The sequence below is a fragment of the Cupressus sempervirens genome, chromosome 10 (genome assembly GCF_028749045.1).
Source record: "Cupressus sempervirens isolate cs-2001-9-10 chromosome 10, ASM2874904v1, whole genome shotgun sequence".
In the NCBI taxonomy this organism is placed as follows: domain Eukaryota; kingdom Viridiplantae; phylum Streptophyta; class Pinopsida; order Cupressales; family Cupressaceae; genus Cupressus; species Cupressus sempervirens.
In genome coordinates this window covers 254,583,349-254,727,527 of record NC_143127.1, presented here as the reverse complement: position 1 = coordinate 254,727,527, position 144,179 = coordinate 254,583,349, and the positions used below count along the sequence as shown (strand labels likewise).

Sequence of the window (144,179 nt, the reverse complement as noted above, 5' to 3'; positions counted from 1 at the left end):
AAGCTATGTACTATCATGGCCATAAATTTTTCATAAAAAGGTTGGATGACACAAAGAAAACTTGTGATTCTGGGATAACTGCAGTTTTTGAGGTCACCAATATATCATCTAGAAATGACATACATCCTCAACAATCTCAAAATCAATACTATGGCATCTTGGATGATATAATTGAGTGTGAATTTAACACCTTCAAAGTAGTTCTATTCATCATCAAATGGTATAAGTTACGACTAAATCAAAATGATCCAGATAGAACAGTTATTCAACATGATAATGGATTTACAATAATCAATACAAGGTCATTTGAGCTAGTTGGAGATGAGCCCTATGTTCTTCCAAAACAATGTGAGCAAGTGTTTTACTCAGAGGTTCCACATAAATAGGGTTGGTCATTTGTTGTTAGACATGATCCAAGAGGAAGGCCGATAAAGTATAATGTTATGGAAGAAGAAGATATTGAAGATGATGAAGAAGCAGATGATGAAGATCAAGATGATGGTGATGACGATGATGGTGATGGTGATGATGATGATGATGATGGTGATGATGATGATGATGGTGATGGTGATGATGGTGATGATGATGGTGATGATAGCGATGATGATGGCAATGATGATGGCGATGATGGCGATGATGATGATGAAGAAGAAGAAGAAGATAATCAATGACTACAAATGTCGTCACCCCTTCTATTGATGATCTTGCATTCCATATATAAGGTAAATTTGTTCATGTTTACAATGTTGCATATTGTTCATGTTGTCTTCTAAGTTATTTGTAGCATACACGTATCATATAATTTTTAGCTAGCTTAAGATAAATGATTAACATATGCAAGAAATTTGATTACATATTTATTGTGTTCATTTCTAATGATTACAACATATGTTATTTATAGTTACCAATGTTTATGTTGTGTCTGATTATGACCCTTTTTGCAAATAGTCAATTGACTACAGGTACATCATCACCCCTTTTGTTGACGATCTTGCATTCCATATATAAGAAAAAATTTATCAGAGCTCGAGTTTCAACATTGGGAGCTCTGGGTATATTGGAATGGCACTAGTTGTTAACTAGTTGAACAAAATGAAAACTTTGAACTATCATGTGTATCTCTTTCAAACTGAAAACTTGAAACTAGGTGAATTGAAATAGAACTTAAAATTGTTACTTGCATATTTTTCATACTTCAACACTTAGGTTTCAAAACTGAAAATTCTACTTAAACTTAAACGAGGGCAAAACTGGAACTTGAAACTCATTCTAATTGCAAAACATGTATCTTTTATCTATGATTTAAGGTAGTATGCCCTTGATTATCTTTGCAAGCATTAAGTTGCTCTTGTTTAAAATGTATTAAGGGATCTATTTTAGTAGTTGTTAAAAGAATGAATGGTGGATCAATGTGGTTTTTGGTTTATCATTAAACCATAATCATATTGCTCTATGTGTGTTGTAGTGTTCTTAGTGGAATCATATTTCCCTATAAGAGGGAAAGGGTTCAATGAGACCTGGATAGTGAGTATTTTAGTTTTTCCTTCTTGTAGGCTTCCGAGAGTAAGCCTAATCCCGGGGGGGTGGATGTAGTGCCTGCCCTTGGCTCGCATTTTGTTATCATTGCTCAACTCTTTTGGAGCTAATTTCATGTTGATGGTTAGCAACATTGTTTTGAGACTATTAGATATTGTGCTATGGATTCAGTTTATTATGTAATGAGATCACTTAGATTTTACATTTCATGTATGCATGATGATTATTTTCAGTGTTTGCAGTTATTGATGATGTTTAGATAGATAGTTTATCATATGTTTTCTCTTATGGATATTTACCCCATACTTGCATGTGTATGGTGTGTGTGTTTGCATTTGTATGGCGTGTCTAATGTGGTTAAGGAAGGTAGTCGTAGTCACCTGCTAGTCGGGATCTACACGATGCACCACTTCCTGCCATTGCCTATTTAGTTAGTATATATTGTGCTTGTACATGCATGGTTTTTATACAGGATGCAAGTACCGAGTATTGACTTTCCTGAATTGCCAAGATAAGCGTACCCTATAACATTATCTCAATGATAAGAGAGGGGAGATAATTCTCAAGTCCAAATCTCAATCCTTTAAGCCATTTGTTCTAATTGAAAATTAGGACAACTATCTGAGTTGAGTACCCTCCGAATACGTTGGATGACGTAATTCATGATATTAACCCTTGGTTTGATTTTGTATGTATTTTGGCTATGATGGATTTTCGTATTTTATTCTTGTGTCTTTAGTGTATTTTCTATTAATTAAGCCTAATTAAAAAATTTAATTAATAGTTTAATTTAATAGAAAATTAATATGATATTTTAATATTTATTTTATTTAATTAATTGAGAAATTAATTAAATAAAATAATTAAATTAGAAAATAAAAGTTATAAGTTTAAATTTGGAATATATTGGAGTTCATTTTTAAATAAATGACTAAATAATATTATTATTAAAGCTAATAAATATTTTAGCAATTAAGTTTTGGAAAATAAAATTTAAAAGTGGAAAATATATTTTAAATTATTAAAAGATTCTAGATCTCATGTGATTAAAATATAAATATATTAAGATTGAAAAGTGGAATTATTAAAGTTAGTGCATGAGATTTAATAAATAAATAAATAAAATTGAAAAGAGTAAATTAGATATTATATTAATTATTGTGCATTATTTTAATATTTTCTCACATAGGAGTTTGCAAATTCTCGAGAGTTGTCATGTAGACAACACAGGGGTTTGCACTCTAAAAATGCACTAAGTTGTCTACACTTAGAAGTTAGCATTTTATTTGAGCACATGGTGTCTACAACCTTAAGACTCGTCTAGAAGGTTGGAGAAGACCCATGCTTGGTTGTCATGCTTATCTTCTAGTTGTTTTTAGAGACACTCTAGATGCATCTTAGAGGCCTTTAAATAGAGGCTCTCCTAGTGTATTTGGACAAGCTTAATGGAAGCTACAAGATACAAGCTTAATGGAAGCTACAAGCTATAAGCTTCAAGCTTACATACTCTTATTCTTCTTCATGCTCATATGCTCCTTCATGCTCATATGTTTCTACATGCTCATATGTTTTCTACATGTTTCTATGCTTCTTCTAGCACTTCTAGTCACTTGAAAGATTTGGTTGGCTTGGACCTTGGAGGAATTGCGAATGATGGAGAAGAAAGAGATTTTCTATGGACTTCTGAGACATGGCAAATTAGCATCAATGTCCAGGTGCACTTGTGATAATCACATAATATATTTGCACTCTTTCTCTTCTTGTCTTCATCGTGTCTGCTAAATGTGTCTAAATATTCTCTGTGATTGGATTGCAATTTTGAAATTGAAATCTAGATATGCTATTCTGTTGCAAAAATAATAATAGAAAAACCCTAGATCCAATTAAAGAAGAAATTAGATCTAAACGGGTTTGGGTTCGAATTAGAATCAAATTGGAATAGATTTGAAAATGGTTTCAAGATTTATGGCCAAATCCATTAGTGAGATTATTGGATAAGAGAACAATTACCTTTTTTTAAAAAAAATTTAATTCATCACAAATTGTCCTATCGCTGCCCTTGGATAGACCCGACCTCAGTCATTCGTAACTTTTTATTGTGATCAAATTTATTTGATCGCTCCAGTCAGAAGTGGCGCAACTTGGCCCTCTCCAACATATTTCAATTTCAGCCCGATCCAACGGTTCATTAGGGAGATATAGCCTTCGTACTGGGACTGTTTTATTCAAGGACGGATATTTTTCTATTTTCCATAACCAAGAGTTCTTTATGCTTAAACTTCACAAAAATAATATATCAAAGCATGGAATGAATTAAAGATATTATTGCAATCTTCCCTTAGTAGAATCTTATTAATATGTATTAGTTTTATATGATTTATTATCTAATCTAATTAAATCAAATTTAATTAAGATTAGTTAATAGTAGAAGAAGTGTAATTAATTATTAGTCAATCTAAGTAAATGAATTTTTAAATGAGAGAAAATTAAAAGAAAAGAGATATTAATAAGTGGAATTAAATAATTGAATTATTAATGAGATCATTATTTAATGGATAAGATTGTTAATGAGTGATGGTATAAATAGTTTTTAACGAGACTAATTAGTCGAGATAGAGGAAAGTAAATTCATTATACTACGATTAAATCAGAATCATCTCTTGAGAGAACATTAAATTATAATGATTCAAACATTTACCCTTAGTTGAGTTTAGGAAGGTTGATTTCAAAACATTACGAGGATTATACTATTTAAATAGGATAACTATAGGGTTAAAGGAAGTCTTCTTGTTTGATAATAATCATTGAGTTATCAATTAAGTTATGCAATAGATTGATTAATTGAAAATTGATAAGCATTATTTTGATAGTTTAAAATAATCAATTACTACGAGTAATTGCACCTATCATTCAAATATAAAAATGGGTGGAATCAGGAATCTCTTCTACCTAGAAAATACTTTAAATTTGAAAATGGTAGTTGACTTATAACTTACAAATTATAATTAGTTAAATATTAACCAATGAAGTTTGAAGGGCTTCTTTAAGATCAATTAATAATAGTTTTGATGAGTTTATTATTTATTAATGTTTGTTGGGTCTAACAAACTATTAATAAATAATGGTGTAGATAGTTATCAATGAATTTGATTAGATTTAATCTAGTGGAGATTATTTAATGATTAAAGTTTTGTAAAGATATTAGTTTTTGGATTTGAAGTATAAAGTTATATTCTTCTTATTCGAAGATTGATAATTGGTTCTCTTATAATTTAACGAATAATGATCCTCTGATTATGTTGAAAAGCTGAAGTAACATTAAAGAAGAGTTAATCAATTAGAATATGGATCATAGTTAAATAAAAAGAACAAGTTAATTAAGGGTCAATGATGATCAGTTTAATGAGTAAAGTATTTACCCTTAAATTATCCTTAGAATATTATTTTAATGATGGAAGGATAATGCTATCGGGGAACAAATGGGATGACGCGTAGGTCAAATGATAAATCCTATACACTTGAAGTATACTAGCAAACTAAAACTGGAAATCTCTACACATTATTCAGCTATGTGAATTTAGTAAACCAAAACATGTGTTTGCATTGTGTATTCTATATGCTTCTTGTTTTGGGTTTTGGGTTGACTAGTGTTGACCAGTTATAGGACGTCTACCAGAGGCTTAAGGGTTATGATTGTGATGTCATGATGATGTCTTAATTTTGATCTTTATAAGCCCAACCATGATAATGTGATCGTATGCTCTATGAGATGATTGTATTACTGATTGTTATTGCTTATAAGTCTTCTTGAGTGAAGCTGAGTTATTTGTATCTGAGACACTTGACTTAACCATTTTTGAGTCATCGATCAGTTAGCCTTGGATGTCTTAATTTTGATCTTTATAAGCCCAACCATGGTAATGTGAGCGTATGCTCTATGAGATGATTGTATTACTGATTGTTATTGCTTATCAGTCTTCTTGAGTGAAGCTGAGTTATTTGTATCTGAGACACTTGACTTAACCATTTTTGAGTCATCGATCAGTTATCCTTGGATTGCTTTCCAGTCACCAGGATGAGACTGAAATGTTGATTTATTTATTGATGATGTCATGTTGTGACATGTTTTGACTCAACCATTTTGGAGTCTTTGATCAGTATTATTTTAAGATATTCTTGGTTGCTTGTTAAAAACCAATGGATATTGTGATTCATATTGGAGATTATATTTATGAGATTAATTTTGTGAAGCTTTTATGTGTTCTTGGATGGGAGAACCATCTTATTATCAGGTTGCCTATTAAAGAACCGAGGTTGATCTTTATGAGTGTTGTGGTATGGGACACAACTGTGGATTTTTGTGCTTAGGAGAGGTTGTCTAGGTACATGACTATGGGAGTGGCTTGCACAGGGGTCTGGGGCCCAAAGTGGTCAGTACCAAGGTAACCTAATGCAAGTTATGTAATAAGTGATAATCTAATAATTAAAATTTATGGGGGGGAAACACACTAAAAAGATAAGTTAGATATATTTAAACCACCCATGCCTTGAGTGCTTGTATAGACTAAGGATGGGAGGAGTGTCTCATCTTCTTGAGAGGGCTTCTTGGTTTTCGCATGTGCCATGTTGAGGGTCCGAGGTTCAGAGTAACTAGTCCAAGGTAACTCAACGCTTGAGGGTCTGGGGTCTAATGAGAGACCAGTCCAAGGTAACTCAAGCAGGCATGTGATGACACTCCCTAGTATGTAGCCTAAGTCTCCTCTATATATTTTGTGTACCTTTGGTGGTGTACTTATTGTTGTGCCTCTAGGATTAGATATCGATTTTGTGATTGAAACCTTTGAGCTAGTATACTTTTAGGATTCCTGGAGTTATAGAGATTTGTGCTATGTGTTTTGGATAGCTTGTTTGGGACTTGAGATTATCTCCTCAGCACGGTGGGAGTGGACCACTTAAGTTCCACGCGGTCAGGTGGTAGTGTATTTTCCACTCTTATCATTTGAGATCTGTCTGAGACACCGTGGCTGATACTTTCTTGGTTGGTATTTATCTTCATTATGATCTTGGAGCATTATGATAGATGATATACCTTATGATGGATTTATTTATTGTTATGTTTCTTATATTGATGATTTTCATATGTTAGATGATGGTATCTTATGCTTTACTTTGCATGTTAGTAGGATGTTTTAGGAGTGACATTCCTACTATGTTTATACCGATGATCTCTTTGGTGCTTTGGCATGTTACGCACGGAGGGATGGCTAGGATCCACGATGGTCTAATGATGTTATTAACGGTTGGGAGGAACCGTGCACTTAGTTATTTATGTTTGTGATATATGGTTATCTTTTATGATGGATGTTTATATCTTTTGTGATGATGTATCATGTATGATATTTGGTTTCATTTATGTTATTGCACCATGGTTTAGAGTTAGTATGATGATGTACTTTATTTACACAGATGTTTATTCTTTTAAGCCTTTCATACCTTATATCATGTACAGTGGATGATTGAGCTAAACTAAAATGTAGTTACAAAAAGGACACTTGTATATGGTTTAAGAATGTTGGATGTATCATTGTTATTTCATAAGAATGTGATGTTAAATGAATGGTTGATTTAGATGTGATTCAACGTTAAGGGATCTTTAAAGAATGTAATCTATTATGTTATATTTACTTTCAGTTGGATGTTACTATTGCTTCCGCAGATCTTATGAATGGTTTTAGTTTCATGTTTTTAAAAAAAAATTGTTTGGCAAACTTAATAAGAATTTAGGTTAATTCTTTTGGGTCCCTTGGCGGGGCATTACAAATTTGTTCATGTTTGCAATGTTGCCTATTGTTCATGTTGTCTTCTAAGTTATTTGTAGCAAACGTGTATCATGTAATTTTTAGCTAACTTAAAGTAAATGATTAACCTATTCAGGAAATTTGATTACATATTTATTGTGTTCATTTCTAATGATTACAACATATGTTATTTATAATTACCAATTTTTATATTGTGTCTGATTGTCACCCTTTTTACAAACAGTCAATTGACTACAGAAAATTTGACCCGTTTGGCATGGATTGTGCACAGTGACATGGATCAGCAGGTATAAGCCAATAAATAGACATAATTTTCTTATATTCTTCTTGTTTATCATTGAGCATGTATGTTATAAATAGACATATTATATAATCATATAATGTATATATAGAAAAAGAAGGTTCGTATAGAAATATAATTGTATAATCACTTTCAACTTACTACATTTTATATTTGTCGCTTTCACTTTCCATTTGATGGATTGCAGGACCCACCAAATAGGTACTTGTCAGATCTATCTACATTGAATGAGGGAAATGAGGAACTGGTAGATGAAAGCTCTACATGTAGTACGACTAAAATAGGGAGATCAACTAGAGGTCAAAAGAATAGAAAAAAAATTGATAAACGCATGAAATTTTTTCTTGCTAATGGGGGGTCATGTTCTTATGATGATGAGACCAAAGGCGACATCAAGGTGCCCTTTCGATACTCACACATTGAGAAAGAATGGGTACCCAATGAGCTACCTCCAATTAACACATATTGTTGTGTTAATGAGAGGATATATCACATTGCTCCATCTTCATTATATGGTTTGGGCCTATTTTCCATGGATGGGATAAAGGTATGTTACAAAAAAGTTCTCAAATTGTTCAAGTATGTCAGACCATGTTACAATTACAATGATTGGATGCGGATTGTTTGATATAAAAAAAATATGTGTAGGTATGCGGTATCAGCTAATTATATACAACGGAAAGAAAATGATCAAAGTAAAAGATTTGCTATGTACATTGATGGGAGACCAAAAGCAATAGGTAATATTGTAGGTTTTATAAATAGTATGTGACCTCCTTTAACTAGTAAGCAACCCAATTGCATATTTGAGGCATGTGAGGGGAATGAAGTTTTTTTTTTGTGCAATAAAATCAATAAATGCAGGCGAAGAACTACTAATCGATTACCATTTAAATCACATAGATACAAACAAAGTTACTATCATGAGGGTTGTAAGTACTATTTACCATTTTGTTAATAAGTTTTTTTTTTATGTCTATTGCTTTCAGTTAGCTGATTTTTTTATGTTTAATCTTTATGACAGGACGATATGGATCCGACAGATGATAGAGGTCACTAGGATGCTACTCCCACCCCTTCTTCAGCGAGGGTAAACCTTTTTGAAATTGTACAAATTAGATAGTTGAAAAATATATTATTACATTATTTTATTTACAGTATAAGTACTATTTACCATTTTGTTAATAAGTTTTTTTTTGTTGTCTATTTCTTTCAGTTAGCTGAATTTTTTTGTTTAATCTTTGTGACAGGATGATATGGATCTAACAGATGATAGAGGTCACCAGGATGCTACTCCCACCCCTTCTTCAGCAAGGGTAAACCTTTTTGAAATTGTACAAATTAGATAGTTGAAAAATGTTATATTATTACATTATTTTATTTACAATTTTTTAGTTTTTATGATAGTTTTACTGATATTCCTCTCACAATTTGATGTTCAGGATAAGGGTAAAGCAGCATCAATAAGTATCGAGCCACTAGCTATGCCTTCTGATGAGGATATTGCTGAAACTCCCAATTTCATAAAAATGTTGAAGAAAAAATTTTAAAAAATTAATTTAGAAGCAATGAAAATTTTGGATGAGGCAAATATGGAATCCAAGGAGATAATGAAGAGGCTATCAGATTTGAGAGCGCAAGCTCATCATTATGAAGTAAGCTCCAATGAATATTTAGTTATCACAAAAGTTCAATAAGATTTATATTTTATAATCTTTTATGTTGTGAAGTAAAATATGTAATATGTGCAAAAATACTTTATTAATGCAATTTTTTTAAAGAGTTGTAAGAAAATTTAACTACTAAATTCTTGTTATACAGGAATTTTTGGCAACTGATCCACAACTTGGTCAAGGACAACGCAGTGAGGCTGGTAGTAGCAGAGCTCCGACTGCCACTGGTAAAATAATCTTTTAGTTGACAAGTTAGAAGGAATTTTTTATTTCAAACATTCAAAACTTCTTAACTCTTACTTTTATTATTTTAGAATGTCTTTGCTAACAATGTATTGTTCAAGTCATCCAGTGCAGGAGACTCCTACGAGGTTGATGGATGCCTATACGAGATTGTCGACTGTAATGTCGAAAACAAGGGGATGTCTAGCTGGTAAATCCTTGTTTTGCTATATTTGGTTTTGTATTAATTATGAGTTGATAATATGTACTTTAATCTTGGGTGCATAACATATTGTATTGTTTTTTTTGTGGTAGGAGATGCACCATTTGGTACGTTGCCAAATACAGATCATAGTGCATGTATTGGTGATAATTCACCATCATTTCTTAAAGCTACCCATATTTCTAGCACATGAGCTATGCAGACATCGTTGTTGATTGACAATAATGAATCAATGCCTTTGAAATGTCCTAAGATTCCAAGTACTTTAACTAATTATTTTTTATATTGCAATAAGGATTTTCTTGCAAGACGTAAACATGATAGGAAGTGGTGAATGCAAGGTCTTTTGATGTGGAGTGATGCCTAATGACCTTCTTTAGTATGTCGTATTGTGCAAGTTGTTTAATTATTCTGGAATTCATTTTTATTAGGGGTTTGGTAGGATCAACTAAATTATCAGTGACCTTTTGTCTATACCAGTAATTCTCTAGTTTAGTAATTTGGTACATTGCAATTTCATGCTTTCAGTAGAAGATACTAACAAATTTTTCTATAGAGAACCAAAAGTGAGAGTCTTCTTTCATATTCAATGTTTAGTTTTCAATGATTTCCCACATCATTGCTATTGCATGTTAGAGTTTTAGAGTGCTCACTTTCAGCTTCACTGTCTATTTTAGCAATATTTTTTTTCCATTATATCCCAGGTATGATCAGTGACAACATCAATTAAGAATGACAAAAAATGAAGGTCATGGCAAGTTATATGTATTATGCACTATATTTTTTTTCAAGGTATACTAATTAATATAGTCACAGTACATTTTTTAGTTTCAGAACATTAGCAACAGAACCTTGGTAGAGTTTGACTGGTTTTAAACATTTTAAATTTTTTTCCAAACTTCTTTTTTGGTCAATTTTGGTCAAGTTGATCCTCCAACCCTAAAATAGATCACTAAAAAGATGAAATGTGTCTCATTTTATGTATTTGTTATTCACTATGAAAAGTATTCTTCGCATGATTCATTTTAATGGTTCTTACTATTAATTATCCCATGACATTTTTTGGAGGATACAATACATTTTACAGGAGGCTTTATGACCTCACGCTGCGAAGATTCGGACCCACCATACATAAAAGGTGGAACATCATAACTAAACTAATTTTATCCCACTATTTTTTTTCATATCATTAATTGGTGCAACATTTTTCCTTTTATTCAGGTCTTTTCTTATACTAGCTATATCTAATAATTTTGTGTTTTTTCTTAAAAGGTGGAACTACCAAGATCAAAAATTAAAAGATGAGCTCATCAAAGATATAGAGCATGAGTTTGGTAGTAATATTTTTGATCATAAGAAATTTTTACATAAAGCTTCCAGACATCTTAAGGTTGTGAGGGACACATATAGAAAGAGCCTCATCCTAAACCCGAAGTACGAGTGTCCTCCCTTTTTTTTTATGAGGGATTGGAATGAGTTCATTTTGGATGCAAAGGAGAAAGGGGAACATCCAAAAGAAAGTACACCAGCAAATCCAAAAAGGTATGCAATAGTATTAACTACTAGTACATTAATGAGCAAATTTAGGGCTTAACTTCAGTATCAACAATTTCAGCTAGCTCAATTTAATCTATCTATTCATGAAAGGTATGTAATTCATATGCTGACACAATTGCTTATAAATCTCAATCTCAATCTGGGCATAAATCCTACATAAGATATAACTGACACAACTGCTTATAAATCCTAAATTCATATGCTGACACAACTGTATATATCTCAATATGGGCATAAAGCCTACATAAGATATAAATAGTGTGCTTATAACTTCACATATAGCTATATTATGTCTTGAAAATATAGTAATGCTCAACTACATGTACCATAGTTGTAAGTGTTAGTAGTATAGGTGATAAATGATATTTAGTAATTGTAATGACAAGTACAATTTTTTTGAAAAACTTTGCAAGAATTTTACTAATGGTCAGTCTCCTAAAAGTAATAAGCATCAAGTTCAATGCCAAAAATACAAGTTAATGACAACAATCATGTTCCTATCTTTGAGGACTGACAACAACCCTTGTAGATTTATATTTATTGGTATTGTGGAGAGATGATCCTGCCTACACTAGGTAAGACAAACTATTTGAGACTTCATTTGGATGACATGATGTATGTTACCTATGGACCATGGCTAGGCATAGAGCCATAAGATGATGTCTTCTCCTAGCTAGGATTCATGTTGGTATCTTAGCCACTGAATGGCCATTCTTCATTGAAGATAGAGAGATTTTCACTAACCCTTGTCTAGAGACAGTTCGACTATCAATACAGTATATCACAGGAGTACTGTAGTTACACCTGCTTGACCAAGGAGGTAAAGAAAGGTTGTTCTCCTAGATTGGACCCAATTAGATGTATGGAAGATGTTAGTGGCCTTACCATTTATAGGTGGAACTACTTTCTAGATGTAGTGAATGATGGTGTCACTCCCTAGTACATAGAGCATTTGGCCACACATTCATTTCCTCATATAACTTATCCTATAGGGTTAGTTAGTCAGGCACCACACCCTGATGTTCAGCAACCATAAGAACATCCTTTGAGGGAGGAGAGACCATTATAATGGCCACTAGTAGTTCTTGTTACAATTCCTTCTCATACTGTTAGATTGGATCTTAGATTGAGCAACAATGAATAGGCACATAGGCCTACTCATGTGAGAACTCACAGAAAGATGAGCACCATGGGTGTATTAGGAGGTGATGCCATGAGACATAGGGTAGAGGAGCCACCACAATAGGATGTGGGTGGAGAAGGGGATGATGACATGCCAAATTAGCCTCCACAGGTTTCACCCATAGGAGATGTATTAGCACAGACTCAAGATTCTCTATGACATGTGAGGGAGAAATTGAGGACTTCTCAGAGGTAGGTGGGCAAGTTACAGGTGCAAGTTATAGTTAGAGATGCATGACTAGCTAGAAGAGGGGAACTGTGAGATAGTAGATCTATGGTCTGAGATCATAGAGCTAAAGAGATAGATAGAGTTAGAGTGAGAAGAGACCTATCATCATACCTCTCGAGCTACTCATTATTATGTAGTATATGAAAATGCAGTACCTCTAGCTCAACATGTCTCAAGGTTCTTTGATTATACTTGAGCTTCTGATGGTGTAGTGCCTCCTACACATGCAGATGTTACTCCTCCTCCTCCTCTTGGTGATGAGGGGGGAGGCTGTAGTTAGGTCCATGCTATCTTTTGTTCATTTTTGTATCTTTATATTGATCATGAGATTCATTGTATATTTGATGTATCATTTTGAGACTTGAGATATTGATAGTGCTCTGATTAACACTTAGTTTTGATCTTTTGATTGTATCACCCCTCCGACATGTCAATGATATATATATGACACTAGATGCGAATTGTCCACTCTTAGAAAGCATTAGAATTATTGATTGCATTTTTCCCAGTAAGATAATGGTGAGCTTTTGTTTACCTAAATGTCTCTATTTGGAAACTGACACTCAACTTCTGGAACATTTTGCAAAAGTGAAATCGATCAGGAAAATCACCTGTTCTGATGATGAAGATTTTGCTAATGTCAAAGTTCTACAATGCTTTCCTTATTTGGAGGAGTTGTGTGTGCATTCTCCATTATTGGCTGTGTCCCCTACAAGTGTAAGCATTTATGTTATTTTAATATGCATGAAAGCATTTTTTTGCAAGCATTTAAAGTTGTGATTTTTTTTTTGGAAAACTCTAACCCAAATTTCATTCTTATAAATAATGTTGATAATTTCTGCTATTTCTTTCCACTCTATGAAATTTATTGTTTCTTAAACTCTTATACCTTATTTATAGGATCAAAATTATGTGGCATTATTAAAGCGAATGGTTTAAACATGATCACATACTAATTTTCTTAATTTCTACAATAAAAGTGTTAAAGTTGACTTTTTACTTTTTTCTATCCTTAATTCTTCTTTTACTGTGTGACTTTTAAGAATAGTTGAAGCTTATCTAAACAGTTTTCTATCCAACTGTCAGCTTTGAAATCGTTTGTTGTGGATGTAGAATATACGAAACATCCTCCAAACTATGATGTAACATTTTTTATCTTCTTAAACATTATGAATGGTGCTCCACTGCTAGAAGCAATCAAAATAAACATAGATTAAGACAAGTCTTAAGTCATAAGTCTTCTGCTGGAACAATGCTAGGTAGTTCCTATTAGTTGCTAGTTATCTTAGCAAATCAGTGGGGATTTTGTTTCAATTACAACCACCATTTATAAAATCAGTTCCATGTAGTGTGGAGGCTAAAGAAGCACTTGATGCACAAAGGTGATGTCTTTTAAATTGAAAACAAAAAAAATACTTACTTTTCAGCTACGGGTAAAAAGGAATGCTACTAAAACAATCTAAAATCTGGCATTCGCCCTCAAGTTTATACCTGCTGCAGCCTTGGGGATAAAAACACTTTGAGTGTGGAACCTATGGGTACTCTACAGGACATCAAGAACCAGTAGGTAATGATACCAAGGTAATGCTACCAGACTCATGCCTTTCCACTAAGCGTATAGACTCTAAACTACAGTTTGAACCAGTGGTTCCTCTATGAAGCCCCCCCCCCCCCCCCCAATTTACCAAATATGTTCACATCCCATTCAACTAAATTGACTTATCTTTGATGGAAAAAAAATTTAATCTATAAAATCTACTAGCTGTTTGAACTTTTAGCTTATCGTTTACTTTGTGTGACAATGGATAATATAGACTGTCGAAATTGATGTGTAATTTTATGGAGAGGCATGTCAAAATATGGATAAATACTTAGCATGAACTCCATGGATAAATAGCCTGATTACACATTTCAATTAAAGGTATGATGCTATAATTTCTTCCTTTTTTCATATTTTGGTGGAACATGCTACTTTATGCTAAAACCTTCATACCAATATATAATAATCCACTATTTAGTACTGATCTTTATATCTATATCATCTAACATATTTCAAACTTTTCATAGCTTGCAGGACACATCAAAGGCAACAAAGGTGAGGCTAGAAAAGGTTGGGCAGCACAGACTTGGCTCTAGGGGATATTCGAAAAGCAAAGCACGTGTTGTAAGTAGCAATAAATGAATTGCAAAGAAAAATTATTTATAAAATGCAAATAATTTTTTTAATTAATAAAAAAATGTAGGGCACTGATTTTAATTTGGAGGCCACAGAAGAACACACAAAAATTGCCTTCAAGCAAGGCTATGCAGTGGTGGCTGAATGCCTACAGGAAACTTCCATTGCCCCAACTAAACAGTCTCCTGCATCATGTGCACAGGTAAATATGCCAAAATATATATTAGAAATTGAATACTTGAGCAACAATTTATTTGATAATAATGTGCATGACATTGCAAGGTAGCCTGTTAATTGTGACACAGATCATACACAACATCATGAAGCCCTTGATTTGCATTGCTATTGTTCTCATGGCAACTTTTCTTATTATGTGTAAAATTGGCCTCATTCTTTTAACAATTATTTTCATGCTATCCGTAGAATTTTTTTTATCATTTAGGTTTCTTGTTCTTGCAAGATGAACTACGAGATGCAATGTTACTGGCGTTTGCAAATAAGTAGGATATTCCCAATGCAATGAATGTTGTAGAGATCGTGATAAACTTGGGTTGCATTCTCTTAGGCAGCAACACTTGTGAGTATTACATTCTTTATAAATTTCAGCATTAAAAATTGTAGATACTAATCATCTATTATGTTGCACTATTTCTACTTTGCATATAGTTTATCATCACTCTAGTAAATGAGAAAAAAACTAGAATGTTAAGTGTTGCTTGTGAAACAACTTGTACCATGTCCTAAGGTATATACAAAGCATCTGTGATAGTTTGTTAGAAATAAATCCTTTTATTTTAGTTCTTATGGCTTTTGTTTTATTTTGTAGGTTTGAAAGATTACAATGGAATAGGGTTCAAGAATTTTGTATTACAAAAACGTCTTATTTCTTTATTGATATAGATAGATTGAGGAGGTAAAAATTCAATTTTGATGCATACTCATATGTAGGATGCAAACTTATTTTGATGTGACATTATATGTGTTCTCTTTCACATTTTACTATCAATTTTCTATCAAATTTAATGACCCAAAACTACTGAGAAAAACTATGAAGGTCACAATTTCTATTAAAATCTTGTACTACCTTTTTATGTTTATCGCTTACCTATCTGCAACTCCACAATTGATATTGACAGTCTCTTGCCCTCACCGTGCAACTGAACTACTTTAGTTTTATTGATGCAACTGAACTACGAGTGCCTTTTGTGTTCTTGACAAATCGTAAGCTTTCAACTTTTGTGAAGTCATTACAGATACAAATGAACAACTGGTGAGGTGTCAATTTTAAGGCAATTTTTTGTTTCTATAATGTACAGTTCAATTGCTAGAAATATTTCATCTAAATTGTTAATTGATAGATTGTTAACTTTTCATGTCATTTTCTACTTTGGTTGGGTAGTTCTCCTTGCATTTGTAAATCGTAAATCTTGTTGCAGTCTTTAGCCTAATGACAATTTGGTATTACATCCAGGGTGATAACATAGTTGACTTAAAACTTTGCATTAAAGAAAACATCAAGGGATAATATTTGAATTGTGGATATTTGTAAATTATGTTGGTTTTAGACATAGTTATAGTTATAGTTATATATGCGCTCTTATGATGATGTGATTGGGACTATAAGTTTTTTTTTCACGTTTATCTATTTGAAAAATAGATGAAATTATTGGCTTTCATTCCTGATAAATAATTCTTTCCTAATTTTATTCTTCCCTGCAGGAACCAAAATTTAGATGCACTATGCCAATTATTGCAAAGGCTTTGCTCTCATAGGAGCCTTTTAAACTACACAAAATTTGAGTTGTAAAGCATAATTGCTCGGTGGAGACTCAGGATATCATGCACATTTCTTCCTCCTTCCCATTTTTTTGTATGAAATAAATCATGTGACGAACAAAACAATGGTGTGGAGGTAGAAATGTGCATGATACCCTGACTCTCATGCACCGAGCAATTACGCTTTAGAATCAAGTTTTGTGCAGTTTAGAAGGCTCCTATGAGAGCAAAGCTTTTACAATAATTGGGATAGCTCGTCAAAATTTCTACATATCTTGGTTTCAATTTCAACACAAATGCAAATAAGTGAAGGATTTGATCAACACAAATCCACAAAGCCTTCGAATACCTACATGCAAAAACCTATCACAAAAGAAAAAGACAAGAGGAGGCAAAGGGTTTTGCTCTGAAAAATGTGCTAATGTATTTTTAGAAATGAAAAAGATTACCAAATACAAAGGAGATCAATCCTTATAAAAGGAGATCAAAACCCAAAAAAGGGTAACCTAAAAAGTAAAAGCTATTTAATAATTACTAATTAATTATTAAGTAGAGATGTAAAAGGTGGATAAAGTAAAATCTTAAGAAGGGAGTAAAGCAAATTTAATAAATGAAATTAAATCAATGCTTTACTCTAACACCCCCCCTTAAGATGAGCAACAATGCAACTACAATCAATGCAGAAAGAGCAAAGAAACTACAATGCAAAGCTTAAAGCAAACTTGGTTCCTAGAAAAAAGGCCTGATGAGGTACCCAATAACAACTAAATCTCTATGAAACGGAAAATAGAGAAAACCCAATGGGAAAAACTCTACTCCGAAAAGAGATAGCAGTAAAAAGAAGGAAGGACTCATCACTGAGACCCCCCAAGGACAACTTCCTTCACCCCAAGCATAGAACGCAGCTGAAGATATCGCGGGGATGCAAAAGGTTTAGTGAAGATGTCTGCAACCTGCTCAACAGTAGGAATGTACTCCAAGCTCAAAGCAACATCCTGAATGAGATGCCTGATGAAGTGCATGTGAAGCTCACTATGCTTGGTCTGCTGATGCTCAATAGGGTTGCGTGAAATGTGTATAGCACTTTGACTATCACACCATAGAAAGGTGGGACTATCAGGAGGAGATCCAAACTCTGTCATCAACTGTCAAAGCCACAAAACCTCCTGACTAGCTAACACAGCTGCCCTGTATTCTGCCTTTGTAGATGATAATGCGTGAGCATGTTGCTTTTTACAAGACCATGTGATAGGACTAGAACCAAGACAAAATAAAAAACCAAAAGTAGACTTGTGATCATCAATGTCACCAACCCAGTCTGAATTTGTGAAACCAACAATGTGAGGATCCCCTGATGTGTAGTGAATGTCATAACATGTTGTACCTCTAATATACCTTAAGATACATTTCGATGCTTGCCAATGACTCTCATGAGGATCATGGGAGAATCAAGAGACAAGTCCAACCACAAACAAAATATCAGGATGTGTGTGTGTGTCAGGTACAACAAACTACCCACAAGTTGTCTGTATAGAGTGGAATCCACTTTAGGAGTAGAGCAAGTGGTAGATAAAACAACACTCGACTGAAAAGGTGTGGGGGCCGGCTTGCAATCAAGCATGTCGAATCTCTGAAGCATATCATGAGCATACTTCTGCTGGAGTATGGCTATCCCGTCTAAAGACTGAACAACCTGTAGGCCCAAAAAATAGTGCAAAAGGCCAAGATCTATCATCTCAAACTGCTCTCTCAATGCTTGTTGAACACCTTGTATCATGAAGATTGAGGTTCCTGTGATGATTAGGTCATCAACATAAAGCACAAGTATCAATAAGTTAGCCCCATAACGTTGAATGTAAATTGTAGGATCAGAATGACACCGTGCGAAGTGGGAAGCAAGCAAGAAGGAATCCATCTTCTCATACCAAGCCCTAGGGGCCTGTTTGAGACCATATAAAGACCTCCGAACCTGGCATACCAATGAAGAGTCCTGTACAAAACCATGAGGCTGCTCCATATAGATCTCCTCATGTAGGTCTCCATGCAAAAAAGCACTCTTCACATCCATCTGAAAAATTGTCCATCCCTGTGAAGCTACTAGAGAGAGTACAAGGCAAATAGAGTTCATCTTGGCATCAGGGGCAAAGGTTTCAGAGTAATCAATACGCTCAACCTATGTGAAACCCTTTGCAACAAGACATGCCTTGTACATATCAATAGAACCATCTGCAACATACTTGGTATGGTACACCCAATGGCACTGAACCAACTTTCTTCCTTTCGGAAGAGGACACAGATCCCATGTGTGGTTCTTCATCAAAGAAAAGTACTCATCCATAGCCCTATCCCACTCTAAGTGTCCTATCGCTTGTGAAAAATTTTGAGGATCATCAGAAATGGCATGACTCAAAAGGCCACTACCTGCAGTCTGAGAATGAGTACGACAAACATCTGTAGGATCACCTGCTAGAGGTCCAGCTGCATCAACAGTATCACAAGCCCACTTGGGTAGTGAAGAAGAAGCTGAAGATGGGGGATCCATAGAAGGATAACGCTCATCAAATTGAACATCTCGTCGAAAAAAGACATCTTTGGAATTAGGATCAAACAACCTATACGCTTTCACATCCTCACAGTAGCCAAAAAAAATGAGTGGTCAGCTCTTCTTCTCCATGGCTTTTTGCTAAGCATCTGGAATAAATTCTCAAGCCTCACTACCAAAAATGCGGAAAGTAGAAACATCAGGCTTGACATGAGTCCAAGCCTCCTCAAGAGTCATGTGTCGCAATGCCTTATGAGGCATCTGAGTCTAAATATAGTTGGCACAATTGATAGCCTCAGCCCAAAATGAAGAACTCATAGCATGAGACTGTATCATACAATTGGCCATCTCCCATAATGTCCTGTTCTTTCTCTCAGCAACCCCATTCTGCTGAGGTGAATGGGGAATAGAGAACTGATGTTGTAAACCATGCTTAGTGCAAAAATCTCTAAAAGACTAATTCACATATTCCCCCCCCCCCCCCCCATTGTTAGTGCTGATACGCCTGACTGAAAGACCAGACTGCTTCTCCACAAAGGTCTTAAAGATTCGAAATGAATCAAAGACATTAGACTTGTACTTCAAAAAGTACACCCATGTGCATCTGGAGAAGTCATCAATGAAGGTGAGCACATATCAAGCACTTGAAAAATATGGAGTGGGAAATGACATAAGATCACTATGTATCAACTCCAATGGTGCCTTAGCACGTGTGGATCGACCTGCTAGAAAAGGATCTCTGTGATGTTTGCCAAGTGCACAATCGTGACACACCATCAGTACAAGAGATCTGAAGTAATCCAATCACTAGCTCCTATGTACTCATCTATTGTAAGTATCTGTAGTTGACATGGCCAAAACGCTCATGCCAAAGTTTTCTCACTGTGTCTGCATGAGCAATGAGAGAAATACCTATAGAATCGGAGCTCTCAAAGCCATCGAACTGATATAATTGAGACTGAAGATCAACACTCCCTGTAGCAATAACCAAATCAGGATCATGGAGGTCTCAAATAACCACATCATGTGGTGAGAACTCAACTATCTTTCTAGAGCCTAAATGACAAATCTAAAAGATAGACAGGAGGTTCATAGAAATGGCTGGAACCAAGAGAACATCCTATAGTGAACCACCCTCTAAAGAGATAGTTCCTGAACCTATGACTGAAAGCTGAGAAGAGTCACCAACTGCAATATGTGTAGTAACACTCTGAGCAAGTGAGGTAACCAAATCAGGTGAGTTTGTCATATGATGGGAAGCTCTAGAATCAAGAATCCAAGAAGCTAGAGAAGAGAATGCACCTGTAGAAAGAGCATGTCCTTTCCCTGTAGGTGGAGGTGGAGGCTTCGGAGAAGCAATACTAGACTACTGCATAGCCTCCTCTAATGCCTCAAGATGTCCAACACCTGGAAACTGGATGTCCTTCCTTGCCACAAAAACTGCAAGGTTCACCTATATACTTCTTAGTCTTGGAGGAAGACTCACCAAGACTTGGAAGTATTACCCTTCTAAGAGGGTTTTCGAGCATCTAATTTGGGAGGAGGCTTGGAGGAACTCTCACTGCCTGTTGAATCTATCTTATGCTTCGGTTTTGGCTTCGGCTTTCCTGTAGATGTCTAAGCTACCAATGCCTTTGTCTTAAAACCAGTCATAGTATCCAACTATGTGAGTTTTGACTGCGCTCTAGTTAAGCGATTACAAAAGACCTCAAAAGAAGGCATAAAAAGTCAATTCCCCAAAGCATCTTTGGTGGAATAGAATGTGGAAGCAAATATCTGAAAATTCCCTCGAAGCTTTGAGAGAATTAAATAGATGCACTCAGTATCAGTCTTCGTCTTTCCACAACTCTACAACAAGGATCTCTATTGAGTAAACTTCATCAAGAAGTCATCAATAGTCGAAAAGGAATCCGGTGGAAGTGATGTAAGTTATGTCTCTATTTGAAGTGCCCTAAACTCATTTATAGTACCAAAAAAGCCCTGAAGCTTGGTCCACATAGCCAGAGGAGTATTACACCCATCTAGATGAAACTATAAACTATCTGATACCTGTAATTCAATCAATTCGATTGCCTCATCCATTTTGTTTCGATGCTGCATAATCTAAAAAGGCCTTTGAAAAATAGGCTGAATTGCATCTAAACATGACCACAACCGTTTTGACTGGAGAAGCCGAGTCATTGAGGTCTTCTAGGTGTGATAATTATGAGGGGTCAAAAGTTCTAGAGAAGAAGTGGTCTCGGCCATTGTTTTAGAAAGGGTTTTTTTTGTTTTCTGATATAATGATATAATAACAAAAAATAATATAAAAAATGCCCCCCACAATGCAATAAACCGAACCTGAACTTACAAATAGATTGCATAAATGAAATAAGAGCAAAAAAGCTTCAGATATGAATCAAAAATACCTAGTACCAAATACTAGTGAAAAGACTGAGAATCTGGAAAGTTCTTGAAAGGATCTTTTCGGTGCTTTTTTCGGATCGAAAAATGGAGCTATAATGAAGAAGTTATGCCCCCCGAAAGATAGAATTCATCAACAGACTTCAAACGCCAAAACAGGTATCAATCTGGAAAAAAAATCCAAAAATTCCTTCTCCATCATCTCCATCTCAGAATCAGCTTTTCGACGCTTTTTTTGCAATTGAAAAAGACCCCCATATACGAGAGTTATCGCAAAAAAATGACAGGACTTCCAATAAGCAAATAAATTTTTATTTTTTATTTTTTTTCATAATTTAAAAAAATAATGCGCCACCACTAGCAGCGACGGAGCGGAGCTCAGCCTTGAGCTGAGCGAAGGTGGTGGAGAGTGGTGAGTGGCAATGTCGGCCGCTAGAAAAACAAAAAACGATGCCGAAAATACGATGCCGCCTGTTACCGTGCTGGGAAAGGTCGCCTGTGCTGGGAAACAGGTCGCCGCACCGGAAAACAACTTGCCCTTGCCGAAAAATGGCCTGCGGCCATTTTTTTTACTTTTTTTTTGAAAAAAAAATCACCTCGAACTACATGCAAAAGGTCGTACAACCCTGCTGGGCAAAAAAAATTTGCCTCCTGAAGCAATGTTGTCCAAATTAGACAAACTTTATATGGAAATGGGGGTTTTGACACCTTCTGGGTCCATCTATGACATCCGTCTGGCCTCAACCTGCTCCAAAAATCACTAACCTCCCTGTTTTCTCAAAAAATACCCCAAAAAATTTAGATATATTCTGCGAAACCCTCGTTCTCTTTTTTCTCCAAATAACGAACAAGCTACAGCAAATATGGCTTTGATTCCATAAAGGATTCGATCAACATAAATCCACAAAGCGTTCGAATACCTGCATGCAAAAACCTATCATAGAAGAAAAAGACAAGAGGAGGCAAAGAGTTTTGCTCTGAAAAATGTGTTAATGTATTTTTAGAAATGAAAAAGATTACCAAATACAAAGGAGATCAATCCTTATAAAAGGAGATCAAAACCCAAAAAAGGGTAACCTAAAAGGGAAAAACTATTTAATAATTACTAATTAATTATTAAATAGAGATTCAAAAGGTGCATAAAATAAAATCTTAAGAACGGAGTAAAGCGAATTTAATAAATGAAATTAAATCAACACTTTACTCTAACAATAAGAATTGGTATTTTGGTCGCAATTTTGACACCAAACTGGTCACCTTTAACGTCGCTTGTATGGCACTGGCGTAGAAAAGTAAGGTGTTTTCGTCGCAATTTTGACACCAAATTAGTGTAGGTTTACGTTGAAATTTTGACTAGCGGCGCCCACAAATGAGGAAATAACAGTTCAACTTGGACTAGGGAAATCGACGAAATTCACGTCAGTAAGTCCACCTTTATGAAGTCAAAATTTTGACGCAGAATGTATGTGGCAAAAAATCGACCAAAAAAGATCGACAGCAAGCTTGGTCGCCTTATCGACCTACTCTTGTCAAAATTTTGACCTTTTCGCGTCGAAATTTAGGCCTAAATTTACTAGTGGATAGAGAATGTGAATTCATCTCAAATGAATTCAATGAATTCTGCAATGAAAGAGGAATCAAAAGATAGGTATCAACACCTATAACACTAGAGAAGAATGGTATAGAAGAAAGAAAGAATATTAGATCCATCATGGAGTGTGCAACAACACTAATGATTGAGAAAAATGTTGCACTAGAATACTGGAGAGAAGGAATTAGCGTAATAGTTCATACACTAATATACTAAACTGATTTCAACTAAAGAAAGGTATAGAAAAAAAACCTTATGAATTATGGTATGGGTATTGTTGGAGTTGATGAATGATCAACTCCATAGCTCCCAAGAATCGCCTATATGCAAACACCTGTTACAGAAGAAAGAAGCAAAAAGCTATGGAGGCTAGAATTGCTAGATCCATAGATGAGACATTCTTGATAAGCAAAAAGAGAAAATGATATTATCAAAAGTGAATGAATCTCAATTCTCAATGAATGTTTGCAATGAGAGATCATCCTTATAAAAGAGATTGAAACCCTAAAAAGGTCTAACCTAGGTTGCATAATGATAATTAATAAAAGAATTAATTATTATATGCCTAAAGTTTAGCTTAAGCTAACTAGAGTTAATTAGGAAATATATAATTACTCTAAAACCCCCCTTAAGATAAACTTAGGGAGTAGCTAAAAACCTAAAAACTACTATTAAAAGTAGATTTGGATCCTGGCAAACAAGGCCTGATGATGTACACAAGCACAACCAAATCTTTGAAAAGAGGAGAAATAGAGAAAACCATATGGGAAAAAACCCTACTCCAAAAAAAGATGAAAAATATGTTGAAAAGAAACTAGTGAAGGACTGAAGAAGCCTCCAAACTAGGAAATGTCTCACAAGATAGGAACAAAAGATGATCATAAAAAACATCACTAAAGCATGTAGAAGCTGCAAAGCTCTGTCAAAAGTAACTGTTGATCTAAAGAACCTCCACTAAAATAGAACATGACCAAGTAGGGAAAACTGTAATTTGCATTGAATATGAAGGCACACAAAGGCAAAAAACTAAACTCAAAGATATCGATGACGTGAAACACCAAAGCCTGAAGAGCTAATCAAACAAACCAAGGAAGCATGAAAAACAATAGAAGAACTACCTAATGCAAAAACGGGTGAGGTGACGAGCAACAGGAAAAGTGAGTCAAAAGAATTGCATGTCAAGGAACCACGATCAAGATACACAAAAGAGTACATATGTGTGTACTAAGGTGATTAATCTCAGACACCTCATGAGGCTAATGTCACGGAAGGGACACTCACTAGACAAAGGAAGATGGCAAACATAGGCAAAACATCAACCCTCTCATGGCACTTTAATCATGTGTAGTGCATGTACAATAAGGCACAAGATATGGTGAATCCCAAGAATACAATAATCTGCACGAGTGTCCTCGGATGACATTGCTTGAATCAAAAGGAAAAACAAGGCAAACAACTGAAATGAAAATACAGATGCAATATGACACTTTATCTCAATGTATTTCCAAGAATGCATACAAATGATGTCTAAATAGACCAAAAAAGACATGTGACTAGTACAATAGATAGTACAAGTCATGACGAATCATTTGAAGCAAAGAAATCAATCCCCAGACCTGAAACAACCAAGATATCCACCAAAATACAAAAACACAGAAGACTGAATAGAATATTCCTGGATTATAATCTACAAAACAACCAGTGTGACTAGAAAGAGCTCAAAAAGACCTTTCCAAGAATATAAAGAATTCTCAAATCGGAGATCAAATGCTCAAGGAGTGCAAAAAGGAACTCCTCACTTTGACAACAGCAAAAGCTATCAAAAAATAATCAAAACTAAAAATCAACTATACCACTATGATGGGCTCAGAACCAGCTTTCTGGTGATATCTTGTTTGTAAAAAACAAAGTTTGTATGCCTGAAACATGAGCAAAAATGTAAAAGTAGTCCAAACAGAAGCCGAGGACGTGACGGTATATGTTGATGCAATGCTGATGTTAGTAAGTGACGAGCTCAAATTTGATGGTCAAACAGTCGTCGAGACAAAAAAATGCCTAAAAAATGACTCCTATAAGAAAAAATATCCAACCACCGGAAACATAGAGCCGAAAAAAGGGCCATTGCCAAAAAAAAATTCGGTGGCCAAATTTAAGCATGTGCCAAATAAAGATTTGTTTGGTGAATTTGCATTACCCACAAGCCCAAAATTCCTCAACACCAAACATAAGGGTGTGATTAACGCTGACAGGATCTAGCCATATCCCACAGTTTATGGAAATTTGATGCTTAGGTACTTTCAGCTCATTTAAGAGCGTTCGCGTTATACTACGGTCATCTCCACTTTTAGCGTTATTAAGTGCCAAAAGCTATGGAGCCGAGGGAAGAGTTTCCATGAGGTGGTGGAACTCCAAGTGTAACGCCATAACAGGCATAAAAACATGCCTAAACCCAAGGAGCAGATGTTGCAATAAAAGATCATGACTGAAAAATCCGCCCGTCGCGCCCAAAGACACAAGATGTTACAAGGCGTTACAAATGTTGACATGGTCAAACAACCTGAGTTCAAGGCCAACACAAGAACTTGTGAGGAAGAGGCAATAGCCAGTGACCTCTGATGACCGTCAAAAAAGACCGCAAGTCTTCCACAAACCTGCTTGACTTCCTCCATGACACACAATCCGCCAATAATGTAGGAAATTAGCATAGAGGGCATTATCAACAAGGCCCATGGTAGATGAAAGAGAATGGCGCTTCCTCCTAGAAACCACCACACAGCTAATAACAGCACGTGGTGAAGCTAAAGAGTCCACAGATAAGACAAGGCATGGAGGCCTAGGGAATCACAAATAGAGGCAGGAAACTAAACAAAAACAACCTTGTACCTGGCCACCAAACTGCCAAAAAATGGGCTCGGGCTGTCAAAAAAAAGTGTGTTTTTCTCCAAATAAAACGCAGATCATTCATAATGCCCAAACCAAGGGAAAAACAAGAATTGTTTAGGCACCATTGAAGCATGATAGCCAGGATCGGTTCGGACAAGGAGACCAGAAAGTGGTAGGAACAGAGCTTGCACATACCAAAAACCAAAGGGCGATCTTAGGAAACCACTTGTGCAAGTTGAAAACTGCCCAAACAAAAATTGTAATGCTTCTTAGGAAACATAGCATGAAGCTCGGCTTTGAGCAGATTGTGAGACCTGAGAGGGTCATATGGGTCTTGGGAAGCGCATGAACTCAGCGCCCAAGAAACGAACACCACCAAATCTACATGGGAACCCCAGTCTGTAGTTAGGATGGACTGGTGTGACTTAGGTGGCTCTCCCAAATTTCCACCTAGAAACAGGATCCACCGCATGTAAAGACCGCCCAAAGATCAACATAGAAACTCCCACCTAATGTGCTCCCTCTAAAAATCACCATCAAATTGCTAATCAATAATTGCGCTCAAAAAATGGCATCTGAGCCCAAAAATATAGGCATTGATTGGCCATCTGAGTGCCCATGGGGCCAAACAAATTTGCCAAGGCAAACTAGTGGGTGGAGCAGTCGCCAATGGGGACTCACAACAAAAAAGAAATAGCTTCACCTCCAAATCGCAAGAAAATCATGGCCCAAGGTGACAGATTGTACTGTCAGATTTACGCTGACAAAGGTATCAGAGAAACATGCCCAGTCAAAAGGTGTGCCACTATTCCTTTAAAAAACCCAAAGTCTCCTCTTTTTAAAACAAATTGCTTGCTGCCTACTCAGAGCATGTGATTTTGCAACAAAGATTTTTTTTTTCGAGAGAAAAAAATCTTTTTGATAAAAATTTATTAAAATAATTTTAACACCTTGATTTGTTTGCCCAGGTCAAAAACGGTCTGGGTGCAAAAAAATGTTGTCTCAGATTTCAACAGCATCGAAACTAAACATATTTTATATAGAAGAGCTCAACGGTGATGTATATTTTTGCTCAAAGTGCCTCGAAAATTAGTGGCCCCCCAAATCTAATAAAAATTTCTCTAAAAGCTTAGATCTGAAAACCGATGCCAAATCTCTCACAAACAGAACAAGGGCATGAAGATCTAGAGCTCTGATACCATATTGAAGTTGATGAATGATCAACCCCACCACTTCCAGAATCACCTGCATGTAAACACCTGTTACAAAAGAGAGAAGCAAAAATCTATGGAGGTTGGAATTGTCAAATCCATAGATGAGACATTCTTGATGAGTAAAGAAAGAAATTTCTATTATCAAAAGTGAATGAATCTCAATTATCAATGAATGTTTACAATGAGAGATCATCCTTATAAAGGAGATCGAAACCCTAAAAAGGTCTGACATAGGTTGCATAATAATAATTAATAAAAGAATTAATTATTATATACCTAAAGTTTAGCTTAAGCGAACAAGGTTAATTAGAAAATATCTAATTACTCTAACAGGTATAAGCCTAATGTTTGTTATTTCAAAGTATTTGGAAGCAAATGTTATATTCCTAGGTTACTCTAATATAAGTAAGGCATACAAATGTTTGAATCTTGCTACTCACAAAGTTATAGAAAGTGCACATGTGAAGATTAATGAGTTTGCAGAAAGAAGTGAAGAACAGAGCAGAAAGGAACCTAAAGACTACATAATTTATTTATTTTACTATGAGGAGGAACCTGAGACTCTACCCAACTCACATATAGTTGAAACCAAGCAACAGCAAAATGAACCTACTGAGTCACAGACAATATAACCTGAGTTGCAGCCAATTCAAACAAAGGAACCCGAGTCATAGACAAAGGCACCCAAGTCACAGACAAAGGAACTTGAGTCACAACCAAAGGAGCCCGAGAAAAAGGAAGAAGATCACAAGCATGGAGAACCAAGTGAACCTAGTTTAGAAATAAGAAGGAAAGAACCTAAACTTGCAAAATATGTCAAAAGACATCATGCACCTGAACAAGTAATTGGATGAGAGAGAAATAGCATAATGACAAGGAACAAATTAAATGGCACATGCTTGTTTAGTGAATTTGAACCTAGATCTATAAAACATGCTTTAGAAAATGAAGATTGGATAGAAGCAATGAATGAAGAAATTGAGCAAAGAGAAAAGAACAATACCTAATCAAACTATACAAAGCACTATATGGACCAGAACAAGCTCCAAGAGCATGGTATGAAAGGTTACTTGGATATCTTGTAAGAATTAGTTTTGAAAGAATTAAATGATAATAGTAATTTTTTTATAAAGGAAGGATCACTAGACAAGATATTGCTAGCAGAAATATTTGTGTATGATATAATTTTTGGGGGACATGAGATGTTATGCAAATCATTTGCTGAAGAAATGAGGAAAGAATTTGTAATCTCTATGTTTGGAGAGATAAAATTATTTTTTGGCCTACAAGTTCATCAAATGAAGGATGGCATATACATCACTTAGTCAAAGTACATCAAGGAAACATTGAAAGTATTTGAAATGGGAGATTCCAAACTAGTTGGAACACCTATGTCTACTAGACATAAACTGTCAAAGAATGGTTATTCAAAAGAGGTAAATCATACTACCTATAGATAAATGCTTGGGAAACTTCAGTATGTGGTACACACTAGACCTGATATTGCATTGGCAGTTGGCATAGTTGTAAGATTTTTTGTAAATCCTAAAGAAAATCACATGATAGTAGTAAAAAGGATTCTAAGGTACCTAAAAGGAATTGAAGAATATAGTTTATGGTATACGAAAGGAGGAAACCTTGAGTTAAGAACCTTTACTGATGCAAATTGGGTAGGAAGCATTGATGACATAAAGAGCACTAGTGGAGAAGCATTCTTTCTTGCAAAGAGATTAGTATTTTGGACAAGAAAGAAGCAGAATTATATTTCTCAATCAACAGCAAAGGCAGAGTATGTTGTTGTAGTAGTTAATTGTTCTAAAATAATATGGATCAAGCAATTATTGTCAGGAATGGAGGAAATCAAGGAACCAGTGGTTATCTATTGTGATAACACGAATGCAATCAATATATCCAAAAATCTTGTGGTGCACACAAAGACAAAACACATTGCAATCAAGTATCATGACCTAAGGGAATTGGTTCAAAACAAAGAAGTGAGATTAGAATATGTGAACACCAAGGAGCAGATAGCAAACATAATCACTAAGGCATTAGCTAAGGATACATTAATGTATTTAAGAGGTAAAATAGGGGTTATTCCCCTATCATATGCTCACTAAAGCACAAGATAGTGATGCATCAACCAAGTTTCGTTGAAGATCTATCAAGTTGATGCAGATTGTCACACTTTAAATGTGAAATTCATAACATAATGCATATGAATCAGTACAAAAGGTACATAGTAAATTCAAATTATGTATCCTTTGGCATTTGATGTCAAAGAGGGAGAGTTTAGTATCTCAAGAGGTATATAGATGATGAGAATATATAGCAAAGAGGGAGAATAATGACAAAAGTACAAGGCTAAGTGATGACAGATGTAAGAGGGAGAATTCATTTGAAGCTATTAGGACAAATCCAAGCATAATCACAAAGGGAGTTGGTATGAATGAGAATCATAATCAAATTAAGGATATTATATAATTGCTCATGCTTTTATTATTGTATGTTGACATGTTGTGTTGCCATCAATGCCAAAGAGGGAGATTGTTGGAAACAATTCTTCAAATTATATGTTGTCACTGATGTTACACAATATCGGTATTAACTGAGCAATTTCAGTATTAACCAAGCACAACAGCGTTAACCGAGTGGTCAAGCATCAAAGGAATCACAGTGTTAACCGAGTAGTTGAGCATCAAAGGAATCATAATGTTAACTGAGTGGTTAATCCTAGTATTAATCGAGTATCAGCAGATTACACTTGTTAATTATTTGAATAATTGAGGTCGACTAATTGGATGTTTAATTATTATTTGAAAAGGTATTCATGATGACTTGACAAAGCTTATGATATATAAGAAAGGTCAAGAAGTGTAATGAAGTAAGCAAGTGAAACAAGATGGATATGTGATCGAAGAAAGAGGAAGAGCAAGCAAGTGTGGAAGATAAGAAGCAAAGAATATTCTGATCATAAAGGATCCAGAGGTCAAGCCAAATAGAGATTTGAATTTGGAAAAGAAGTTACTTCATAAATCAAGTCAAATTATTGTTACCTTCTAACCATTGTAGAAATAAAGGAATCTCCTAACAAGGTTGACTTAACAGTCATATTGTAAATCCTCTAACAAGGTCATACTTAATAGTATGTATTGTATCCCTTAACAGGGTCGGCTCCTAACAGGGCTCACTTCAAAAGAGTGAAAATAGTGTAACTTGTTGCATGGTGGTTTTCCCAAATTGGGTTTCCACATTAAATTTTGGTGTCATATGTGTTCATGTTATTTTCTTTATTATTTATGTTTCTACAACTAAGTTACTAAAGATTAAAATAGATTAATAAACATAGGACTGCTTTGTTAACTGAGTTACAGCAAGAACTTAGTTTTAACTGAGCTAGATAAATAATTGCATTATCAATGAAAATTTTGATTTGTTATCTAGGGACAAGGTATTGTTTTTGTGGTAACTGATTCACCCCTCTCCTCTCAATTACTCTCTTCATTTCCAATAGAGTTTCCCTCATATGCACCAATTATCCTTTCCCTCTATAGTTTATTGCTAATGCATGTGCTAGTCAAATTGTAATTGAAACAAGTTGTTATGCTTAAGCTCCAATCACTTTTTCAACTTTAGAATCCTTGCAACAAATATGGAATTTTCCCTTCTCAAAGGTCGCAATGTAACCCTTGTCTTCTAAATTATAAACTAAGATTAACATATTTTCCATGTGATGGACCTACAACACATCATCAGCCAATAAGGGTTTTTTTAAAACTGGGCAATACTAACACCAGTTGCATAGTATTTGATATTGTCTCCAATCTCAATAAAGAAACCCAACTTCTTCTCTCCAACTTGGTGAAGCATTCTCTAATTCTCATTATGTGGCAAGAAGCCCCACTACCAATATACCATACCCTACTAGCAACTGAACTTCAAAAACATACAATGAGTGAAGACACATTCTCAATTTGTGATGGAAATGTGTCCACCTCAATGATATAAACAACTTTCTTTTGCTTGTCTTTATTTTTATTGTTTGGACATTGATTGGCATAGTGACTTATCTAATAGAAACAAAACCATTTTATCTTGCTCAATTTTGTGTTCCCATTCTTGGCAAAAGAACCTTTTGTTTTCCCTTTATTAGACTTTTTCCCACCCTTGCTTGCAAGAAAAAGATTTTCTTTGTCTTGACCCCTCTTCATATAATCTTTTTGATGAGTACATTCATGGATTTCCTCTTGAACAAAATCATCCCAGTCTTTCATGTTTAGGTAGTCAATCTTTGCCAAGAACACACTTGACAAACACTTCCTACAGCTTCAAAAATCCAGTCAAGGCTATATGCACCAACTCATCTACAACAATCATCTCTAGAATGGAAATCAGCTCATCTTTGACATAAGTCATCTTGGACAGTTAAGAGATCACACTCTCACCTTTATACAAGTTGTCCCTCTGATAAAGTATTGTGAGCGTATCATGCATCACCTTGGCAATGTTTTTTTCCCAGTAGATGGGGAATTAAATGACTGTACTCCATCAAGAATGATCCTCTAAGCCTTGACCTTTTTAACTTCATGTGAATCCAAAGCAGTGGGATCATTAATTGCTAGTGTCACTTTTGTACTAACATAGATGTACAATTTATTCTCCTTGAGAATAGATGTAATTCATACCTTCCACTATAAGAAGTTAGATGCACCCTCAAGAATGCCATCATTGGTTGCCATAGCCACAAAAGAAATTGGATGCAAAAATCTTAACGTTTTTTTCTTTTCCTTTTTTAAATTTGTGTCACAAATTTAACTTTTCCTCATTACCTAGTTACAAATTAATTGCACAATAAATTCACAGAATAGAAACTCTATTTGATTTGTCAAAAGTGGCATGTTGTGATGGTTAATTTATTCTCACCATTAAAGTTCAAATCTCATTGGCATTAGAATTTCATTCGTGGTCTCATCAGTTCATAGCTCCAAGTCAAAGCATTGACCCCACTTCAAAAAAGTTCTATTTAATTTATAATAGTCAATACTCTATGTTGATTAACAATTAATAATAGTGGAAGCAAAAATTAGAAGTCAATCACAAAAATGACAAACAGATATATTCAAGAAACCTCAATGTGGAGAAAAACTTGCAAATGTTGGATCCTCTATTCAATCTAACGACAAATGTCTCTTCGAAATACAATAAAGGTTTTCTACAATAATCCTACATATATAGTTACAAGCACTTTACTTAGCTTGCAAGAAAATAATATTTCCTTATTTTCTTTGGTTTTAAATTATATATAAAGTCACTCTTAATTTTACTCATCTCACAAACTTGAAATATTATTTTAAAGAATAAAAAAAAAAGTTGTTTCTATCAAACTTGAGTTGCTTTAAATTGACTCAACTCCACCTTTCGAGCTAAAATCAACATAATTAGCCCAAAAATGTTAAACTTGTTGATTAATACACGTAACACCAACCATCATTCTAACAAAGGAGTACTAGGCATTGGTGCTTTATCATTGTCATCTTTCAAAAGTTTCAACATTCTAGAAAGCCAATTGCCAATAGGTCCGGACTTTTCTCTTTTAGTTTAAGTTCATTCCCATGAGAATACAAGGAAAAGTTTACAACATAAGAAACAACTTTGAAATAAATGATCCATAACATTATTTTCATCTGTGGATTTGATCTAAATCCATGTATTTTTAAAATACACCACTTGTGCTAGAGCCCTTGTTATTCCTTCCAATACTTTCCACATTTTTTTAATATTTATTTAATTAGTGATCACATCATCTTCATATAATTTTAAAGCATGTATCATATGAAAAATGCATATCACTGAACATTTGAGTGTTGCCATTGATATAGGATCCATCACAAATATTGAAAAAGCATAATACATGGAATTGAAGTTAAATGAAAATTTTGCATGAGAATTAATAAACAAAATAACAAAATCTTCCAAGCCATAGCGATTGTCTTGCTTCTTTTCCACATGATAGTAATAACTAATACTTGCACCTAGAGAAGGTTCAAGCGATAAGTTGATACAAAATTATACATAAAATTTTACTATTTACTATATTTTATATTATGTAATGTAATATAAATCTACATAATTTGAGATAATTACAAGATCAACTACCAAATTTTTATAATCAATATGCATCATAAATGTTTTATTTGGTTTGGAAAAAATAGATTTTAATATAAACATATAATCTTATTCTATAATAATTTAAATATTAATAAAGCAAGAGCCTACAACACAACGGTAAACTATGAGCCTCTTATCTAGGAGGTCTTGGCATCGAGTCTATTCGAGCTTAATAAATAACAATAACAATAATTAATCTTAGCTTCAATCTCTAATCCATCAAAAATAAATTTAATATATGTTATAAATATTTATAATTGTATAATAATACATATAAAAAATATTGATCAAAAAAATTAATAAAATTGTCAAAAAGAAGAAAAATTAAAACAAAGCTAATTTTATCATTTCTAATATTTTTCATTTGAAACATAAAAAATAGGATATCCTAATAAAAGAAGATATTAAAAGATGTCATTATTAAAAGACTTATAATAATAAATAAATAAATAAATTTAATTCATCATGTGTGTGTGCGCATGCGCGTGCGTGTGCGTGCACGTGTGCCTGTGCATGTGTGTGTGCACGTGTGTGTGTGCGCACGCGCGTATGTGTGTGTGTGTGTGTGTGTGCGTGCATAGTAAAAATGCAAAATGTACAAGTGATTTCTTTCTTAGGAGCCAAAATAAAATAGGAATAAACTAAATCAAACTAAAAATAAAACAAATAGTTTTGTGTGCATGTGCGTGTGCACTTGTGTGCGTGTGCGTGCATGTGTGTGTGTGTGTGTGTGTGCGTGCGTGCGTGCGTGCGTGCGTATTAAAAATGCAAAATGTACAAGTGATTTCTTTCTTAGGAGCCAAAATAAAATAGGAATAAACTAAATCAAACTAAAAATAAAACAAATAGTTTTGTTTTAAAAATGTTTGTCAGCTACCTTGAAGTTTGGTGATTTTTTTTTTTTTTTAATTGTGATTTTTTTGATAGCTTTATAATGTGAGAACTTTTTGCTTGCAAAGAACATTCATGGATTGAACAAAATCGTCCCAATGTCTTGCCCATTCAGGCAGTCAATATGTGTCAAGAACACACTTATATTAACACTTCCTAGTGGTTCAAAAAACCATTCAAGGCTATACACACCAACTCATCTTCAGCAATCATCTCTCCACACACCAACTCATCTTCAGCAATCATCTCTCCAACATAATTAGCTCATCTTTGACTTGAGTCATCTTGGACAATTAAGAGGTCACACTCTCACCTTTATACAATTTGTCCTTGAGCATCATCTTACGACTCTAGGAGTTCCTCCGATAAAGTCTTGTGAGTGTATCTTGCATCTCCGTGGCATTGTCTTTTTCCTATTAGATGAGGAATTAAATGTGCCTCTTTAGCTTCAGGTGAACCCAAAGCAGCATCATGATTTTATTGGTAGTGTCACTTTTGTACTAGCATAGATGTACAATTTTTTCTCCTTGAGAATAGGTGTAATTCATACCTTCCACTATAAGAAGTTAGATGCACCCTCAAGAATGCCCTCATTGGTTGCCATAGCCACAAAAGAAATGGAAGCAAAAAATCTAACGTTTTTTCATTTCTTTTTTACAATCTACTTCACAAATTTTGACCTTTTTTCATAACCCATCTACAAATTAGTTGCACAATAAATTCATAGAATAGAAACTCTTTGATTTGTCAATAGTGACATGTGAAAGTTGTTTGTGCCATGAAAGTTCAAATCTCATTAATATTTGAATATTCATTTGTGGTCTCATCAATTCATAGGTCCAAGTCAAAGCATTTACCCTACTTCAAAAAAAAGTTCTATTTAATTTATAACAATCAATGCTCTATGTTAATTAACAAAAAATAATAAAGGAAGCAAAACATAATAGTACAAGTCAATCACAAAAAAGACAAACAGATATATCCAAGAAAACCAAAGTGGAGGAAAACTTGCAAATGTTGGATTTCTATTCAACCTAACAACAAAATTCTCTTCGAAATAGAATACAAGTTTGTTACAAAAATCCTACATATATAGAAACAAGTGCTTTACTTAGCTTGCAAGAAAAGAATATTTCCTTATTTTCTTTAGTTTGAAATCATATATAAAATCAATCTTAGTTTACTCAACCTCACAAACTTGAATTATTCTTTTAAAAAATAAAGAACAAAGTTGTTGCTAAATATCGAACTTGAGTTGATTTAAAGCAACTCAACTCCAGAGCCAAACAAAAATCAACACAACTAACCCAAAAATGTTAAGCTAATTGATTAATACAAATAACATCAGTCTTCATTTTAACAAAAGAAACACTAGGTATTAATGCTTTATCATTATCATCTTCCAAGAGTTTCAACATTCTAGGAAGCTAATAATTGTGAATAGGTCAAGACATTTTTTCTTTTAGTTTACGTTCATTCCCACAAGAATACAAAGAAAAGGTAACAAAATAAGAATCAACTTTGAAATCATTGATCCATAACCTTACTGTCATCTAAGGATTTGATCTAAATCCATCTATTTTTAAAATGCACCTCTTGCGCTAGAGCCCTCGGTATCCCTTCCAATACATTCCATGTTTACTTTATATTTATTTAAGTAGTGATCACGTCATGTGTATAATTTTAAAGCATTTATCACGAAAAAATGCATTTCACTCAACATTTAAATGTTGCCATTGATACATCATCAACCACAAAACTTGTAAAAACTTAATACATGGAATTAAAGATGAATTAGAGTTTCACACAAGAATCGATAAACAAATTAACATAGTCCTTCAAGCCATAGAGATTGTCTCGCTTCTTAAGTGGGTGTCAATGAAATCTTGCTAGACACACATAAATGTAACAAGCTAAGCTAAATTTATGAAACTTTTGTTTCATGTTTGTTGAAATACCAATAGATAGAAACAACAATAACTTATATACTTTCACACAATAGTAATAACTAGCACTTGCACTACAAGACTATATTTAAGGATGATTACAAGATCAAGCACCAATTTTTTATAATGCGATATGCATCACAAATATCTTACTTTTAGAAAACTGAATTTTTATAAATTTACAATTTTATTCTATAGTAATTAAATATTAGTAAAAAAAAAAATTTTTTTTTTTAATTTTTTTAATAGATAGATTAAGTGTTTATTATGAATTTTATTTACTATTATTTATTTAGTTCGAGTAGAGTCAAACCTAAGACCTCCTAGATAAGAGGCTCACAAGTTACGATTGTATTGTGAGTTCTTGCCTAGTAAAAAATAAATTTAATATATATTATAATTATTATTTATAATTTTATCATAATACATAAATAATAAAATTAATTTTAAAATTAATAAAAAATAATAGAATAGCACTAATTTCATCATTACTAATATTTTTTTCATTTCTTTTTAAAAAATAAAAAGTAGAATATCCTAATTAAAAAATAATATTAAAAGATGTCATTATTAGAAATAATAAAACATAACTTTTATTAGACTTGATAATAATAAAACATAGCTTTTAATTTATGAATAAAAATAAACCATAAATAAAACAAATCAATGGAGAGCTTTGCTGTAAAAAAGTGTCAACTAATTTTGTAATTTTGTCGATAATTTTATAATGTGAAATAACTCCACGCATAAAAGCACAAGCCAACAATTAAATGCCTCTCATAATTACATAATGTTTTAAATAACATACATTTATTTATACAACAATTTTATATGAATTATGCATGATTAATCAAGTTTGAAACTTGATACTAGTCCCAAAGTTGTAATAAATTTATGACCTCGAGAACACAATTGCAGCCGGACAATCTTAGTTATTCTTGTTTGATCTCTAATTATATCTGCCTGGTAAATAAAATAGCAGCTTCCTCTTCATTCCACAATCTTTGAGGTGCTCGACACAGTAATGCCGATTTCAATTAAATGTTTGACTGCCATAAAGTTGGCAGCACGGTAAACAATCTCCCACGCTGTCCCCCTCATATCATTCATGTCACCTTTAAACAATGCGTGTTCTTTTTTGCATTCAAAGATGTGTTTGTTTTTAAACACGGCTCAAACTAAGCCCCTACAACTAGCCATCTCATGTGTCCGCCTACCCATTTTTGGGACATCTTCTACATGTTTTCTGCAATTTGCAAAATTAAGGTACGCGGAGGGGCACATTTTGTGGCCGTCCCCCAGTTCCTGAATCATTTCTGATACCAGGGCAGGTGTTCCAGGCCATCAGATGCAATGGAACACACAAATGAAGAACAACATATGATCATGATCTTTTCTTTCTATAAAAGCAAACAGCTTCTTACATAGAAAATAAATTCAAAGAAAAAGGATGATACTGTGGCATTCATTGGAACTTAAAAAATCTGAACCTTAAGCTTTCAGCATTTGTTTATTAAAGCCCTTATCTTCATGGTAGGTTGTTTTTTTATATTAAGTTTATTTAACCTCCCATTTCGCTGCACTGCAGGCTAGAGCCTTTCATGGTAGGTAATTTCAAGAATTACATAGTTCAATTTTATTTTTTAAAGAAACACTCAATTTTACATATCAATCCACATTAGAATAATCCCAACAAAGAACGAAAAAACTTACCTCATTCAAGAAAACTCATAAATTTAATCTAAAATACAATACCGCATGACATTTCAAGTTTGCCAAAATACCAAAATTATTTTACAGTCAAAAACAAATTATTTTACAAATCCTCGTCAGAATCTCTTCCACTTCCTGCATTCATCATTTCATTGTCAACAACTTGATCAAATGTTGTTACATCTTCCTGGTCACCCTCATCACTTTCATCTGCACTCATGTCCTCTGCTTCATCCACTACCTCTTCTTCATCTTCTTCACTTTCATCCACATACACAAAAGCCGGCTCAATTTCAGGACCTTCATCACCTATCTCTGGTGATATCTGAGAAGTTCAAGTTCCAAATCAGTATTACAACATTTGTTAACCTCAATTGAGACAATATGTTAAGTTGCATTTTTGTACCAACCTGTGCATTGATTAAATCCAAACGACCAGAGAGCTGAAGCAGCGGCCGAAATACAGAGACCCGTGATTCTATCATCTGCAATTGGCAAACACCTTAACATAAGCAAGCATAAAAAAAACACAACATACAAAAGGTGGTACTTATCACTAGCCAGTGTGAAAAAATAAATAAAGAAAATAAATGGAAAAAAAAATTAAATAAGGGAAAATATATTTAATTGAAAAAGAGAAATCACAAATTTCTCCATCAGAGACCAACTTGCCCGATGGAAGATGTAGCAGCAAAATCAAGATATGGGAATAACAAAAGTGAAAAAAGCAGGACACTAATTTTCAACAAACAAGCAACCTTACAAACATAGTGAAATTGAAATGAAACAGCAAGGCTGTAAATCTGTAGTATTCATATTCCTTAAGACAAATCCATCAATTATAAATGGAACTCCATATATCAATGAAAAAAATACCACGAGGACCAAAAAGCAATGTAATTAGAGACACCAGAGAACAAAATAATAGAGAAGTTACAAAGCATCAGTTCACGTTTAAGTGATAATATTACATCATCAGCACATTCAGAGTATGTAGCAGTTCAATAAGATATTTAAAAACAATATGTAAGAAATTAGATCATGGAAACATATGGGCTAGGTCTGGAAAGAGAAAATACTTCCATTTGGAAAGAAAAAGATCAAGGATAATTAAACCAATTTTCAACTTGCACAAATTTACAGCTCATCAAAAATGAAGATAAACGCAGAGGCTTTAAAAATTAAACTTTGAAAAGCTAATTGCTTATTACGAATAAATGCAAACTACAAAGCAGAGCCTACAAAAAAACAGAAAAGAACAGGTGTAATGACCTGGTACAGAGTATTGAGAAAACTTAGAGAAGACTCATCGGACATTATAGAGCTGGCATGTCGTAGAAGAACTAATTTTATCCAGGGAAGAAGATATGGTGCCCTCCTTGGCCTGCAAAGAAATGAACCCTAATTATCAGATGTGTAATACGTTTAACAGTTCCCATTGTAACCAGTTATTCATTTTACTACTGTGTATCTGCCAGCATCTCCAGCACTACTCAAGATCCACACCTGGCATAACAAATGTCAGGAGTAATAGTACTAATGGTTTACAGAGAGTTCACAGTTCCATTTCATTAACTTTTTTATTAAGAAAAAGCAAATATTAATTTTATTAATTTTGAAATAACTATAGCTGAATAGTGTCATTATTCTATGACCTTTCCAAGAATACAGAGTAAACAACCTAATAAAATATATACCTACACAAGGGGCAAATCTATCTAAAAATAAACTTTTATAAGCATGTCATCAACACTTCTGATATCAGGATCAAAGAAGACCACACTAACGTGCTCCACTAGCTCCAATGAGAGAACACCAGCCTGCCCAAGAAACTATGTACTAAGGTCATGGGATTTGAAGCTAGAATTTTTTATGCACCAACAATTTAGTCTTTGTGGCTATTATGATCTCTATTTGTTTTCTATCACTTGACTATGCAATAAAAATTCTTTTTGAAATAACTACACCAAATCTCCAAGAGCACATAACACCAAGTTTTAGGGATGCTGGGTAACAGAGCCCCTCCAGGTATCGAAGGATGTTACAAGAAAAAAATGCATAGGAAAAGAGATGCAAAAATATAAACCTTGTACGGCATAATTATTTACCATCACATAAAATACCAAATAAACGATTTGCTCCTCTCTTCTTTTCTAAAAAATTGGCAGAAAAATATGCGTTTGATTAGTGTTTTCCATTTTCCTTGATTGTATGGGTTGTTTTAGATCCCTTTATATTCATGGAAATGCTGATTAATCTTTGCTTTAAGTTGAAATTTCCTTTCTAGCTTTCTAACCTTTAAATTGACAGCCATCTTGCTTTAGATCCTCCAATACTATTTCAATAGGTGGCGGCACTACATGTACAAATCCCCAAGGAATACTGTTATTTTTATTTTCATAATATCTACAAAATAGAGTAGGATTTAAAAGCACCTATCAACAATTGATGTATCAAGACAAATGTAAGAAAGTACAGTATACTATTAATAAGCATTAACATTCTTTCTGTGATGATCAGGAATACTAATAGTATGCTCGTATAACACAACCTGAAAGGCATCCCAGTAGCGAGGACAACAATCGAAAGTCTCAAATTCTGCACTTCTGAATACATGATTCATTTTCAACTATATTTTCTTCAAGTGGGTCATTTTTATTGATGTTTAAACATGTGAATTGGAGCTGGAACTGTGTAATAACCAAATGGCTTCTATTTTCATGAATCCACTGGGCGAGAGACATTACCTAGGCTAAAATATATCAAATAAAAAACAAAATAGAACATAAAACAGATGTCAGAAAATCTAGTCAAGCAAAATCTGATCTTCAAGTATGGAAATTAGAGGATAACACTTTTGAAGAAATTAAAATTTAATCTTACCATTAACTGATAAGATCTAGAACCATAGTTACCAAGAGACTTGTACCCTGACCACTAAACCTTGTCTCCAGTCTCCAAAGTGTGCCCCTTATCAAAGACATGTACGCGCACCTCTCCAAACAACAGAGGACTTGATCTAATGTCTCTAGATGTCTCCCAAAATGTGCTTTAAAAATCAAGAGCATATATATGATGGGCTCAACAAAAGATAAAATACCCATCCCTAAACAACAATGTCCAGATCATACTTTTCTCAATGAAATTTTCAAGAAAGCCAAATTCCTAAGGAGGGTAGGTATGGATATATGGACAATCAAAACAGATAAAGAAAACACACTCAGGCCCTCTACTCTGATGGATTGCAAAGAATCTAAAAGCTTTTAAATACAAACCTCCAACTTCATCAAGAAAGAATCTACACCTTTGTGAAAAAATCATAAAGGGGCATTTGAGACAATATTCCTAAGCAACTAAACAAATTTAAAAATCAAGATAACAAAAATACAACATTTGTTAAATACAAGCCAATAAGGAAAGTGATGGTTCTCCATGTGTTTGAGAACTCATTTTGAGCTTCAATGAAGTCCTTTGTTGTACAAGGTCATGGTTAAAGGCACAATATTCTGTTGGGTCAACAATTTTTCAGAAGGCATCCACAAATTTGTTCATTAAGTACAAACTTACCACAAAAGACCGTTGTTTTTTATGTTTCTCAAAAAATATCTGAAGAGAGGTAAAAGTGAGGCATGGCTACTCAGATCAATTAAGAGGTCTTATCATTTAATCAATTCAATATATTCCGCTTGTTTCTCCACTCTGCATTTAGGCAGGTACAGGGAAATCAGTTCAGAACAGTGAGCATAGTTGCTTACTCATTATATCACTATTTAATTATGATTATTTCATTTTCCTGACCAGCCTTTCCATGGCCCACATTCTCCGATCATGGGACAAGTATAATGAGTTATTATAGTAGAATCTATTCTGCTGCAATATTTTAAAGGATATGCAAAAGTTATGTTGCAGACATGAGGTACTTAAGGCAACCACTGTTCTAAATCTATTCATTATCTGGCAAAAAGTCAAATTTCATTATTAAGTGGTGTTCTGTAGCATTTACTTTCATCATGTTAATCACTCTCCTTGCAGTGATCAAAACGGATAGTTCAGTATCCTTTACTATGTTTATTTTTTAGCATCTTAAATAACCCTTACAGGAAACTGAAATTATGGGATTGTCAAATAGATGAGCATTCCTAACATATCTATAACAAGAATGTCACTAACCCTGATTTTAACCTGTGTACCATGCTTTTCAGAAGCTTTATTGCATCCACAGAACTAAGAGAATAAACTGAGTTCCTTCTAACCTGCAATAAGGAAAGATGCACCAAGCACGTCATTTGCAGTTATTTCCAAGTTATAACAGATGTTTTTATATCTAGTGTTCATAAGAAAGCAGAAAACAGGACTCCAAATAGGATTTTCAAAGGAATCATATACACAGATTCTTGTTAAATAAATCATGTCCGAACAAACTTTAACACACCTGAAATGTACTTACATAGTTAACTTGCCAAAGTAAGAAAACTAACCATAGGATCTCGTACATTCAAACATTGTGCCAATAATATCATATCATCACTTCTCAATGCCTGTCTCAAAAGAACGACAACAGAATCTGCATTAGGTGGTATTGTAGTCAATGTATGACTTGGCTGGCTTGGATCGTCCTCTTTCTCCTTCTCTATAATCCCTAGTTGCATAAGTTTTTCTTCCATTGTTGGTTCATTATCATCCTCCAAAACTCTTGCATCCCCATCTGCTGGTCCTATATTTATGTAAAATGTAAAGAAACAGATATAAAAAAGTATAAAAAATAGGATATAGACCAAATAATTTTACAATTTCTATCATAACAATATGGTTGTTCAAAAAACACCTCTAGTTTTGAAATTTTCGGGTTTCTAGACAAGCTTCCAAACAAACAAAGAGGTATCTCATACATCAAACAATGAAAAAATGGTAAACAAGAGCCTAATTACATGGCATGTCCAAACTATGCAGAAAGTTTCTATAAATGTAGCATAGAGTGTACTATATAACGATGTATGTAACAAATGCATATAGAAGTATCTCATACAACCAACAATGAAGAGTGGTAAACAAGAGCCTCATTACATGGCATGTCCAAACTATGCAGAAAGTAGCATAGGGTACACATATATAGCCACAAAGTAGAAAGAAGTATCTAACAAATTGTGATATCCCCTCCCACAATAATAATTAATATTAAATTATTATTATTATTATCGTTATGTGCAGTACCGAAGGAACAATATGTTAATTACTGAGTGAAAGAAAAGATTGGTAATCAACAACAATAATATATTACTATCTAATATACATGTTACAACTGAGAAAATAAACATGGATTAGCAAAATATAATATTAAAATATTAAAGAGGGTCATTCACAGCAACAGTCTTAAGACACAATCACATTACCAAGAAAAGGCTGTTGGATAACTAAGTAATAGTGGTTATGGAGGAAATAAACATCCTATATTACTGCAGCTTGCATAATAAACTAATCAGTATAATTCTGGAATAGATACAATTGAGTTGGTTATTAGAAACCATAACAATGATTAATAATAACTATTAATAAACAATACGAGAAGGATATCAATTATGAATGCAAACAGTACTTATTTTGTCCGCAACCTGTTTAACATTGGTTAAGGCAAGAACGATATCTATTAACAAATCAATGAAAAGATGTGATTTGCATAAGAGCTGATTGATTATGAATGCAAGTCTAATCAATAACTATATTTGTCAGGAAGTGGTGTGATTAGTAAAGGAGGTCATAATGAATGGACAGGAGTCATCTTTTGGGAAGCAACTCATCGTTCCAGCTGCAATTATAGATGGTATAAATAAATATAGTGGTTTCTGATCGAATGGAAGATATCAGAAAATAAGTTTCTATCTGTTTACTGGCAAGCATTGGGTAACAGCAAGGATATGTTGTAATATATATATATATATATAGAGAGAGACAGAGAGAGAGAGAGATCAGAATTACATATCAGTTATATTATACACATGTATATATATTCAAATGTATATATATTCAAGACCTATTATTATTCTAATCTAAGAAGAGAAGGTTGTGATGTTTCCAATGAGAGGCTTGTATAAATCCAAGCAATGGCAATCTATCCCAAGATAGGGTACGGATTAGCAAGCCTGAGCGCCTTCCGGGCAGATGAAGGGCCAGGATCTGTAAATTTTGAGGAAGCCCATTGCGGTTGGTATCTAGGTAACTTGGATAACACCAACTCCTTCCATCTTTGAGCTAGAAAAGTACTAAGGTTGGATGAGTGTTAACAAATATATAGATAACTTTATCTGATTAAATAAATGAATTGCTCTTTTCAACTTAAAACATCTTATATCCCTTAATTTGGGACATAAATATCAAATCTGTGTTAATTTGGTAAAAACTGAGACTAAACCCAGTTAGGGGACATTACACAAATGCATATATTTAAGCATCATCAGTCCCTGTCAATAAGTAAAATATAATCTTCCAGTTAATTTTGATGTGCTCAAGAAGTGCATCAATGGGTTCTTGATAGCAAATCCCAGGTCCAAATGCATGAATGGTCAAGTATATAGTGTCCCAAGTACTTGTAAATAGCCATTTACATTACATTGAATTAAAGTATAGATTCAGTGCATATCAACAGTCAAGGCAATGATGATGTTAGCCAAGTCTTGGGTGATTTTGACAATGTTTTGACTCAATTACTAGCCCTTTGTTGGTTGTTGCCAATAAATGGTCATTTGAGTTGTAGCATATCACAATCTAATTATAGGTGAAGCATTTCTTTTTTAATCAATGCCAGATGCAACTCCTGGATAACTTTGATGGAATTGATTGCCCTAACTATGGCATCTTACACATTGATTAAGTCAACCCATGGTAAACAAAGGGGGGCTATTCAACAATCAAATGAATAAATATTAATTTATTACAAGAGGTTTAAAAATAAATCACTTGTTGAAAAAGATGAGCAATACTCTCCCGTGTAAAATCCTAGATTGCTGTTTAAAAGCTCTGCATATAAAAAACAATATATAGTTTGGAAAAATAGAATAAAATATAAAAATGAAAAGTGGTAGATTAGAACACCGCAGCTTACTTGATTCCTAATATAACTGCAAAAAGTCATACTGCTTTAATTATAAGCTGTGAAAATTGCTGTCTCACTGATCGAAAGCATAAATAATCCATTGCACAATTATTATATTATTCATTACAGCTAATCTGTAACTCTATGAGGGGAATAAAAAAGTCTTGTGACATGAACTCTTGACAGAATGTAACCATGGTAAACAGAAAAAATATGCTCGCAATTTCTGATATACAAACAGAGTTTGCCGGTGTCCACATCATCCTAGACTAAGGTTAGTATAAAGCAATCAAGAAACATCTCTGTTTCACAGAGACGCATCCCCTATTTTTGGCTCTCTACTAAACATCCTGGAAACATGTCCCCAGCACATTCAAAAAACCAACACAAGTCGATGCTTTTCTAAAGGTAGAAAAAGTAGAAACAAATCCAAGTGGGCTTTGACATTAACTAATGGTTGCTGGCACTAAGTTGAATCTATGTTTCATACATCAAAGTGTTGGTGTTGCAGGTTTATTCTCAGACAAGACGTTTTGTGATTTCACCATAAATATTGTCATTACAAGCTTTATATATATATATATATAGACACACACACACACACCCAACCATCCCCTGCCATTCCCTATCTGTCCCCTGCCATTCCCTATTTTTGGCCCTCTAGGAAACATCCTGGACACATGTTCCCTGCCATCCCCAAAATGCCATGGAACGTAGAAAAACAGAAACTCCAAAAGATAATCAGCAAGTCAACACCAAACCTATAGGAAGATTGCATTCCATTTGGAGGCGTCCCATCCAGGGATTTCTTCCCAGGAGGCATACCAGGTCTATTACTGTTAGAGCATACAAGCAGCAACTGTTCACATTTCTTAATTGGCAAAGGGTGTGCAAAGGCAAACAGTCCACTCTATTATGAACTTGACTCAAGTAACCATCATTTTTATCTTTAAGTCATGTACCATCCACTCCCTATTGATTGGTTGCAGATGAAGCCTGAAATGGATGAAAGGAATCAAAATGATGCCAACCATTCAGGAAACAGAACCACATGGAAAGATGAAAATACAGTTTAATGATCAGGTAAGAGATATAAAGGTAATCAGCCATGAACGGCCAATCACTCAATCCCTGACATCACCATAGTACATTAGAGTCCCTTCGATTGATCAGGCACATGAATATCATAAATGCCTTCTCGAGTTACATTCTCACATAGCCGATTCAGTTCCAAAGGTAGAATAGAGTCCCTTCAAACAAGACAACCTATATAAACCAGAACTGGATTGCATATAATATCATAATCATATCCAGAATTTGGAGTATCTGTTAGCAGAAGAGATGACTTTAGTTTCAACTCACTTGTGAAAAGGAAGAACCTTTAGGTGCTTCTAGGTAAGTTTATGGGAGCAAGCATCTTACTTTACTCATCAATGATGTGCCTCCTAGGTGCTCGAGTAGTTGCCTTTGACATGTTGGAAACTTGTTGGCCATATACCTCTGAAATGGACAGACAAGATCACTGAGGGACAATTTTGCAAATCAATTAAACTTATTCAAATGTTTTCTATTTCAGTACTCTCTTCCTACAACATTATTCAAATCTAAGATGCAATTGGTACAAGAAAAAAACCGATGTTGAAGAAGGATTTCCAACAAATACATTATTTCAGTATGAGCTCAAATCAGAATCAAAATCCACAAAGCTCTATAAAGAAGCACAAAGCCACATGCATATTTTTTGGGCTCTTCACGAAGAGCTAAGATATGTCAATAATCATAGCAAAGATATTTAAGTTTTATAGCTGTGAGAGAGAATACCTACCTGAGATGATATATTGTGGTTTCTTGACATTCATCTGTTGTTCTTTATATGAAGAGACATGCGACATGTAAAAAGACATGTTTGGAAATATGAAAAGACATGCAACATGTGAAGAGACTTTCAGTTATGATATGAAGAGTCTCTAATTCAATTCAAGATATATACGATTTCTTGATGTGATGAGTGTTGTATTCAGTTAAAAGCATTGTACTCGGATCTATATTAAATTATTTATTAATAAAAGAGATATATTTTTGGTGTGGCTGGGTTTTTCCCCTCAAGTTGGAGGGTTTTTCCAAAGGTAAATTGTTGTCTTTCTGTGTCTTAGTGTTCATTATTTTATTCATTGTTGTTTGTCTTTATTTCTGCGTGAAACGTTAACAAAAGACACGCATTGAAAGCTAGAATCTTAGTCTACACAGACCAGAAAACCAAATGAACAGTCTGTTAAGCAAGCTCTTTTGCCCCTTTCTAAACAAAAAACTAGAGAACACATAATAGGTGTGCTTACTGTCTATTTTCATCAGATCATCACCAATATCATTTGGTATTGCCTCAATATCACTTGCCCTTCTCTTTTTTCCAGACTTCATCTTGTGCTTTTCATCATCTGCAATCTCGACTCTTGGTATTGGAAAGATGGCATCTTCTGCATTGGTAGGACCTAAAGCAGTGACTGCACGCAAATTCAAATTTAAGCACATAAGAAAGCTACAAAGGCATCACATGTGCTGAAGAAAATTTTGAGGTACATTGCATCGAATCCACAACATCTATTACAATTTTAAAGACCTAATAAATAGAATACAAATATATGAAATAGCTACCAGAAAGGCATCACAGGAGTTCTAAAAAACATCAAAAGTTCAAGCAAGTTATAATTAGATCATGTTTAACTCCAGTTATACGCTGGGGATATGCTTGTTTCCATTTATATCCACCAATGTAAGTTTTACCTTGATCTAATTAGAAACAATTATCATTGTTAACAGGTATTTCCTATGTTGTTTGTTTGTATCTAGATTACTTACCTCCATTTTGTTCATCTCCAGAAAGCTACAAAGGCATCAAATGTGATGAACAAAATATTGAGGTACATTGCATCAAATCCACAACATCTATTACAATTTTGGAGATCTGATAAATAGAATACGAATGTATGAAATGGCTTCCAGAAAGGCATCAGAGAAGTTCTGAAAAATATCTAAAGTTAAAGCAAGTTATAATTACATCATGTTTAACTCCAGTTATACACTAAGGATATGCTTGTTTCCATTTATATCCACCAGCGTAAGTTTCACCTTGATCTAATTAGAAACAATTCTCATTTTTGCCAGTTTTTTCCTATGTTATTTGTTAGTATCTAGATTACTTACCTTCATTTTGTTGACCTTTGATTGCAACGGCACTCTTATCATGTGGGGCAGTCAATAACATTCCACTATCGGAGGCACTCAATATGATGTCCATGCCTTTCTTCGAGACCTCCAACCTCTCGAAACTTGGCTTTACTAAGTTACCATATGCAACTAGAACTGCTAAAGAGCTATCACTTCCAATACCTTGTAGTTTTGCTGCAAAAACACAAGGCCTACTCTTCCTCGCAGACTTTGCAATAGAGCTGTCCTCTTTGCTTATAGATGCTGTAACTTTACTTGGTTTTGCTGAGTTCAACTTTTCTACATTCTCACTGTGCCAAATATAAGCAACACCTGATTCTGAAACAGCAAGAACACTTAGACCTTCACCATCATCTCCAAAAGTTTTGCAGTCCAAGGCAACAGCTGGCTGCTCCATTGAGAGAACAGATGCAGCAGCTCCAGATCCTTTACTACTGTCACATTTCCACACAGCAACATGCCTCTCACCAGCAGCAGAAGAAATTATATGCTTCCCACTTGTTGCAAACATCATAACCCTCACAGAATTCTACAGAAAAAACATAAAAACAATATCTACAAATTAGAAACAGTATTTTAGAAGAAGAAAATTTACAAATTATCAATAACTAATAAGTATTTAACACTTCAAATGTAATCTTCCAAGAAACAGTTGCAAGGGCCCTCATTTAACCTTAAGCCTGGTTGAGTTTAAGAAATTTGTTTTGAATTAAAATCTGACAGGCTTTATGAATGAATCCAAGAAAAAGAGGAGCAGAATGGGTAATACTAATATACAATCTTGAAGGGTCACTAAAGAAACAGTTTCAAACCAAAGAACTTATTAGTAATGTTTTTGAATCTTGGGTATATGGTACAAACCCCATTTCTCAAACTCATTTTAATAAATTAAATCGTACCGGATGTATTCAAAGATGATTTTCTCCTGATTATAGATTTCTTGAGAGATATAGCTTTTTCTCTAGAATTCCAAAGGTAGATTTACTTTTCTCTAGAACTTCAATGGCTAAATTTATAGGCAAAACTTAAGAAATTGCTAGTACCTAGAAATTTATCAACCTTGGTTATTTTAACCATCGTGAACGTTGTTAGTACCTAGAGATTTATCAACCCTGGTTATTATAATCATCCCGGACATTGTCTTACTGAAAGACAAATACAGGGTTATCTCCTTTGATCTATTAAAAGAATACTGAAAGGCAAAATCTCTATATCGTTCACCTCAGGCACAAATAAAAGCAAGAGGCCATAAACAGAGCATTCAGCGTTGTTATCAGTCTCTTCTAATCTAAGAAGAGTCTATCAATAGCAAACTGCCTCGAAAACCAACCTCAAACATAAGCAACAAGCAAAGCAGCAACAAAGATTCCAGTGTTTAAATTTCTATGAAAGTGTAAATCTTATAAAGTAGAACACTACTTCTATTATCTTCACATCACATCATCTTATAAAATATATGTTGTTTCTGTTGATGTTCCCATGACAATAATAATTATTATCAAATACCTCCTTTGCTGATATGCATGGTTATAATATACAGGCTGCCAATGTACTTTACTAAAAATAGAAAACATTTTCATAAAACTGTTTACCTTTCTACTTAGTTACCCAGTTCTCCCCTTAGCCCTTCGAACTGGGCATTCAAACCGGTCCTGGATTCGGGTCCCGATTCCCTTCTGGGTTCTACTTGAGTTTGAACCCAGGCAGGCTGGTTCATCCAGGCCGAAGCTAGGTCGAGCCATGGTCAAACTAGGGTAGGCCCACGCAAACCGAGTGCAAACCAGGTATAGTTCCACTGAGAAACATTCTATAATTTAGTGCAGACAATAGTTATTACAGAAGTTGAATAAAGATCTTTATATTACGGAACAAAATTTGGTGAAGTTTAGATATTTGTTACATCAAATTAATTGTTACATCAAATTAAACTAACACTCAAGATATATTCCAATGAAATTTTCATATCCAATTGCTGATAATGACCCATCCGCTTAATTGGAAGCTCTGTATTGTGATAAATCATATTTAAACATTAAACAACATCTTCAATAGGTGAAGGGAGTTGCAAGCCATTTGTATAACATTTTTCAAGTAGGATGTTGATTACAAACTAACAAGCTCTCTGTACAATGAAAAAGTAATAAGCATTTGACAACTTCGAAAGCAGGGATGTCATTTAGTGCAACCAATCTCATTGACATTGGCACTGTTTGTGAATTGACTAATGCCTTCGATGATGAGAAGAAGAAGATGCAGATTTAGATAATCCATTAGATGATTAAAAATTTAGTATTAGGTTCTAATTTTTGAAAGTCAAAATAATGATACTTGGACTCAATATTATTTAATATTTTTGTGCTGCTAATAAATATGATGTTATGATTACAAGTTTTTAGTGTTTTTGTTGTTTCTATGATACTATGTGGCATTCTAATCTTAATTCATTCTTCTTGGCTGCATACATATGTATATGTATATGTATGTATTTACATGTTTTTGCACTAACGAATCCAAACTCGGTTTTAAAATTTTGCCGTACCAGCAAACCTGTTCTTCAAACCCAAACTCAAACCAGTAATATATACCATGTAGCATTCCAATCTTAATTCATTCCTCTTGGCTGCATACATATGTATATGTATATGTATATGTATGTATTTACATGTTTTTGCACTAACGAATCCAAACTCGATTTTAAATTTTGCCGTACCAGCAAACCTGTTCTTCAAACCTGAACTCAAACTGGTAACATAGCAGTTCTATTACATGGAAACTCTGTACATTAAAAAAATGCTTCTATTAATATTTTCACATCATCTTGTCTGATAAAATATATATTGTTTCTGTTAATGGTCCCATGAGAACGATAATTATAATCAAATTCCTCTTATATTGATATGTATGGTTATAATGTACAGGCTTCCAACTTTCCCAAGAAGAGAAAGCATTTTCATAAACTGCACTTAGTAGTTTCACAAATGCCTGATGGGATAAGAGTCATAAACAAGCTTATTGAGAAGTTTGGGAGCTTATTATAGATGTGATCTGCTAGCAAATTCGTATAGCACTGGAAAATAACTGAAATTAAAACCTTCTGTATACTAAACAACAAATAATAATTCCAAACATAATAAATATGTAAGCATTGACAAGATAAAATAGGCACAAGCTATCATACTACTCAACCAATTGAATTGAAAATCACATAAAAAACATCAACCCGGCACTTACTGGATGCCCTGTAAATTTTTGCAGCTTCTTTTTATCTGGCAAACTAAAATGTTTTAATTCTGCACCTGCTGTAGCCAAGCTTATTCCATCTGAAACAAATTAATAACATGTTTCAAAATTATATTCAAATTAATAACAATATAATTTATAGACATAGCAGACAAAAGAAATGTATCTTAAAGAAAAGAAGATGCTACTCATAGGAGATAAAGAGTCTAGATAACACAAGACAGAATACAGTAAGACTAATTAAGATACTATCATTGACAAAAAGTTATAGGAACGGTTTATATTATAAACTGGACATATTACCAAAGGTGGTGGATTGAAGGCAGAAAGCCCACCAACAGAATATGCAACAGACGTTATCAAGAGCTTACCTAAACAACGCCATGTTAACAAACTTTATATAGTCCAAAGTTCCACTGGGATTTGCCCCCTGGATATGTGTGATGTCTTCAACATCCAAGGGGCCTAGAGGACTTGATGAGGGCATTCCCTCTTAAAAACCCTCTCCTCCACATTTTGAAATGTTTGGGAATGTCTCTAAGTTATGCCCTAAAATCATGGGATGTGTACACCCTCTAGCTGTCATGGAGACACAAAGCATATCCAATATCAAATGCATAAAAGATAGCAAAAAACATTCAAAAAAACCTAAAACAAAATAACTTTTTTGAAGAGGGAAGGGGGACATGGGCACCAAGGCGAGTCCAACCCAAGCAAACTTTCAAAACTCATGCCCATCATAGTTTTACCGATATATTCACCAAAAGAGAATAAAAGGAGGAGCAGTTTCTGAAATATCAAACTATCAGTGACTCCAATTTCTGAGCTCATTGCTCGATATGCCTATGTGCTATGCATGATGCAACATTTATTTTCCTGGCATCTCTCAGTATAAACCATATTTCATATTCTGTATATGATAGGTCTCAGATTTATCATAGAATCAGTGAATACTTATTGCACTAACCATCTCGATTTTCTTATTGTACCAACTCTTCTTTATGATTGTCTCTTATGTTATTTTTATGAGATTTCAATCTATTTGTATTTTAAAAATTCAAAATTAATTTTTTATATCATTAACAGCCATTCCCCATCATTCACAAAAATATGAACCAAAATTTCTGTACCTAAAACACATCAGCCCATCCACATCTTTCATCATCCCCAAATCATGGAGAAACACTAATATGATCTTATACAGAAAGCACAACGACCTAGCAGGCATTAGCCCATGGGTTAAAATAGCCTAAAAATGAAATCTAAATAAACAGTGTATAGACAAGTTTCATAAAATACATAGAAAATAAAAAATTATTAAAATGACATCCAACTGCACAGTGTATAGACAAGTTGCATAAGATAAATGGAAAAGACGGCATTGAATTATCTTATCAGGAATCTCACCAGAAGAGACTGCCAAACAAGAAATTGCCTTCTTTGAAGCTCTGAATTTTTCTAAGAGATTTCCTGTTTCTGAATCCAACTCGCATACCATGCCATCAGCCCCAGTAGTATATACAACACGTCCATTACTTGCAAAGGAGATAGCCCTTGTGCCCCTGCATATAAGATTTAAAAGAAAATACAATTAAAAAAATTACTAACTAATAATATTGATTTTATTAACCATAGATATTTAAAAATGCGAGTATAGCCATATTGCATTGATTTCCTACCATCAGTCCAGTAAGCGTCACATGATTTAAAAGCTGAGTTCCTGTCATCTATTAACTCTAATATGCATGCTACATTTTGGAAGTGTAAGATTGTATATTAGCATATTTACCTATACTTAACATTTAAATTAGAGTCATATGTATCTTAGACTAAAAAAAAATTTAATTTGATGTCTAATTTACCAGAAAGTATAGTTAAACTTCCATAAAATAGCCTACCTTAAATTAAGAATCCTTGCCTTATTAAGATAAGATAATCCATTACATATTCATAGAAATGATGAACATAAACAATCAGTTCGATCACCTCAAGGACATATTGTATTACCAAAGTTCTGTGAGAGTCATACAAATATAAAGTACTTAAGTTGATAAAACACATTTATTATATAATTTGGTATTTAAAAAAAACATCAGCTTAAAATGAAGGCAAGCAATAGTAAAGAACTACCAAATATACCAGAAAATTTAGAACAGGTCAATAGAATTGGTATCATTCAAAACTAGCCTACAATTAATAGAATTCGGTGCGACTCAAGAAGATTTGCAAGAAATATGAATCTTAAAGCAAAATTGTTTAAAGACAAGAAAGACAAAGTTATTCAACAAGACTTAGCAACTGATAGGCAGTTAACAAAATACAGTGCATAATTAGAGAGATTCATAATATATCCAAAAACGATTTGGGACTATGATATGTCCAAGGAAGACATAGTCAAGCTAAGGTATGGAGCATGGACCAGCAGTTCATCTAACTTGACGATAAAACCCCTCATGGCAGAATAAAGAGCAAAAACCATTAATTTCTCTTGTGAAGTTAACGGACAAAGAAACCTAATTCGGGCAGAAATCTGTAAACATTACAGAGGCATTCATACAAAGAGAGGTCGCTATGAGAAAATAGAGGATAAATTTTATATTTTAAAAAAGACACTTCATAAGTTTTAAATTATATAATCAAATTTATACTTTTTCATATTTATAATCAACTAAGCAATTATTATTATTATGAATTAGGATTATTTATTGAAGGCAAAAATGAAATTTTTGAACAAGAAATTGCAATTAGTATCAGAGCAGCAGTCCTACCAACCTGCAGGTCTAAAACCAGTTTATGCGGTGGACCCAAAGAGATCAGAGGAACTTGGAGAGAGAGGGAAAACAAACTAGAGGCAACATTACAAGAGACTGGCAACCAAATTAAGGTTAGGAAAGAATACGATGGCCAGTCAAACGGAAGGAAGAACAAGAAAATGAGTGGAAGGTTTATATGCAAAGACATGAACAAATGACACAGTTGCTTGTTCAAATGCTTCAAAATGTAAATAATACAATTGATGTCCTCGGGCCTCCACAAACTGATGTAGGAGATTTTAGTAATTTAAATCATTCAACGTCAGAACATAACAATAGCTTGGATCACGACTAATAATCACATGGCCCACATTTCTACCCAGAGTTGAGCAACTATGGGAAGAGGATGCTCCAAATATGGCAGCAAATGACTTTGTTGAGTGCATAGATGCATACTCAAGAATTGATACAGATATCAGGAAACAGATTCCATTCATATAATTTCATAGTGCAAGACCAAAGAATATTTCAAGAAAATAATAAATTAAACAAAAAGAACATTTACGCCCAGAACCCGAAGAAGTCATCAGAAAGCTTACAACAATAGGGCACTCAATATTCTGAACCCAACTCCAATCTAAAGAATCTCCTACTAATCCACAAAAGAAGATTTTTCTTTTGCAAGAAAGACTGAGAATCCTAAACAAACTTAGAAAAGAAAATGTTTTCTTCTAACGCAAGGAATCTTGCCAGAGCTATCGAAACAAACAAGCAATGACATTTGAAAAAGAGTTTGGGGTATCTGTTGTAGAATCAGAAAATAAGAGGGAGGAATATGAGAAATTAAACACAGAAGACCCAACGGGTGAAGAAAAGGCTTCATTAGTTACTAACACTATAGTTAGACAAAGAATGATTAGCAATTGGAGAATATGACACTCACTGGAAATCAAAATGAGGGATTCGGAAGACAATTGTTTAAAAAAAGGCCAATATGAATGATCTAACCAAGAAACTATTTTGCAATTTGATAATTGGAATATTTTTCAATTTTACCATTGGGTTGCAGAAAATGCACATTTCGAAATGGGTGCAAAGAGGTTTGCCCATTTGATAACATCATAACCCATTTCTGAAATAAAGACAAAGACATATATTGGTTCAAGTTTGTTGAATATTGTGAACCAGAAAAGCATGGAAAAGCCCTCCTACTCGAGGGGAAAAGCCACCAACGCCGAAAATTATCACTTTATTGATAAGAAAAGGTCTGATCCTTTTACAAAGTTCTTCAGCCAAGTATGATAGTAAGTACTCTCTACAATAATGTAGAATACAGAGAGCACAGATAAAAAATCTTAGAATGATCTCAATACAGCTGAATCCTACACACCCGATAACTGCTGCCTTCTTACAAACATTCACAATGATCTCAAAGAAAAAACAGAACAATTATGAATCAGTGAACATCTAAAGCAAAACAAAAGATTCAAGCAACACTTTGCCAATGATAATCACAGAGGAAATGACAATAATGAATGTCTACAGAAAAACATGAAGGATGGTTCTCAATCTTCCCAACTGAATAACACCTGAGCAATCACTCTGCGAAACACAGCCATGCTCCACTTTTAAAAATGACCAAAAAATACTGGAATACCAAAAGAAAGAAGAATGAAGACTGTTGCTCTCCAATCTCCAATCGCTGTACAGCTTGGACAGACACTAGTTACACAGACAGTGCCATTTCATAAGCTAATGTCTAAAGCATGTCTCCTGTAATTATGTATCTCCAAAACAATACACAACAGACCACAATACTAATCTCTTCATTACTGTCGCACAGTAAGAATAACTCTTCCTGTTCTCTTTGACATGGCTCTTCATAATGTCTGCCGTGACCTTCAATATTCCCTCTCTCTGCTTCAAGACAGAATGAGTACACTATGAATCTCCATAATAGTGGAAGGCACACCCACCGTGAGAATTTCCGACAAGGATAGAATTCCACACAACCTCATTACCCGACGATGCTCAACCTTCGTTACATGGGCAGTGACGGTTATGAAAGATAGCCAATTCACCTTCAAAATATTAAATGCCTTAAATCGCGATAATAACAAATGAAGGCTGCTTAGATATCTGACTGCCATGGCATACAATTGGATGACAGTTACGAACAGAATGCCGTTTCATGAGCTGGAGTGGCAGAAATGACTCATCAAACAGATAAGCGATCAATTACTCTTGACAGTCTAAGACTCTTGAACGTAAGGAAGAATAAGACATCAGAGAGAAAAGGCAACACAATCATACAACCTCTTCACTGATGAACTCGTCGCAGGTATGTACCATGGAACGATATCTCTTGTCGCTACAAAAACATTAACATCCCTCTTAGCAAAGGAGATATCATTTACAGATTTTCATGACATGGAATCTCTCAACACGATAAACACAATAGCTTCACCCATATTTGTTAATAACAAAACTTTTGCACAGATTCTCTCAGCATGATAGCATCATTGATTCACTCAACATGATGTTCACCATGGCTACTCCCATGTGTGAACTAAACACTAGCTCATATCAGGGAGTCACTCAATCTGATGTTGTCATGGAAATCTCTCAACATGACATCCACTTTGGCTACTCCTATGAGTGGAATAAACACAAGCTCTCGTCATACAGAGTCCTTTGACGTGATGCCATCATGGAGCCTCTCGGCATGACATCCACTATAGCTACCTCCCATGAGTGGAAAGAGCAACAAGGGCTTTCACCTCATATTTCTCCGCCTCAGAGAAAAATGCATTACAAGGGCTTTCACCTCAAATTTCTCCTCTCAAAGAAAAATGCATTAAAAGGGTTTTTAACTCAACTTTATCCGTCTCGGAGAAAAAAGCATTACAAGGGCTTTCACCTCAAATTTCTCCATTTCAAAGAAAAATGCACTACAAGGGCTTTTCACATCAAATTTCTGTCTCAAAGAAAACCACATTACAAGGGCTTTCACCTCAAATTTCTCCCTCTTAGAGAAAAATAAATTGTAGCACATAATAAGAAGAACTGGATGCTGAGATTCCCTCTCAACAAGAGCAGCTTTCTCACAGCTTGATTATCACAATAATTTACAAGTGACTCCAATGTTTTACCAAACAAGGAACTTTTGCAGTCACACCGATAAACGATCTTGGTGATCCGCTACAAGGGACATCTGCCACTCAAGCTCCCTCTGAATCTTCAAGCATTTGCATCTACCTCCTGACAGCCTCATTCAAGATTGCTTACAATCCTTGTCATAGAACAATGTAAACGCCTCTGAAACTTCTAACAAGCACAAGTCCAGGATTGTCCTCCTTGACCTCATCCTAGATCACCCTATACTGAAAGTTTGTGGAGCTACCAATGTCAAATCTAGATTAGTTATGCAATTCTGTTCTCTGCAGAATTCAACAGCTAACCTTGCAACACTACAGCCCATTTAGCTGATATTTTCACCTCTTCACAAAACTTCCTCTTCATCCTTATTGCCTCAGAGATTGCAAAAAGTTCTCCGGAATTGAACTCCCTCTATTAATCTTTAGAACCTTAATGCTCTCAACTCATGCCTTGAATCCTCAGAATTCAACTCCAACAGAATGTCATCTCCTCCTCTTAGAAGAAACTAATCACAAGATAGTCTGAGCCCTCATTCTTCAACCTGCATAACTTCCTCACAGGCTGCATTAAGCTCTTCCTCCCTTGAATGCGACCTCTCATCATCCTTGTGCACCTTTGATCTTAGTTTGACAGCTAAATAAGATCAGTGCACCCTATCTGCAGCCTCAATAATGAAGAATAATCATTACTAGCAATGATTTGTGTCATGCTATGACAGGAAGCAAACTTCCAACCATGATGGCTATGAAGACACCTCTGAAAATAATTCAAGTCAGGTAACTCAGTCTTTGTAACAAATAATCAGTCACTTAAAATCTGAAACATTAAAAATATGTCTATTGTACCAATTTGTGCAACACACACAGAGCAACCAAGTTTCTATAATTCAAACAACACCTTCAACATTCACCTAAAATAGGCTCAATTAAATCTGTAACCCTTTGTGTGTAATTTTGGATTGTTTATATGATTTTATTTTATTTTATCATTCAATACTTAGAGGAAGACTCATTCTTCCTTCATATATGTGGGCAGTGCCCCATTATCAAGGTACCCCACCTTTCCATAATAATCATATTATGGTATAATAATTAGATAATATAATTATTAATTTATTAGTAATATAATAATAATATCATAAATAATTAATATAATAATTATATTTTCAATTTAATATAATATCTCAAATAACTTTGTATTACTTGAGACATCATTGTGAATCAAATATGCAAGCCTCCGAAAGCTAACTTCAATGCTCCCTCTTAGCTAGGGAGGCTTCCATAATATGATAAGTCATAATGAATTTTAGATATCTCCATATAGCATTTCCTCAAATATCGCCTCGTGATATCCACCATTATGGATTTAGATATCTACCACATGGTATCTCCTCATATATCACTTATATCCACCATTGTGGATGTTAGAAGTTACCATTATGGCATGTCCTCATATATCACTTATTTCCACCATTGTGGATTTAAGAAGTTGCCTTTATGGCATGTCCTTAGATACCACCTCATTGGATATACACCATAATGGATTTTACGATGTCTACCATTATGGCATGTCTTCGATACCACCTAATTTGATATCCACCAAAATGGAATTTAGATATCTACCACATGGCATGTCCTTCGATATCACCTTGTGCAATATGCACCATTGTGTATTTAGAAAGTTACCATTATGGAATGTCCTCAAATACCACTTCTTGCAATATCTACCATAATGGACTTTAAGATATCTACATATATAGTGGATATTCGTTACTTCAAGAGATATCAACCATCATTACAAGGTCATCACCCGACAAACTTGGTAAAATGTACAAGTGTTTTATCATTGTGAGATTGTCACCTCACAAACATACTTATCACACAAGTACAAGAAAACCACACCACCACAGACTCTCTCATGTGGTGTTGTCATGGTGTCACACAGATGACATCTACTATGAACCATATCAAAGGAAGGTGATACGGACTTACACCTCAAACTTCTCCCACACAGAGAAGAATGCATTGTAGTGCATCTCAAGAAATCATTGATGATGGAACTCCCTCTCAGCAAGGGCTTCGTTCACCTTAAACATCACAATGAATTTTAGATATCTCCATATAGCATTTCCTCAGATATCGCCTCATGTGATATCCACCATTATAGATTTAGATATCTACCACATGGTATCTCCTCATATATCACTTATATCCACCATTGTGGATGTAAGAAGTTACCATTATGGCATGTCCTCATATATCACTTATTTCCACCATTGTGGATTTAAGAAGTTGCCTTTATGGCATGTCCTTAGATACCACCTCATTGGATATACACCATAATGGATTTTACAATGTCTACCATTATGGCATGCCTGCGATAACACCTCATTTGATATCCACCAAAATGGAATTTAGATATCTACCACATGGCATGTCCTTCGATATCACCTCGTGCAATATGCACCATTGTGTATTTAGAAAGTTACCATTATGGAATGTCCTCAAATACCACCTCTTGCAATATCTACCATAATGGACTTTAAGATATCTACATATATAGTGGATATTCATTACTTCAAGAGATATCAACCATCATTACAAGGTCATCACCCGACAAACTTGGTAAAATGCACAAGTGTTTTATCATTGTGAGATTGTCACCTCACAAACATATTTATCACACAAGTACAAGAAAACCACACTACCACGGACTCTCTCATGTGGTGTTGTCATGGTGTCACACAGATGACATCTACTATGAACCATATCAAAGGGAGGTGATAAGGACTTACACCTCAAACTTCTCCCACACAAAGAAGAATGCACTATAGTGCATCTCAAGAAATCACTGATGATGGAACTCCCTCTCAGCAAAGGCTTCATTCTCCACAATTCCAAGCTTGTCGAGAAAATGCACAATCTTCATTTTGGCTTGAGGCTTGGTGAGAATATCAATCGTCTATTTTTCAGTGCTAATGTACCCCAATTGAATAGCATCCCTTTGCAGCATATCTCCAATACATTTATATTTGATCTTCCATATGTTGAGGCCTATCATGAAATACAAGGTTAGAGTCTGCATTACTCATGCATGCCAAGTATCCCTCTATCTAGAAATATCCTAACCTCAGTGTCAAAATAAAGGCCTTCCAGTGTACACATATGGAGCTCCATCCCATGAATCATAGTCCTTTGATTGTTGATCACTAGAGAAACCATTGTAACATGGTCCAATCCCTTTGAATCAAAATGACCAAGGTCCTTGGAAATCAATTAGAGCGGATCCTCTAGCTACTCCCTTTGAAACTCTAAATACTAACATCAACCTCCTGACCTCCTCATCCAAGGTTGCTTCATTAAGTCTATCGAACTCCCCCTAAATGTTAATTCTTCCTCTTTGAAGAACATTATGTACATATGTGCCACCTACTCAGTCTCGTGACTAAAGCATCAAGTTCTTTCTCCCTTACATGCAATCTTCCATGCTTCTTAATTTGTCTTGAAAGCATTTCAAAGATATTACAAATAGTTCATAATCTAAATTATCCCGAAGGGAAATGCCAATGATAGAAGCATACAAGGTTTTCTATCCCAAAGTTATAACATGAATTAGCTACATCAAATTTATGATTGCACAAATAACATGATAAGTATTTGATATTGATTGCACAAACAATATCAATGTTCATTCAGCCAATAAGTTTGAGGTGCAATCATTAGGATGGGGTAAATCGGGTTCCACTTCAATCACAGACTCCTCCTGAGAATCGAAGTCTTTACCCAATACATCTTCCCAAAACACATCCACGATTTTGAAATCCATAGCTACAAATGCAAAAGGGCCCTCAATATTATTGTCTGCTAAAGTGAGGGAGTCACCACTGCCCATGCACAGAGCACCCAAAGCATCAAAAATTGGCTCAAATTTGAACCCCTACAAAGGATCAAAGTCAGTAGGAGATAATAAACCTTCGTCTGTAACGTCGCTTTGTAGGAGTAACTGGATCAGTATTTCACAAATCTGAAGGATGTAGTTAAATAATTACATGCACCAATAAAACATTCACGACAACAACGGAAATAATCAAATTCCCTTTTATAAGGCCCAATTATTAAACGGTAATAATAATTTGCAACTTCTAATGACACAATAATTCCTTGCACAAATATGGATGATAGATTTATAAACCAGACAAATTTCACCAAAATATAGAAGTATGCAGGTAATAAATTATCTCGTATTAAAACCACAATGCGTAGATGTAACTAGAGCACATATAAATTATCAATTATAATCAACTAAATTTGACTAAACTTTTATGCGAATATAATCTTCGGCAAACAACCTTTATCTCCTCATATTAGATATAAATTTCACAAATCTTTGTATTCTGATTATTCCCATCAAACAACTTGCTCTAATACCATGTTAAATTTTTAAGTATTTATATAATATTCTTTATTCAATATTTAGAGGAAGACATTTCTTCCTTCATATATGTGGGCAGTTCCCTATTACCAAGGGACACCACTTTTCCATTATAATCATATTATGGTATAATAAATTAATATTCAATAATTAATATAACAAAATATTATAATTAGTATACAAGTATATAATATATTAATTATATAATATAATTATTATTAATATAATAATTACATTTTCAATTTTAATATAATAAAATATAATGTCTCAAATAATACTTCATATTACTTGAGACATTATTGTAAATCGGATATATAAGCCTCCTAAAGCTAACTTCAATACTCCCATGGTTGCAAGTAGTGTCTTCATGAATATTCATTTCTCCTGTTGACAGAACTTCCTCATTGTATGTCTTAAGCTCTTCCTCTTTTGAATTCCTTACGCAATTTCAAATAATAGATCCATCATCTTTTGCTCCTCGATTCATCCTGCATTTTAGAGGGATTAATAATAATTCATAGAATCAAACTACCCTAAAAAGAAATATACACACCAATGCTAAAAACATACATGATTCACTACTCCCAATATTATTGCATGAATTATACATGATCAATATTCAAGGTACAAACATAAAATACTTCTCTTTATTTGTTGTTGATCAATTTACCAATGCTCTTCCAAATTTCAATCTTCATATATGCTCAGAATAGGAACAGCAAACGACTTGTGTTTTCCACATCAACACCTGCTTAGGAAAATTAGAATGGCTCTTGTGTTGTGACCATAGAGTACCCTTGAATGGTCCCCCACATTCTAGCAACTACATAACCAGCAGCAATTTCTAGGACATGCTTCCATACAAAAAGCTTCTTTGTCATTTGGGCTTGCACCAGAAGAGAATTTAAGATAGAAAAACATAACACCCTAACACCATCCATCTTCCAATATGCATCCTAATGTTGTCTCCTAAGTACTGAAGGAATTATATCTTATTCTTCGACAAGGCAATTAAATCTTGCTTTACACTACAAGGAACAACGTCAAACCCAACCACTTTAAACCCAGTTTCTTTTTAAAACTATCTTGATTAGGAATCATTGTCTTGACATCACCAGTTTTAATGAAAAGAGCAAACTCAACATCCTCGTACTCATGCACCAAAAAAAGTTTGAATCAGAGATAATTAAAAGAATGCAATAATCCTTGTCCTGTTTAGATACAAAGCCAACAGGAAACCCAGTCAACTTAATAGAAACACTATATTCCTCAATAAATCACATAATAAACAACTACAAAATTCTCAGACTGACTGAATAATTTGTGATAATTGATCAAATGATACTATGATCATACACCCTTCAAACAACCATAACATCAACTGCGCCGCTATTGATGATGATTGGAAATCTCAGACTTTAAATGAATGATTGGAAAACTTCATATGCCAGCCCCATGACAAACAAGAATGCCTAACATGTAAGTGTAGATGGGCATGGCAACATCCTCCCCATTGATGTCTAAATGGAAGCTTTGCACAAGGTTGCACAAGAAGCCTCAATAGCTGAGATTGTAACAACCTCATTGAACTCTTATTTGTAGAGCATCGTAGTAGACAACTACCCTGCCGGGTAAGAAGCTTCTTCTGAGATTCTACCCTCCAAGGCTCTTCACCTACATGTTGTCATATGAATCCCTCATTTCTTGCATTGTCTCCATTACATATCATAGTTTCTTAAATTTCATCAGCTTACAACTAGCAAGGATTCCTCAGTATTCAGTAACTCACCGAACAGAAAATTCGACACCCATTAGTCATTACAATTCTTCTAAAATCCAATTGACCTATTATAGTTCTCGATCTTTACTTTGACCCGCTCTGAGACCATGTTGAATTTCGTGAACCAGAAAAGCATTACAAATAACAGATAAGTAAAAGTACAATGACAACAAAGATACCTTGCGAAAACCCTCCTAATCAAGGCAAAGGCCACACCAAAGATTATATCTTTATTGATAAGAAAAGATCTGATCACACAAAGTTATTCAACCAAGAATGATAGTAAGTACTCTCTACAATAATGTAGAATAAAGAAAACATAGATGAAAAATCTTAGAATGTTCTGATTACAGTTGAATCCTACACACTCGATAACTATTAACTTCATATAAACATTCACAATGAACTGAGAACAAAAACAAAACAATTATGATCCACTAATTTGCTTGTTGCTTGTGTATCCACTCAAAGAATTATGAACTGAGAACAAAAACAAAACAATTATGATCCACTAAACTGCTATAGGTATTTGGAGTTGCCGGTTAATCAAATTAAAACTAAAAAGTACAGTAAAGAATAACCATAGGATTTGGGACTTGATTGACAACTTTGAGGCATTTGGCATTTAGGTTGTTACTTGAGAGAAAAACAAAAAGTGGACAGACTTATGGCAGCTGTGTTGAAGATTGTAGCTGTGATAGAGATCTTTATCTCTGTTTTAGAAATATGGTCACTTTCAGCTGAAGAGGACATTTGTGATAATAAATGTGATAATAATTGAGATAATGAGACATTCATGTGGACGTATGAAGAGTTGTATATTTGGAAATTGAAGCGACCTTCAATTGGTTAACAAAGAGTCTCTCTATTATGTATATATATTGTATCAAGCGAAAAGCATTGTACACTCGAAAATTTCATTATCAATAAAAGTGATATTTTGGTTGTGGCTGGGTTTTACCCTTCAAGTGGAAGGGTTTTCCCAAGATAATCTCTTGTTCATTTGTACAGTTCTTCTATCTTCTTTTATTGCAGTTTATATTTATTTTTTCTGGGATTAACTATAACATGGTATCAGAGCCTGTTATGATATAAGAATGCACAAGTCTATTTGTGTTTGCTAAAGTTTGGTAGCAGCTTTGTATTTCTAGATGCCTTCAAATAGGAGCAGTTCTATTTCCTTTCTGAGCCTCAGTGTGAAAAGTGGTTAATACTTCGCATTGAAGATTTTTGGTATCCTTCAGATGTCATTGTGTATTCTCTGTCCCTGAATTTGTTCAAACAATTTTTATTTTTATTTTTTGGAGGTCCCTGAAAGAAAATATTTTTTCAGGGTGGGGGGGCGCCAAGGGAGGTGGGGGAGAATTTGTTCAAACAATTTTTATTTTTAATTTTTGGAGGTCCCTGAAAGAAAATATTTTTTCAGGGTGGGGGGGCGCCAAGGGAGGTGGGGGACAGGAGTGGATTTACTGTGTTCTGGGCCTAAATATCTTCATTTTTCATTCATTTTGGAATGAGGGGCTGCTTAACTTCTTGTTAACAAAGTGACTGATCTCCAGGACTTCAATCACAAAATGTTTTGTCTGATTTCCTTCAAGATTATCCGACTAGTCACAAGATTTTGTAACATATGCTTTAGAAAGATTTGAGATACTCTTGTGTGGTTTGATCTTTTGGTACATTCATTGAGACAGACAAAAAAAAAAATTTCAGTTCATTCTTTCTATCTGAAACAAAATAACTTTATGTTTAAGATTTTTAATTTCAGGAGTAAAAAATTGTTTAGAGTATTCCAAAGGTCAGGAACTTGGCAAATTTTAGGGGCAAAAATCCCAAACCCTAACAGACTTCATGCCAGAACCATGTAGACTCTGAATTTGGGACATTTTGTACCAGGAAACGACCTAATTTTCATGCAATTCAGTAACTTAGGTATTAGTTAAGTGTTTTATCATTGTAGATCTGATGTTATTTCAGTCAACAGGTCCCAAAACCAAGAGACAACTCCCTTGTTGTAGTTGAGACGGGTTTCTAAACTCGCAGGGTACAGTCTCGGAGTGTTGACAAGACCTATAAAAATGTGTTTACTTGTTCAGAAAATTATTAATAGATGCTCTGCTTACTATAGAGAATATCAACGTTGCCAGGAGACTAGTACTGGTACTGAGATAGGAGATGTGTACTGGAACACCGACTTTTTATAAGCATCAGAGACAAGAATATACAAATATTAAGAATTGTATGATCGGAAAATTAATTCCGATAACTTTGCAACCTCAATGTTAAATGATTGAAATAAGGTTGACCTGGATTAGAGATCAAGCAAATATAGATATAATGTAAAACTAATAATGATTGAAAAATAATAGTCTTTCTTTGAAGTTAAACAAAATAAATACTCATTCAATTCATTCGTAACAAGGAGCAGTTCATACCAATCAAAAAGAACAAGGGGTACTTCATATGCGACAATTCATTAAAAAAATGTGAAAAGGTCGTTTGGAAGGCAAAAGCATGACAAATACAAAGGCAATTGTGGTGAAATAAAAAATAGAATTGCAATGCTCTGACAAACAAAAATCATTAGGAGTTCCATTCTACATTGGAAACTGTCATTTTTTTGACTTGTGCAACTTAATATCATTTTCACATTCAACCTGTGATAAGAGCAGAATCAGCACAGCCTTCACAAAATTTCTCTCCATTATACGTTGTCCCATAGCTTCATAATATGATAGGCCTTCCCTCTGTGACACTTCATACAATTCAAGACAATGTGGTAATTGTAAAAAACACAAAATGCCTTGTTTTCCATGAATTACAGTGTGCGTCAACGCAGCAGAGGAAATGCTTGTATGGAAAATTGTGTAATGTCCTCATTTAGGAGGAGTTAATTATTTATAAAGTTATCAAATAAATAAATATTAAAAGGTAATTTTATATTTAATTAATTTGATAAAGTGACTTGAATAATAAAATATTTTATAAAGTCAATCAAATAATGTTCTAGAGGTTGCTGGAAGAAGTGGAGAAACAATTAATAAAATAATATTCCTTCTAGAAGGTGACTTAAGAAAAGTTCAAGAAGGAGGCCGTCCTATTGAGGAAGAAGAATAAATAGGCATTAAGGGCTCATTCTCTATCATCTAGATTTATTATTGATATTTGTTGATGTGCATTATGGAGCCTAGGGTTTCTGTAGTAGTCAGAATTGGCCATTGAGAACAAAAACTCTCAATTGGCATGCAATTTTGAGTGTGTGAAAGATCACTTGAATTATTGCAGCTAGGAGGAAGATACTTCAGTCTTCTATTTGTGCTACATTGAGAAAAAATATTCAAGTACAATAGCTGATGTATTATTGTACTTATCTGAATAAACGGTTGCTTCTTCATCTATTCACAAGGGAGCTTCAAGCCAACCAGGTTTCATTGCATATAGTTCATCATTTCATAACTTTTAGGTACAATTGTAGGAGTGCATTTTCATACCAGCATATCATATATTTGAATTTCTTGTTAATGCCAAGAGTCTTGTCTTATGGATAAGCATTGTATTGGATCATTGTGTTGAAATAACAGACACTGATTTGCTGAACATTTGTAGTTGTCATTGAGCAATTCTTTATCATCATTTTAAGATCAGATTTGAGCAAGCTCACTATAGTGGTATCAGAGCGGTTTCCTGCCAGTTTGACAGGGTTTATGCAGCCACCACTCAATTTAGTTTACAAAAATAAAAAAACAAAAGGCTCTATTTACACAGGGAACCAGCACAGCTGAGAACATGGCTGAGAGACACTCTCAAAGCCCATCCAAAATGATGTGAGATGATGAGGCTTTACAGCATCAGGATAGGCTTCTACAATCAAGGCAAGTACACAGGCAATGATGGTTATGATGCAACATTTGATTGGGGAAAATAAGAGAAATAATCATAATAATGACCAAGATGACAGGAGCATAGCAGGATCTCAACATAAGACACTAGGTTGCCGGTTCGTGGTTCGGTTCTGGGTTCGGGTTCGAGAACCGGTTCGCTGGTTCGACGAAATTTTGGAAAGGGGGTTTGGGTTCGTTTGGGTTCGTTAGTACAAAAACATGTAAAAATTAAAAATATATATATATTTATACATTTTTATGAAGCATGAGTTAAAATTAGAATGTAGCATAGTACCATAAACACATTTAAAACTTTAAAACAGCATAAACAATAACATATCAATGTATCATGGTGAGCATACCATCATATAGTAACATAGTTCAATCAACTTCAACATCAAAGATGAAAGATTCAAAACATTTAAAATGGTGTCATTGTTTCACGTTCAAGTGTCATTGTTTCACGTTCAATGTTTAACAGTAACTAATAGAATGAAAATCTATTAAAATTCTGAATTTCTAGTTCTAAGTTCTTCATTCTTCATCTTCATCTTCTTCATATTCATCTTCTTCTTCTTCATCTTCTTCTTCATCTCCTCCTTCACCTATGCTATTACTTGCACCAAGGCCAATGGGATCAGCAATAGAATCAACAATGGTATTGACATCAAAGTCATCAAAATCATCAATTGTAAGCGCAGCAGTGGAAGCATCCAAGTCCGCAATCTCTGCATCTACATCCCACTTCTTTGTCTCCCCTTCTTTGTATTCTTGACTCTTGTGCGAAAGAAGGCGCAAGTTGTTATGCACAAATACCAGGTTCTCGGCTCTTTTTTATTGCAACCTATTGCGCTTCACCAAGTGGATGAAAGAATAGGTGCTCCAATTTCTTTCTGATGCAGAAGAACTAGCAACCTATAAAGACAACATATAAGGTAGGCAATTAAAAAGGAATTAATTCAATCTTATTAAAAAATTCTTTTGAAGATAAAGTGAGCTAATTAAAAAATAAAATAAAACTTACTTGTGATATAACTTTGATTGCAAGGGGCTGCAATGTTTGGAATTTTTGGCCATGGAGGTACCACCAACCATGAGCATGCTTCTTGAACCGATGACGAAGAGCATCATTACTTAGACCTGTAGCATTGACAAATGCTATGAACTCATCCATGATTAGATCTCTTATATCATCATCAGGAAATATTCTTCTAAATGCTGCCTGGTACCCCTCAGACACTTCCATATCTCTATATGGTGGCAACCTTCCTGGTAGATCACAATATTGTGAGCTATAGTATTTGGGGGTCAAGGCATAGGCAAGCAAATGTAATGGAGTGGTCATTTTGTTCCATCTTTCATTAATAATTTTTTGCACTTGTTTGAAAAAGGTCTCTTGCGGATCTTGCTCCTGCTCATTTATAACTTGCCTGATCTTCTCAATCATTGAGTCTATGCCATCATAGACCTCTCCAAGGCAAGGCCTATCCATGTCAGTGTACCTAAGCATGCTCATAATGGGCTCGGTGATCTTAAGGAGATATTCCACACATTCCCACCATGAGTCAGCCAATAGCCTATCCTTTATTTTGTTTGCCCTTTCAGTGTTCTTTTGCTTCCATACACCCCAATTGTTGCTGATTACCATACCTTGAAGTGCATCTTTCACTTGCACAAGTCGTCTTAAGACGATTATATGTGATGCAAAACGGGTCTCAGCAACCTATGACATAAATTAGAGCAAAAAACAACTATTAGATACATATTTTAGAAAACTAAGAAAAGTATACACATTGGCAATTGCACAAGTAAAATATGAAAAATTAGAAATTGTCAAATATTAAAAATTAAATTACTAATTTGAGTTCAAGTTCATTTACCTTCAATAGCTCCAATTTTGAGTAGTTCCTGAAAAGAGATTGAGTCATGTGGTGGTTTGTAACAAACATTTGTATGTCCTCAGCCTCTTCATACATTGTTTTGATCCACTCAATTTGGTTCCCAATCTTTTTTAGCATAAGATTGAGTGAATGGACTGCACAAGGTGTCCAAAAGATATGTGGATATCGTGATTCAACCAACAAACCTGCTGCTCTACAATTCTTTGCGTTGTCCGTTATGACTTGGACAACGTTTCTTGCTCCCACTTGTTCAATGGCCTCAATTAAGATATCAGCAATAAATGGCCCATCTTTTACTTTGCCCTCACAATCCACCGCTTTCAGAAACATTGCCCCTTTAGGGGACACCGCAAGGACATTGATCAAGGGACGGTTCCTAGAATCCTTCCAGCCATCTGAAACAATTGTCACCCCTGTCTCAACCCATGAGTCCCTTATGGGCTTCAATTGATTTTCAACCCGTTGGACCTCATCATCCAACAAGGTGGTGCGAACTTTCTCATACTCGGGGCCACAATACCCTTTTGGAGCTTCATTGGCACCCCTCAACATGTCCTTCCAAAAAGGAGAGCGGACAACATTAAAAGACAACCCATTTGTATAGAGGCATCTTCCCACCTTAATGTCAGCAATTTCCCGAGCCTTGTTTTGAAAAGAAGTTTCTATTGGCCCCTTTCTTTTGTGTACAATGGGGATAGATTCAGTGTCAGTGTCCATTGTAGTATTGAAGAAGGGGTGGTCTTGTACAATAACATCTGAGGGGGCCTGCATTCCCTTAGCTTTTTTACTTTTATTGCTACTACTACCGAGTTCTATTGCCCTGCGACCTTCTCTCTCTTCTGTTGCCTCATGCTCTTCAATATATTTTAACACGGTGTGATTTGGTATAGGGACACCATATTTGCCAGGGCATTTCTTGACTCCTCTTCCAGCATAACCACATAGATGGCCTACCACACGATAATAAGAACTATTTCTTTCTACATCACATCCTCGACATCTCCAACGGAATGCACCACCTCCTGGAATGGGTTTTATAATGTCTACATACTTCCATAGAGGAGAATCGGAGTTGGTTTCCATTCTTTGTTCGGTGTTGCCTATTGATGAAGAGGTAGATGACATTAATTTCGAACCTTTCCCTATGGCAAGAAATTACTAATTAGATATATGTTCATAATCTATACGCAAGAAAATGACGAATTTTGAAATAATGGAAAAGATTCAAGAACTTAGAACATATGAAGATTGAAAGAGAAATGAAATTTTTTTGGAAAAACTAGAACAAAACAATAGTAAATAGAATAAGATCTTACCTCTTGGTCCTTTTCCAGCCATTGCAAGTTTGCAAATGTGTATAAATGATGCACAAACACTTCAAGAACACCAACAAGTATTGTTTCAAACTCCTCCTTGCACAACCAGATGCTTGCTCAAAAACTTATGTGCTCTTCTTCAAAGCAAAACAACCTATTTAGAAACATCAAATGACTATGAGAGAGCAAAAAACCAATTCATAACACCTTTTTAGGGTACGTGGACTCCAAAAATTATTAAAAAATGCAAATAAGTCACTTTATTTCCACGTCCGTGGGCGGGTTCTTGGTTGGGTTCGAACCTGGTTCGATTTTCCCAGCCTGGTCCGCCCGAGTTCGAACCAGGATTCGAAAATCGAACCTTGGTCGAACCGGACCAGAATCTCGAACCGGTTCGAACCAGTTCGAGGTCCGGAGGGGGGGGAGGGGTACCCGTGTAACTTAGATAAAACACGGTCTGGAACAACTGACAAACCCACACGTCCTACATTTAGGGAAGAAACTACAGCACTCACATCTGATGCTATGGTAACAGATATTGTAGATGAACTCCGACAAGCAAGGAATGAGTGAGATTCATTACCAGCATATGTACAGGATGGATGGACATTTGATAAGTACCTGAACTACAGAGCTGCCAGGCAAAAGCAGGCAAATAAACATAGTGAGTTGCAATAGGTCACCAATAAGTTGGCATTACCCATATTTGATGGCAGTGGGAAAATGACTGCTCGTGCTTGGATTCACAAGGTGGATAGTTTCCTATCTCTGAAGACTACGACAAAATTTGAAACACTCAAGTATGCCACTTTACACTTAGATGGGGCAGGTCATGACTGGCGGACAGATGGCATGATCACATTGCAACACAATCAGGTAACCACTTATTAGAAGTTCGTGGATAGATTGATAGAAAGGTTTGATAAAAAAAATCCTGAAGTTCATTTCCGGGAGTTAGCCCAGTTGAGACAGTCAGGAGGCTTAGAACAATTCATCAATGACTTCCAGAAGCTTGCAGTAATGGTGCCTGACATTTCAGAACGGAGGCTAGTCATTTTATTCACAGAGGGATTAACTAAACCACTCAAGGGGTGGGTAAAGGCCTTTGATCCTCCTACATTACAGGAAGCCATGAAGAAGGCCCGCAGTATGGAACTTGCAACTCTAGCAAACCGGTTTAGTTCAAAGGGTTCTTCATCATTTAGAGATAACAAAAGGGAATTCAGCAAGGGTAAAGACAAGGTTAGTGACTCAAAAGGCAAGTCAGCTGCACCTTTGGATAAGGAAACGCTTAATGACCTACGTAGGAAGAAGCTATGCTTCTTTTGCAAAGGTCCCTATGAGTTTGGTCATGATTGTCCTATAAGGCCTAAGGGGAAGGCTAATCGGGTGATGTGGGCTTATTACGAGGGTTCAGATTCAGACAGCTCCGAGCAGCATGATGAGGATCCTGATGAGGCAGAGGGTGAACAAAAGGTAGATGGTGTTGAGAAAAAAGAGGCTCCAAAGCTACATTTACAGGAGGCACGTCTGTCTAGTATTCAAAGAGAGGGATCTTTCAGACTTCGGGGAGTCCTAAAGGGACAGAAGGTTATTACTTTGTTGTATACAGGTGCCACGCATAATTTCATTGATGCACGATTTGTAAAGAGATGTGGACTCATTATTGAGGAGTTCCAGGGATTGAGAGTCAAGGTAGCTGATGGATATACTCTTCGTTGTGACATGATGGTGCGAGATTTACCTTTGCGCTTGAACAACTATGAGTTCAAGGCGGACTATCATGTGGTCAACATGGGTGACATGGACATAGTACTTGGGATGCAATGGCTACATTCTCTTTAGGAGGTTACCTTGAGACTGGAGGATATGGAGATACGATTCGAGGTGGATGGTGGGACTCATGTGCTGAAGGCTATCCGTAATGGTGATGTCAGGACTATCTCATTTAGGCGGTTGGAAAGATTAGCCAGGCATAATAATATAGAATGGGCAGCAATATGCGCCTTGATGCCTACCCAGGAGGAGCAGCATAAGGCTGAATATCATCCAGATATTCAAAAATTGAGAATCAAGTATGAGAAGGTATTCGGCGAGATTCCACCAGGCAAGCCACTAGACAAAGGCATTGAGCACATTATCAAGCTAGAGGAAGGCGCTAAGCCTATCATGATCACACCATACCGGCACCCAAAACGACTCAAAGATGAGATCGAGAGGACCGTCAAGGAGTTGCTAGCAATGGGACACATCCGACCAAGTAAGTCACCTTTTGCATTTTCTGTCGTTTTGGTAAAATGGATGGTACTCTACGAATGTGTATTGATTACAAGGTGTTCAATAAGAGAACTATAAAGAACAGGTATCCTATCCCACGCATCGATGAGTTGATAGATGAATTGCATAGGGCTAGTTATTTCACAAAAATTGATTTGAGATCATGCTATCACCAGATCAAAGTTCGAGAGCAAGATATTGAGAAAACTGCTTTCAGATGTCATTGTGGGCACTTTGAGTTTGTAGTCATGCCTTTTGGTTTGACTAATGCACCTGCCACCTTTCAGTCCACTATGAACAAGATCTTCCACCATCAGTTGAGGAAATTTGTGCTGGTGTTCTTTGATGATATTTTGATCTATAGCAGGACATGACAGGAACATTTAGAGCACTTGGAGACAGTATTGAGCATTTTACAAAGGGAGTCCTTGTATGCCAAGGAGTCCAAATGTGATTTGGGGATGACAGAGTTGTATCTTGGACACATCATTAGTGCGGAGGGAGTGCAGATGGATCCTAAAAAGATCCGCGCTATTGTTGATTGGCCACCACCAGAGAACCTTACACAGTTGGAGGGGTTCCTTGGTCTATGTAGATTTCTATCGCATGTTTGTCAATGGCTACTCACAGCACACGGCACCCATGACAGATTTGTTGAAGAAAGGGGCATTTGTGTGGACTCGAGAGGCATAGGATTGTTTTATGTGATTCAAGGAAATAATGATTACATGCCCAGTATTAGCATTGCCTGATTTTTTACGAAGCCATTTGAGCTTCAATGTGATGCTTCTGGAGAGGGAGTTGGTGTTGTACTCATGCAGGACAAGCATCCTATAGCTTATGAGAGTAGAAAACTCAAAGGGCCCGAGAGATCATTCAGCATATATGATAAGGAGATGTTGGCCATCATGCATGCCTTGGCCAAATTCAGACAGTATCTTGTGGGCAGCAAATTTTGTATTAAAACTGATCATAACAGTTTGAGGCACTTTTTGGGACAGCAGGACCTAAATAATCGTCAGCAGAAGTGGGTGAGTAAGTTACAAGCCTATGATTTTGATATCACATATGTTAAGGGGACACAAAATGTTGTTGCAAATGCTTTATCCCGCAGGCCACAACTCACTTCTATGATTCAGATATCAGAGGACTGGTGACACTTGATTGTAGCAGAATATGCCAGGGACACATGGGCCTCTGATATAGTGGAGGGAACAGCGATTGACAGGGAACAACGATTGACACCAAGTACACTCTTGTAGATGATTTGATCATTTACAAGAACGGGATTTACTTAGTCCCAAGATCGAAAGTGAAGCAGTTAATTTTGAGAGCACTCCATGATTCACCTACAGCAGGCCATCCCGGGTATTTCAAGACTTACAGGCTAGTACGGGAGCAGTTCACATGGAAGGGGCTTAAGGCTAATGTTTTGCAGTATGTGCGTGAGTGTCTTGTTTGCCAGCAAAACAAACAAGAGTACACTTATCCAACAGGGCTCCTATAGCCACTTCCTATTCCTGACAGGAAGTGGGAGTGCATCTCCATGGATTTTATCACAGGCTTGCCCAAGGCCCAAGGGCGCAATTGTATCTATGTGGTGGTGGATAGGCTGACAAAATATGCTCACTTCTTCCCTATCGTTACTACATACTCGGCAACTCAGGTGGCAGAGGTCTTCTTCAGGGAGGTTTTCAGATTACATGGTTTGCCTCGGAACATTGTGAGTGACAGGGATAGTCGCTTCATGAGTCACTTCTGGCAGGAGGTATTCCGGTTGTGTGGCACAAAGCTTACACCTAGCACCAGTTATCACCCATAGACTAATGGTCAAACGGAGATTGTGAACAAATGGGTGGGAGGGTATTTGAGGAATTATGTGGCAGATCAACAGCGAGCTTGGGTCAGATGGATATATCTCTATGAGTATTGCTACAATACTACATACCATATGACTATACAAATGGCACCCTTCATGGCACTTTTTTCTTAGATTTGTTGTTGGGAGACAGTCGAGTACCCCGTGCAAGTGAACTATTACAAGAGAGTAAGGATATAGTTGCTACTCTCAGGGACAACATTGCTAGAGCTCAAAACCAGCAAAAGCAGTATGCAGACAAGAAGCGGACTGAGCGTAGTTTTGAGGTAGATGATATGGTTTACCTCATGTTGCAGCCATATAGGCAGTCCACTCTCAAGAAGAGTGGTGCAGAGAAACTCAAGCCACGCTATTATGGACCATTCAGGATCATCAGGCGAGTTGGTGAGGTGGCTTATGAGTTGGAGCTTCCCGCAGACAGTAGAGTGCACAATGTGTTTCATGTATCACGCCTCAAAAAGGCGTTGGGTCAGAATGTTGTGCCTTCTGCAGTATTACCTCCCTTGGATGATGAGGGGAAATTGATCTTAGTGCCAGAATCCATTTTGGATAACAGAGAGAAGCAGCTTTGAAGAAGAGTAATCAGAGAGTATCTGGTTAAGTGGAAAGATTTACCTGTTGAAGATGCTACTTGGGAGGGAGAAGCGATTTTGCAACATCCGGCATTGAGATTGCTTGAGGCCAAGCAATTTTAGGCGAGGCGGACTGTAATGTCCTTGTTTTGGAGGAGTTAATTATTTATAAAGTTATCAAATAAATAAATATTAAAAGGTAACTTTATATTTAATTAATTTAATAAAGTGTCTTGAATAATAAAATATTTTATAAAGTCTTAATCAAATAATGTTCTAGAGGTTGCTAGAAGAAGCGGAGAAACAATTAATAATATAATATTCCTTCTAGAAGGTGACTTAAGAAAAGTTCAAGAAGGAGGTCGTCCTATTGAGGAAAAAAAAAAAAAAATAGGCATTGAGGGCTCATTGTCTATCATCCAGATTTATTATTGATATTTGTTGATGTGCATTGTGGAGCCTAGGGTTTCTGCAGTAGTCACAATTGGCCATTGAGAACGAAAACTCTCAATTGGTATGCAATTTTGAGGGTGTGAAAGATCACTTGAATTATTGCAGCTAGAAGGAAAATACTTCAGTCTTCTATTTGTGCTACATTGAGAAAAAATATTCCAGTACAATAGCTGATGTATTATTGTACTTATCTGAATAAAGGGTTGCTTCTTCATCTATTCACAAGGGATCTTCAAGCCAACCAGGTTTCATTGCATATAGTCCATCATTTCATAACTTTTAGTTACAGCTGCAGGAGTGCATTTTCATACCAGCACATCATATATTTGAATTTCTTGTTAATGCCAATAGTCTTGTCTTATGGATGAGCATTGTGTTGAAATAAGAGACACTGATTTGCTGATCATTTATAGTTGTCATTGAGCAATTCTTTATCATCATTTTAAGGTCAGATTTGAGCAGGCTCACTACAAATGGGGAATACAGGAAATCCACACTGCCCACAAAATGAAAAGTGATGACTAAAGCTCTCACAGGATGGATCCTTTGGATCTTATGACACAGATTGTGGCTGATACTCTTTTTTGATGTTTACGGCTTTTGTAAGAAAAGCCCAAAGAGATGAAAGGGACATCTCCTTCACCAGATATGCATCCCAGACCCCAAGATGCATCTCAAGAGTTGGGGAATACATCTTCTTGTAACACATAATTCTGCAGGCATTGTTCAATAATTTTTATTTGAGATCACATGCAATATCTTATGGATGCAATTACCTGTGTAGTTAAGCCTCATATTATTCTTGATAGCCTACTAATACAATGTACATTTGTGGATTGTTGAATAACAAAGACATTTTATTTTAAATTTTTGAAATTCTTCTCACAATATTGCATCCTTGTAAAGATTTATGGAGCAAGGACACACATACCCAGGATGGCAGTCACTGCATCTCCATTTGACCTCGCCTAACATAGGGTCTAGAGCTAAAACATCACCCACACCGGTACCTAAAACCAGTAATGATTTTTTTCCTTTCTTTTTCTGCAACCAAAGAAGAGTTATGATACTCACTAAGAGCTTACTTCAAATTTTACGCTACAGACTTGGAATAAGCAATACCTTTTTTCCCATATTTGGACTCCATTTCATGCAGGAATAATCAACAGACAGGTGGCCATTAGACGTGCCAAGATTTGAAGCTGCAATGTCAGAAAATTCACTCTGCAACTGACCATTCACTGTATCCCATATCTGAATACAACAAAACACCATACTTAGACCACAAATATAAATTAAATCAGAAACCAATCTCAACAATTAAGTCTGTAAAAAAACACATCTGGAGCAAATTTTATCCATAAACAAAACCAACCTGTTCAATTCCCTTTGGGGGGATTAGTCAAGTCTCCAAATAATATGTACTAAGTATTACAGGAAAAGTAGAAAACAATGAATAGAGGACCATTCAATTCATTTGGTAATTTTTTAAATATATGATGTTCAGGCTAGCATAGAATGGAACTAGAATAAGTGATGATATCCCTCTAATTTTTTTTGCTCATTATTCCAATTTGAGCACCAATGCCAAGTAATATTTCCTAGGCACATTTCATAAGCTCAGCATTTGATATTATGCCTCAGTGATGAAAGTTACGAGGAGTTTCCCCAGATTACCCTAACATATAGAAGGTGAACTACAGAGATCATATAAAAAAAATTGGGGGAAAAAAGCATTGGAAGAGCTTGTACATGCCTGAAAAAATCAAAGATCCTCAAACAAATATTTATATGGAGTTGCCTACTTAATTCTATACTTGTGTAAGAAACAAGTAGTTAGTGAAACACGGAGATGGGTACAGGTTAGGATGAAATGAGACATAAAAGATATCATGAATTAAGAGGATGAAGAAGTCAGTGTCAGCATAACATTCCTATAAGCTAGAATATTATGGTGGCATCACATGAGGAGAATTACAAGAAGCATAGAGCGAGCAAAGAGCTGGAGGAAGAGAAGATTAAAAAACAGAAAACCTCAAAAAGTATAGATTGGGACTGCTCCTAAGTGAAGCATCAATACCCACTAATTTAACAATTAGAAGTAACAATCTATAATTTATGTTTAAGTGTTCAATCGCAATACAAGCGGCGATGGTGGAGCGGAGAGGTTTAGGGTTTAAGCAGGGCTATGATGACTTTGCTCAGCGCGCTTACAGAAAAGATTTCCAAAGGGAGAGTCATGGCCCATTTTGAAGGCACCAGGGGTTTACCTACACACCTCAATGGAAGCTTAGGTGGCTTTTTTCGAATCAGAGCAGACAATCTTTTGTGGACTGGTGTGGGGTTTCAGAAAGGAGAAGGGAGGATCAAGCAAATGGGTCAGGTTTTGTTCAGAACAGGATGGGGAGAGGAAGAAATGATCAGCAGAAGACTCACCCAGTGCAACGGTTTATTTCGACTAATTTGGTTGGTCGGGTGGACTTTAGCTCGGTGGCACAAAAGTTCTGGAGACCGAAGGTTGTGGAGAACCAGGTGGCGGAAACAATTGTTGATCCAGCAGAGGTGAGATACACTGTCAGCAGCCTAAAGGTATAAAATCAATCATGGATGGAAACGGTAAGCTTTCTGAAAAGTCATGCTTTGTTTCTTAAATGGGTTGGGGAATAATCGGCTGTAAGAAAGGTCAAAAACTGGTGTGCTCAGAACTGGGGATGTGTCAGAGATTTCAAAACCCTGGAAAATGGGTTTTGCATGGTTACTGTTGATAGTGCTCACAATAGGGATTTAATTTTTAATAGCGGTCCCTACTTTTTGGAGGGAAAAGGCTTTTATTTGATGCAGTGGGAACCAAACTTTGATCCCACAAAGGAGGCTATTCAAACATATCCAATATGGATTGGGCTGCGTAATCTCCCTCAGGAGTATTGGAATGAGGATTCTTATCAACTTATTGGGAATAAATTAGATTCCTTTGTAAGAGCTGTAAAGATGGTTGATAAGGTCTCTCTACAAACATTCTCACATGTTTGCATCCAATGGAATGCATGCCACCCTTTACCAAAGATGGTTGAACTACATTCTTCGGAAGGTGTATGGAGACAAGCCCTTTCCATAGAAGAGGAACTGTTGGTGTGTCTGAGATGCTTAAGTGAGGATCATGAATCAGATGTTTGTGATCATTTATGGAAAGGGAAGGAGTTGGAGGAGGATAAACTTGTGGTGAGGGCAATAGCTCTTTCAGAATCTCTTTCACATCAAAAGGAAGTTTTTCGCAAAGAAAGGTTGGAGATGGCAACGGACTGAGAATGTGCTATAGTAAGCAAAGATCACATGGAGATAGCAAATGATACATGGGACCCTTGGGGGCAGATATGGTGATGGGGAGGTTGCAGGATTACCGAGATGAATCTTCAAGTCCAGAGGTAGCCGTGGAGTAAAGTTCAAATGACTTAGAGAAAGTACAGGTGATAACAATTGTAAGGGAGGAGGGACCTAGTGGGGTAGGTTTAGTGAAGACTGGACATGTTGAAAACGACATGGTTGAGGCCCAAACTCAAATAGAGGAGGGAATTGAGGAAAGCTTGCTGAAAAGACGAAAGTAGGTTTTAGACCTTTAGAGGCTAATCGGAGTAGAGATGAGAAGCCGAAGGAAGCTTTGATGGGCTCAGAGGAAAGGAGTGGAAGGTGTCAGTTGCTTGCACAAAATGAAGAATGGCAAGGGAATGCTTCTATTAGAGATATTGAAATTTCTCCTATAAGAAACCAAAAGGGCTCTTTCACTTCTGTAAGAGACTCTAGTGGGGATTTAGCGGAGACAAATTCTGAGATGGAAATGGAGGAGGATGGTCTTTTAGAAGATGTGATGCAGTGTGAAAAGAGAATGTCACAAATAGACGGCAAAGATCAAAAGATGAAGGTAGGTAAAAAGCAAAAGAGAAGTCGTAAAACTAACAAATCTTTGATCCAAATGGCAGGAAGTGCAAAGGGTTAGAGTACATTGAGATCAAGAAGAGACTATGTCTCTTCCTAGAAGAGATGAAGCTCCTATCATGGAATATCAAGGGCTAGAATGCCCCTGACAAGATTTGTTTGATCAAGCGTGGGTTTGATCAAGTGAGGTCGGATGTTATTTGTAGGAAACAAAGATAAAGCAAGAGAACTTTGATATCATGAATGAGCGGTTTAGTAGATGGAAATGTTCATGGATGGGAGCTCAAGGAGCTTTTGGAGGTTTAGGTGTCATGTGGAAAGAGGGCTCAGTTACTTTGATTGTGATGCAGCAAGCTCAGCATTGACAATGGCTAAAAGTGGGATCTAAACAATTGGGATCAAAGTTTAATGTGATAAATGTATATGGGCCTACTCAAGATCGTGAGAAATGTGCATTGTGGCAATCAGTCTCAAGGCTGCTACAAGTGTTGGAAAAGGAAATTGTTGTCTTGGGGGGTGATTCTAATGCAATCCTAAATCCTTCGAGAAAAAGGAGAGGAAGAGGTTGGAGATCCTCAAATCAGGCTGATTTTACAATCTTTGTGATTGATAATGGGTTGTTTGAAATCCCTTTCAAAAGAGGTGAATTTTCGTGGGCAAATTAGAAGGGCAGGTTTTGGCAATATTGCTAAAAAGCTGTACAGATTCTTGTTGGCAGCTGATTGGGCTAGCTTTAGTTGGACTTTGTAAGCTGATATCCTACCTATTCATAGGTCGGATCATTTCCCAATAGGTCTTCATTTGCAGGAAGATTCTTCTTCGGATAGATGCCCTTTCAAATTTGAGGCTATGTGGTTGAGAGCAGATGGCTTTCAAGAGTTGATCAAGGATTGGTGGTCTTTTTCCCCTATATTTGAAGGGAATAAGGCTTTTATCTTTTTTTCAAAGCTGCAATACTTAAAAGAAAAACTGAAAGTCTGGAATAGGGAGAATTTCCGAAGTATTTTTCATAAGAAGCTCAAGCTAGAGGAATCTTTGAAAAAACTAAATGAAAAGGTGATTAGGAATGGGATGCCGGAAGAGGATTTTGAGGAAGAAAAAGCCCTTAGTAAGGAATATGAAGAGGTGCTTGCAAGGGAAGAGACCTTTTGGAGACAGAAATTAAGGAAGACATCCCTAAATGAGGGAGATTGGAATACTAAGTTTTTTCATAACTCGGTAAAGTGCGGGGAGCACATAACAAAAAAATTCTATTGAAAATGAGGAAGGTGGACTACTCTACAAGGGAAGGGACTTAATGAGGAAGTGGTGGCTTTCTTCAAAATGAAAGGGGTAAGGGAACAGGTGGGTGGGGTGGACGGGGAAGGTGTGCTTAATTGTGTTCCTAAAAAGATCTCTGAGGAACACAATAAGATGCTTGTGGCAAAGATTTCCATGGAGGAAGTGCAAAAGGCTTTATGGGGTTTAGGAAAAGGCAAACCACTTGATCTTGATGGCTTTCCAGCACTATTCTTTCGAACCTTTTGGGACTTATTGGCAGATGAAATTTGGGAAGTGGTGGAGTCCAAGCAAGGAGGCTTTGTATTGAAGGACCTGAACAATACCTTCATTGCCCTAGTGCCTAAAAAGGATGAAGTGGTAAACTTTGAGGAATTTGGGCCCATTGCTCTTTGCAACACCTTATATAAGATCATAGCAAAGGTAATAGCAAATAGATTAAAGGTGGTTTTGAATGATGTATATCTACCAAACAAAGTGGTTTCTCTCCTAGACGCTCTACTTATGAGGTGGTGATCATAGCAAATGAGATGATTCATTCCATCCGGTTATAGAAGCTGGAAAAAATGATGGTTAAAATTGACATCAAACGAGCTTATGATGAGGTGGGTAAAGGGTTTCTTCTTAATGTGTTAGAAAGGTTTGGTTTTGATCAATTATAAGTGAATTGGGTTAATTATTGTATATCTACTCCATGTTTCTCTGTCTTGGTCAATGGGAGTCCCCAAGGATTTTTTGAAGTGGAGAAAGGGATAAGGCAAGGGGACCCTCTTTCCCCCTTTTATTTATCCTGTTGGCAGAGGTATTAAGGAGATTGATTACTAAAAGAAGGTTGGATGGTTCTTGAAAGGCGGTGAAGGTTGCTGAAGGGGTAGAGGCAGTTTCCCATCTTCAATTTGTAAATGGCACCTTCCTAATAGGTGAGGCTTTTAAAAGGGAGGCTAGGGAGGTATGGGAATGTTTCACGACAAAAAATTGATTGCCACAAGTCTGAAATCTTATTTTTTAATACCCCTCTATGTAAACAGAGGGCTATAAGAAGAATCTTAAACATTAGAAATGGTTCTTTGCCAAGTAGATATCTAGGGATCCCCTTATTCCAAGGAAGAATAAAGTTGGATTATGGAAAGCACTAGTGGACAAATGTGTGAAGAGAATGGAAGGGTGGAAGGGGCATTGGTTGACCTCAACAAGATGCATTCTAATGTTGAAATCTGTGGTGTCTGTAGTCCCGATCTTTTCAATGATGTGCCTTAATATCACAAAAAAGTGATAAAAATGCTGGAACAAAAGATGACAAAAAATTTCAGGAATGGTTCAGGGGAGGAGGATAAACTTCCACTGCTAGCATGGGAGAAACTTTGCAAGCTAAAGGAGAATGATGGTGCAGGTTTAAGGGACTAAAGTCTGATGAATATTGCTCTAGGAGCAAAGTTAGCCTAGAACTTGTATAGGAGCCTGGAGCAGTTATGGGTGAAAACTCTAAGGGCTCAATATTCAGATTCAAATTAAGCGGAGAGAATTCTAACAATTAGGAACCCTTCGAAAGGATCAGCAATTTGGAATTTCATTTTGTCCTGCAAGCATGTGATCACAAACCATTTCTCTTGGACAGTAGGGAATGGGAGGAAGGCAAACTTCTAGGAGATCCTGGAATGGTTATCGAGTTTTGGAGGAGGTTGTAAGGGATGAATATCTTAAAAGGATTTTATGTGAAAGATGGGGCGTAAAGGTAAGGGACTATATGGTGGATGTTCAAGGCCAGTTAGGAATGGAATGGAGATGGAAGGATTGGAGAGTGGATGGACTATGAAAACAACAACAGGCTTCTTTGAGAAATATTTTTAAGAATAGGAAAGTATGCTCACGAAGAAGATAAAGTGCATTGGTGTGTTTCTTCTTCAGGGGAGTATGCAGTTAAGTTGGGTTATGGACTGCTCTCTAGGGGCAGGCCTGAAAGTTTTGAGGCTGGGGTTTTGTGTTGGCATAAGGATTGTCTACCAAAGGCTAGTGCCTTTGCTTGGCTCGCAGTGCAAGGAAGGATTCTTACAAGGGAAAGAAGGAAAAGAATTGGTTTTCATGGCCCAGCTAGGTGTGTTATGTGCTATCAGCAATGAAGAGACACTTGCTCATTTGTTGTTGAATTGTGATATGGCATCAGCATGTTGGCAAATGGTGGAAGGTAAATTAGATTGGCAGGATCTGTGGATGCCTACTTTGAAAGATTTTTTTATTAGTTGGTCGTGGGTTAAAAAAGGGGCAATGCTTTCAAATGTCTGGAAGATTATTCCCTCCATTGTGATATGGGAGATATGAAAGGAGAGGAATAGGCACATTTTTCAAGAAAAGGAAGAAATTGTTAAAAGATTGCTATGGAGAATTGATCGCTCCATTGAGGAGATAATGTGTGCTGCTTCATTTAGAAATGGGTCTAGAAAAGTAGTTTTCACCAAAGATGATGGAGTTATTCAGCAGCATTGGCCTGGCATTTAATTTAGAAGCATGGGGAGTATGAAGCAGGGTAAAAATGTTGTTGAATCAAGGGAAATGGTTACATGGATGGTTCATAATGATGGGTGGATTAAAGTTAATTTTGATGGTGCAGCCAAGGGGAACCCTGGCCCATCAAGGGCTGGTGTCATAGTTAGAAACTAGTTTGGGAGGATTTGGCTTATGGAGGGATTAGATTAATGGATGGGTCGAATAATGTTGCAAAGATGAAGGCAGCTTTGCTGGTGGTTAAATGTGCTAGGAAAATGTGGGCGCAAAGGCATTTGGAAAACTATGTAAAGGCAATCAGAGCTGAGTTGGAATGCTTTGCAGATTTCAAGGTAAGCCATATTTATAGAGAAGATAATGGGGAAGCAGATTTTCTTTCAAAGCGGGCTGCAAGTTTCCAAGAGATTGGCAGGGGACAGTTTGAATTTTGTGACCATTGGAAAGACCTCTTTTTTTAATAAATTTAAAAATCGTTTGTTGAATTATGACAAATAAGACCTTGTTTGTAGGGGTTTTAACTTTATAATTTAAAAGGGGCATTAGGTAATCATTAAGATGTGCGAAGTTGGGAGTGATGACATTTGATGGGAATGGAAAGACATCTAGGTTTATTATCAGGTGGCATTATGAATGGAAATGGCAGCAATGGAAGTGAATGAAATGATGGTGTCAGCAAAAGAATTGTCAGTTAATAATGACATTTGCCTTTAAATAACAAATGCAGTAATGTTTTTGTCAAGGCAATTCATGGTGTGAAGGTGGGTAATTGGAAATCATGGAGCCAACATTTAGTTTCAAAACTCACAGGCAACAGAACGCTCTGTTTGGGCCTGTGAAGGAGAAGCGTTTGAAGCTTTTGTTGTTGTACCCGACAGAAGGAGTGATGAACGCAGTGCAGCACACGCTTGGGCAGCTTTTTTAGGAGTCAACCCATCATTAAAAAGTCCAGGCGGATATAGCAGCCATTATAATGGCTTGGGGGTTAAGAGTTGAATGAGGACACCCCAGTGGTGAACTGGGTGATGGAGGCTTTGTTTCCAAAAGACTTAATTGTGAGTCTTGATTCATTGCTGGAATGGCCCTTCCCGGGTTATGGTTTTAATTACAATGAATGTATTTCTAATGAAGAGGAAGGGAATGCAATAGTGCGCTTCTCCTTTCTTTGATGACCAAAGAGAATTGACCAAAGGGCTTATAAGATTGAAAATGTTGAAGCATGAGCACAGTTGAAGGAGGAGATCTACTTGTTTCAAACAAAAAATGGGTGCAGGTGGTGGGTTTCCCGAATGCCCAGCTGCAGAGGCACCGGTCTGCAATTCCTTGTCGACAAAGGATGTTGGTGCGTGTGATCTTTCCAAACAACTAATTTTAGAAGAGGGAGCCGAATTTTTGAGGAAGGAAGCTATGTTTTGTGGATGACAAGGATGTAATTGTACGAAGATAAGTAGAAGGGTAGTTTTTTGGCATGGATTTCAAATGAAAAACCAGATGAGAATGTCTGGAATTTCGTGATGATGGTGAATGAGGTAGAAAGGACAGAAGCTAGCAGAGGCAGTTGGTGGAAGGTGGTTTTGGAAGGCAATTTTGAAAACCTCCGATGAAACTAGAAAGACATCTGGCAAAAGGTTTATGCGTAATGAGAAAGATTGCCGCGAGCAAGGGTGATGATGTCAATAGATCCAGTCAGTAGGATGGGCGATCAAATATTTTGTATTGAATAGCTTGTTGAAGTTTATTAGCTTGTTAAGAGGCTCTCATGTAATGGAAGTTTAGGAGTAAGTTGTTTGTAGTTGAATTTATGGTCTTATAGGGTAGATCTAAATAAAACTTTTTGCTGTTGTAAAAATCTTTTCACATAAATAAAATCTAAAACTTATTACCAACCAAAACAAAGCATATAATTTACAAAAAAATTGTAGGTGAAGTAACATATCAAGCATGTCAGTTACTTCATAAAAAGTCTATTTTTTGATGTATTACCATTATATTCTTCAGATAATTTTGTCTAACTTTTCTCACAAAAACTGCCACTAAAGAACTGCAAAGTTTCAAACGTCAAATTTGAATAATGATAATACAGTGTTTTCAAAATCTTTTCTTTTCTTTTTTTGTAAAATATATTGGTTTTATTTGATTTGTCATTTTTTGTCGTCTATACTACGTGAATTGATCCTCAAAAAACATTTGGTTAAGCAGCGTACACAAAAATATCATTGACATTTTTTGCAGGACATGAAGAGCTATGAATATTTAAGGGTAGTCATTGAGTACATAAGTCAAGCCACCTGCATCTAAACCAATGCAGTATGAGGCTTATGTTTGTGTTTCAAAACCATGAAGGCATGTAATGTCCCATTTTTAAAATAGGATTTAATAATAAGGTCAAAATATGAAAGAATAAAATTAGAATTAAAATATAAAAGAACAAAGCTGAAATATAAAATAATTAAAATTTAGTTAAGTTTAATGAATACTCAAAAGGCACAAAATAAAAAGTTATGACACTCAGAAATGGGATATGAAAGGGAGATAAGTTTATTAATGTCCAACATAAGACCACCCAAGGGTCTATGGGGCTAACATTGTACAAAAAAAGAAACAATAGGCAACAAGAGCACCAAACGGTGTCTGGGAAAGAGCAAACAGGAAATAAAAGAAACAAGGAGCCAACAACAAGGCAAGGACTCGAGGTCCTTCCTTGGCTTAAAGAAGTCTAGCACCGAAGGTTACGGTGTAGGGTGAGTAAGGACCTTGAGTCGTTGTCAAGAGTTGCTAGAGGAGTGACACTAACAAGTAAAATCACTGCAAGACCTCACTGATCTAGAGTAATTGGTGGTAGAGGTGCAGGATAGTCGCTTCACCCCCCACATCAGCAACAAGGGAGAGAAGAAAGTAGTGTTGAGCCTCTCTCTGGGATAGTCTCCCAGAGATAAAGCGCCAAGCACCTCTAATCCGTATAGCTGAAGAAAGTCGTGAGGGATTTGCACTCTTTGAACATGCAATAGAATCTCCTCTAATCTCGTAGTAGGCGGAGCAGCGAAAAATGAAATTGGTCTCTATCTCAACCACGGCTAGGGTACAGAGATGAAATATCTAGTCCTCTCTATCAATGTGGTGATCAATCTGGATTTGAAACCGATAGGAGCCAACTTTGAAGGCCCTGAGAGAAATGTGTAAGGCATGGCGCCAATGCCGAGCTAGGGCGCACAATAATACCATCCCAAACATCCACGAAGTGCTCAACATAAAAGGTCATCTTCCAACGTAACCCCCTAGTAGGTTTACTCTACGTCATAGTGATGTACTATCTGTAAATGTCAAATCTGACATGTCTGTTCAGCTCCTACTACAAAGGGAGGTGAGAAGAAGGAAGAGAAAAGGGAAGATGTAAATGAAGGAAGAATTAGTGGAAGAGAAAAAAGCAATGAGAAGAAAATAAGAAAGTGAATCTTTCAAAAGGTAATTTGTTATGATGGGTTTGACTCTTCCAAAGGGTGCTAGTTAGGGAAGGTTGTGACTCTTTCAAAGGGCAAAACTGACAAAGAGTTAAGACTCTTCCAAAAGTTGGTAATTATGAAAGGTTGTCTCTCTCTCAAAGGGCAACAATGATGAAGAGTTGCGACTCTTCCAAAGAGTGACATGAAAGGTTATGACTCTTTCAGGGGAAAGAAATGATGACAAGTTGTAACACTTCCAAAGGGTGGTAACTATGAAAGCTTGTGATCTTGCAAAGGGCGAACATGATGAAGAGGTGCAAATCTCCCCCACATAGAAAGATAAAGGGAGATGGCTTAGTTTGAGGACATCCAAGAGGATCAATTTGGGGAATAAAATATTATACTCAAGGGCAAGAGCGGAAAGTGGTGACCCAATTCTTATGAAATGCACTGAACCTTAATTCCAAGCATTTATGTAAGACTTATAAATCATCACTCTTGTCCATCCAAACAAATCCTTCATCCATCAATCATTAATCCCTCAAACAATCAAGCCAACAATCAATCGGCAAGATCAAGCAAACAATCATCAAACCCACATCAATCATTACTTCATCTAAGGATCCAAAAAGCATATAATTCAGCAATCAAACATCATTCTATCAAATCAACATTTATTAAACATCATCCACCAACATATCAAACTAACATTCATTATATCTATTCATTATATGTGGAATGGAAGGAAATAAGTTTGGGGAAGGCAGTAGACCAGATCCCTCGAATTAAATAGGCCACTCCAAGTGGATGGAACTGTTTTGTCGTTGGATGTTCATGCCATCTATGGGCTAAGGGATGAGTTGTATTAGTTGGATATTCCAAGCTCTTGGGCTTGATTGGGTTGAACAACCTTCCTCAACAACTTGGGTTCCTTTGAATTAAGTAGGTCATCCAATATGGATGGAATTTTCTTAGTTGGATGTTCATGTCTTTTGTGGGTCAAGAGACCAGTTGTCGTAGTTGGATGCTCCACGATCTTGGGCTTAATTGGGTTGAACAGTCTTCCTCAATAACTTGGGTTCCCTCAAATTAAGTAGGCCAACCTGAGGAATGGTGTTGTCTTAGTTGGATATTTCTACTATTTGTGAGCCAAGGGACAAGTTGTCTTAGTTGGATGTTGTGCACTCTTGGGCTTAATTGGGTTGAACATTCTTTGAGCACCCTCTATGGTTTTCCCTCTCTAAACCCTATTAAGGTTGATTATGGGAAATGGTACTATTGACGATTTGGTTAGTTCAATAATTACTACACAATTTATATAAGTTAAGATGATTATTGATATATATGCACTTATATATGTTATTTAATTCCTAAACCTAATAGAAGTAATTGGTCTTATGAAATATAATTCAATTATTATCTAACAAAATAGGAGGATCTAACACAAGATTAATTTAACTAAAAAATATTTGTAAAGAAATAATTCCAACTATATTACTTTTCTTATTTTACTTTAACAAGTGATTTTAAGGTAAGATTCTGTTGATTTTCATGGATCGCTTGCAGATGCCTTCTAGGTATGTGTGTTCTAAGTGCAATGATCTCTCTTTATATTGTGGATGAGATATGGATAGACATGTCCCTTATTGGGACGTGTCTATTCATTAATATTTACCTATGTTCCAAGGGGACGCGTCCCTATGGTTTTGGGATCGTACCCATGCCAAGGATGAAACAGGGACGCGGGGACAAATTTTGGCTGTCCCCTAAGTCATCCCCTTTTGGGAAATTTGGAAACATCCCAGAAACAGCCATTTTCTTTTGGCAGGAAACTTGGGGACAGCAGCAGTACCGGGGATGATTTTCTTGTCCCCTATCCATCCCCAAAACTGTTGGTCGTCCCCTTCTTTCTAGCCAATTTGGTAAAGGCAAAACACCCCAAAAAAATCATTTTTTTCTAATTTTGGTTGTCACACTGCCCCTGGTCATCTTAAAGACATAATAAAAATATGCAACCCATATTTGGTCCATTAAAACACTAACTCTTCTACTCATTTTTTAGATTTGACATACTTGCTAAGAGGAAGGAAAAAAACATAAGAGCAATAGTAGCAGTGAGGAAAGATTGTGTTTAGTGAGGAAAGATTGGGTTTAGTATTTACTAACTATTTTAGTTGGACTTCTCTTTATTTCATTATGATTTCAACATCCTTTAGGCATTTTGATTTTTGCTATATATGTATGTGATATTGTTATATGGAAGTACTTAGTATTTGCCATTTGATTATATTTTATGTATTGATCTTCTAAAATGTCTATGGTGAATGGTTTATCAATGTTATGATACGCATATTTGAATTTTGTCTCTATATATAAATAAATCCCCTATGATTTTAGTAACCGTCCCCTAAGGTCTCGTCCCCTAAATTTTGGCTTCAACCCATACCCGTACCACAAACACGTCCCTGTCCCCTAAAATGTCCCCATCCCGGAAACTCCGTGGAGCATAGATATTTACTTAATATAATAGTTTATCATTTAACTACGCACACACTCGTATATATATCACATATAAAAACATATATATTATATATAACTTCAATTTAGTCTCATGAGTTTATCGAACTGAAGGTACCAAACATTAACACTCTCTTGGCTAGGGAGGATAAACACATGATAATATTACACCATTGATAATATTAGGAAGGGCAAATTTTAACGATATATTTGATCAGAAGATATCGACCATTTTGATATTATGAGTACTGATCTCCAAAATTTCAACATATGATATTCACCAAATACTCTGAGTAATTGTCCATGATATATCAACACACGATATTCACCATTTTGATATCACATGAGTATATTGGCCTCCAGAATATCAAAATATGATATTCACCAAATACTCTTAATTAATGGCCTATAGAATATCAACATATGATATTCACCAAATACTCTTAGAGGTATCCACGTGGGCGGCAGTTATCAAGACAAGACTAACTTATTCACCCTTTTACCATGTTAGTTTCTTATCAATAGCATTTGTTTTGCATGCTTGGAAATGTTTCACTCATAAATGCTATCGACGGTCAATAATAAATATTTTGGGCTAATTAAATTACCACTAACAACATCATTGAGTCATTTGCCTGTGGTTCATGATTCAATCACCGTGTATCCTCGATGGTGGTTCAATGAGTAGACAACATATGCACGAGCCTTGCATGTTGGAACACATGTGTAGTGTTGGTTCCCAAAACCCTAGATTGGAATCCTACGAGCCTTGCTTGCTCAATGTTGGGATATCCAATTGGTTAAGACCAACTTGACGGGATTGATCGATTCAATCCAAATCCCCTACACTTTTGGCTCTACAAAAACAAGGCAGGCGTACCTAATCCTGAACAAAACACTTGAACCCAAGATGCTTATAGTAGATTGGTTAGAATGCAAAAGCAATGAAAGCTTCCAAAATGGCAAGAATTATTGAAAGCTTTTAAATTGAAAATTATGAACTGAGAACAAAAGTAAATGATTGTATAAAAGTTTTTGAAATAAGGATAAATATGAATTAATGCAACAAATGAATATATTAACTCTTCAGAGGGAAAAAATGAAATAATTGCCAACGTATGGATTGCGAATTATGAAAAATATAAAGACCAATGTCGAAGGATGATAGAGTCAATATTATAAGTTTAAAACATACAACTTTATAAAATTCTACGCACATTAATTATAAACAATTTAGTAATCAAGGTGTGATAGATCAAATAAATAGATGCAATTTTAAAACAATTTGGAATGTATTTTAATTCCTGTGGTTCGGAGACGAACCAAACATAGATTCGGAAACAATTAAATATTTCTCAATATCTATGATGTTCGATTTTAAAATGCTATAATTGATCCTGTCCACTTATCTATCATATAAATTATTTATAAAATTAAAATAATAATTATAAAAGACGAAACTATATAATATTTTAACTCTAAAGCTTCAAGCAAATAAAATAAATAAGTATTTCTTACTGATCATGTCGGAAATGAAAATGAACTGGAGACACTCCTTACGGATGATCTATCCAATGCAGTTTGATTCTAGAATTGCATAAATATATTTATTCAATAATCTGGAATTTACAAGCTTAGTTCAAAAATCCATTCATTTGACAATGAAATAACATAATACATCAAATGGCATATAATATATTTGGGAATATAAAATTTTGGGAAATTGAATTGTCCGTATGTTCTCTTCACGCTTGATTTGTATCATATATTTATAAACTACAAAAAGGTGCATAAGGAATGGATACATCCCTTCACGACACCTAATCTCAACTACTTACTAATGAAAATGAATTATGAATATATAATTTCATAATCAAAATATAACTTCCTACAGATGATACAATTGTATGACCAAGCATATGAGATGGGTCACTTAAGCAGTGAATCACTCGTGCGATAAATAGTCCTCACATCTGTCTCTGCACAACGATCAATCAACCATAGAACATGTTCACTCCCGTCTCATGGATTCCAAGCAATTCGAAGGTCAAATTCTCTATTGCTCATATTGGTAATGCTCCTCCCTATTGCACATCACATAGACCTGCGAAAAAAAATATATCATTAGATATGTTTCCAGTGGCTTTGTGAGAAAATAGGCACCGAAATCCTCATGATCGCTACGTCCTCCAAGGACACAAGAATTTCGTTTTGTAGTGTATAGTGCATCACAAGATTGTATTTGCTTCTGAAGAAATGCATACTATTTGCTCCTTTGTTGTTATTGTTGTTCCAACTGTGCAATAACTACTTCATCTAAGGTTGAAAATGTCAAGCTTTGTCATGCTTTCCAATATTTTGAAGTCCTTGCATATACTAAACTCACGATGGTACCTTTAATATTTCTGAGTCTCTCGATATCATTATTACCATAAGTCCCTCAGCACATCTCCAAATATAGGCTTTTATGTATATTGTCATTTTGTATTACATCTTCTCTTGATGCATCCAAAACAACATTTGATGAGTCGCCCTCCTTCCATTCCAAGGATGCTATGTAATATCTGAACCTTACCCAATGACAACACATGCTCTGTTTCACAAACAATGATATGCAAGTTTTACCAATGATTTTATTCGATGAATTTGACCTTTTGGAGCCAATAAATCTCTTCCAACATTGTCTTTCCATTCACTATCAATATTGATGATCTTTCAACATTATGGTCTTCCTGGCTGCTTGAAAATTGTAAAACGGTGACTATTGATACTTGTCTTTGATGTTCCTTTTGTCTCTGCCAAATATCGAATATTTCACTCTAAAGGTAATCAATGCATGTTGTTGTATATGACGTGAGACCTTTTCCGTTATGCTTGCTCTTTTGGATATATCTGGTATACTATCAAATGTAAGCTTTCACAGGTATCTTCAGATTTTCTTAAGCATTCTATAATACCAAATTTACCAAACTTAACAGTTGAATCACTATGAAAACTTTGTGCTTCTTAATTTAATGGCTCGGCTTAAATTGTAATTGCAGAAACTTCATCCAAATTACTAATGAAATATTCTCCTTCCAAAATGCTTCAAAACAACTCCACTAGAGATGATTGAATGGTAGTTTGAAATGTTAAACAATCTTCCTAGACATCTTTGATATTGATAACAATATCTTATCATCGTGTTCTAGGCCTCAAGTGTCTTTTGACCTTTGTCATCAATGATTGTCTTTTTCCAATTCTCCAACATTATAAATGGAGGCCTAGATTTTTGCAAAAAACAGGGGCTCCATCATGTAGCATGCAAATACTGCCAACGTTTAGATTAAGAATGGTGCTATAAAACTTCTTTGCGCATATCTCAACAACAACACAAAAAAGCTCACAAGACTTGATTTGGGCAATCAACTACATGCCCTCCTAATGTTTAACTGATCGTTGCATATGCAGAGTGTGAGGAAAGCTTCTACAAAACTTGACTCTCCAACGACTATGAAGATTCTACAAGGCAGGGACAGTGAATGTGAAGAATCTGCAAGGCTTGACTCTCTTGTGTTACATAGGTCCACTCAATACTTCCAATATATCTCCTTTTCTAAAAACAATGATGTTGTTCAATCTATCAGCAATGTTTCTAAAGACACAACTTTGGTGTATGCAAAGTCACGGGAATATTATTTCCCATATTGTCAATCAACCGCAGGAGCCAATAACACTTCACAGGTAAGGAAAATAATTGGTATGTAGGATCTTCCTTTAAGCACTAAGGCTTTCTTCAAACGAACATGGCTCTAATACCATGTTGATTTTCATGGATCGCTTGCAAATGTAGTGGCACTGCCTTCTTGGTATGTGTGTTCCACGTACGGCAATCTCTCTTTATATTGAGGATGAGATATGGATACATATGTCCCTTCATTGGACATGTCTATTCATTAATATTTAATTTATATAATAGTTTATTATTTAACTACACACACATATATAATATGTACAACTTCAGCTTAGTCTCATGAGTTAATCCCATTGAAACTGCCAAACATTAACAGATTTAGGATCATCTGAAAAGGGTACATCAGAAGGCAATCATTTTTTCAGCTGGCCCATAGTTTCACTTGGATAGTTACCATTATCCCATTTTGTGGTTTATTTTCTTTTCTTAAAGAAATGTATCCTGTACTACTTCAAAAACTAGTAGTGACATCAATCTTTCACTAGGTTACAATTGAAGTCTCTTCCTCGAAAACCCAAGACAGTGAACATATCAGTCTTATGCTTTACCCCTTTAGGCATTGACTCAATATCCATAATGCCAACTACAGCCCAAGCATCTTGGAATCCTCTCTGAAGCTCTCTTCTAGGTTACAGTTGAAGTCTCTTCCTCGAAAACCCAAGACAGGTAACATATCATTCTTATGCTTTACCCCTTTAGGTATTGACTCAATATCCATAATGCCAACTACAGCCCAAGCATCTTGGAATCCTCTCTGCAGCTCTAGAAGAAAGCTTCTTGAAACTTTTAACTACAGCTCCCTTCCCATAAATAGTCATATAGTTGTCCACCACATCATATGCCGTGACACTTTTCATCAATTCTATATTATTCAAATGCTCCCAGTTGTCCAACACATCATGTAAAGAATCGGATCAAATTCGGCTGGATACCAATCCCCAAAGGACTTGGTTTCTGGGCATTTTCAAATACAAATAAACATCAATAAGGCTTAAATCATCACTGCCTTTATCACTAGCTAAAACGTCAGACAGAGCCTGAAATACAATAGAAAACGCGGAACTAATTTATTCGAAATGATAAAACCACTTTCAAGCAAACTGAGATGGATGTCGCTTCACCCAGCATTGGCAATCAAGGCAAGACTTCAGAGGACAATATTACACAGCCTATACCTTCGAGACCAAGTGGATTGTGGTGTCTTTAGGGTATTATCTTCACCTGTGAAAGGTTTTTTCAAACTATTTCGTGTGGCCAGACGAAGTTTACAATGTGCCCTTAAAGCAGAATATTTTAATAGCTAATATAAATTATTTTACACGAAGAAAATAAAAACATTGCGCTGCGACTGTTTTACTCGTGTTGGAATTTTATATTAATACATCCAAGAGAAATATAAATCCCCGTTAGTGAAGAGAAGAAAACTATACAAGGGCGAACAAGGAAGGAAAATATACCTTGATGCGCCCATCTCCTGTACTGATGGCGAGAAAATCTGCCGAAGGACTGAATGCAGTGAAGACATCTTTCAAGTTTTGAAGAGGCATTTCAGCTCAATTCCTCCGTTCTAGAGCAGAGCAAATACTGTAAATTTTACTTGGAATGAGAAAATAACAAGTAAGAAGGATGCTAACCGGAATGGTAGGAGGTTTAAAAATGGGCATGCATTTGGAAGGGTTTATCAATGGTCGCTGCTAGGGTTTAACAATCTTGCGTAAGAAAACGGCAGGGCGATCAACGTGTACATATTTTTGTGTTATTTCGTTATTTCGTTTTACTTTTTGGTAGTTTTTTTTATTAAATATGTAGAACGTAATAATGAGAAATTATATATTTATGTTTCTTATTAGTGGATATTTTTTGATACAACATGAATGATCTTTATATTAGTATTTGAACTTAAAGGAGGTGCAATAGTTATCGATAGAGAGATATAGAACTTGTATTTCACTAAGATCTATTAGATTTCCACAATCCATTAGAATGAGATATGCTTTCTGGATTTGATTGTGTAGAGTTTTTTATCATCAACGTTTCGGATCATACTACATGATCCATCATCAGGATGCATGTTCTTCTCTTGCATCCTGATGATGGATCATGTAGTATGATCCGAAACGTTGATGATAAAAAACTCTACACAATCAAATCCAGAAAGCATATCTCATTGTATTTCATTGCTTATATTATCTCTTATTCTGCGTCTTTTGCTACGTTTTCTCATTTTTCCTCTCTTTCTTCTTCTTATTCTCCTCATATTGTTGCTTATCATTTTCCTTCGTATTTTCCTCTCTTTCTTCTTCTTATTCTCCTCATGTTTGTTGCTTATCATTTTCCCTTATCATTTTCCTTCATATTTTCCTTCTTCTTATCCTTGCTCATCTTCTTCTTCTTCTCCATATCCTAGTTTTCCTTGGTCTTCTCCTTTATGGCCACCTTCTTCTTCCCTTTTTTCTCTTTCTTCATTGTTAGCTCCTTCTTTTCCTCCTCCTCCTCCTTGCTTTTGTTATGTGACTTTTTCTCTAAGGTCCCATTTGGTTATTGGAATAGGAATAGAAAATTTGGAATACATTTTCTATTTTTCATTTGGTTCGTCAATTGGAATAGGGAATGGGAATACATATCCCCATTTTGCCTCTCAAATGAGCTTATACCCATTCCAAAAAATAGTTGTTATTGGAATAGCCATTCCTATTCCCAATATGCATTCCTATTCTCCATTTCTATGCCTGCAACCAAACGGGCCCCTGGAATAGGAATAGAAAATTTGGAATACGTTTTCTATATTCCATTTGGTTTGTCAATTGGAATAGGGAATAGGAATATATATTCTCATGTTGTCTCTAAAATGAGCTTATACCCATTCCAAAAAATAGTTGTTATTAGATAACCATTCCTATTCCCAATATGCATTCATATTCTTCATTCTTATACTTGCAACCAAACGGGCCCTAAGAGAAGATAAAGCTATGAAATAAAGAAATAAGTATTAAAAGGCTCATAGAACTAAAGGATGTTATAATCCTTTGGTTTAAATAAATGTTAGTAAATAATGTTATAAAAATCCCTCTTATAAGAGAGTAGTAATTATATTTATGAAAGGGTTAAAAAAAACCTTTTTCAAAAAGGTGTTATGGCTTGGAAACCACTCTTTTGAAAGGCATATACGTCATTTATGTAAGGCTTGGAAGGGGACTACTCAGGAGAGAGAGAAAAGAAGAAAGAAATTTGAAGAATAGTACAAGGAAGAGGAATAATTGTAAAGGGCACACAAGTGATGTGGTTAAATTCTCTAGTTGGGGATTAGTCATTAGATAAGGGACATACAATGTGTGTCCAACTAGGGGTACAGTGTGCCCCCAAGAATGTCTTGGCCAAAGTGGTGTTGTTTTCATGTGAGAGCCGTGTGTTTCATACTATGAAGACATGTGGGGTTCTGATTAAGAACTTTGTCCTTTTGTGAATGCTTCTTGCCTATGAGAAAGATAGGACCTTTAACTATATATATATATATATATATATATATATATATATATATAGAAGAATTTGATGAGTACAAATCAAAAAAATCTAGTAGTAGAACACATGTATGCAAGAACCTATCATAGAGAAGAAAAAGATAAGAGAAGGTAAGGTTATGGCTCTGAAAACATGCAAGAATATATTATCAAACTAAAAGAGTGAATTGAAATCTAAAATTGATCAATCCTTATAGAAGAAGATCATAAAACCTAAAAGGGAAACTCTAAGAGGTAAATGACATTTAATAATTAATACTTAATTATTAAATAGGAATGCATGTCATAAAGGGAAATCTTAAGAAGGGAGTAAAGGTAATTTAATAAAATTAAATTAAATTAATCCTCTACTCTAACACCCCTCCCCCCCTTAAGATGAGCAATAATGTAGCTACAAATAATGGAGAAAAAGCAAGGAAATTGCAACGTTGAAAGCAAAAAATGGGTCTTGGCAACATGTCTTGATGAGGTACCCAGCATAACCAAATCTCTGAAAAACGGAGAAATAGGAAAAACCATGTGAGAAAAACCCTACTCCAAAAAGAGATAGAAGAAGGTTAAAAACAAAAGAAGGAAGGGAGGACTCATCATTGAGACCCCCTAAGGACAACTTCCTTCATCCTAAGTATAAAATGCAGCTAAAGATACTGCAGGGATGCAAAAGATTTAGTGAAGATGTTTGCAACTTGCTCAGCAGTGGGAATATACTCCAAGCTAAGAGAACCATCTCAAATCAAATGCTTGATGAAGTGCATATGAAGCTCAATGTGCCTGGTTTTCCAATGCTCAGCTGGGTTGCGAGAAATGTGTATAGCACTTGATTGTCACAACAAATAAAGGTGGAACTATGAGGGGGGAATCCAAACTTTGTCAACTATCAAAGCCATAAAACCTCCTGACTAGCTAACACAATTGTCTTGTATTTTGTCTCTATAGATGATAATGTAAGGGCATACTGCTCTTTGTAAGACCATGTGATAGAACTAGGACCAAAACAAAAAACAAAACAACATCCGACTAGAAAGGTGTGGGAGCAAGTTTGCAATCAAGCATGGTGAATCTCTAAAGCATATCAAGAGCATACTTATGTTGGAGTATGGTTATCCCATCTAAAGACTGAACAACCTGTAGACCCAAAAAATAGTGTAGAAGTCCAAGGTTCGTCATCTCAGTTTGCTCTCTCAAAGCTTGTTGAACACTTTGAATCATAGAGGGTGAGCTACTTGTATTAATGAGATCATCAATAGACGAGCCCCATGATGTTGAATATACACTATAGGATTAGAATGACAGTGTTTGAATGTGATGAAAGCAAGAAGGATTCCATCTTCTAATACCAAGCCCGAGGGGCTTGTTTGAGACCATATAAGGACCTCTAAAGTTTGCACACTATAGAAGAGTCATGCACAAAACATTAAGGCTACTCCATATAGATCTCCTTATGTAGGTCTAATTGCAAAAAGACACTCTTCACATCCATCTAAAATAATGTCCATCCCTGAGAAGCTACAAGAGAGAGTACAAGGCGAATAGAATTCATCTTGTCAATAGGAGCAAATGTCTTGGAGTAATCAATACCCTCCACCTGTGAAAATCCCTTTAGAACAAGATGTATCTGGTACCTATTAATAGAACCATCTACAACATATTTGGTATGGTATACCACCTGCACCAAACCAACTCTCTTCCTTTTAGAAGAGGACAAAGATCCCAAGTGTGGTTCATCATCAAATAAGTGTACTCCTCATCCATAGCCCTATCCCAATCCGAGTGTCATGTCATCTGTGAAAAACTCTGTGGATCATCTAAAATGGCATGACTCAAAAGTCCAATACCAGATGTTTGAGCATGAGTGCAATGAGAATCTAAAGGATCTCCTACCATAGTTCTAATTGCACAAACAGTATCACAAGCCCACTTGGGTACTCATGGAACATCAAGGGGAGGAGGGAAAGGTGGATCATCATCAAACTATTCCTTGAAAGATAAATAATCCTATAAAGAGGAGGAGGAAGTACTAGGTAATGAGGGAGAAGCTAGTGATGGAGGCTCCATCGAAGGATAGTGCTCATCAAATTGTACATTTCGTCGAAACAAGACCTCTCCAAAATCATGATTAAATAACATGTATGCCTTTGCATCCTCGTAGTAGCCAAAAAATATGAGTGCTTGACTCTTCCTCTCCATGACTTTCCATTGTGCATTTGGAATAAATGCCCAAGCTTTGCTACCAAAAATACAAAATGTAGAAATATCAGACTTGACATGAGTCTAAGCCTCCTCAGGAGTCAAATGTCATAATTCCCTATGAGGCATCAAATTCTTAATATAGTTGGTACAATTGATAGCTTCGATCCAAAAAGAAGGACTCATATCTCGAGATTGTATCATACAATTGGTCATCTCCCATAAAGTTTTGTTCTTTCTCTTAGTAGCCCCATTCTGCTGAGGAGTGTGGAAAACTATGAACTGATGCTACAAACCATGCTTAGTGCAAAAATCTTTGAAAGACTGATTCACATATTCATTGTCATTGTCACTGCGTACAGGCTTGATAGAAATACTAGACTACTTCTCGAAAAATGTCTTAAAGGTTCAAAATGAAACAAAGACATCTAACTTGTACTTTAAGAAGTACACCTTGTTGAAAACAATTATTCAATTGTATGTTGTCTTTGATGTCACACAAAATGCCAAGCCTTTACCAAGTAGTTAGTGATAGCTGAGCTCACTTAGGCATCGAAGGCAATTTCCTATATATGTCAAGTGTTCAATTATAACCAAGTTTAGAGACAGTATTAACCGAGCTCAGTCGGTAATGAAGTGAAGTCAATATTGACCGAGTTGGGTCGGTTAACATTAGAACTCTTGTTCTAGCTAAGTAGGGTCGATTAACAAAGGGATCCTCTGTGTTGACCGAGTACTCAATTCTATATTAGTCGATTGTCAACATATTAAGTTTGATAAATTCATTGGTTAATACTAGCTGACCTAAGGGATGATAATTATTTGTTTAAAAGAGTATTCAAGCCAACTTGACAAGGTGAATCATATATATGAAAGGTCAAGTTGAGGATTGAAAAGTAGAATTGAAAAAGATGAATAAAGCAAGTGAATTTGAAGGATATCTATAAAGGGAAGAGCATCTAAGTTGACTGAGCTACAAAGAACATTCTAATCAAGGAGAATCAAGTATGCAAGCTAGAACTGAGATCTAAATTAGCAAAGTCAACTACATCAACAATCAAGTCAAGTCATTTTTACTCTCTAATAATTCTAGTAGTGAATCAAATCTCTTAACAGAGTTAGCCTAACGACTATTCAACAAATCCTCTAACAAGGTGGCATTTCTAGATCAAGTGTCTGAAGACCTCTAACAAGGCCACTCCTAACAGGGTGAATTAAATCCTCTAATAGGGTCACATCTAACAATGTGTTTTGTAACTTTTAACAAGGTTGGCTTCTAATAGGGTTGACTTCAAAAGAGTGAAAAACAATAACTAGTTACAATTGGTGGTTTTCCCAAATTGGGTTTCCACATTAAATCTTGGTATCTCTTGCGTTCATGTTATTTCCTTTATGTTTCTGCAACTAATTCAATAAAGGCTAATTACATTAATATCTTAAGACCTAATTATCTTGGTGCTAATCGAGCGACAATAATATATTCAGTGTTAACCGAGTTACAACAGAATATTCAGTGTTAATCGAGTTACAACAAGATTTGGTTTATATATTATGTTGACATCTTAAAAAGGACATTGGATTTGTTTTTGGAGTAACTGGTTCACCCCTCCCCTCCCAGTTACTCTTTTCCATTTCCAACAATTAATATTAGAGTTACTGGTGCTTGCAGATAAGGTTTCAAGGACCTAAGCTAAAGAGCAAGATGCCTTACAAAAGGGAAATTCCTAAGTTGAACAAAGATAACTTCCAAGCATGGCAGCAACTCATGAAGTTGCGTTTGGCAACCATTGGGGAAATAGGCCTGAAATACCTAGAGAACAAGTATGTGGCACTTGTTGGACCTTTGTATGTGGATCAAATTATGGAAAAGAAGAATCACAACATAATGATGATTGACATTGCCTCTACTCTCAATTATGCGAAATTTGATGAAGTCAAGGATTTTCCTACTACTCATGAAATGAGGATCAAGCTAAAACATATTGATGGAGGAGATGAAAATGTGAGGAGAGCTAAGGCAAAAATTCTAAGGGGTCAGTTTGATCAAAGGAAGATGAGAGAAGATGAAAACATTGCACAATACAGTAAAAGAATCAAAGCAAGCGTGAGTGCAATCAGAGCCATAGGAGGGAAAATAGATGATGTAATAGTGGTCAGAAAGGTACTTAGAACTCTTTTTCCTATTTATTCAATTAGAGTTTTAGTTATTTGAGAAATGAGATGCAATCCTAAAAATGATATAGCTTTGGATGCACTAGTGGGAAGGTTGACAGCCTTTGAGTTAGACAACTTTGATAACCATGTTCCTAACTCTGGTAGCATTGAGTCTGCATTTCAAGATAAACTATCACTCAAGGAGAAAGGTGGAAAATCTAAAAGAAAAAACTCTGACAATGAAGATGAAGATAATTTCTGATGATGACCTTGAAGTCATTAAAGCCCTACTTGCAAGAAGATTCCCTAAACGCAAATGAAAGAACAAAGGTAAAATACCTCAAATCTATTTTTATTGTGAGGAAGTTGGTCACATTGCTGCAAGGTGTCCAAACAAAGAAGGCAAAGAAGAAAAGAAGCATGATAGGTACAAAGGAAAGAAAGATTTCAAAAGCTATAAAGACTACAAGGATAAAGGTAAGAAATCTTGTTACGTGGCTAAAGGCACTAATAGTAGTGATGAAGATGAAATAGTTTACATTGCTGTTAAAGATGAGTTAAATGATGAAAATGATAAAATAGCCTTCATTTCTCATATTAGCAAGAATGATACATGGATTATTGATAGTGGTTGTTCTCACTACATGACTGGTGATAAATCAAAATTTGAGCACTTGGAACACTATGATGGTAGGAGTGCCAGATTTGGAAATGATGAACCTTGTTATGTAAAAGGTGTAAGAATCTGCGTTAGAGCATAATTTTTCCAAGACCAAAGAACTCAAAACACAAGCACAAATTAGACCAGAGTATGATAAAAATAACTGTATAGCATTCAATTCTATGTATAAGTACACTAGGAGTGCCTCAATATAAAGGCCTCTGAGATGCATCTAGAATGCCTCAGAATCAGCACCATGATAAGTCCAACAACTAGGCACATGTCCACCAGATATGGGTTATCCTCCATTATGCACGGAAGTAAGTGTTGTGATGAGAGGATAAGCCTACAAAGGTGAAACATGCACATCAGTGTTGTAGACAACATGTGCAAAATTAGGAGTGCGAAAAATTGTGTTGTCTACATGACAACTCAATGAATGATGCAAACTCCTGTGGTGTAGACACCATGTGCATAATTAGAGTTGTGTACTTCTATGTTGTCTACATGACAACTGTAGAAGATGCACAAACTCCTAAGTGTCTCGTAAAGAGAAATAATAAAATAATGGAAAATAATAAAATAATGCACTAACCTAAGTAAACTTAAGTAAAGTGTAAATAGTAAATACCTATTTACACCAATACTCCCCCCTTAAGTGCAACTTAGGGGAATGCACTTAAGCTCGCTAATGCATAATGGGTCCCGACTGTTAGGCCATGTTAGGTACCCATGTACAAAAGCAATGCTAAAATGATGCAATGCAATCTCTCATAAAGCGGAGAAAGAGGGAAAACCACATGGGAAAAACCCTCCTCCAAAAAGAGAGATAACTACAATAGAGAAAGAGAGAGAAGAAGACCTCATAAGAGGAAAAAACCCCTCCCAGAAGAAGAAGAAGAGAGAAGTCAAGGGACTCCCCTATCTACAACATCCCGCACCCCCAAGAGATCTCGTAAATGAGAATACTTGACCTCGATGAAGGTTTTTGTGAAAATATCAGCAACCTGCTCTGCTGTAGGATAGTACTGAAGTGCAATGATCTGCTCATGTATTAGCTCTCTGATATAGTGCATATGAACCTCAATGTGCTTTGTCCGCTGATGCTGAACTAGATGCTTAGAGATTTCAATGGCACTTTGATTGTCACAATGAAGAACTGTCAGCTTAGGTAGATCGAATCCAAACTCCTCCAGGATATGCTGTAACCAAAGAGCCTCTGTAGCTACATTGACAGCCCCTCGATACTCAGCCTCTATGGAAGAAAGAGCAACATTGTTTTGCTTCTTACTTTGCCAACAAATAGGGCCAGAACCAAGGTGAAATGTGTACCCTGAAGTAGACTTTCGAGAATCTAAGTCTCCTGCATAGTCTAAATCTGTGTATCCAATCAACTGAAGCCCTGTACCTGCTGCATAATGAATCCCATGTGTATATGTACCCTTGATATAGTGCAAAATGCATTTGGTAGCCTTCCAATGAAGCTCGTGAGGTTCTTGCATAAAGCGTGAAACCATACCAACTGCAAAGGCAATATCAAGGTGTGTGTGTGTGTCAAGTAGATAAGGCTCCCAACTAACTGTCTATATAATGTCGCATCAACAAGTGGAGTGGTGCACTTAGTCTCTAGCTTGACACATGATAGGAAGGGAATAGGAGCAGGTTTACAATCACTCATGTGAAACTGAGAAAGCAAGTGAAGAGCATACTTGCGCTGTGAAAGTAAAATCCCTGCTGAAGACTGTATGATCTCAATGCCAAGGAAGTAATGTAGCAAACCCAAGTCTGTCATGGAAAATCTATCTTGAAGAGAGGTCATGACACTGGCTATGATGCATACAGTGCTCCCTGTAATGATCAAGTCATCAACATAAAGCACTAAGATCAAGCGAGAGTCATCTTGCTAAAGAATGTAAACATTTGAGTCAAAATGACATCTTGTGAAACCTGTTGAGAGGAGAAATGAATCCATTTTGGCATACCAAGCCCGAGGACCCTGTTTTAAACCATAAATAGACTTCTTTAATCTACAAACCATAGTAGAGTCCTGTATGAACCCCTGTGGCTGCTCCATATAAATTTCCTCATGAAGGTCACCATTCAAAAATGCCCTCTTAACATCCATCTGGTGTACAACCCATCCTTGAGCTGCAGCAATTGCTAGTGTCAGGCGAATGGAGTTCATCTTGGCAACTGGTGCAAAAGTCTCCGTATAGTCAATACCTGGAACTTGCGAGAAACCTTTGGCAACTAGTCTAGCCTTATGTTTATCAATACTTCCATCTGCTGCAAATTTGGTTCGATAGATCCACTTGCATCGAACCACTTTTATTCCCTTAGGAAGGGGAACTAAGTCCCATGTGTTATTTTTTATCAATGAATTGTATTCTTCCTCCATAGCTTTATCCCATTCTGGAATCCCTGATGCTTCCTTAAAAGACTGTGGATCTGAAGCAATGGCTATGTATGCATGTGGAAATGACTTGTGTTGTGACCTAGTCCTCTGAGTGTCTGAAGGATTTCCCACCAATGAACCTGCTGCATCAAGAGTTTGTTGTGCCCAACGAGGTTTAGTGGAAGAAGACGAAGGAATGTCCTCAATTGTTTGTTGACCCTGTGAAGGTGGTTTCTTGCGAGTCAAGGTTGGAGGAATTTCATCTTCTGAGTCACTTTGATCACTATCCACAAAGGAGGAAGAAGGAGGAGTTGAAGAAGCCAAACTTGGACATGTTTCTTCAAAATGAACACTCCTCTCATAGAATATTTCATGAGTCTCTGGATCCATTAATTTATATGCCTTGAGATGATCAGGATATCCAACAAATATGCATGGTTTGCTTTGAGGTTCTAATGCGTTTCGCTTTTGTGGTGGTATCCTTGCTCATGTTGGAGAACCAAAAACTTTGAAGTGCTTAACACTTGGTTTCCTTCCACACCATGCCTCAAAAGGTGTTATACCATCTAAGGCCTTATGCAGACTTTTGTTTTTAATGTAGTTGGCACAACACATGGCTTCAGCCCAAAACACTTGATCGAGAGACTTGTGTTGAAGCATGCAAGTAGTCATTTCCTTAAGGGTTCTATTCTTTCTTTTAGCTACACCATTCTGTTGTGGCATGTATGCAACTGAATGTTGAAGATCTATCCCCTCATGTGTGCAATAGTCTATAAGTCTGGAATTGACATATTCTCTGCCATTATTTGTCCTTAGTATCTTGATGGCTTTCCCAGATTTTTTCTCAACTTGAGCTTTGAATGTGATAAAGTTGTCAAAGACTTCACTCTTATGACCAAGAAAAAAGACCCAAGTGTACCTTGAAAAATCATCAATAAATGTGAGAACATAGTAGGCCTTTCTAAAAGAAGGTACTGGAAAGGGGCCAGCTACATCACTATGTACCAATTGTAGAACAACAGTTGCTTTCCAAGACTTCCCCTTGTCATATTTCTCTTCAGGTTGTTTACCTGCTTCACAACCTAGACATACTCCCTCTGAAAACTGGACTTGAGGTAGACCAATGACCATTTCCTTGCTGCTTAATTGCTAAAGGTAGCGATAATTAAGGTGTCCAAATCTATCATGCCATAGTTTACTTTGAGTGTTTGAATGAGCCAACGAGGCAAGAGACGTGGACTTAGGCACAAAATGTGAGAAAGAATAAAGTCTTGTCTCATGGTTTGCCTTTCCAATCGCCACCATTGAATCATCTTTGAGATTCTTTACCACTACTGTGTCGGGGAGGAACTCTACTTTTTTGCCACATCCATAGTGAGTAATTTGATATATGGAGAGAAGGTTGGTGCTAAGGCTAGGAACATGCAGTACATCCTTGAAGATGCCATTCTCTAACTCAACATTCCCTTTACCTTCTACTTTAATTTGAGCGTCATTGCCCACATAGATGTAAGGTACATTTGAAGTTTTTAAAGAGGAAAAGTGTTTCCTTGAAGCACCCATGTGATGAGATGCTCCAGAATCTAGAACCCATTCCTTCGGATTGTTTGTACTTGCAACTAAAGCTTGGCCCTTGCCCTTTGAAGTGGTTGAAGAACCCTTGTCTTTGTATGTATTTGGAACATCAATTTTGTGTTTCCTCATAATATTTACCAATTCATCAATCTGCTTATCTTTGCACTCATGTTCATCATGTCCATTCCTCTTACAATAGGAACATGTTTTCTTCTCCTTCTTGTTGGAATTGTTCCCCTTTTGATTGTTCTTGGAAGAAGACTTTCCTTGTTGTGAAGAAGAATGTTGAGTGGAAGAAGATTGACTTGTGGAAGATTGTTGTTTTGAGGAGGACTATTGTGTTTCGTCTTGTGGCTTGGCCTTCCATTGCTTTTGCTTCTTGTTTGAGTTTTTACCACTTGAATTACCTTCATTTGCTACCAAGGCTTTAGTTTTGGAAGACTTGAGAATTCCCATACCCACTAGATTGTCATGTTCAAGGATCAACATTTATGAGAATTTCTCGAATGAAGGCTTAACATAGGCACTACCCATTGTTAATTTGTGTGTATTAAAGCTAGAAACAAAAGGAGCATATTCAGATGGAAGATGAGTCATGATGTGTTTGATCATCTTACCATCTTTAATGGGTTCTCCACAATCATTCAGTTGTGCTCTATACATTTCTACTTGGGTAAGAGTCTTTAATTGTATCAAAATTTATAGGATCCAACTTGAGAAGTTTATCCTCTATTGTATAAGCCATGTCTTCATCTACTGTCCCATACAAAGCTTCTAGTTTAGCCCAAACCTCTATTGGATCTGTAAGCTTCCTAATGTGAAATTTGACAGGATCAGAGATATTTTTCAACAAGGTTCCTAAGGCCATCTCTTGTTTGGATTCCCAATCTTCTTTACGAGCTTCATCAGCATCAGCAGGAGGTTTCCTGGCTACACCAGTGACATAACGCCATAAACCTTTTTCTACCAATGGCTCTTTAATATTTTCTTTCAAAGTAGAATAATTATGTGGAGTTAACTTTGAAAAAGAACCCATGATGCAAGAACTCAAGATAAAAGAGACACAGTACATAGTACACACCCCCCCTTTTCACTCAATCAAAAAATCCCCCCCCCCCAAATAAATGATTTTGGCACTTTATATATAGTGCATTTACAATGGGCCACTTGCCAAAATGGACAAAGTGGGCTTTCTGATTTTGCTGATTACAACCTCTGTATAGAGTACAAATCTGGACTATTACAATGTAGCTCAAAATTACATCAAGTGTGAAGCATTACAATGCAAAACAAGGCTTATTTCTGAAAGTGATACTTTTGTCCAAGTTAGACTACAATCTGACTGTAGATCTGAAAACTAGACAAAAAAATACACTTTCAAAAAAAATGGAACCTGAAAAGGAGTCCAGATGAGCCTGTACGATGCGTTTGAAGTTGCAAAAAGCAAGATTAGACAAGTACAGTCGTGAAAAATTGTGATTTCTAACCAATCTGAGCACCAAAACCAGAAACAAACTGCACCACTGAAAAATTCAAAAAAATTTACTCAAAAAAAAAAGAAAAAAGCACCTGATTTGGAGTCCATATGACCAAGTTATGGTTGTTTGAAGTCGAGCTCCAAAATCAAAACTGCAAATGAAGAGGGGTCTGCAAAGGAAACCAATGTGTTAAATCTGACGTCCCAACGACCATCTTAGCAGTTCAAAAAACCTTGGAATGACGGTCGGATGACTGTCAATTTTAGGCTCCTATTTTGCTAATGTCAGCGTCTGCTCTAGCTAGGAATGACGTCACTATGTACGGTCAATTACATCATCATGTATGAAATTGTACATACAATCCGACGATGCACTGACGTGTCTTGCTGACGTGTACGGGTGACGTGGCCGGGCGAGCCACATAATTTTTCCACGTGTCTAACTTTGATAGGTCCGCATGGAGGTGATGTGGCTAATAGTCGAGAGGCGCTGAATGTGTAGAGGAGTCAGGTGCCTGCCATGTGAACAGTGAGCAATCCGCATGGATTGAGCAACGGATGTCAGACGTCGTCGTGGGTGAGGTTTTTCGTACACGGTCTGATTTCCCACATTGGGGTTTCTGAGTTTAGTCCCACATTCCCCAGGTTAATAGAGTCTGCGCTTTATATAAACAAAGTGCTACAGACATTGAGTTAAATAGCGAGCACCGCCCTTGCCGAGTCTGGGTCAGCTGCTTGTTGATTTGGGGTAGTTGCCGGATATCTGTCCGCCGATTGAGGTAGGGCTGTCGGTCGACTGTAATCATCGGTGTTAGATTTTGTTGCCACTGGTTAATGTTGAATCACTGTGAAATAAAATATTGTGCGTCCTGCAAACACCTGCTAAAGAAAAAGAGAATATTCCAAATATTTAGTGGGCAAGCTTCAAGCCTGCTCGCAAAAAAAATATTTTCTCTGCCTTGCTCTGTACGCCCATGCCCAACCGGGCAGAAAATTTATTTTGAAAAAAATATTTTTGAAAAATACAGAGAAATGAATGACAGAATTAAACTGAAATTGTTCTGAAAAATAAATTGCAGATCCAAATAATCATACCCAAATTTGCAAATCAGGCCTTTGGATTCCAATTTGCAAATTTTTTTTGCCTCCTAATTGACTATGGCCTAAAATAGGCAAATTTATAGTCAATCTTCACCGAATCTTCACTCCGGACGCAATGGCAAGGTTCGCTTCGACTCTAGACGCTCCCAATTCCAGCTAATGCTTTGGATCTGAATCGGGTCTCTTAAAGAGATGAAACAACGAAGTCTCCAAAGGCTATGTGACGAGTATCTCCCTCAGCTCTGATACCATGTAAGAATCTGTGTTAGAGTAGAATTTTTCCAAGACCAAGGAACTCAAAACACAAGCACAAATTAGACTAGAGTATGATCAGAATAATTGTATAGTATTCAACTCTATGTACAAGTACACTAGGAGTGCCTCAATATGAAGGCCTTTCAGATGCATCTAGAATGCCTCAGAATCAGCACCATGATAAGTCCAACAACCAGGCACATGTCCACCAGATATGGGTTATCCTCCATTATGCATGGAAGTAAGTGCTATGATGAGAGGATAAGCCTACAAAGGTGAAACACGCACATCAATGTTGTAGACAACATGTGCAACATTAGGAGTGTGAAAAACTATGTTGTCTACATGACAACTCAGTGAATGATGCAAACTCTTGTGGTGTAGACACCATGTGCATAATTAGAGTTGTGTACTTCTATGTTGTCTACATGACAACTGTAGAAGATGCACAAACTCCTAAGTGTCTCATAAAGAGAAATAATAAAATAATGGAAAATAATAAAATAATGCACTAACCTAAGTAAACTTAAGTAAAATGTAAATAGTAAATACCTATTTACACCAACAAAAGGAAAAGGTTTCATTACATTGACTGATGAACTCAAATGTGACAATGCTTACTAGGTTGAAGGACTGAAACATAATCTACTTAGTGTGGCACAGTTGAACAACATTGGATTGACAACCTTTGAGTTAGACAACTTTGATAACCATGTTCCTAACTCAGGTAGCATTGAGTTTGTATTTCAAGATAAACTATCACTCAAGAAGAAAGGTGGAAAATCTTTTTTTAAAAAGTTCGACAATGAAGATGAAGATAATTTTGATGATGACCTTGAAGTCATTAAAGCCCTACTTGCAAGAAGATTCCCTAAACACAAAGGAAAGTACAAAGGTAAAATACCTCTAATCTATTTTTATTGTGAAGAAGTTGGTCACATTGTTGCAAGGTGTCCAAACAAAGAAGGCAAAGAAGAAAAGAAGCATGATAGGTACAAAGGCAAGAAAGATTTCAAAAGCCACAAAGAAAACAAGGATAAAGGTAAGAAATCTTGTTACGTGGCTAAAGACACTAATAGTAGTGATGAAGATGAAATAGTTTACATTGCTATTAAAGATGAAACAGATGATGAAAATGAAAAAATAGCCTTCATTTCTCATATTAGCAAGAATGACACATGGATTATTGATAGTGGTTGTTCTCACCACATGACTGGTGATAAATCAAAATTTGAGCACTTGGAACACTATGATGGTGGGAGTGCTAGATTTAGAAATGATGAACCTTGTTATGTAAAAGGAAAAGATTGCATTACATTGACTGATAACTCAAATGTGACAATGCTTACTAGGTTGAAGGACTGAAACATAATCTACTTAGTGTGGCACAGTTAAACAACATTGGATTCAAGGTAGAATTCATGAATGGAAAGGCCAAGTTGCTAGATGGGAAAGGAAATCTAGTTGTGACTAGCAATCAAACACAATGTAATCTATTCTATCTATATATAACTGAAAGTTCATGTTTCCTAGCTCAAATAGAGGAAAGTTGGTTATGGCATAAAAGGTCGTGTCATGTGAATTTTGATAACCTAGTCAACATAAGCAAGAATAAAAGAGTGAGAGGCATTCCAAGTCTAAAGAAACCTAATATGGGGATGTGCAAAAATTATCAAATTGGGAAGATGGGAAAGACAAGTTTCAAAAGCAAGAACTATCATTCTGAAGAAGTTTTGGAGCTAGTTCACACAAATCTTTGTGGACCTATTAGCATAGAAAATTAATATGGAGATAAGTCTTTCATTTTATTTGTTGATGATTATTCTAGGATGATGATAGTGATGTACCTAAAAGACAAATATGAAGCCTTCCAAAAATTCAATTGGTATCTAGCTAGAGTGGAAAGAAACTAAATTGTCTAAGGTCAAATAGAGGAGGAGAATTCTATTAGAAATAATAGTCCACCAAGATAACTGAGAGGGGGGGGGGGGGGGGGGGGGGGGGGTGGTGAATAAGTTATCGAATAATTAAAACATTTATTAACCTTAAACAATCTTATCCATTCAACCAAAGTAAACAACAACCAAAACAAGATGCACATAAACAATTACACCATATATGTTAACTAGGGAAACCCTTGATGGGAATGATGCCCAAAAGATGATGTACTAGTATAAATATTCTTTATTAGAGGATGGACCCTGTTAAGAGTCTATTACAATATTTAGTACATAAGAGTCCTTGTAAGGAGACTTTGAATCCCTGTTAGGAGTTGTAGAAGATAAAAGGACCCATTGTCCAAACAACTTATGGGGCAAGACCATTGAACTCACTATCCAACTGATCTCTCAACTATTCCTTGTAGAATAAATGTGTGTACTGCACTATAACTTCTTTCTTCTATCTTGTCAACCGGACCAATCATTGTCAAACCTTGTAGACCAGGTCATGAACCTCGGATCCAAGTATCCAACTTTGAATCACACAATAAAACCTCGGATCCAAGTATCCAACTTCGAATCACACAATGAAATTTCCTTCACTTCTGCTCTGCTCTTTTCAACTTCACATTTTGCTCTTTGTACTGCTTATGATCATCTCATATGTCACATCTAAGATAAAGGAAAATGTACTTCCTTTATACCAAATCCATGAAACAAGTTCTTGAGTCGGTTGTTACAACTTCTTAATTAATTATTATAGGACCACATTAAGAACACATTAAACTTAGCGATAACATTAATCTTTTGTCCTACAACTTGAATAACTTTTCATAAACATAATATTATGATGAGCAATCTTAACCATGTCATCGCCAACATGTCTTCTTCACATATGTAACTTCGACTTACCATAATAATAAATCGGCTATGAGATATAACAAGTTTACCAAAACATGCCTCTATAAACTCTCTATCAGAACAATCTTTGTTGAAACTTGCATAACTTCTTCTAGACTTAATATCTTATGCTTCCAAGGTTACCTTCATATACTAGACACATAGTATAATCTTCCTTTAACCTCACTACTGAAAGTACTCAATGATTTGTCTGTACCAACTTGATCTTTCCACTATTCTTCTATCAGACACCACATAAAACTATTATGTTGACATCACTGACAAACATATTCATGAATGTAATATATAATCATGATAATGATCTAATCATGTTTCCACAATACTCCCCCATAGGAGTATCATCAACATTTATGCTTCCAACAAATTCATCTCAAATGAATTCAATGAATTATGTAATGAAAGAGAAATCAAAAGACAGGTATCTGCACTTGGTACACCTTTGCAGAATGGCATAGTAGAAAGAAGAAATAGATCCATTATGGATTGTGCAAGAACACTGATGATAGAGAAAAATGTTGCAATGAAATGTTGGAAGGAAGCAATCAGTACAATAGTTCATACCTTAAATTGAGTTTAGCTAAAGAAAGACACAGATCAAACACCTTATGAATTATGGTATGGCTATAAACCTAATGTTTGTTATTTCAAATTATTTGGAAGAAAATGTTATATCTTAAAATAAACAAGGAAAGGAAAAATTGATGTGAAAAGTGATGAAGGCATATTCTTAAGATAGTCCAACAAAAGCAAAGCATATAAATATATGAATATTACTACTCATAAGGTCATAGAAAGTTCACATGTAAAAATTGATGAGCTTGCATGAAAGAGTGAAGAAAAAAGTAGGAAAGAACTTGAAAACTATAGAAGGTTTGTCTACTTTGAATTTGATACTTTACCTAAAATTCTAGCAAATGCAATTAGAAATCAACAGTCTTCACCACCCAAGTCCCCCTAAATCTCCAGTTCAACCTAAGTTGCAGCTAGTGCAACCTAAGTCATAGTTTGAAGGACTTGGGTCTCAATCATAAGGACCCAAGTTTCAGCCAGTGCAAACTGAGTCATAGTCTGAAAGACCCAAGTTACAAATAGTGGGACCCGAGTATGATTCAAAAGATCATCTTGAGCATGGTGAACATAGTGAAACAAGTTCTAAATCCAAATAGAAGGTACTTGTACTTGCTAGATATGTTAGGAGGCATCATGCACCAAAGCAAATAATTAGAGATCAGTCAAAAGACACAATGACAAGGAACAAACTAAAAGGTACATGCTTGCTTACTGAGTTTGAACCTAGAATTATTAAAGATGCATTACGCAATGAAAGTTGGATTGAGGAAATGTATGAAGAGATTGATCAAATTGAAAGGAACAAAACTTGGACTCTTGTTCCTAGACCCAAGAACAAAAATGTAATTGGCACAAAATGGGCATTTAGAAATAAGTTGAATGAAAATGGAGAAGTTTCAAGAAATAAGGCAAGGTTAATATGCAAAGGTTATGCTCAAGAAGAAGGTATTGATTATGGAGAAACTTTTGCTCCTATTGCATGACTAGAAGATGTTAGAACACTACTTGTTTATGCTACACATAAAGGATTTAAAGTATATCAAATGGATGTAAAGTCCGCTTTCTTGAATGGAATCCTAGAAGAAGAAGTCTCATTGAGCAGCCTAAAGGTTTCATAGATCCTAACAAAATGGATATGGTTTACAAATTACACAAAGCTTTATATGGTCTCAAACAAGCCCCTAGGGCCTAGTATGAAAGTTCACATAGTCATCTGGTAACAATTGGTTTTCAAAGGACAAATGACAATAATAGTCTATACATCAAGGAAGAACCAAAAAAGAAGATAGTGCTAGCATAAATATTTGTAGATGATACATTATTTACTAGACATGATGGCTTATGCAAATCTATTTTCTGAGGAAATGAGTAAAGAATTTGAAATGTCAATGTTGGGATAGATTAAATTCTTTGTTGACTTTCAAACTCAACAGACGAAGGATGGTATCTACATTACTCAATCAAAATACATCAAGGAGATATTAAAGAAATTTGGAATGGAGGATTCTAGACCAGTTGGAACACCTATGTCTACTGAACATAAGCTTTCCAAAGTGGTAGATCAAACAATATATAGATCAATGATTGGAAAACTTTAGTATGTTGTAAACACAAGACTTGATATTGCATTAGAAGTTGGTATGGTGCCAAGATTTTCTTCTAATCCAAAGGAAAATCATATGATGGCAATAAAAATAATTATGAGGTATCTAAAAGGTACTGAAGATTATGGTTTATGGTATAAGAAAGGAGGCAACTTTTAATTGAAAGTATTCACTGATGTTGATTGGGCATGAACTATTGATGACAAGAAAAGCACTAGTGGTGGAGCATTCTTTCTTGGAAAGAGGCTAGTGTCTTAGACAAGCAAAAAATAAAATTGCATCTCTTAATCTACAACAAAAGAAACATATGTTGCAACAATAGTTAATTGTTCCAACATCATTTGGTTCAAACAACTATTTTTAGGTATGAAGGAAAAAATCAATGATCCAATAGTTATCTTCTGTGATAACACCAGTGCAATTAACATATCTAAGAATTCGATGATGCATACCAAGACAAAGCACATTTAAATAAAGTAGCATTTATGAGAGAGTTAGTGCAAGACAAAGAGGTTAGATTGGAATATGTGAATACAAAGGAACAAATTGTAGACATATTCACCAAGCCATTACCTAAAGATGCATTCTCATATCTAAGAGGTAAGCTAGGGGTCATTCCCCTATCTGAAGCTTGTTGGAATTACAAATGGGAAACATATACTTCTGAGGGAGGGGATGAATCATAAGTATTAATCTTTAACCAATAAAACTTTTAATTTAAAAAACAATGCATGCATTAACATATTGAAATAACATGTAAAGTAAATGCATCCACTAAACACTTGACACTAAATATAATTTCCCAAAAACCTTCCATATGAGAAGGTAAAAATAGGGTGGGGATAACACCCACAACTCTCCATTATTGCAACAATAAAGTGTCACATGTTAAGGTTACATAGTTTGACTTTTTTCATGATTTCCCCTGTGAAAGGCCTGCCTTGTTAAAGGCTCACAGAGGATTGTTGGATCCTACCCTATTAAAGGATTTTGAACACCTTGTTACAAGTGTGCCTGGTTAAAGGAATTTTAGAACATTCACTTGGATGTCACCCTATTAAAGGATTTTACAGTGACTGTTAAATCAACCTTAATCCAAAGGATTTCACCCTGTTGATATAGTTGTTAGAAAGTAATAGTAGAATGTTTGATATGATAACTTACAACTTTTCCTTGCTGGTTTCAGATCACAGTTTTGTCCATCTTGATCCTCTTGATCTGTTATAACAATGTTGTATCACTTTTCCTTTGTTCTACAAACTGATTCTGCAATTCTTTCACACTTCTAAGTCACCTTCAACACTTTTAAATCAATTCACCCCTTCTTTCTCTTCAATTATTCACTCACATTGCTTCCTCATACATTTTGAATTATGGGGCTTTGTATTCCTCAAAAAGACTTCTAGTGGCTTAAGGTCAGGTATGAATCTACGACTGAGATTCATTCATTTTCTCACTTAATCCCTTCCAATTTTCTGATTGGTTGCATGTTGATTGCATAGAAAAACGAAATAGATTTGATCTTATCTTCAAAGCTCCAAGATCTATCCATAAGTTGGCATAAAAATAGTTTACAAAGTTATTTGTGCTATCACAAACAACTAGGTCCATTCTGTGTTACTCGACACTTGATAATGATAATGCTCGACACTAATCATAATTTTGTCTAGCTCGGCACCTAAACTTGCTTGGCATCCACTGCATGCTCGGCACTTGAATTATTCAGCACATGAGTGACTCAACACTCATTGCAACTCGACATCTATACATATTATACTCAACATGTGTTACTAGCTCAACATGAACTTGGTAAATATCTTAAGTGTGTAGACACTCAATTGTCAAAACTAAACTAAGATCAACAATCTCCCCCTTTGACATTAGTGTCAAAAACACTTATCTGTATATAACAAATCTAATTTCCTCGAGTATAATATATACATAGTTTGACATATATACAAAACTTCAAAATTTTCAAAACTCTGTAATAGACTTATATACCTCAAAATTTTGTAACTCCCCCTGAGTTAATGTGCCTGTTCTATGTCTGAAATCTCTTCTCTTCTCTGAGTAGATATGCTTCATGTTGATACTCTTTGTCTTCAAAAATACTGACACTCTGTTTTTGTTTGATATACTCTATTTTTGCTCTTTTTTTTTTTGCTCTCCCCCTTTCAGGTTATCTCCTTCTATATATTGATACTCTTTATCTCTCCCCTTGCATACTTATCTCCCTCTTTATTCGTTATTATCTCCCCCTTTTTTGACACTGATGTCAAAGGGTCTATACACTGATTGTGTATTTATCCAAAAAGTTCTTGTGAACTTCCATTATAATCTGTAGAGCAGCATCTTAGTTGTCTAATGTAACATCTAAGGACTTTATTTGGATAGTTGTCTCTGCTGTAAGGTGAACTAGTCCATCCAAAGTTGAAAGATTAGGATCTTTCTTTAACACTATTTCTGCATAAGCTAGTTCCTTTTGGAGTATTCCCATATGAGGGGTAAGGGAGGCTTGTATATTAATCAACTTGGCTTTTATATTAGCCTCTTCTGTTGTTACCACAACTAGTTGATTTTGTGTTTAAAGCACTGAATGAAAATGCTTCTCACTTTGAGCTGGGTTCTTAGGTAATTACATACCTAAGAGTTTTATAGTGGTCTACAGGCTCAGAATCCTATGGCTCATTTCTTGTGTGAAGAATTTGGGATCACACAATTTTGTGTACAATGAGAATATGTTTTGAAGTACTCTCTTCACTTTCTCAATTTTGGTAGCCAATTCAACTTGTGATAGTGTTATTTCACTAGATATTTTCTCATTAACTTTCCCTTGAAATTTCTTCTCAGACAATTCCATAAGTTTAGTATTAGTATCCTGGTCTTCATTAGTCACCTGTTCCACAAATTTTGATAGTTGTTCTAATATGGGCTTGGATTCTTCAGGTGTTTGCAAGCTAGAGGCATCCAAAAAGATGTCCTTAATCTCTTGTAATGCTTGCCTTCGTTTATACTCTTTTTTGAGTATTTCTTGAGTTTTCTTTCTCTCCAAGGCTTCTTGCATTATACTTATCTATTCTAATGTCATGGTTGTTTAGTCATATTTAGGTATCGCTATCTCTCCATCTAAAATTGCATCACCATAATGAAATACCTTGGCAACCTTGGTTGAGCTAGAGCCTAGTGCCGAAATTTGTAGTGGTATTGCATCAGTGCTCAGCCTTTGAAGGACTTTTTTTGGAGCGCCAGATGTTGGTAAATTTACTAGTGTTTGTATGGCTTCTTGCTCCTTCTCCTTGGGTGTGTGCTTTTCTTCATTCTTGTCTTGATCAATTGTTAATATTTGACCTGCTCCTTGTGTTTGTGTATCTGGTACATATATCTCTTCCTATCCTATTTGTGCTTTTGAAGTTTTCTCCTCTTGAGCAGTCTATGTTTGTTGTTCAACCATGACAACTTTTGCAGTAGTATCAACCTTTGTAGATGTATCATCTAATGTTTACACTAAAGTTTGACCACTAGTAGTTGAAGGGATGATAGAAGGTGGTTCTTATGTATTCACCTTGTCCCTTGTTATATCAACTACTACCTTTTGAAGTTCATCCACACTGACCAACATTGGGTTCTCACATAATCTAGCTTGTAGTGTGGTTTGGTCAAGGATCTTCTTTAGATCCTCTGCAGTTAATGGGTTGATGTTCTGAGGTGAACTATCAGGAACATCCTTTACTTTTATAGTTTCTATAGATTTGTTTGTGTCACGTGGAGGGCTCATAGTTGGAATTTGTGTGTCTTGCATACTCTATTCTATTTTTTGCTCTTTAGTTGTTGCCATTTCATCTGACTTCTTTGGTGTCTCCTTCACAGTGGTGTTTTCTTTTTCCTTTTCTATATCTTCTTCCTTGTCCTCATCCTCCTCATTATTTCTACCCTCAAAGGGATTTGTTTCTCTTGATTTAATTATAGTCAGGCCATATATCAATTTCCACATTTGTGTGGATTTCTTGACAACATCCTCAATTTTGTTTTGCAGAATGTAGAACGACCTATATTTTGGTGCAAATTTGCTACCATATTTCTTATTGGCCTTGGTAATTTGTCCCTTTGACAACTCTGGCATCACTTGTGCTAATGTTGATTCCCTTATTTCTTTCTCCATGTTCAGGCAATAATGCCACTTATTCTCCACAATTGTATACAATTTCTTTGGCATTGTATTATCCAATTCAAGAGGAGTGTTCTTGAATTTTTCCATCATGGCATACACTGACTCTTCTATCATATTTTGGTCTTCTCTACCAAGTTTTTCAAAGTTAATACCTTTTAATCTCGTTAAGTCTGCATTATCTCTAATATTATCACAAATATTTTCAAGATCAAATTTAGGTGTATGACTTACCACTCTAAACTAACTTGTATCCTTAGACTCTGTCTTCTCATCATCTATCTCTGGTTGTGCTATGTACTTTCTTCTTGGTTTCTTCTACACTAGATTTGTCTATTCAGTAGCCTTAGTTTTCTCTTTTTCTTGCTCCTTGGCTTTTCGAGTAGTTGCGCTTGTAGTGGCTCTTGTTACTGGAGCTATAGACTTTGTTGCACTTGGTTTAGCAGCCCTTTTTGCCTTTGGTTTAGCTACAGGTTGTGCCTTACCTTTCCTCTTCTTTGGTTCAGGCTTTGTTGGTGCTTCCTTAGCTTCTTCTTCTTGTTCTTCACCCATGCCTTGGGTTAAAGCAAGAGGTCCTTGACCTTGCACCTCTTCTTTCTCTTCATCATCTTCATCATTATCTCCTACATCTTCTCCAAACTTAGCCTTCAGTTTCCTTGTTGATGTTTAGCGTCAGGAGAAGTAAATATGAATCTTCCTTGATGTTATTACTTGTAATTATATTTTAGAGATATAAGCAACTTTTGTTCTAACTTTGATATATGTCTTATATTGCAGAGAAGTATCTATGCATCACTGTCTGATATACATGACAGAGACCTATATATATGTACATGTATTCATACTGATGTATGCACACATGTACATATACATACATCCCTATTATATATATATATATATAGTGACAGTATTTATATGCATTATCGACCAACTTAAGTGGTCAAGATTCACATTACTCTTGACAGACCTTGCTGTCGAAACTTTGTATTATGAATCATGACAGATATCACTGACAAACTTTGTATTATTTATGATTGATGATTATCATTGGGCTTATTGTTATCTTTGGCAGATGTTTAGTCAGGATGCTATAACCGACGTAATATGTATTGCATCTTGTGTCAAGTTTACAACCCGCGACTTGGCACTCATAATGATATGGAGATTATGCCTTGTGTTATCGGGCAACAAAATAATAATAATCAAAGAACAGTTATAACATGGCTTCGAAGGGCCATGTCCCTACGTGACCCTTGGGCCACGTAGAGGCATGACTCTTTAGAGTCATGGCTGTTTGGGTGCCAATATATTTGTGTTCCTTCAACTGCAATGAACATATTACAAAAGGCAATACAAGTACTTGCAATATTATATTCACATAAGTATATCAATTGCTATTATTATTTCACCACATTTGTTTTACAGAGATAAAGTAAAAGCAATCAAAAGTTGAAGAAGGAAGAGTTCCAATACCTGCTACAAACACGTGAAGATAAGTAAAGTTATTCTGCTCATATTGATTTTGAATTATAGATATATATTTGTAATTGTTTATCTATCAGAGATCCTTTACTTTTAACATGGTATCAGAGTTGCACTGATAAGAAAACCATTGCAAATATTAATTTCTGAGTCTAATTTAAAGGAAAAATGAAAGTTTTAAAAGGCATTAAAGATGGTGAACCATGTAAGAATCAAAGCTAGATTAGATGGAGCTTCAAAATTTTCATCTTGGAAAATCGGGCTTTTAATAATTCTAAGAGAGATGAAAATAGAAAATTATATTGAATCTAATTTACCTATGCCTAAAAATGAATCTGAGAAAGCAACATGGAAAAAGCACAATAATAAGGCAATGAAAATAATCATAGATTCAGTTAAAGATCATATACTTCTTTCCATTGCAAATCTCAAAACTGCATTTGATATGTTCACTACAATTCAAAGTACATTTAAAATTAATAATACAAGTAGATTGCTCACTTGAAAACAAGATCTACTTTACATCAAAATGAAAAATGCAGAATCAATCACATCTTACTTCCTTAGAATTACTGAATTAAAGGATCAATTGGCTACTATGCAAAATCAAATAGATGATAAAGAATTGAGTATGATTGCACTTAGAGGACTTCCACTTTCATGGGAAACTTTCATTAGAGGTTTAAGTTCTCATCCCAAACTTCCAAAGTTTGATCAATTAAAAAATGAATGCACTCAAGAGGAGTCCAGATTAGCATTTAGAGGTTTAATTTAAAATCAAGATGGTGACATCTGAGCTTTGTATTCCAAATCAAATAAGAAAAGAAAGTTCAAATATAACAAGAAGGAAAATAATAAAAGTCACAAATCCCACAAACATCGAGATTCATCCAAAGTAAGATGCTTCAAATGTGATAAGCTTGGTCATTCCTACTATGTGTGTCCTGAAAAATAGAAAATTCAAGTAGCATTGGCAAAAGTTAAAGAAGAGAATAATGAGAAGATAAACAAATAAAATTATGCATTTATAGTAGCTCTCTCAAGTGAGTTAAACTCTAATCACAACACCTACATCCTAGACAATGGAGCTTCTCTCCATATCTTTGGATTTAAAGACAAGTTTGAAACTCTCACAAATCATGAATCAAAAGAAGTTACTATTGAAGACAACTCCTTTCATCCAATTAAAGGCATTGGTATTGTAGACACCTAAATTTGATTACACCGCTTTGGTAATCTAATTTAGCCATCTCTAAAGGCATCATTAATTAAATTCTTATTTAATTAATCCTTTGCCATCCCTAGCTGATTAATTTAATTAATCATCTATAGTCCTAATTGATAAATCAAATAAACCTATTATTTATCAATTAAATCCTATTCTTCTATCTAATTCCAAAAATCCCCATTTATTAAATAAATCTATTTGATAAATAAAATCCTCAAATCCAAAAACCCCTAACCTATCCCTAATCCTCCATTTAGCCTAATCCACCCCATCCACCCATACTACACTAGCTTAGCCACTAACTCACCCACCCTCATTAATGTCATCCACTTGCACATCTCTAACATCCCTAATCTAATCCTAAACCCAAGCCTAATCCACCCCCTAATGTTGTCACATTCCCTAAACAAGTTTAAGACTTTCCTAAACCAAACCAAAGTCTCCCCTCAAAAAACCCAACCACTAAGTCATGAGTGCTCTTACAAACCATAAAAGACTCTTACAAGCCCACTCATGACTCTTACATCCATCTTCCACACTCTTCCCTCTTCCACACTCATTCCTCTTACATCTCTCTTACATACTCAACCCCACTCATCATGCCTTTAACCAACCCTTTACCCTACCCTCTCACACTCATCCTCCTTGTGACAAGTGTCACCTTCCCATTGGTGCTAAACAAGCACAATCCATGTGCTCCCCTTTGAGTGCATCTTAGCCCTCCTTAACCATCTCCCCATCCTTGCATCTAAGCTCTCCATCCCTCTACCCCTTGGCCTATAAATTGAATCCCCTCCCAAGCCATTCAACAACAATCTTTGAGCTAAAATTACCATGCTATTTTGAGAACCAAAGCCATCAATCTTACCTTTATAATGCCAAATTGAGAGCTCACAAAGCTTCCAATTTGCCATTACCCACCTCCCTTGAAGCCATTTTGAAGCTATGTTGAGCACACATACACCGAATTCAATCAAATAGACGAAGCTAATCAACAAGAGGGCCCTTCGTTGGGAGAGTCCCACTTAATTGCTCACATTCCCATTTGAAGGCTCATCTTAGTCTTGCTTTATATGTTATTGTTAATTTAGTGTGTGAGTATTTTCATGTTTGTTAATGTTCTTAGCACACTAACTTTTCACGTAAATAGGTACATGTTCTATTCAACTGAATTTCGATATCACTCTACAACTGAAGAACGTCCTTTATGTGCCAGGGATCAAAAGAAATCTTGTCTCAATTTTTGAACTTGCTAATCAAGGGTACCACATTGCATTTCAAGGAAATAAAGTTCTATCCTAGACTAAGAACTCTTCTATCAAGAAAGCTATAACCATAGGGATTAGGAATAGAAGTCTTTATAAACTATGTAATTTTCAAAACCCAGAGTTAAACTTAACTCTCAGTAAAAATAAGTCAAACTCCATTGAAATTTGGCATAGAAGATTAGGTCATCTTAATTTTTGAGCTTTAACATCCATAAGTAAAATTGTAAAAGGTCTTCCAAATCTTAATTCAGAGCACTCAAGTATTTGTAAAGGGTGTGCCTTAGGGAAAAACACTAAACACTCATTTCCCAATAATGTTCATAAATCTAAAAACATACTTGAGTTGATTCATACAGATCTTTGTGGTCCTATGTTAGTTCCCTCTCTAAATGGATGTCTATTTTATGTATCTTCATTGGTAACTACTCTAGGAGAACTTGGATTTATTTTCTAAAACAAAAGGAGTCTTCTGAAGTCTTATCCAAATTCAAAGAGTTTAAAACTCTAGTCAAAAACCAATAAGGACAAAAGATCAAAACCCTTAGGTCTGATAATGGAGGTGAATTCACTTCTGATATTTTCAAAAACTTTTGTATTTCTATTGGGATTAAAAGGGAGTATTATGTACCTTATAATCTGCAACAGAATGGAATAGCTGAAAGAAAAAAAAATAGATCCATTGTTGAATCAGCCAGGGCCATGCTACATGATCAAAACCTTCATTACTCTTTTTGGGCTGAAGCTTCCAATACAACTATCTACATTCAATTTATTGTTGACCTAGGTACTACTCTCTATAGAATTGAACAACTATGTAGTAGATGCTTTTTCATGCTGAAGTCTTTTTTGGCACTCATCCAATTCTTTAGTCAAATTTTGCACTTGTTCATTCATCTTTTCTTGTTGAACAATTGCCTCTGTAGGAGAAGAATTTTTTATCCTGTTTTGCAATTCTTTAAACCTATTGTCTGTTGCTTTCTCCTTGGCCTTCACATTATCAAGGTCTACCTGTAACTTTTCTATTTTCTTTGTAAGTCTTTTGTTTTCCCTCTCCACTTTCAGAAGTGTAGAGTAGACCATTTTGTTGCTCTCTTTTGATATATTGATTTTGTCAATATTTTTCACTTTTGATAAATCCATTTGAAGATTGGTAACTTGTATATCGTTATGATTTATTACATTTTCTGGTGGATTATTATCTCTACCCAGGGGCATAATAGCCATGAAGTTCATTGTTTGGATCATATGTCGAAAATATTCTGTTAGTAGATCCCTGACATTTAGCAACTGCATCACTTTTCAAAGTCTTCATAATTTGCCTATTTCTTTTGCTTGTCTGTTCAAATTTTGATGCAAACTCGTTCAAGCTAAAATCTGGGTTTGTTGACACAAATAAGTGCTTGAAAAGTGAATTATCAGTTGTATTGTTGTATGCTCTTCCAACTCCAATTAAACTTACTCCACTTACAATTGTATTTTGAGGATTGCCAATAGACTAAAGATGGCCCATTCCAAATCCTAGCGTTTTAGGACTATTTTTTGGGTTTTGTATAGAAGTTATTGGTGCATACACTGGTGAAGTAACCGCTGACATTGCTTGCGGTGTAATCGTCATAATTTTTTTCTTTTTTGCAAAAAGTTCATCCATGCTAGTACCAGTGCTAGTGCCAGTGGGATCAACTACAATTGGATTTGAAGATTTTACAAATAATGTGTTGGGATGAACTTAAGAATCAGAAGTATAACATTTTTTGCCCTTTCTAGATGAATCATCTTCAATCTTAGAGAGTCTAATGATTGGTTTACATCCTCTTTTGAATGGATATGGTACCGGAACTAGATTCCAAATCCCTTCACCACTTGCACCAATGGGCCCTATACCTGCGTAATACATTTTTTGTATCATAGTTGCCCCTTTACTATACGTTTATTTAATAGAATCACTCATTTGAAGTTTAACAATATCTCTGCCCCTGGTTGACCCAGAATCCTAAATACCTTGAATGTCGGCATCAAACTTGAAGTCCTTCTATCTTTCATTATCACTGTCATTGCCAAAATCATATAGTACAATTGGATGCTCTTTATTTCAATAATCACTGAAAAGTTTAGTTCATCCTCCTCAATTTCCTCAAAACCTACTGATGTCCTTGTTTCACCCAAAATTGCCTCATTTTTCAAAAATTAGTCATCTTGGTTTGACACCACAAAGCAGATGTGCATGCCTCTTTAATTGCTTTCGACATAGACCTCTTAGAAGGTTCAGATGCTTTCTCGTAGAAATTTAAGTATGTTAGAGGCTCTGATTTGTGTGACTTTGATATGTGCAATGTCATAATTTGGGATGACAATTCTTGCATTGAAATATTATTCTCTGTTGCATGTTTCTCCATCTCTTTCTTAACCTCATCCCATGAATCTTTGTTTTTTAACTTTTTTATCAATGACATCTCCTGATGTTGATATTTGTTCATAGAGTTCCCATTGGTAATAAGTCTCATTTTTATTATGTTCAATGGATCATAATTCTATTGACTGACAAAATCAAAGCCAAAAAAAGTTACCAATTCATTTGCCACTTAAAAGTCTTTCTCTCAAATATGAGGCCTCCAATTGCGAAAGGCAAGGAAGGAAATATCATTTTCTTTTGTTGTCCACTAAAAAGTTCATTTGCGCTCTCCATTTGCCATACATATTCCATTGTAAAAACCCTTTCTGTAACATGCATTGGAAGTTTGCAGGGTTCAAACATTGAACTGTACAACCTTAAGACAATGTACTCTTCCATGAAGAACCAGTAAGCCAATTGAATCTGACTTCCCAGTTGAACACAATCTTTACAAGACACAAGCAATCTAGGCATCAAAGTGCCTATGATTTTTTGGTAAATAGGTGCCAAAAAGAATTCTACAAAATGGTTGTAGTTTTTATTTGTACCAGTCATCCTCATCTTATGTGTCCACTCATATATTGGACTTGGAGTCTCTGTTTTCTTTTGTTTTTTCTCATCAAACTTATAGACCTCAATATCAAGCTTATTGTTCTCTATCTCAAATATTGGGTGATGCTTTGCTAAAAGAAAGTAGCACAAGTAACTTGTGAACCTAAATGTCTCCGTCTTGCTTGTAGTTGTACTCTGTTTAATCATTAGTAATTGTTGTTGCATAGATTCAACAATGTGTTGAACAAAATTATATCTTACATCTACCTTCTCAACTGACTGACCTCAAAAATAGATATTATAAATCATTTCAAGAACACTGGCCCCTACTTCCTTGTTATTGTCCAATCCCAAACAAAATGATAACAAAGAAATAATATTCTGAACCCATGGCACAAAAATATCATACTGATAAGGAGGCTTATGGTCTATGTCCAGTGTAACACTAGTAGAGGACTCTAAGTTTATTAAACCCTTAATAAATGAATCTTGAAAAACCCTTTCCAGTTTGTCATAAGCCTATGCTAGTTTATCCAAGTCAATGCGCTCATTAAAGCTTTTTGGTTTAAACCTTAGCCCTAGGTCTAACATAGTGAAAAATTCACTCTCGGTTATGGATAAAATTTCCTCCTAAGTGTTTTGGTTTACAATCACCTTTCTATTTTCATCATAATTCTGAGCGCATAGCATTACAATTTCAAGGCAAGGGAATACTTCGAGTACAACGAGGTTTGTTAATCCAGTAACTAGAGCAACTGGTTTATTTCTATGTGCACAAATACTATTGTTATATTTGTAATAATTTTTCCCCTTCTGTGGATCTTTCCACTTATTAAACAATGAATGTCTAATTCCCATGATTCCAAAATCTCCATGGATAACATGATAAAAAAATTATGATATTCATCGGTGAAACCTGGGGTTTGTAGCACTTGCCTGAGTTCTATAATGTGTTTCTTTTCCTTTATGCTTGCACTCGTACGAGAGGTTTTTGACTTTTTTTGCCCATGCCTGCTACTAGTTATTACACAAAATTCTTCTTTAGGCCCTATTTAAAATAATTGTAAAGTGTAAACCTAAGACAATTAAAATCAAGATTTCTATTGCTGCAAATTGCAATAAATTTTTTAAAAAAAAAATTAAATATCCAGAATCGAGATTGGATAATTGGTGTTGTCGTCTGATACTCAAGTTTCACACTTTCAATCTTTAGAACACAAAATGGAATTCTACCAGTCTTTAAAATTTTAAAACCCCATTGTATTGGACTCGACTTGGAGAACTTTCAACTTCATACTCTAAAAACATAGAAGGTTATTAGTTAAAAGTTAAAATGACAGTATCAAGTAATTAATGGTTTTAGGTATTTTAATAATAGTATGTATAATGTACATGTAAATGATATAAAGAGTCAAGACTCAATAATTTAGTAATGTACATAACAATAATTAAAAAAAAGTAAAAATTTATTACATTAATATACATTTCAAATTTTTTTTTTTTCATTTTTAAATAAATAAATTAATAAAAAGCTAACTTAATTATCGATATGATTTTTGGGTTAATTTGTGAAATGTTATCGCTGTTGTCGAGAGTCATCTGAAATCGTGACACATGTCAATCATGACACTTGTCAAGGACACGTGTTATGATTTTATATATTTCTTGATAACAGTGATAGTGGACCCAAATTCATCCCAGGTCGTTCCATTGGCGTTGATTTGTCTTTTACTTAACAATCACGGCATCGCCGAGTCGAGATTAAGTAATAATATTTTTAAAAGACTAAACATAATTATTAATAAATTAATCAAGTCTTGACACTTAATTGAGCTTTGCAATGACTGGACATGTGTCATGATTTCAGATAAATCTAAGCACATGGGCAAACATTCCTCAAATTGGCCCAAAATTCATCTCGGGCCATTGATCTTTCTTTTAGTCAATGGTCAAAATTTCAGGTAGAATCTTGGAGTACACATATCTCGATTTCGGGTTAATTTAATTATTTATATTTAAAAAATTATTAAAAAAATATAATTTATAATAATTATTATAATAGTTATAATATAATATAAATAAAGAAGATTTTCTTTTCTATTATAAACTTTTTATTGTAAAAATAATATGAAAAATTCAATGAAGATATATTAAATTTTATAAAATAAAATTGGTGCAGGATATAAAACAAGTGCCATTAGTACTTGCCTTTAATTTTTTATATAAATCTAATTTAAATTTAATAAATTTATTATAATATATAAAATATTTTAATTAATAAAAATGTTATATAATAATTTTTTTCTGTAATAATTTTAATTTTATTCATAAATATAATCATTGATATATATGTTGTATTACATATATCATATGGTTATAATTATATTATATTATATTATATTATAAATAATTATATTATATGTTCTATTATATCATAAATAATTATAATATAAAAATAATAATATTTTTATAATAATAATAAATCTTAACTGATCATATAATATAAGTTATATTATTTTTAATTGAATAACAAAAAACATATAATCTATAAAAAAATACATTATTAAAATATAAAATATAAATCAGTGCACTTACATTTAAAAAATTAAAAAATTAATTTTAATGAATCACATTGAAAATGAAATATTTAGCTCTTGGCCCTAAGCCTACCGTCAAGTACTAATAATAAATTATAATGACAATAGTTTAATTTATATAAAATAATTAAAATTAAAAAATATAATTATAAATGTTATATTTTTATTCATATTTATTATTTTGTTTCAAAATTAATATGTAATATAGTTTAATTATCTATAAATTATTAACATATATTGATAATTGTGATAATTGTTTATAAACATAATTATTAATAATATTAACTGAGTCTTTCAATGAGCAGACACATGTCACGATTCTAGATGAATCTAGGCATATGCGAAAACATTTTCCAAATCGGTTCGAAATTCATCTCGGGCCATCGATCTTTCTCTTATGCAATGGTCAAATTTCAGGTAGAATCTTCAAGTACACTTGTCCCGATTTCGGGTAGAAATATACTTTATCTTCAATCTTATAAAATTTGGCCTGAAATAGAGCCGCGATCATTGAAAAGAATTTACATAGCATATTAATTAATATAGAGAAAAATGTTGAAATAAATATTGTTATTAATTATTATTATTTTGCTTTTAAGCTTGAGCATGTCAAAATCATGATGTTAATTTAATTATTTATATAAAATATTATATATATATATATATATATATATATATATATATATAAAATTTATAATTATTATTATAATAGTTTTAATATAATATAAATAAAAGATTTTCTTTTCTATTATATAAATGATTTTCTTTTCTATCATAAACTTTTTATTGTAAAGATGATATGAAAAATTCAATGAAGATATATTAAATTTTATAAAATAAATTTGGTGCAAGATATGAAATAATAATGACAATAGTTTAATGTAAATAAAATAATTACAATTTAAAAATATAATTACAAATGCTATATTTTTATTATTTAGTTTCAAAATTAAAATGTAATATAGTTTAATTATCTATAAATTATTAACATATATTAAAAATTGTGATAATTGTTTATAAACTATTCTTCATCATTTAAAAGATTTCATAATAAAAAAAATTTAGAAACATGTGACAAGATAGGTATGAAATAAAAATTTGACACATAAATTATCAAGATTATATTTAACTTTGTTAAGGGTATAATCTTTAGTTTTCTTTGAAATCCGCTCTTAATATCTTATCTCTCCATTTGATTTAACCTAAACCAATCAGATAATAGATTAAAGAAAAATAGTTTTATAAATTAAAAAACTTTTAATTGGATAATTTTTGGTTGAATAATTTTTTACTATAAATCGTTAATCAAATATATTATATGAAACCATCAAGGGAATCGAGATTGTTGAAACCCTTTTTTTTGTTTCTAACTCTAAGTTTTAAGTTCTAACTTTATAATTATTAACAATTAATTATTTTTAACAAAGTCACAGACTAACATTTCAACAGTGCATTGAGGATCAAGATGCCAAAAATAAAGTTGTAGACTAACAAAAACAACGATTTGAGAAGCCAAAAACTATTATTTTCATTGATAATATTTTAAACTGTACAATGCACATAATACTGATTCATAGCATAGTTATTCAAAATAGTTGATTAAATCAGCTTGGTTTTACTATTTCATAATTTACAAAAAAAGGCAAGGCCCAATCCAAAAAAAAATACAAATATCTTAAAAACTTTAAAACATTTTTTTGCCCAAAGGGCAACGGTTAAGGAAACAATATTCAGGAAATAGGGAACAGGGAACTAGGGAACCAAGGAGGCTAGAAGCATAAGTGGGCTGAGAGGCCAAGGGCTTGAAACCTTCAATCGGAAAGGTCTTCAAGTCCCTCTGTGAAGAATCTATTGGAAAAGATGATGTCATTGAACTCATCTAGCCATGTGAAGTCAGTCTCGTTGACGTCATCCAACAACAACCACTTCCATAGAAAATCCCTTCCGAGCCACGCCCACTTTCGATGGCGAGTCAATTGTTGTTCATTCATGCCAAGCAAGAAAGGATACTTATATATAATGCACCCTATGCCTTCCTCCCAGCACTTGTCTGCTACATTTGCAAAAGGGATGCCAATGCCTGGCTACGGTACTTGCTCAACCAATACAAGAATTTTGACATCATCTTCTAAAAATGTTCCCTTAAAAACATTACATAGAAATATCAAAATATCTATTTGACTGTCTCCAAGGTCGAGAAGAGACACGAGGAAGCGAGAGGTAATATCTGTGGACACACGGTACCTTTTATCATTTTATCAAGAATTCATGGTCGAGGACCATGAATATAGCATGGCGGATAAAAGGACTTTGGGCATCTGGCTTGCAAACCATGGCAAGGACATCGTTAGGAATCCTGCCCAAAAAAGGCTTTTGCAGAGCCATTGTAGTGCATTTCAGGTGAATTGGCGTATCCATGACAAAGATTCAAGAAACTCTGCAAAGTACAACTGCAAACTGAATTCAAATTGAAGAATATGAGAAATGATAATGAAAGAGGATTTGAAGAAGCTATTTAATGGCAGTTGCATTAAATTCTTTGGCGTTCACAATCTTTCATATCTTATTTTTTTGTATTCCTATTAATTTTCAAGTGTGCAAAATATTGAAATGTACTGGCCTTAATGTCAGACAGTTGATAGTGTTTGGCATTGAGTAATGATTTCCATGCAAACCTTTCCACGTGTCTCCATTCTAGAGAATTTCATGCGACTCTAGGTCTTTTCAAGTGAGGGGCCCAAAAATGTATTTTTTGTTATTAATCTCTAATTAATCAATGGTCAATAAAACTGTTGAGATAATGGGTGTTGCACACATTGCATAATATTTTTATTTTATTATTTTATTTTATTATGTAATGTTGTACCTAGATGGACGTGCAACATGTAAAGATTTCTATGGAATATTCTTGATAAGTTGTATTGTAACATTGTGAAAATATTTCATGTAATTATTTAATATTGGGGAAAAGAATTAAATGCCCAATATTAAATTTGGGGTCAGTGGGTTAGGTAGCACATGGTTTTAGCACATGGTTTATGTAATACCACTTAGTGGTTTTGTGGGACTTGCTACTATATAAGCAGCCACAAGGGTAGTTGTTGTAGAGAGAGAGAGAGTGACAAGGAGAAGACAAAAGGCAAGAGTCGAGCAGGACAAGGCTTGACAAGTTAGCCAAGGGAGCATTTGTGAAGGTTGAAAGCATGGCATGAGATGTGTGGATTCATGCTTATTCACATAGTTTGCTCGGTTGTGGCTATGGCCATGAAGGCTTCCATGGTTGTATGGCAATGGTATTTTTTACTAAATAATACATGGTGATGGATGCTTTTGGAGGCTGGGTTTTTCCCTCAATGAGGGTTTCCCAGAGTATATCTTGTGTCACAATTTTGTGGGTATGTTGTCTATTCTCTTGCATGTGGATTTTAATTCCGTATTTATTTTCAAATCTATTATGGGTTATGTGGAAACGGTTATATTCTTTGTTGCCAAGTTTCCTTACAAGTGGTATCAGAGCTATGGTTTTATTATTGTAACCCTAGATTGAATCCATGGGAATGCATGAGAGGATAAAAGAAAGGGCAAGATATATGAATGATTTATTGCAGATCTAAGGACTTTGGATTTGCTGTTATGATGGGATGTTAAAAGATTTGGGCATGTGAAATTGTTGGAGAAAAGGATTTTTTCAGATGTTTCATTTAAAATGAGGGTTTTGGGGGGTAGCATGCAAAAATGACCTCCTGGGTAAAAAAAGACCTCACAATTGGATCCGAGTCGACATTTCCATAAATTTTGATATATAATATGCCCTAATTTGGCCATGTTTAGAGGAAATGAAAGAGCTTTTTAGTTTCAGCCCATGATGGCCGTCAAATTTAATCCCGTCGGAATTTTCTTCACTGAAAAAAAATTAAAAATGAAAAATCGTACTGAAAATGGTAAAAAGACTGTCTTAGTAAAATGGCCATAACTTTATCTTAGAATATCGGATTTCAGAGTTCTTACAGGCGTTGGAAAGCTAATTCAGAGCACTACAAGATGGTGTAGGTTTGGTTCTGTAATTTTAAAATTTTGTCAAGTTTTCAGAGCCCTAAAGTCAGATGTTATTTATTTTGAGCACGGATTAGGGCATAACTTGGGCATACGGAGTCGGATTTTGGACTTCAAGTAGTCAACGGAAAGCTCTTGGAGAGCTCTACACATTGGTTCAGATTTGGTACAGGTTTGGCATGATTTATTTGTTGATATATTGATCTGAACAATTTATAGATATATTTTGACTATGGTAACATTGTGAGTTTATGACATTGGAGATTTAAGTTTTGATGTCATTGTATACTCAGTTCATATTGGTCTCATGATGATATGGTTATCAGTGTTTGATTTGGATATGCATGATGACTTGTTGGGTCTACAAGTTGTGCAGTGTTGTAAGTGGTCTATACTTACAGGTTGCCTTTATAGCTTGGTTATGGGTTGTCTTTGCCCATTGATCTTTCATTATTGATGCATATTCAAATTGGTGGCTTGGATTTGGGTTGTCTATGCCCTAAGTCACAGGATTTGCTGATTCTTTCTTCATGTAGAAGGGATGAGATGTTGTTACCAGGTACAATCATGGTGGAGGATTGTGGTTGACTATGCTGATAGGTTAGACATATTGAGAGCCAGATGCTTAGTTCATGGATGTGATCATGGTGCCATGGATTTTGGCATGACATGATTGGCTATATAGGTACATCCTTAATGTTCATTAGCTTGGATTTCTTGATTCAGTTATGGTGGTATATCTTCTTGGTTGAGGATCATGTTTATTTGGTTTTTTTTGAGGAGCTCATGATGTGCACTTTGAGTTCTTTGATGGTTTGATGCCTTGGTTGATTCTCATGGTTAGAGGATGGTTTTTCATCATGATGTCATGGATAGCTTGGATACACGGTTTAGTGGGAGCTTGTGACAGTGATGGGGTGACAGTGCAGGATTAGTTCCTGGTTTGGTTTATATCTTCTTGGTTTGGAGAGGATGGATTTTATGATGCCATAGGTGACTTGGTACCACGGTTGAGTGGGAGTTGTTGGCATTGATATATTTATTGAGTGTTTGCAGATGATGGAGGTTTGTCTTAGATCCTATTGCTGCAGAAGCATCTTTGACATTTGCATGGTGCACTTGTTATCTTCATGGTGTTTGAAGATGGTTAGATCTTGAGGACTCGTGGAGTTCTTGGTTATCTTCATGGTATGTGGAGATGGTTCTTCTTGGTATGTGGAGATGGTTTTTCTTCATGGTGTGTGGAGATGGTTGCATCTTGAGAACTCATAGGGTTCTTGGAAAAGGTGTGGTTTATGCTTTTATTTGACATGTTATCCTTGGTGTGAGGATGGTTTCATTATTATGTCATGGTATACTCTTGATACGCGTTTAGAGTTGTGACATGTTATGGTGTGTTCATATGGAGCATGCTATCTATTTAGTTGAGATGGTAAGATCATGTTTATGTTCCTGAGGCCATGGTTGGAACTTTGACATTGATCTTGGTTTAGTTTCTTGGTATTGAGTACACTGATCATAAGCTGGATACTTCATGATATTGCTATGTTGCATTTGGATTTTGCATGGATTGATTGGTTACAGGTGCTCATGGATACTTAGAGACGGTGGTGACGTTGATTTCTCTTGGAGTAGAGAAGTATTTGTTGGGACGGTTGATGGTTTCAGCAGGAAGTCCGAGGGGCAGTCACCTGATATGGACTTGAGAGGAGATTGTTCTTAGATGAGTTTTGGTTGGAGACTTGGGTATCTTGATGAGCATTCTCATTCCCCACTCTTGGTCTACTCGGCGGTTTGCTACTTGAGAGGTATAGCCCATTATTTACTCTCAGTTGCATTATATTTATGCTTGTCTTTCATGGATATGGATCTTGAGCTATGGTACATGAGTTAGTTCTGAAAGGTTCATTTGAGAGATGGTTTAGCATTGGTTACCTCCATGTGCATATGTTGTTATGTTGGTTGAGTTTGGAAGATGGTTTTATATTTGGGCATATTCCTTGGATTAGGAATGGTTATTCCTTGGTTTAGGAATGGTTTTATTGAGTTTGATCTTCTTGTGAGAGGCTTACATCCATCATTAGTTATATGGTATGGTTTGGGTGTTATTGAGGCTTCTTGTTGGGGTTTTATGGAGGAGATCATACTTGCACAGTTTACATCTAGAGGTGTGTGTAGAAGGACATGATACAGGTTATGATTTGCATGGTTTCTCTGGTCTTGGTTATCTTCCTGGATGTTCAGTTTTTCTTACATTGGATTTGAGATTGGTTAGAGATTGTGATCACTGGTTTGTGCTCATGTATGTCATGTGAGAGATGACATGGTTATTTCTTTCTCTTTCCTCTATTGGTTGTGGTGAACTTGGGAGACTATTGGAGACTTGTTATGAGAGTTATTCTTGCAGGATATTGGATTATGTGTTATGGATATCCTTGATACTACATGGATTCACTTCTTTGAGATGTGTTGAGTGGATTGGTTATAGATTTGACATTATCTTTTGCAGTGGGAGCTTCTTGGTATATATGTGGCAGGTATTGCTCTTGAGGCTTGTGATTGCAAGTTATAGATTGAATATGTCGATGATATAAGATTCACTTGTTATACCTTTGAGGTATGGATAGTTGGATGGGTTTGGCACTTTGCTATGGGTGCTATTTCAGCTATGGATATTTTGACAACTACGGATACATGTGATTACCTTTGGATCAGGTTTTTGTGCTTGGAATTTCAGTTGGTGCAGGATTTTATGATCTTCTAATGTGATAGGTTGGGTGGCTTTCTCTTTGGATGGCTTCTATGTATGTCTAGTGGGAGTGGCATAATAGGAGGTGAGATCATTCATGTTTGAGATGCTGGATACTTTGATTTTGTTGCGGGTACCAGAATGGAGCACTTGGTGTATTTTGATCCATGATGGTGGACGTGCTAGGAGGGATTGTTCCCTTGTTCATTTATGTGGCTACGGATTGACCCTATGCAATGTATACAACAAGTGGGAGATTGTTGAGATAATGGGTGTTGCACACATTGCATAATATTTTTATTTTATTATTTTATTTTATTATGTAATGTTGTACCTAGATGGACGTGCAACATGTAAAGATTTCCATGGAATATTCTTGATAAGTTGTATTGTAACATTGTGAAAATATTTCATGTAATTATTTAATATTGGGGAAAAGAATTAAATGCCCAATATTAAATGTGGGGTCAGTGGGTTAGGTAGCACATGGTTTTAGCACATGGTTTATGTAATACCATTTAGTGGTTTTGTGGGACTTGCTACTATATAAGCAGCCACAAGGGTAGTTGTTGTAGAGAGAGAGAGAGTGACAAGGAGAAGACAAAAGGCAAGAGTCGAGCAGGACAAGGCTTGACAGGTTAGCCAAGGGAGCATTTGTGAAGGTTGAAAGCATGGCATGGGATGTGTGGATTCATGCTTATTCACATAGTTTGCTCGGTTGTGGCTATGGCCATGAAGGCTTCCATGGTTGTATGGCAATGGTATTTTTTTCTAAATAATACATGGTGATGGATGCTTTTGGAGGCTGGGTTTTTCCCTCAATGAGGGTTTCCCAGGATATATCTTGTGTCACAATTTTGTGGGTATGTTGTCTATTCTCTTGCATGTGGATTTTAATTCCGTATTTATTTTCAAATCTATTATGGGTTATGTGGAAACGGTTATATTCTTTGTTGCCAAGTTTCCTTACAAAAACTAGTGTATTTATTATTAACAATATGAAAGTGATGGTAGCCAACTTGGTAATTGTGACATTGACATAATGACGTTACGACATTATTAATAATAGACCTAAGACAATACATAAGTTGAAACTTCAAGTGACTACTTAGCAGTCAGTATAGTCACTAGCCAATATATGTGCAAATTTTGCTTTCAGATTAAACAATTTTTCAGTTTACCACTGAAGATTAGCCAACACCATTATTATTCATTTTCTTACAAAACAAGTAATTTGCCTATGACATTATTATTTCATTTTTGGAAAGGGGAAAAATAGCCATCATTTATCTATCTATTAGCAAGAAAAAACATTAATTTGCCACATTTAAAATAATTTTTGCTAGGGCAATAAAAAAATCGCCAACATATAATATTTTATTTCCCTACATGGAACAAAAAAATTGCCCTCAACATGAAAATTTTCCTGCCCACAAATTGTTGGATTCGCTAACATTTTAGGCATTTTTTTTCAGGAGGGTTTTTTTAAAGCTATCCATGCTGCAAACATTAGTTGTATGTCCTTTCTTACCACAATGATGACAAGTAGGTTTGGAGTTCTTACCTTTATTGTTCCTTTCCTTAATAGCTTTAGATGATTTTCCTTCTTCAGTGCTTATGTAGCCTAATCTTGATGCATCTTTATTGGATCTAGGGAATTTTATTAGTTGCTCAAAGTACTTGAAGGCTTCATTTGGCTTGTTGAAACTTTCAACAAACTCCTTTTCTCTTTTTAGGTCATTCTACAATTGTTCATTCTACAACTTTAGTGTAGTTATTTCAAGATCTTTGAGATTCTACTCATGATGAGTATTCATCATTTGGCTTAAGGTGTCCAATTGCATGTTTGAGATCCTAGATAGCTCTACTGACTTTTCCTCCAATTTGTTTGCCAAAATTCTTTTGTCTTCTTCAATCATGGCCTTGTCTTCTATAGCCTTCTTCTTTTGTTCAGTCACCTCACATAGTAGTATAGCTTGAGATTCTTGTTCCAACTTGAGATTTTTTATTTCTTCAGCTTGTGCTGTTTTCTTTTCCATCAGTTTGCAATTGCTGCATCAAATTCATTGGAGTTACCATCTGCAAATAATTTTGTGGTGTTAATCTCTTTGTATTGTGTGTCATTTTCTGTTATAGCAATTTCTCCTTCTCTTCAACAAACTCCTCAAAGCATCTCTGGCTTCATTCAGTTTTTGTAGTATGAGATGTATCTCAATCTCTTAGTTTTTAATGGTCTTTCCCAACTTGTAAACTTCAATTTCAAGATCTTTTCTCCAAGATGCAAAGCTTCTTCTCCTAAGAACTCAACTCTGATACCAATTGTTAGAATTACGAATGGGAAACATATACTTTTTAGGGGGGGGGGGGTGGTGAATCAGAAGTATTAATTAACATATTGAAATAGCATGTAAAGTAAATGCACCCACATAAACACTTGACACCAGATATGATTACCCATAAACCCTCCAAATGAGAAGGTAAAACTAGGGTGGGGATGACACCCACAATTCTCCACTACTACAACAATAAAGTGTCACCTATTAAGGATACATAGTTTGACCATTTTCATGATCTGCCCTGTGAAAGGCCTTCCCTGTTAAAGGCTTACAAAGGATTGTTGGATCCTACACTATTAAAGGATTTTGAAAACCCTATTACAAGTGTGCCTGGTTAAAGGACTTTCAGAACATTCACTTGGAATGTCACCCTGTTAAAGGATTTTACAATGACTGTTAAATCAACCTTAATCCAAAGGATTTCGCCCTGTTGATATAGTTGTTAGAAAGTAACAGTAGAATGTTTGATCTGATAACTTACAACTTTGCCTTGCTGGTTTAGAACATAGTTTTGTCCATCTTAATCCTCTTGATCTGTTATAACAATGTTGTATCACTTTTCCTCTATTCTGCAAACTGATTCTACAATTCTTTCACACTTCTAAGTCACCTTGAACACTTTTAAATCAATTCACCCCTTCACTCCCTTCAATTATTCACTCACATTACTTCCTCATACATTCCAAATTATGGGGCTTCGTATTCCTTAAAAAGACTTTTGGTGGCTTAGGGTTCTACGATTGAGATTCATTCATTTTCCCACTTAATCCCTTCTAATTTTATGATTGGTTGCATGTTGATTGCATAGGAAAACCAAGTAGATTTGATCTTATCTTCAAAGCTTCGAGATCTATCCATAAGTCAGCATGAAAATGATTTACAAAGTTGTTTGTGCCATCACAAACAACTAGGTCCATTCTATGTTACTCGACACTTGATAATGCTGATGCTCAACACTTAATGTAATTTTGTCTAGCTTGGCACCTAAACTTGCTCGGCATCAATTATATGCTCGACACTTGAATTACTTGGCACATGAGTGACTCAACACTCATTGCAACTTGACATCTATACATATTATACTCGACATGTGTTACTAGCTTGGCATGAACTTAGTAAATATCTTAAGTGTGTTGACACTCAATTGTCAAAACCAAACTAAGATCAACAAAGCTCACTAAAAAAAGTTTAGTGATGCATCAACCAAGCATTTTGAAGATCAGTCAAGTTGATGCAGTATTGTTAGAGCAGATTGCATATGAATTAGTACATCAATTACATGGCATATACATTGATTGTTGTCTTTGGCATGAGATTCCAAAGAGGGAGAGTTTGTTGTCATATCAGAGAAATTTTGTATCAGCAAGTTCATTTTGCATAAAAATAGATCAATAAGTTAGAGAGAGAGATTTTAATAATTGAAAATAATTCTAGAGGGAGAGATTGATGTCAGAGGGAGTTCTCACTAATAGAGGAAGTTCTCATGGATGAGAATCATAATGAAACTAAGGATATTATCCTTACTTTTGTTTTGATCTAAAATTTCTTTATATTATGACATGTTGTGTTTCCATCAATGCCAAAGAGGGAGATTGTTGAAAATAATTATTCAATTGTATGTTGTCTTTGATGTTACAAAAAATGTCAAGCCTTTACCAAGCAGTCAGTGATAGCCAGGCTCACTTGGGCATCAAAGATAGTTTCCTTTATATGTAGAGCATTCAATTATAACCAATTTAGAGATAGTATTAATCGAGCTCAGTCAATTAATGAAGTGAAGTCAGTATTGATCGAGTTGGGTTGGTTAACATTATAACTCCTATTCTAACTGGTTGGTTTGATTAACAAAGGGATTCTTTATGTTGATCGAGTACTCAATTCTATATTAGTCGACAGTCAACATATTAAGTTTGAAATTTTTTTTGGTTAATTATAGTCGACTTAAGGGATAATAATAATATGTTTAAAAGAGTATTCAAGCCAACTTAACAAGGTGAATCATATATATGAAAGGTCAAGTTGAGGATTAGAAAGTGGAATTGAAGAAAATGAATAAAGGAAGCGAATTTGAAGGATATCTATAAAGGGAAAAGCATCCAAGTTGACCAAGCTGCAAAGAACATTCTAATCAAAGAGGATCAAGTAATCAAGCGAGAACTAATATCTAAATCAACAAAGTTAGTTGCATTAGCAATCAGGTCAAGTCATTATTACTCTCTAATAATTGAAGCAATGAATCAAATCTCTTAACAAAGTTATCCTAACAGTTATTCAACAAATCCTCTAACAAGGTGGCATTTCTAGATTGAAGTTTCTGAAGACCTCTAACAAGGCCACACCTAACATACCTAACAATGTGTTTCGTAACCTTTAACAGGGTTGGCTCCTATTGGCCTGATTTTTAACTTTTAAAAATTTCACAAATTTGTAGTGAAAAATCCAATTACTTATCAAAATTAGGGGTTATGTGTTTTCAAGTTAATGTCTCCCCTAGATAAAGTCCCTAAATTTGTGTTCCCTAAGTGTTGTTTTACTCTAAGTCTCAAAAGAGAGGTTACATTCATTCATATTTTCAAATACGCGTGGGAAACCTTGTTTAAGCCCTAAAAATACTTGTGAAGTAAGCCCTTTATTATTATTTTTTGCATAATCTTTTAGTTTTCATGAGAAGTCCCTTTTCCCTATCGCGTATTTTCTTCTTAACCATGGGTTTACCCTAAATCAGTTTGCACAACATTATTTTGAAAAGCCTTAACCTTTGTTGAGTTTAGTTCATTAACTGTCAATCAAGAGATGATCGATGATGGATGTATCCTTGCATTCTACAAATATTAGAACTTTAAACAAAGTGGGAAAGGGCGGTTGTGACACTTATCCCTTGGGTCTCATTCTATCATTTTGAAAAAGTTATGTATCATGCAAGCTCATGACCATCAGATCTTCAGATGATGAATGATCATCACTTCCCCAGATTCTAAAGATGTCTGAATTTTAATGAAGTGAGGTAATGCCACATGGAGTTGGTGGGTCCATTCTTGTTTATGAGCCACAAAAGGAAACATGTCAGAATGTTTTGACACATTGGCATTCTATTTGGATAAGCATGCCGACTAGACCAAAGAAGGGTTGATCTTGTAGAACCGTTGATCAAGATTAAGATCAACGATCATCGCTTTCCCACATTCCAAAGGTGTTCAGTTTTTAACCAAAGTAGGAAAGCGATATTGTGACATGTGGTTAAAGTGGGACCAATTCCCTATTGGTGGGTCATAAAAGGAGTTGTCAAAGCAGATGATAGGTTGGTGTTCTTCGATTGGTTTAAAATGGTGACAAGGACATACGATGATAAAATTTATTAAGTCATTGATCAGAAGAGGATGGGCGCTTCTTGCATCTCCATATTATGAAATCATTTGAAGTTTAGTGAAAGTTGGGAAGTGAGGTTATGACATGTGGACATGGTGGGGTCAGTCACCTTGTATGTTGCTAGGTAATGCTGAGTTGGATAAAATGCCAAATGCTTTCTCTTAATTCACCAGAGGTACAACGTGTAAGCAAAGGTGGATGTTGAGTTGGATCAGTGGGCCAGAAATCTTGGAGCAAGTGTAGTATTAATAAGGATAAATCAAGATTGTTGATCGAGATGAAGATCGATGATCATCGCTTCCCCACACTATGAAGATGTTCAATTTTTAACCAAATCAAGGAAGTGAGGCTTTGACATGTGTCCTATTTCCAAAAAGGTAATGCAACTTTTTTTTTTTAAAAGCTTAATCATCCGATTTTGTGTGAATCGACGACTAAGGTTCAAATTTTGTGGCATGACTTGAAATATGACTGTTAGAACATTAACGTTGATCAATGTGAATTTGTGTTGAGCCAATTACCATAAAATTTGTGATTTCTCTCATTATTGGGTACCAAATTATAGAATTCTCAGAGTGTGAAGTATCTTAGAGCTCAAAATACAATTTTCAAGGCTAAAAAATTATTGTAGACATAAGTTTTCGATGAAGCAAATAGTTTATCCTAGTAAGTACTAAAAGCTCTAGTGAATTGAACAATTAAAATTGTATTGAGATAGCATAGATAAAATGCCTCCACGAAGGGATTTCTTAGGGAAAGTAGATTACTAGTTAAGACTTGTGCATGATGACTTCCTAGAAAAAATGTCACAATCTACTAATGAAATGTTCAAAGGAAGAGAATTAATTCCAAAAAACCCTAGATTGTTGGTTAGTGAGGGTTTCTATGATAGGAGTAACTGGTTAAGAGATGCTCAAACATCAGCTGGGGGTTTGGAACCCTTCCACAAATGGTTTTCAGAGGGGAAACTTGACACTCCTCTAAGTAATGTATGGGAGTTTGATATTGGAAAATTAGTTATCCAAGGTGTTTTCTTTGATGATGATTTACTGACAATGTTATCAAAATGTATGATCCAATAATGAGGATGGTTAAAAATCATGGTGGAGATAACCTTTTTAGAGTTTTGCTAGAATTGATTAGGGAGGTTTTCAGGCTAAACTCTAATGATGCATTACATGAGAAGATCAACATGGATGATTTATAGGCCAGATGTGATGCTCAAAGGGTATACTTGAGGGGAGGACCATTACATGAGCATTTCCTTAAGATAGGTTCATTGTCATTAGTGACTACTGCTACCCCAAAACCATTGTTAAATAAAATTTTCAATCCTAGGACTCAAGCACTTTAATTTTCTCTTTGCAAATTTTTTGGAATGGATGAACATGATTACATATAAGGATCCATTGTTCTTATTACTACTTAAAAAATTCAATATGGCATGAGCTTAATTTTTTATTTCGCTATGTTCTTAGTAGAAGAGATTCATGATGGATTAATGGGTATAACTAAAGCCAAAGTTGCTATACCATTCTATTTGTACTCCATGTTAATGTACATATGTTTGTACAAAGGGGTTACCTTTTTCTCTAAAGAGATGAAGCTGGAGCTGGAGAGGGATGGAGAAAGATTGGCAGTCCAATTGTGGAGTGTTGATATGACATGGGAGGTCACAGATGTTATTTTTGTAAGGTTTGACAGATATTTTGCCTCCAAGATGAGGATATTATTTACTGAAGATAGTCCTAGAATACCTCAGTCACTATTAGAGATGAGTAGGCTGAATGATCACGCTAAAGGATTGAAGGTAAGCCATAATTGAGATACATCATCCAATATGTAGTTTCTACAATGTTCAAAGTGTATGGTTTCTTGGAAAACCACATGTATTACCATTTCAAGTGCCTTTGAAGGTAGGAATTGCAGAGTTGTTATGGCAAATAGGTGTATTAGAAGAAAAATAATTATTGGGCAGATCCAAAGGTACCTTTTTTCCAATTACTCTTATTCATAATTTTATTTTTGCTAAGAAGGGCTAGAGGCACATAGAGAAGCTTTTAGACAAATATCAAATGGCCCAATCCCATGCTCTCTTTAAAAATCTTGAGGATTTTTATGAATTATTTAGGGAAAGAACAAGAGCTAAGGCACATAAGCACATGTTTATTTTCTTGAAGATGTGATTAGAAACAAGTTTTCATTACAGGAACAAGAGATCATAAAAGAAAAATGGAAAGTGTACAACATGGTTCTTGAATTTATCAATGCATTTGAACCGAAAATATAATCCCCTTACTGATAAGAAATTGTAGGGTGCAAAGATAGATATGCTTATGGATAATTTTGTTGGGATTATGTAAACTTTGAATGAAAAGAAGGAAAATTTGACCCAAACTTATCCAGACAAGGCCACTGAGGTAGAGAATAGATTGGCTAATAGACTAATCGTAAACCCAGGCCAAAATACACTGCAAAAGAGAGCTGGGTATGTGGCAGCAAAGAGTGTACAACCTGTACTTCTTTATAAAAGACAAATTTCAAAAAGCCCACCTATTGCCAAAAAGAAAAAAATAGAACATGGTTCTTCTTCTAGGGTGGAAGAATATTCTCCTTCTCAGATTCCTATTAGAATAGATGATGAGGACTCCTTAAGGGAGCAACTGGAATAGATGGGAGGGGAGAAGGAAATTATTATAACTACAATAGACATAGAAGAAGGAGTGCCTGAAGAGCCCCCCATGCCTACATTAGCCCTTACTATAGGAGATTATCAAGGTAAAGAGATTGCCCTTGTAATAGAATAGGCATCCAAGAAGTTTTTGGATGATGAAAGTTTTGTAAAATCTAGACCTTTTATTCAATTTTTATGGAGAAGAAGTATTAGTAGTTTTGAGGCAAAGTATAAAAGGTGTAAGAATTTGCCTTAGGGAAAAATTCATCCAAGATCAAGGAACTCAAGCACAAACATAGAATAGACTAGAGTATGATCAGAATAACAATATAGTATTCAATTCAATGTAATTTATTGATTGTTTGATATGATATGTACACTAGAGGTGCCTATATACAAAGGCCTCTATGATGCATCTAGAATGTGTAGGAGTTAGCAACATGATAAGTATTACAACCAAGCACATGTCCACCAAGTGTGGGTTATCCTCCATTAAGCACATGAGTAAGTGTGATGATGAGAGGATAAGCCTACAAAGGTGTAGCATGAAAAATAATGTTGTAGACACCATGTGCTAAAATAGGAGTGCGAATAACTATGTTGTCTACATGAAAACTCAGTTAATTATGCAAACTCTAGAGTTGTAGACACCATGTGTTGAATTAGAGTTGCTTACTTCTGTGTTGTCAACATGACAACTCATAAGAGTATGCAAACTCCTAAGTGTCTCACCTAAAAAATAATAAAATAATGCATTGACCTAAGTAAACTTAAGTAAATACTTATTTACACCAAAAAAAGGATTAAAATAGAGCAACTTGATAGGCAGGACTCTAAAATTGAGGAAGAGGTCAAGGCTAGCTTTATGGAAGAGTTTGAGCAAATAACTCCCGAAGGGGGGAGACAACTACTAAAGGATTCAGGAGTTATGATACTACCAAAATGGGACATTGCCAATGTAATGATCTTTGATACAGTGAGAAAGGCAAAAGATGCCCAGTTTAAGACCGAGGAGGAAGTCTTGCAAGCCTATAAAGGGTTAAAGTATAGTAATGATCATCAAGCTTTGGTAATATGGTCTATTTAGAAAAGTGACAAAGCCAAAATTCAAGAGGTCTCAGATTCTGAGCATATAGGCAGTCTCATGGTTTACATAGTAGATGAGGTAGATAGTAAGAAGGTGTTTTGAATGACCAAAGAAATAGTCAATTTTGGAGTTGTGGTTGTTTCTAAGGACAAGAATAAGTTCTTGGAATTAAATGATAAATTTTGAAGGGTATTAGAAGCCTGTGAAGAAAGAAGAAGGAAGATACACTAATTGGAAGGTGTGATTGCACAAATGGATAAACAGTTTGGGAAAACTAAGTTAGGTACACAGCCTGGTCAGCTTAGGATTGCTTATCCTCTTCGTCCCCCAATACCACCTTTCAACACACTTCCAAATATAGAATATCCTGATACCCCAAAAGAACCCCAACTCTATACAGATGGAGAAGTTGAAGAAGAAAAGACTAAATTATGGGAAATTCATGTAGAATTGGGGATTAAACATGAAAAGAGGATAAGAGA

At 35.3% G+C, this 144,179-nt stretch overlaps 1 protein-coding gene across 1 annotated transcript; it reads right to left on the bottom strand.

Annotated features, from left to right (window-relative positions):
- Positions 1-38,041: 38,041 nt before the first annotated feature.
- On the bottom strand, positions 38,042-95,109 carry LOC149533591 (transducin family protein / WD-40 repeat family protein). The gene is made up of 12 exons (XM_089807178.1): positions 94,851-95,109; positions 77,122-77,253; positions 76,931-77,043; positions 53,005-53,159; positions 51,589-51,677; positions 48,334-48,886; positions 47,469-47,633; positions 42,524-42,759; positions 42,216-42,298; positions 39,318-39,429; positions 38,456-38,530; positions 38,042-38,370 (listed from the first exon to the last, which is right to left on the bottom strand). The coding sequence occupies exons 1-12, from the start codon at positions 94,938-94,940 to the stop codon at positions 38,149-38,151; spliced, it is 2,025 nt and encodes a 674-aa protein (XP_089663304.1). The 5' UTR covers positions 94,941-95,109; the 3' UTR covers positions 38,042-38,148.
- Positions 95,110-144,179: the final 49,070 nt, after the last annotated feature.

Bases quoted from the DNA above. Each gene is read 5' to 3' on its own strand.
- LOC149533591 (XM_089807178.1), bottom strand. From the start codon at position 94,940: ATGCCTCTTCAAAACTTGAAAGATGTCTTCACTGCATTCAGTCCTTCG. The intron at 77,254-94,850 runs GTATATTTTCCT...TGTTGTATTCAG, and splicing joins CAGGAGATGGGCGCATCAAG to ATATGGGATACAGTGAATGG. The intron at 42,760-47,468 runs GTAAGCACACCT...ACATAAATATAG, and splicing joins TGATCTGATGAAAATAGACA to GACCAGCAGATGGGGATGCA.